The sequence below is a fragment of the Artemia sp. Qi Xiang Cuo genome, chromosome 16 (assembly GCF_049724085.1).
Source record: "Artemia sp. Qi Xiang Cuo chromosome 16, ASM4972408v1, whole genome shotgun sequence".
Taxonomy (NCBI): domain Eukaryota; kingdom Metazoa; phylum Arthropoda; class Branchiopoda; order Anostraca; family Artemiidae; genus Artemia; species Artemia sp. Qi Xiang Cuo.
This window is the reverse complement of record NC_142809.1, coordinates 20,135,344-20,279,522: the sequence shown is the minus strand read 5'-3', so window position 1 is coordinate 20,279,522 and position 144,179 is coordinate 20,135,344. Positions and strand designations below refer to the sequence as shown.

At 34.1% G+C, this 144,179-nt stretch overlaps 2 protein-coding genes across 5 annotated transcripts in view; both read right to left on the bottom strand.

Moving 5' to 3' along the window:
• The window catches only part of Rga (CCR4-NOT transcription complex subunit regena), a 77,033-nt gene extending 67,740 nt beyond the window's left edge, over positions 1–9,293 (bottom strand). Inside the window, exon 1 of the mRNA XM_089102820.1 lies at positions 9,174–9,293. Within this exon, the coding sequence (XP_088958946.1) occupies positions 9,174–9,240 (67 nt within the window). The 5' untranslated portion in view covers positions 9,241–9,293. The remainder of the gene's footprint in view (positions 1–9,173) is intronic.
• Positions 9,294–30,633: 21,340 nt separating this feature from the next.
• On the bottom strand, positions 30,634–108,578 carry LOC148942664 (activating signal cointegrator 1). 4 transcript variants are annotated; one of them, XM_089102816.1, is made up of 13 exons: positions 108,556–108,578; positions 82,995–83,095; positions 79,157–79,287; positions 74,580–74,662; positions 65,075–65,207; positions 60,760–60,878; positions 49,757–49,920; positions 46,316–46,479; positions 44,890–45,032; positions 43,205–43,371; positions 39,368–39,489; positions 33,059–33,253; positions 30,634–30,954 (listed from the first exon to the last, which is right to left on the bottom strand). In XM_089102816.1, the coding sequence occupies exons 2-13, from the start codon at positions 83,078–83,080 to the stop codon at positions 30,893–30,895; spliced, it is 1,569 nt and encodes a 522-aa protein (XP_088958942.1). In that variant the 5' UTR covers positions 83,081–83,095; positions 108,556–108,578; the 3' UTR covers positions 30,634–30,892. The 4 variants fall into 4 exon arrangements, with proteins under 4 accessions (XP_088958942.1, XP_088958941.1, XP_088958943.1 ...); XM_089102815.1 differs by lacking the exon at positions 108,556–108,578 and adding an exon at positions 106,561–106,622; XM_089102817.1 differs by lacking the exon at positions 108,556–108,578 and adding an exon at positions 106,561–106,608 and having other exon boundaries at positions 83,032–83,095.
• Between the last annotated feature and the right edge of the window lie 35,601 nt (positions 108,579–144,179).

The window sequence follows — 144,179 nt, the reverse complement described above, 5'->3', positions numbered from 1 at the left end:
GAAAAGCCATCATGAGGCTATTTGGAAATATTGTTTTGAATGTGTAAGTAGACACACTACTTACAATTGTTCTGAATATTTCCTTCCAAAGTGGCCATATGGTAGGCTAGACTAGCCTAGGCCCACTTTATATTATTTTTTGGTAAATTTTTGGCAGTTCAAATTACTGACTTACAAATAAAGTAAACATACAACTCAATGCCTTTTTTATGCTCTTTCCAAATATAACAATCATTTTTGATGGAAATGAGTTTTATCCCCACCCCTATATATACCAATTCAGGGTATATACTTGCACAATAGGGGGGGGGTGTTCTGATGCAAATGACAGGTAATCTTAAACTTTACCACTACCCCTCCCTCCCCCCTAATGTGCAAATATATACTCTGAATTGGTACATATAGGGATGGGGGTAAAATTCATTTCCAACAAAAATGTTTTAGAACCACTAATATCCCCCTTTACCATCCTTTATATGAGATTATTTGAAAAAAACTACGTTTTCTAAAGAGTTAAAGAGGCTGAGTTACAAGGTCGAACCTTAAAACGTACAGGGATTGGGAGGCACAGTTGGGGGGGTGCCGCCCCCCAAACCCCCCACTTTCGCATTTTTAAACAAAAAAAAAAAGTTTTTTAAACTGAAAGTAAGGAGCAACATTAAATCTTAAAACGAACAAAAATTATTCCATATATGAAAGAGGCTGTGCCCTCCTCAACACCTCGCTCTTTACGCTAAAGTTTGACTTTCTCACAACTCTTTTTTTTAAACAATAAAAACTTTAGCGTACAGAGCGCGGCGTTGAGGAGGGCACAGCCTCTTTCATATACGGAATAATTTCTGTTCATTTAAGATTTAATGTCGCTCCTTACTTTCAGTTTAAAAAACTTTTTTTTTTATTTAAAGGGTGCGAAAGCGGGGGTTTCGGGGGCGGCAGCCCCCCAACTGTGCCTCCCAATCCCTGTACATTTTAAGGTTTGACCTTGTAACTCAGCCTCTTTAACTCTTTATAAAACGTAGTTTTTTTCAAATAATTTCTGCACGTTTTTGTACAGTTTATTACTTATTATTGCTTGACTAACTGTTAACTGATCATGTCAGGAGTTAAAGTTGGGGGGCTGCCGCCCCCCAAACCCCCCGCTCTTGAACATTCTTGTGTTAAGGCTTTTAATTCCTGAATACTCAAATCACTTCGTACAGGGTGCCTCCTAATCCCTGTACGTTTTAAGGTTCGAACTTGTGACTCAGGCTCTTTAACATCCCCCCAACTGTGCCTCCTAATCCCTGTACGTTTTAAGGGTCGACCTCTTCTTCTTCTTCTTCTATTTAACAGCAGGCGGGCTTTTCAGTAACACTATTTAGCCCTTTTCCTTTTGCTTCACTCTGTGGGCTACAGAGCTACTGGCTTGATTGCCTCATATTTATTAGATATATTCAGATATCTTTCAGCAGATCTTTCGACTCTAGGAGTTCAAATATAAGATGATAGATGTCGATTTCTATACTCTGTGTGCAGGTATAGTTGGCTAGGCTCTTGGCTGATAGTGGGATTTTGTGGTGTTTGAAGTATTTTAACAGTTTAGAAAGCAGGTATGTTGTGCAGACGTCAGCATATTACATTCAAATAGGCAATGGTCAATTGTTTCATTATTCATATACAATGCCTGCAAAAGGGGACAGGGAATTGAACCACTTGAATTAAGCTTATGAGAATGCAGAAATTTAGTCCATTTGTTCAGAACGAATTCTATGATAAATTTTAGAAGATGCTTATTGGGAAGGGGAAAGGATAGGATTAATCTATTAAAATTAATATCTGATAGCTCCATCGGTAAATATCTCTAATGGGATTGGTCTCCCACTTGCGTCAATATTTATAGCATTTTTGCTATTTCATCAACCTGATGATTACCACTTATGCCAGGTGGCTAGAATGTACTGAAAGTAAGTGTTTATACCACTTGACAAGGTTATCAATAATACTGAGACAATGATAAGTGTCAATGTCCAACTTATATTGAGGAGCTGAGGCCAGCAACTCAAGGCTTGATAAAGAGTCGGAATAGATGATAATATTATTCAAATTTTCAATCAAAGATTGGTTTGCTTAAGTGTTCTAATGCCAGATATGGCATTTAACTCACAGACATTATAGATAAATTATTAAATAATCTCTCGCCCATTGCAATTTTCAGGTGAGGAAGGAAAACACCACTTGCAACCTTCTCATTCATTTTTTACCCATCAACAAACATTTGGAAGTGATTTTTATAGGTAATTGTATTAAGTTCAGCAAATTTTTTCTGAACAAAAGCAATGGGGGTTAAATCTTTATTCCATTTTGAAAATCCAGTATTTATTATGGGAAATGACCACTTCCATGGAGGGGATTGGGGGAAAGTAGGTGCAATAGACTTTGCTGGTACAGGGAACTTCTTTTGAATATTGGCATACTCATCTGCAATACCTCTATACATGGCTGGATTTCTTAACCAATTATGTAATGTGTGTGAGCTATTTGATTCAATTTTTGTAAGATGTTTTATCAAGAGAATACTACGTCTATCCCTTATTGTTGTTAATCCACTCTCCATAAGCAGAAACTTGGTGCTTGTGGGTTTCCTAAGACCAAATATGAGACGTATTATATCATTTTGTGTTGTTTCAATTTTTTGCATCTGGGTCTTTGCACATGCACCATATACAATGAGCCCATAATCAATATGGGGTCTTATATGTGATTTATAAAACTGGAGTAAGGTTTTCTCCTTACAACCCCAGGGTGTGGAAAGAAGTCTTTTTAGTATATTTGCTTTTCTATAACATTTTTTTATTGTGTTTGAAATGTGGAGGTGGAAATTAAGTTTTTGGTCAAGCATGAGACCTAGGTAATTAATATTATTATCTTCTGGAATAGTTGTTTTATTTAGAATTAGTTTTGCATTAACATGGTTTTGCTTCCTGTGAAATTGGATTATTTTTGACTTGGTGGGTGCAATGGGTAAATCTGAATGTTGAGAGAATTTTTCAAACTGGAAAAGTGACTTTTGCAGATTTGACTGTGCTATCTGAAAGGTGTTGCCAGATGACCATAGCACCAGATCATCAGCATATTGTAGATTCGTGTGGGGTAGGTTCATGTCCCAGAGATATAGGGCAAATAGGAGGCAACTGAGGACTGCTCCCTGAGGTAGGCCTTTGGATATTGTCTTTTGGGGTGAAGAGGCTGAACCAACACAAACAATGAAACTTCGCACTTCTATGAAGGATTTAATAAAGGATACTAGCTTGGGAGGTACTCCAAGGTTTTCAAGTTTATTTAAAAGGATTTGGTGGTTCAAATTGTCATATGCTCCTTCAAAATCAAGGAAAGCTGCCACTAGGATATTATTTTTTGAGAAAGATTCATTTATTGCATTTGTTAGCAAAATGAAAGCATCTGTTGAGGAGTGGTATTTCCTGAATCCAGTTTGAGTGTGTGGGATCATGTTATTTTTCTCAACAAACCAGAGGAGTCTGTGATAAATCATTTTCTCCATTATTTTCCCCATCACAGGTGTAATCATTATGGGTCTATAAGACTCAGGGTTATCTTTTGGTTTATTTTTCTTTAGGATTGGTAGGAGGGACGAACATTTCCATATATTGGGGAACCTAGAGGATGCCCAAGCGTGATTATAAAAATTTAGCAGTTCTTGTTTGTATGAAGGTGTGAGATTCTTTATCCATGTAGGGTGTATATTGTCATAGCTGCTGCTAGTTTTGGACCTAATATGATGTATTGCATTATTCAATTCCTGGATTGAAAATGGATTAGTTATGTACTCGGATCCTGGGCATGGTTGGTAACTAGGGTTCATAGGAATTGTGGACAGATTGCTTTGATTGTTTGATGTTAGCTTATTAACAAAAAGAGTTGCAAATAGGTTAGCCTTTTCAATATCATTGTCATAATGGGTATTATTATGTATAAGCTCATACAGGAGTGGGTTGGGAGAAGTCTTTTTCCCACATATGTGGCTTATGACTTTATGTATAATTGGCTCATGCGTTTCTCTGGAGAGATTATTTGCAAAATTATTCCAGTATTTATATTTAGCATCTATTATAGTCCTTTTTAGATTAGATTCTGCTTGTAATTTTTTTTAAATATATAGTAGGTGTTGGTTTTTTTATGAATTCTGTCCTAGCTGCCTTTTTTATCTTCCATTTATTTAGGCACTCATTTGTCCACCATGCTTTAGGAATTTGTTTAGGGAATGTTTTCTTAGGTGTTGTCCTGGGGATAGCATGATTAGCTGTATTTATTAGTAAAGATGTCAATGCTTCAGCATGTGTGTCAACTGTTGTGTAGGAAATGCATGAACTTTGGGTGAAACTTGTAATTTCATCATTTAGCTTATTTTGGAAAATAGACCAATTTGCTTTAGCGTTGATATATTTGGAGGTATGAGATGAAGTTTCAGCAGGTTTATTTAGGGAGCAAACTATAGCAAAGTGGTCTGTACAAAGACTATCAATTTTATTTATGTAAATTTTGTTCAAAAAAATTAAAGACACAATTTGTAGGTCAATTGTGGAGAATTTGGCACTTTTGGGGTTAAAATATGTATTTAGGTTTGGAGGGGTAGCAACAGCTAATTCATTATTATTTGAAGTCATATGCTCAATAAATTTACCAGCTTTATTTGCTGGTTTATTCCCCCACAAAAGGCTGTGGGCATTGAAATCACCATAAATAATGATGTTTTTTAACATATTAGAATTATTTATATAATTAAAGAAATCCTTGGCATCTGAATTTTGGCCATTAGGGTTATGTAGGTTTTTAAATTATTCAGCCAAACACTTATACCAATTACATCAACATCATTTTCAAAATCTGGAAAATTGATGCCACAAAATTTTATATTATTATTAACTAATAAAGCTACACCACCTCCTTTTCTCTCTGAAGATCTATCCTTTCTCAGGATAGTGTATCCCAGAGACTTAATTTGTTGATTTTGGGTTAAATGAGTTTCCTGGAGGCAAGCAATATTAATGGAATTATTATTCATAAATGATATTAGTTCATTTAGCTTATTTTCTGTGAGTGATCTTACATTCCATTGGAGTATTGATAAATGTTGTGTTGTTGATTTATTCTTCATATGACTGTGTATCAATGTTCAGCTTTGTTAAAAGTAAAGCAAGATCTTTTTTTGCTTGAATGAGCATATCATCTGGGATGTAGATTTTTGCCAATTCTGCAATAATTTTTATTTTCTGTAGTTGATGTATGTTCATGGCCTGAACTGCATTACAGTTTATAATGTATAAGCATATATTTGGGGATTGCATTTTTGGTAGTGCATCCTGTTTGTTGGTTAAAGGATTGATTCCTGGTAGTGTTTCTGGTTTGTTTCTTCTTGGGAGGAAGGGCCAGGCTGGCCTCATCTCACCGGAAAACGAGACTTGCTGGCTTGGTGATTCCTTCTGATAGGGATTTGAGCTAGGGAGTTTAGAAGATGGTGTTTTATATGGGGTGCTTGATGCATTGGGGGCATTTGATTTGGGGGTTTTGGTTGGTCTCATTACAGGCTTTATTTGGTATTGTTGGGCTGCATTTGCTTCCATTGCTGCAAAGGGGTATGGGATGGCCTTTTCTGTTGATATTTGGAGTTTTAGAGTTCTTTTCTTGTATGCAGGGCATAATGATTTATTTGTAGATTCATGTGGGCCTTTGCAATTGATGCTTGTAGGCTGAGTGTTGTTGCAAGTTGTCAGCTCTTTAGGATGTAAATATTTACAATTACTACACTCTTGGAGAATTTCATTGCATTTGTTTGTCGTGTGTCCCAGTTTGAAACACTTCTGACACTGAATAGGCTTAGGTTTGTATTCCTTGTGTGGTTTGATTTGCCCAAATAGGAATAATTTTTCTGGGATATCAATTTTATCCTTTAGTGTGAATAAGAAGGATCTACTAGTTTTTAGGCCAGTAGAATTAGGTTTTCCAAGTTGGGTAACATCCTCAACTGGGATTGTGTTTCCAGCCCTATCTGAGAGGCCTTCTTTTAACTCCTGAGTAGATATCTCTGGGGGAACATTGTAAACTACAATTTTTGTTGGTGATTGTTTTGGGTTCCAATTAGAAGCAATAATTGGGATATTCAGAAGGGATTTAAGGTTAATTATTGTATCTGCTGATTTCTGATCTTCTACAGCTATAAGCAGAGATCCATCACGGTTAATGTTACGAGAGAACATTGATTTTAGCAATTTAAAAATTGCAACTCTTATTGCAGTGATCATTTTTATTTCAAAGGGGGTGGTGGGAGTAATTTTAAGGTAAATTTGTAAGTTTTTGGAGGGAGGATCTTGGGCAGGGAGAGGGGAAATGCTTTTAATTGGGGAGATTTTTTTCCTTTTTTTAGAGCTTCTAGAGAGGACCTCTTGAAACCCATTATCATCATTTATGGTTGCATTAGGACCTACAGTTATCATTGTCCTATTCTCCGAATCGGAGCCATCATTAGAACTTTCAGATAATGTGCTTGACCAGCGATGTTGGGTATCTTTCACTATGGAATTTGATTTGGGATATGGGGGGACGTTTTTTTTTTGATGAATTATGAACATTTCCTATTGGAAAAAGCTTTAAACACAAATATAAAACTAAAATAAGAAGGGAAAATAGATGATATCATTTACCATTTAACTCTTTAGAAAACGTAATTTTTTTTAACACTTACCATTTAACTCTTTAGAAAACGTAATTTTTTTCAAATAATTTAAAAAAGAAACTGAGTTTCTTTTTTAAAGTTTAAATTCAGTATATAAAAAATTTGCTCGGACGGTGAATCGAACCCGGGTTTTCTGCCTGACAGTCTGGAGTAGCAACCGCTGGACTAAAGAGACACAATTGTAATTGTTTATTAGTAAATGGAATCTATTTTCGATGCAAGCAAATTCCTACAAAACTTGATATTTGGTTTTTGGAAAACAGGGAAGGAGTGATCAGATTGAGCTGAAATTTCAAGGATAAGCTCCCAGGCCCCAGGAAAGCTTATCCTCTAAATTTCAGCCTGATCAGACAATGTTAAACGGGGTTGTGGTGGGAAAAATTAACATGGGCTATTATAGGAAAACGAGGTTTTTCGTAAATGTAAATTTAGGGGATAATTTTTTCGGTCTGAAAATATCAAAAGTCCCTAACAGGTCAAATTCTGCTTTGAATGAGTCCTCATTCACCCGGATCAGTTGCCAACTGTGGCCTGTAGGCATGGATAAGAAAAAAAAGAAATGATGATGAATTTTTAAGTGGCTATATTTGGTTTTTTGAAAACAGGGAAGGAGTGATTGGATTGAGCTGAAATTTCGAGGATAACCTCTAAATTTCAGCCCAATTGGACAACGTTAAAGGGGGGCTGTGGTGGGAGGGTCGAAACTTCCAGCCCAGTTTACCCCATGAAGATAAAGTTGGAGGAGGATGAAATTTTGCAAGTTTCTTAGTTTGAGCTTGGGCTACAAAATGCAATTACCACAGTCTCTCTGCGACCTCTAGGACCTGAAATTGCTTAACATTGTGGTGGGTTGCCTCTTTATAGAGGCACAAGTGTGCCTCCTTGATAAGAAAAAATATGACCAAAATTTCACTAGAATTATTTCCCTTTCTATTAGTTTGCTATTTGAGATACATTAAATGGTAAATTTTTTACCAAATCATATTATTGACTTACAAATAAAGTGAATATACCACTCAATGTCTTTTTTATGCTCTTTCCAAATATAATAATCATTTTGAAAATGAATTTTACCCCCACCCCTATATATACCAATTGGTAAAATTCTACTTTAGTTACTTTTGACTATCTTGGAAAGGGGTTAGGTTAAGAAAATGAAACTTTCAGGGATGGGTCTACAGGCTAAAGTATGTCCTGGGAAGATATTTTGAAGTACTCACCTCCACTCCTTCTCCCTCTAGAGGGTCCTGACCTTTGATGACCTTTAAAAATCTATGTGTTATAGAAGTGAAACCTTGCAAAATAGATCTTCTGCTTAAATGAAGTACAACAAAATGGTTTTCAGCTTCACAACTTTGCTCAATCTCAATTTATAAGGTTTTAAAGATATGCAAATACATTTCCTAAATTTTGAAAATAAACTATTTATATGTCTTAAAATTCTGCTCAAATAACTGAAATTGCATTTTCAGAGCTAAAGCCAGAGAAAAAGAAACTGATAACTGAAAATTAAGGTAAAATGTTGTTTTGTCAAAATTTCAATGGGTATAGACCTGTCATGTAGGCAAATTTCATGACCCTCTAGAGGGAGAAGGAGTGGAGGTAGGTACTTCAAAATACCTTCCCGGGACATACTTTAGCCTGTAGACCCATCCCTGAAAGTCTCATTGTCCTAACCTAACCCCTTCCCAAGATAGCCAAAAGTAGCTAAAGTAGAATTTTACCCAGGGTATATATTTTCACATTAGGGGGTTGGGGGTAAATTTTAAACTTACCTCCCATTTACATCAGAAATAAAATTTACTGCAAATATAGAGGCTACCCTGAATTGGTATATATAGGGGTGGGGGTAAAATTCATTTCAGACAAAAATGATTATCAGATTTGGAAAGAGCATAAAAAAGGCATCAAGTGGTATGTTTACTTTATTCATAAGTCAATAACATGATTTGGTAAAAATTTACCCATTAAACAACCCAGCCTAGGCTAAAGTCATCATAAAGGTGACTTTATGATGACTTGAATTGAATTGAATTGAATTTATCAAGTATTTTGGGCAATCGGTTGCATCAAGACTGGGCTGGGTAATTGTAGACAGAGAAGGTTATTATCTGTCTAGCATGATATTTTATCTTGATACTAAGTGTAGTTGGATATTATTTTTACATTCTATAGAATGTAATTTTTTAAAGAATATCCATTGGGCACCTTCCCTTAAACAACCCAGCCTAGGCTAAAGTCATCATAAAGGTGGCAATTTATCCCCAGGTTGGGCTTTAACTTTGTTGTCTATATTTACTTCTGAAACTAGAAATCTCTAAATAGTGTCTTATTGTTAATTCCAAAATTCTTGTACCCCAAAAATGAAGCTTAGGCTTACATGTAAATTCCACCTTGTTACCTTACAATTAATAAATAAGTAACACTAGTACCACACCCAGCTTACCTAGTGCACCAGATGCTCCACCATACAAAGAACTTGGAAAAGACTGCGAAGGAGAAGGTGAGCCCATAAATTAGCAATCTTTTGTTTGTTTCAAATAATTTTTGATATTTTGACCTTTTTATGCATCTTCTTCCTTTAATTTAGTTCTGAAGCTCACATGATACATGAATACATCGGCCGCAATATCGCAACATAGTCGCATAGTCGAAACTATGAAATGCACAAAGTTTGTACTGCTCACGTTTTAATTTCAGACAGAAAAGAAGAGGAAAAACTTTTATACAGCAAACAAAGTCAGGTCAGAAAATATTAAGACTTTGTAATATCTTATATAAATAATTTTAATATCTTCGACATTGCACCCCCCCTATCGTAGTCTAAAGTAGTGTAATTCACTTAATTAACTCAAGTTTGCGTTAATTAAACTTGCTCCGCTCCTAACGCAAGTTTATCGGATCAACCTTTTATTGCGCCCTCCCCTCCTAAATTTTTTTTATCGATCACCCTATTTTGCCCCCCTCCCCCTAAAAAAAAATCCTGGATCCGCCCCTGTTGCAGAGGCGAAGTAAAATATATAGTAGAGTAAATATACAGTTTATATAGCCATTTTCTATTGTATATTCTGTGGTTCCAGAAATAATGTAACTTGCCCTAGTTTTAGAGTATATTTAATGATCACCTTTATTCTTAATTAAGAGGAAGATAACAATCAACAATTTGCAACCCAAAAGCCCTGAGTAATGTCAACACGCTCTACTGAAATTAAATCACTATCAAGCAGGGTCATCTGGAATTTAGAATTTAACATTACTCACTTTTTTGATGGTGATCAAACTTAATCACTTAAATGAAACTTTTTTGAAACTTAAATCAGTTTCTGATTGGATTTTAAGGATGAACAACATCGACACATGCAGAGAGAATTTTTCCGATTAACGAACATAAGATTGTCAGCATATACGAAAAAAGAAACTACCCAAAAGCCCCAAAAATATGAGGACAAGAACCCTTTAGGTACATTATAGCAATATGAAAAGACATTATGTGTGTTCAAGGTTGTCGAAACGCCATATAAGTGATATCTTAGGAACACTCTATGTTGAAACTTTCAGGGCATGTTGAGGCGGGTTATCGATTAACATTTTGTCTAGGCTCAAGGTTGTAACCTGATAGGCTTCATAATTCCTTAAGCCATATATATGTTCAAAAAGTAAAGACTTTCAATCTATTGTATAAATAATATTCCCTGTACCCATCCTTCCGAAAATCTATAGTGCAACTGTTATTAAAATTTGCTGCAAAATTTCGGCAAAAATATGAATAGCAAGCCGAAATCCTGATTCTTAAAGAAAAAAATCAAAAATATTCTTGTATTAACCAATAGAAAAACCCATGTCAGTTCAAAACGAACATAAATTAGTTAAAAAAAGGATTTCCACGAAGAACTTTTTAAGGAAAAGTAAGGAGTTATGTTAAGCCTAAAACAAGCATAAATCACCACGTCACCTCAGAGCAAAATTGTCCTACTGCATCAAGAATTTTTTTAGATATTCCACACCATCTGGCGTATGTTTTTATGCGCTTTTATATGGTCTAAAGGGCGTTGCTGTACGTGCCATAGTTTTCCCGCTACGAAGTGTGCAGTTTTGTTCTACGGTAGCAAATTCATTGATCATTGCAGCTTAGTGACAAAACGAACAGCAACAGCAACCTTATAAGAAAATCGAAATATATTTTCTTGTGATTATTATCTCTTCTAATCAGCAGTTGTACCAAACCAATTCTGCTCAAGTCATCCTCAGGGCTATACTGTGGTGTTTATCCTCCCCATAGTATAGTGCAGACGGTTTGATATCATCTATTTTCCCTTCTTGTTTTTAGTTTTATTTTTGTGTTTTAAAGTTTTTTCCAATAGGCAATGCTTAGAAGTGCTCCAAAAAAAAAGTCCCCCTAGATCCCAAATCAAATTCCAGTGAAAGTGTCATAGTGAAAGATATCCATCCTGGCTGGTCAAGCACCCTATCTCAAAGTTCTAATGATAGCTCCAATTTGGAGAATAGGACAATGATAAGTGTAGGGGCTAATGTAACCATAAACGATGATAATGGGTTTCAAGAGGTCCTCTCTAGAAGTTCTAAAAAAAAGGAAAAAAATCTCCCCAATTAAAAGCATTTCCCCTCTCCCTGCCCAAGATCCTCCCTCCAGAAACTTAGGAATTTACCTTAAAATTACTCCCACTACCCCCTTTGAAATAAAAATGATCACTGCAATAAGAGTTGCAATTTTAAATTGCTAAAATCAATGTTCTCTCTTAACATTAAACGTGATGGATCTCTGCTAATAGCTGTAGAAGATCAGAAATCAGCAGATACAATAATTAACCAAAAATCCCTTCTGAATACCCCAATTATTGCATCTAATTGGAACCCAAAACAATCACAAACAAAAATAGTAGTTTATAATATTCCCCCAGAGATATCTACTCAGGAGTTAAAAGAAGGCCTCTCAGATAGGGCTGGAAACACAATCCCAGTTGAGGATGTTACCCAACTAGGAAAATCTAACTCAAATGGCCTAAAAAATAGTAGATCCTTCTTATTCACACTAAAGGATAAAATTGATATCCCAGAAAAATTATTCCTATTTGGGCAAATCAAACCACACAAGGAATACAAACCTAAGCCTATTCAGTGTCAAAAGTGTTTAAAACTGGGACACACGACAAACAAATTCAATGAAATTCTCCAGGAGTATAGTAATTGTAAATATGTGCATCCTAAAGAGCTGACAACTAGCAACAACACTCAGCCTACATGCATCAATTGCAAAGGCCCACATGAATCTACAAATAAATCATTATGCCCTGCATACAAGAAAAGAGCTCTAACACTCCAAATATCAACAGAGAAGGCCATCCCATACTATTTTGCTTCAATGGAAGCAAATACTGCCCAACGATACTAAACAAAGACTGTTATGAAACCAACTAAAACCCCCATGTTAATTGCTCCCGATACCTCAAGTCCCCTGTCTAAAACACCCTCTTCTAGGGCCCCGCGCGCATATCCCTCTCCGACGGAAGCCCCCCGCCCACAAGCTTCCTTTTTCCGGTGAGATGAGGCCAGCCTAGCCCTCCCTCCCAAGAAGAAACAAACCAGAAACACTACCAGGAATCAATCCCTTAAACAACAAACAGGATGCACTACCAAAAATGCAATCCCCAAATATATGCTTATTCATTCTAAACTGTAATGCAGTTCAGGCCATGAACATACATCAACTACAGAAAACAAAAATTATTGCAGAATTGGCAAAAATCTACATCCCAGATGATATGCTCATTCAAGCAAAAAAAGATCTTGCTTTACTTTTAACAAAGATGAACATTTATACACAGTCATATGAAGAATAAATCAACAACACAACATTTATCAATACTCCAATGGAATGTAAGATCACTCACAGAAAATAAGCTAAATGAACTAATATCATTTATGAAAAATAATTCCATTAATATTGCTTGCCTCCAGGAAACCCATTTAACCCAAAATCAACAAATTAAGTCTCTGGGATATACTATCCTGAGAAAGGATAGATCTTCAGAGAGAAAAGGAGGTGGGGTAGCTCTATTAGTTAATAATACTATAAAATTTTGTGGCATCAATTTTCCAGATTTTGAAAATGATGTTGATGTAATTGGTATCAGTGTTTGGCTGAATAATTTAAAAACCTACATAATAAGCTTTTATAACCCTAATGGCCAAACTACAGATGCCAAGGATTTCTTTAATTATATAAATAATTCCAATATGTTAAAAAATATTATTATTTGTGGTGATTTCAATGCCCACAGCCTTTTGTGGGGGAATAAACCAGCAAATAAAGCTGGTAAGTATATTGAGGGTATGATTTCAAATAAAAATGAATTAGCTGTTGCTACCCCTCCAAACCTGAATACATATTTCAACCCCAAAAGTGGCAAATTCTCCACAATTGACCTACAAATTGTGTCTTTAAAGTTTTCTAACAAAATTTACATAAATAAAATTGATAGTCTATGTACAGACCACTTTGCTATAGTTTGCTCCCTTAAGGAACCTGCTGAAACTTCATCTCATACCTCCAAATATATCAACACTAAAGCAAATTGGTCTATTTTCCAAAATATGCTAAATGATGAAATTACAAGTTTCAACCAAAGTTCATGCATTTCTAACACAACAGTTGACACACATGCTGAAGCGTTGACATCTTTACTAATAAATACAGCTAATCATGCTATCCCCAGGACAACACCTAAGAAAACATTCCCTAAACAAATTCCTAAAGCATGGTGGACAAATGAGTGCCTAAATAAATGGAGGATAAAAAAGGCAGCTAGGACAGAATTCATAAAAAATCCAACACCTACTACATATTTAAAAAAATTACAAGCAGAATCTAATCTAAAAAGGACTATAATAGATGCTAAATATAAATACTGGAATAATTTTGCAAATAATCTCTCCAGAGAAACGCATGAGCCAATTATACATAAAGTCATAAGCCACATATGTGGGAAAAAGACTTCTCCCAACCCACTCCTGTATGAGCTTATACATAATAATACCCATTATGACAATGATAATGAAAAGGCTAAACTATTTGCAACTCTTTTTGTTAATAAGCTAACATCAAATAATCAAAGCAAACTGTCCACAATTCCTATGAACCCTAGTTACCAACCACGCCCAGGATCCGAATACATAACTAATCCATTTTCAATCCAGGAATTGAATAATGCAATACATCATATTAGGTCCAAAACTAGCAGCAGCTATGACAATATACACCCTACATGGATAAAGAATCTCACACCTTCATACAAACAAGAACTGCTAAATTGTTATAATCACGCTTGGGCATCCTCTAGGTTCCCCAATATATGGAAATATTCGTCCCTCCAGCAATCCTAAAGAAAAATAAACCAAAAGATAACCCTGAGTCTTATAGGCCCATAATGATTACACCTGTGATGGGGAAAATAATGGAGAAAATTATTTATCACAGACTCCTCTGGTTTGTTGAGAAAAATAACATGATCCCACACACTCAAACTGGATTCAGGAAATACCACTCCTCAACAGATGCTTTCATTTTGCTAACAAATGCAATAAATGAATCTTTCTCAAAATTAATATCCTAGTGGCAGCTTTCCTAGATTTTGAAGGAGTATATGACAATGTGAACCACCAAATCCTTTTAAATAAACTTGCAAACCTTGGAGTACCTCCTAAGCTAGTATCCTTTATTAAATCCTTCATAGAAGTGCGAAGTTTTATTGTTTGTGTTGATTCAACCTCTTCACCCCAAAAGACAATATCCAAAGGCCTACCTCAGGGAGCAGTCCTCAGTTGCCTCCTTTTTGCCCTATATCTCTTGGACATGAACCTACCCCACACGAATCTACAATATGCTGATGATCTGGTGCTATGGTCATCTGGCAACACCTTTCAGATAGCACAGTCAAATCTGCAAAAGTCACTTTTCCAGTTTGAAAAATTCTCTCAACATTCAGATTTACCCATTCCACCCACCAAGTCAAAAATAATCCAATTTCACCGGAAGCGAAACCATGTTAATACAAAACTAACTCTAAATAAAACAACTATTCCAGAAGATAATAATATTAATAATCTAATATTAATAATAATATTAGATTATTTAATAATTTATCTATAATGTCTGCTGAGTTTAATGCCATAATCATGGCATTAGAACACCTTAAGCAAAACCAATCTTTGATTGAAAATTCAAATAATATTATCATCTATTCCGACTCTTTATCAAGCCTTGAGTTGCTGGCCTCAGCTCCTCAATATAAGTTGGACATTGACACATATCATTGTCACAGTATTATTGATAATCTTGCTTCAAGTGGCATAAATACTTACTTTCAGTACATTCCTAGCCACTCTGGCATAAGTGGTAATCATCAGGTCGATGAAATAGCAAAAAATGCTATAAATATTGACCAGCCAAGTGGGAGACCAATCCCAATTAGAGATATTTACCGACGGAGGCTATCAGATATTAATTTTAATAAGATTAATCCTATCCTTTCCCCCTTTCCCAATAAGTATCTTTCTAAAATTTCATAGAATTCGTTCTGGAACAAATGGACAAAATTTCCTTGCATTCTCAGATAAGCTTTCTAATTCAAGTGGTTCAATTCCCCTGTCCCCTCTTTGCAGGCATTGTAATATGAATAATGAAACATTTGACCATTGCCTATTTGAATGTAATATGCTGACGTCTGCACAACATATCTTGCTTTCTAAACTGTTAAAATACTTCAAACACCACAAAATCCCACTATCAGCCAAGAGCCAAGCCAACTATACCTGCACACAGAGTATAGAAATTGGCATCTATCATCTTATTTTTGAACTCCTAGAGTCGAAAGATCTGCTGAAAGATATCTGAATATATATAATAAATATGAGGCAATCAAGCCAGTAGCTCTGTAGCCCACAGAGTGAAGCAAAAGGAAAAGGGCTAAATAGTTTTACTGAAAAGCCCGCTTGCTGTTAAATAGAAGAAGAAGAAGAAAAATGTCCTACTAGGCGATTTTTTCATCACTATCATCAGCGGAAAAAGAAAAGAAGACCATTTGCTTTGGATGGAGAGAGAATTAGAAAATTGTAATCTTACTTGATTAGATTCTGTTGTGAGGTATGTATTTAGAGTTTTCTTTTTGCTTTATATCTTTGCAATACACTCTAAGTGATTAACCTAGATTTTCTTTCTGGAATCTGCTAGATGGAGTCAACAAACTTTGTTTTAGGCTCTAGGTACTGCAACTGGCCTGTGTGTATTTTTGCCAACCAAAGCGAAATAAAAATCAGAAATATAATTAAGGCTTCAGGTTGTGGCGTAACACAGTCTCCTCTGGAGGAGATCTGCCAAGGATGTTCCAGCAATTTTCTAACTCTTATCTCCCCATAAGTGGAAGAGAACTGTGCTTTGGAGTAAACTGAAAAAGCAGGAATCCTGCCTGTGTGCAAGAGGTCTCCCCCCCCTTTTTGGTAAACTTCTTTGAAAAGGACTGTACTTGATCTTGGTTAACAATTTTTGTTCAGACTACAAACTGTCTCACGAAAGCGGTAAAGGTGCAGTGTAGCTCCCCCTGTAGTATAGGGTGCAGAGGCTCTACAGATAGAACTGCAATAGACAGGAAGAAGTGTGTTGTTTGCATTCTGCTTCTACTGGACAGTATCTGTGCAACTTTACAACCCAATTGACTGAATAATATACCCTTAGAAATAAGCTGTTTTTACGAAAGCTTCTGGAAGAGGTGAATTTTCTTGATCTCGGAGTATTTGGTCTCGTGTCGGTTTGTACTTGTTTGTATTTTCACTTAATTTAGTATATTATCCCGCGCGCTTGGAGGCTTCGGACAATTGGATTTAATGCTGCAGAATCAGCCCGCTTTAAGAGAGCACCGAAAATTGGCCCAAATGTCCGCCTCCGTTTTACTTTTTTTTTCTCAAACAATCACAACCTCTTTCATCACCTCATCGTTCACTTCCTTACCTATCATTCTTCTGTCGCTTGACCGTAAATTGATTTGTCCTGAGCTTCCATTGCGTGTCATAATGGTAAAATGTCGCTGACCAGGTTGAAGTCTCTGCCACTTGGGATACATCCTGTTAATCCTGTATAATACGCACCTGAAACTTTTTTGAAGATATCTTTTTCTTTCAGATGCTGCAACCAAGTAGATTGAAGCTTTCAGGTGTTGCAGAAATTATCTGCAACTTACCTTCTGGCTAGAATGACTCTGAAGACAGTCGTTCTGAGCTTGAAGATCTCGAAAATGATAGTGACGAGGACAATGACAAAACCTTTGTTCTTTCTGAGGTATCCTCGGATGATGACAATCAACCTGAGAATGTTGCTAACCTCTCCAGTATGCCTGTTACTGCGACTGCATCATCCAGCACTGCTGATGCTGCAGAGAACGATCAAGCTTTAGATCCATTTAACTCAGATGTAGGATCGACAGTTTAATCTGTTGAAACTAGTGCTCAAGAACCACCAACTACTTCTTCGGATAGCACTCTCTAGGAAAAGAAGCGTCGAAAGAAATTAAGATTGGAAGCAAACTGGCTTCGTAACAAAGCTAAATCAGCTGCTCAGAGCGGTAAAGTATTCCGGGATGAGAAAACTGGGAAAACTTATGGAAAGAATCGGAGTGTCGGAGAAGCCCTGACATGTAACGAAAAGTGCTATTTTTCCTGCAAACTGACTGTTGATGATGAGTCTCGGCAGAAGCTACATGATATTTTCTGGAGACTTAGTGCCAAAGAGAAAAGGACGCTCTTTATTAAGAGCCCTACAAAGAAATGAATGAAAAAGAATAAAAACGTTGTCACCAGAAAAAAGTACTACTTCCAGTATTTTGTGAATGTTAGAGGAAAGATACTAAGAGTTTGCCGAGATTTTTTTATTTCTACGCACGACGTTTCTCAGCAGAGAGTGTACTATGCTCACAAAGTTAAAGACCCCCATTCCGATGTTCCAGCTGCAAGGAGCGAACCGCGAACAGCGGCGAAAAAAACATCCCATACCAAGATTGACCTAGTGAAAGAGCACATCAACGCTTTCCCGCGAATGCCCTCGCACTATTGTCGTTCTAGAACGCAGCGCGAGTATTTGGAGTCGGATCTCAACGTAAAAACTATGTTCAAAATGTAGAGAGCTTTTAGTGCGGATAAGAAAGAGGGCCCAGTCTCGGAGTCCATCTATCGAAAGACATTCTTGACTGAATTCAATATCGTTTTTTTTTGTTCCAAGAGGGGACCGCTGTGACCTTTGTGAGGAACATCGAGTAGCTACGGAAGTAAACAAAATAGAACTTACTGTTGATAGGGTGGCTAAAGTTTTGGAGCATAAAAGACTCAGTGGCAACTGCACAGAAGAAAGGAAATGGGATAGGGCAAAGAACATCCCAGTGATTTACTTTGATTTGGAAAACGTGTTTGCTTTGCCGAGGGGCGACGTGTCGTGTTATTTTTACAAGCGGAAACTAAATTGCTTTAACATGACTGCAATTTTGTCCGCAACAAAAGACGTGTACTGTGTCATTTTAACGAGAGCGTGCTTGGTAGTTCAAGGAACGAGATGGCAAATGCAGTTATCATGATTCTCGAGAAGATTGTTTCGGATAATCCTGAATATGAGGAGCTTATTACATGGAGTGATTCTTGCATAAGCCAAAACAGAAACAGCATAATGAGTTTCACTATGCAGCGCTTCCTTCGTCAAAATCTTCGAATCCAAAAAGTAACTATGAAATACTCAGAAGCCGGTCTCAGCCTTGTTCAAGAGGTTGACAACTTTTAGAGCCAAATAGAACGGCACTTGAAGCACATTGAGATCCATTTACCCTTGAGTCTGGTTAGACATTTGAAATCAGTAAGGCGAGACCAACCGTTCATTGTTATGCAGCTGACAAAGGTATAGGACTATAAATCGTGTGCAAAACTGGACAAACACAATCTTGTCCCCTACACGAAAGTCAAGGCTCTTGTCTTCAGACAAGGACTCAACAAACGGGTTCTGTACAAGACTGATCTTGACTTGTCCGCTCGAGTTATGGAGGTGAAAATAGCTCTGGAGCTGACACCAAGACGCCCAAAAGTAGAAGGCGAAGAAGTAATTGTGACTGAAAAACTCATTACCTCACAAAAACAAGAGGTGAAACGCCCTATTCTCACTAAGGAGAAGATAGCTGACTTGAAGTCGATGCTAAGCTTTATGCCAGAGGTGGATCGACAGTCCATGAGGAGCCTGATCGTTGCCCAAGAGAGACTTCATCAAAAGGCGGTACCCGAAACCTTGGGATCTGACGATGATCTCTCCTCCGATGACGGTGCGGAGACACTGGAGAAGCCCGTTGGACGGCCGCGGAAGGCACATAAATAAGATGCAAGCCTTTTAATTTTCTTCCCTTGTTTTATATGTTTTATACCACTTTCTCTATAGACGACATAAAAGACATCAGAAATGAGCTTTTCGTTCTTCAGTTTTGTTCTACTGTATTAAAAACAATCGAAAGTGATTTGGGAGCAAAAATTGTCCAACGAAATTTTGCAATTTTTTTGTGAGTTTTGGGTAAGCATTAAGGCAATGGAAATAATTTTCCTTGAAAGAGCTCACCGTAATCTAGGTTCACTTTTTTTTTGTTTTGCGAAATCTTCTATGGTTACTTCTCGGCCCAACTTTGAAACCTTTAAACTCTATTATCTTGGAACTTTTTTTTTTCCAGTAGGACAATTTTGCTTTCATGTGACGACGATCAAAAAATAAATGAAACCCAAAATTAACAGAAATTACAATAAATCATAAAGTCAACATTAAAAAGAACATAAACTACCACAAAAAGGAGTAGGACTGATGCCTCTTATTCCTTCCAAGGACTTGAAAGTCATTGCGCTTTACTTTACTTTCAGGAAATGAGTATATAATAACTTTCAATTTATATTTCAATAGTTTTCTTTCGTAATCTTTGGTTTTTATGGCAATTTTCTTTCATTTTTGTTGGTGTCATGACACATAAAAACACACTGCTCAAAATAAAGATTGTTTTCAGTAAATGTAAATGAAATTCTCGTATTAAGACAGAATCTGGGGCTACTCCCATTTGTAGTCATTTCTTTTCTTTTTAAGCTTGACTGGGTTATTTATCGTAATTTATCTTAGCTTGGGTTCATGCATTTATTGATTTTGATTTATATTTGTATTGCACTCACTTGAATTACTATTTGACTTTATTTCTACTGGTCTTTGGTTTAATATGGCTCTTTACTTTTCTCTGAAAAACTTCTTTTGTGTCAAATGTTTAAAAAGGAATAATTACTTTAATTTGATTACTTTGATTTTATTTGGTTACTTTGATTTTAATTTGAATTACTTTAATTTATTTTTTCCTGAACATTTACCGGAAGGCACTTCAAGACACAATATTCGCTTTTCTTTGATAACTGCCTTTGTCCGTAATTGAAATGAAGAAAGTAATCAACAATTATTGATCGTAATCCACGAGCGTAATCGACCAAACGGTATCAACATATTTAACCGACAATACAAGCAATAAAGATCACTTGAGATTTAGAATTGAACACTACTTATTCTTTTGTGGTGAGACTTACAGCTAGACCCCGACGCCGCGCCGATGAGGGAAGACTGGCGGCGGCAGGACCAAAAACAGCGCGCCGCGCCGCCGGTAAGATGTCGGCGGCACGCCGCCGACGCGATCAATGTTGACCGCAAACATTAATGTTTTCATCATTCTTTCTCAAATCACAGCTTAAATTTACAACAGATTCGAGCCTATTCATGAGTTCAAAAATTCACAAATCGCTGGCTGGAAACTGGTCTTCTTCGTTATTCATCAAGAGAAGTAGAAATTTGGTAGAAACGAAATGGCTGTGGTGTTTCAGAACCCTTGCATAATACGAGTAGTTGAAGTATCTATTGGCTATGTATTTTTAACACAAATAATTGTCAAAATTAGTAGTTTTTTTTCATCGAGCATTACTGCATACAAAACTTCAAATACCGTATCAAAAAATTCGTTAGTTATCTGGGTAAAAACTTTGAATATAACTTTGAACTTAGAAGCTTAATTTTTTCATAATGCCCTTTGCCTACATCTGTTTTTTCACCTTTAAAACAGTTTAAGTGGGCGAGTTTGATATAGTTTTTTTTTGCTCTTTTGGATTCCTTAGAAGCCTTCTTGTATTAAAAACTGGTTTTTAATAACAATTTAAAAAAAATGTATTTTAAAGTTTTTTTTGGCTTTTTTATAGAATATATGTCATGTAGGCTAAGGCTGAACTGCTGGTTTTTTATTGCTTTTGGCTGCTCTTTTGGATATTATTCATTTTTTCTTGTGGGGATTCATTCCAAATTATAAACTGATAAATACCTAATATCAGTCAAATTATGAACTGCATCTAAAAGGAGTAAATTTATCAACTTGAAAAATACATGATGAACACTTCACATGAGAACCCTTCAATTACCATGACACAAAACAAACTAAATTGTTTATTCGCTAAGAAGAAAAGTTAAGTGTCATCTAATTACGTATGTAGAAAATGCAAAGCTCATTTGTTTTAGGTTCAAATAAATTAAACAATTTACTGACTGAATTAGCTCCTGGAAGAAACTAAAATGCTTTTATTAGTTCGTCACTTTTAGTCCAAGCGAAATGTTAGGACACATAGCAACAGTTATTGAGTTTGAGCTTTGATTTCCAAATGCCCACAAAAATTAACAAATTTAAGAAAGTCACAACAATAAATCACCTATGGTCAAAATGCTCTAATACTCCTCTTCGGTCCCCACCCAGACTCAAATCTTCTGCTATAGTCATTTCCATGGAAATATCCAAAGAGTTTCTTTTTAAAATACCTTTCAAGCGTAGTTAGGGGTATTCACAATTTTTTGCTCTTCTTCAAAGCTTTGAAAAAAGTGTTATAATATTCCAAATGTTATATTTGTGTATATTTTTGGTAATCATTTGTGGAGTGATTGAATTTTCTAAACCACTGTAGATACGTAAGAGCGTTGCAACATCTAGTACCCTAAGGTCATAAGACTGTCAAAGACTCCTCCTTGAACCTCCCAAATTGAAAGCTTTTATTATGACCTGGCCTTTTAATGTAACTTGGGCACTGGACCAAGGGCGCCATTGTCACTCGAGCGCAACGTTAGGTGGGGATGTCGATATCACTTTCGTCCCACCAGTTTGTTTTAGTGTGAATCTGACTGGTACTTATGAATGAATGTTTTCAAAGTAAACCCGTTTCATCAATAAGAAAAAAACGGATTGGACGCATATGTCCCTTTCCCTTTGGACGATAAAACCATGCAAGTGCTGTATCAAGTATAACTCACGAAAATCTTGCTAATTTTGTCAACTTTTCAACTTCTTGGCATCCTTGCTTTAAATAAAAAAAAAAAATCAAGGTACTATCACTTAAATATAATAACTCCCTATGCCCCCCCTTCTGGATACCATCTTGATAGGATACCGTCTCTGCTTTATATAAAAAAATAATTAACTTATTGGCACCCCTGCTTTAAAAAAAATCGAGGTATTATCATTTAAATATGATAGCTCAATACCCCCTCCTCCCCTCTGGATACCACCTTGATAGGATGCCGTCTCTGCTTAAAATTAAAAAAATCAACTTTTTGGGATCCCTGCTTTCAATATATAAAATTTCGAGCTATTGTCATTTAAATGTAATACCCCCCCCCCCTCTGGATACCACCTTGATAGGATACCGTCTCAGCTTTAATTAGAAAAATAATTTACTTAATAATTAACTAGGTCACTATATTGTTCAAACAAACACGCAAAATAACGTTAAACAGCTTAGTGTCCCTTGAAAAAAATTGAGGTCATGAGTAAAGGAGTACAAAGACAACAACAGAAATGTCGAAATTATTCAGATATACCTCAAATTATTGGAAAACTGAGTGATAGATTCGCCATGGCATTCCATAAGATCCAAAGAATCTAATTAAAAGGGAGCACACACAAAAGCCAAATAAGACCAGTAGCCTATGAGAAATCGCAAAATACCCAAAACAATGAACACGTCCTAATAGTAGGACTTGGGCCTGTCAAAATATTTCAAAGGTTTCCCGGAGAATTCGATATAATTTTCTTCTGTATTCACTTTAAATGAAAAAAAATAATTAATTTTTTGACATCTATGCTTTAAATAAAATAAAAAAGGTATTATAATTTTAAGATGATAGCCACCTATCCCCCCCCCCTATAGGCCACAATTTACAATTTATTTGTGACTCATTTTTTTTGGGTAACTTCCGTTTCAATCTTTAAGTCCCCAACCTTGAAAATAGCTTAGTCTATAGCTAAATTTTGTCTCAATCGAAGGTTGTGTTTTTTTTTGGGGGGGGGGGGGTAAAAATGTTCCAGAAAGAAGATTGTATTTTCTATAAGGCGTTCAATAATTGTTTATTAAACATCAAGAAAAAATTAACTAAAAACAGCCAAAAAAAAAAAAAAAATCTGCAAACTTACAATTCAGTTGTAGAAACAATCTGTCGGCAGTCAATTTAAAAATCCAACAAAAGGCTGAAGCTGTATAGTAGTGAATGCGTTCTATAATTCTATTCAACTTTGAAAATAAAATTCTTGACTACAAATGATGTAAGAAATAGCGATTGGGAAACTGCATTCGAAATGATTTAAACTCATTTCATAAAGACGATACTTTTTTTTGTCAAAATATGAAGAACTGTGTATATTGCAATATTTGCAATAGCATATTGTATCTGTCAAAGTAACAAAAGAGACGAAAATTAATGAACAAGAGAGTAGTGAAGAATTATGGTATGCAAAGTAATATTTGGCAGGGAAAGTCACTGGTGATAAATCGCTAGGGTGGCACCGTGATTGCGTGATATTAGGGTATTCGGGGAACCAGATTTTTTTTCGGGGTGACTCGTAGATTTTCGGGGAAATACCCGAAAATTCGGGGATAGTGCAAGCCCTGCTTGATTTCTAATCAGGAAAATCGAAATACTAAACCACACAAGAAGAAAAAGCTCCAACTTTCCCTTTGACGCAATAAAGAATTGCCGCAAAAATAATTTGAAGTCGACCAAACGCCGCCACCTCTGCCGGCGGCGGTGGTGCGCTGCCGGCGTTACGACACGGCGGCGGCGGTCCACCGGGCCTCTCGTCGGCGGGGTTCGGTCGATCCGCCGGCGCGGCGCCGGGGTCTACTTACAGCAATTTCTTGGTAAAGTCAAAATATGAATAGCATCAACTTATGCAGAGTGGAGAACAAATACTTATCCGCATACATGAGATAGGAAAGATCCGAAAGGCCCCAAAAAATGCGAGGATAAGAATCGTTTAAATACATTAAAATAAAAAAAAACCGGGATCTCATTTCCAGCTGTCAAAGGAATTTAGATACCCTAAACTCAGAACATGCAACACACAACTATTAAAGCCCAGATGCACTCAGACCTGGTGAATACCAGGTCTGAGAGCGGTAAACATTATCAGAAATTTTAATGAAGTCCAAATCAGAATGTAAGATACAGATTTAAGTCCATTAGCTTCTTTTAGGACTGTACATATTGTCCAGTGGGCCTGTTAACAACCAACACCCGAGTAAAGACCAAACTGATTGGCCTCACAAGGCTCATTTTCTTGAACAGATGGGAGAATGATTTTGAATACTTTAACAATGTTGCGAGGAATCGTAATGGATCGGTAGGAACCACAGTTGACCTGACCTTCCCTTGCTTTTAAAGGGAGTCAGGCACCAGTGGTCTACTGAGGCAAAGCTGAAAAAACAGTTGAAGACGGTAGATTTACCCTGGAACTCCGGAATAACCAACACCAATTACACCAAGATCTATAGATTCCAACTAAATTTCTTTACTACTTTTCATCACAGGACAATAGGAATCATGTCATCTTCCAGCAGAGTTGCTGGGATCACTAAAACAAGTAGCCTAGAAAACATAGAACGGTATATAGTATAATTCACTTAAGTAAAGATCTTCAAATAATAATCAAGCCACAAAACATTATAAATCAAATTAAGTGAACCAGCCAGGATAAGCTCAGCAGAATTCATTTTTTTTTTATTTCACTGCCGACCACACTTTTGAATTTATAATACATGTAGGTTTTATTTTTAATAAGCATTCTGAAAGAGAATCTTGTAGCGGAGGAAAATTTCTTGATATAAAATCCCTACATGAGCTTACAGTTTCCTCTTTAGTTTTTAAGATTGTGAATGATCTTGTAACAAAGGCCTTACTGAATTTGCATCTATTCCGTGGCTACACAGATTATCATCATTATTTGACTTCTTCTCCACTTGGTAATTCCCTGGTGGTTGTATATCGCCATACAACAAGGGGTTCATTTTCTTTAAAACACAAGGGTGTTGAACTTTGGAATAAAAAAAAGAAGAAATTGAAGAGTCTACTTCGTTTCCGTCCTCTAAGTTTAAAATAAATAAGTTTCTTTTGTCAGGGGACACTTAAGTAGTGTATTTGTACTTGCATATTATTTTTGTATGGTTTGCATTTTTTTTTTCTCTATCATTGTGGCTGATGCTTTATTGTTATTCTCGATGAATGTTGTTCACCAATAGCAATTTTCTAAGCTAAAGGGGTGTAATGCTCAGGACTGCATCTTGGCCGAATGGCATGTTTATTTATTCTTGGTTAATTTCGTCTGAAGTCTACTTCGAACTGATCAATTATGGACATTTTAAATTCTTAAGTTAACGAGTGGCAATGTGAAAGAATTTTAATATCCTTGTTCTCTAGCAATCTAAAGATAAAAGTGAATATTTTGTTTTCGCACTTTTGGAAAGATTGCGTTCCACTAGGCTTTTAGAGAAGGTGGTTAGCCTCTGGGCCCTAAATCTATTACACAGAATAACAACAGCCTCACATTGGCAAATTAGGCCCGAAACACGAGCTTATATGGCACTCATAAGTAAGTAAACTGGTTTTTGATTGTCAAAACTATTTTTAGTCGACCAATTACAGATCAGTTGTCATACTTATGCTCTTACACAGGAAAAAAGAAGGTCCATTATTTGATCTACTTTTTGCTGTACTGCACTCAAAAAGGCCAGAGCTAATAGCTAAAACATTTGATGGGAGCTAATACTGCACTCAAAAAGCTATGACAGACGGTTTTATTAGCCCCACTTTGCAAAGCTGAATGAGGAAGTGGAGCCTGCTGAGTTAAGAATTTGAATGAAAAGGCTAGGTAATTTAGGCCTGTATCATATGCCCTGAACCTATAGTAAATACGAGAATATGTTTGACAGTAAAATTGGGATAACTTTAAAGGGACACTCTTCATCTGAAAAACGCCATCACGTAAGGTCTCTCTGGGAGATGGACCCCCCCCTGGTATGGTCAGGTGAGACAACGGCTGTCACAATCTTGTCGCTTTTCTGCGTTTTGGTGAAATTACTATAGTGAAGCGATAGAATTCACTCACTAAGGGGTGTTTCGCCAGATGTCACATTAGTCGTTAACTGTAATAAGACTTTCTTTGTGGTAAAATTTTGTAATTTTTTTCTTAGGACAGTATGATTTAAAAAAAAAATATCATGTCTATCTTATGTGTAGACTGACATAAAGACGTCTTTGCAGTCACAAAGGAGAATTTTCTCCTATAAGTCAATTTAATAAATAAATCGAAGGCTAATAATTAAAATAGAACACAGAAACCAATTCTTTTAAAAAAAAACATTCATTTTCAATTTTTGATGTGATACAAAATTATATTTGTTTATAAATCAATTATATTAATTTTAAAAGGTATTTGACATTGGGAAAATAAGTTTATTGTAACTAAGAACGAGTTAATTTTCCTGCTATAAAACTTACCTAAAACTTAAGAGAAAAAATAAAATTTAAGTCTGCTCTTCAAAGAAAAGAATATTTCAATTTGAGATTAAAAGATTTCTTTTCCGAAATGTAAATAGAGATTTGTAGTTTGGCCCATTGTTCTGAATAACTTTTTATCAGCTCATGGAAACATAAATATTGATTAGTAACTAACCATTGTCATTTTTTTTCAGCAGTTCTTTTAGAATATGACTTCCCTTTAAATTTACAAATGACATCTTCAAATATGTACAAAAACTTTGCGTAGTATTTAGAACTCAAAATCTATGATAGTATATATATATATATATATATATATATATATATATATATATATATATATATATATATATATATATATATATATATATATATATATATATATATATATATATATATATATATATATATATATATATATATGTATATATATATATATATATATATATATATATATATATATATATATATATATATATATATAAATATATATATATATAAATATATATATATATATATATATATATATAAACTATATATATATATAAACTATATATATATATATATATATATATATATATATATATATATATATATATATATATAAAAGCAACAACTGTGAAATACAAAAGTCGTCCAGTTATTTCTTAGGTAAAGATACTTATAGGGTTGATTGTTACTCTTTGAATTTTCAGATTTCGCACTCCACATTCCTCAAAAATTTCCCCCAGCAACACCTTTGATTTGTAATAGAAAATTAGTAAAGATACTAAGCAACAATTTTCTGTTATTAAACAATTTTACTAACACATTTGTTGGTAAATTTGTTACTGAATTTGTTAATAGGTTGGTGGAAACACGTATTTGGCCAGATGATGATAGTTATTAGATTCAATCCTCGTTCTCACACGAATGACTTGAAAGCCGTATACTATAAATAAAAAATGCTTCTGGAAAGATTGAGCCGGCTTAAAAAACACACCCTCAAGAATTGATTGAAGAAAATCATTTTTTAAATAAAAACCAGGTTCTTTATCAAGGTAAACTGTCTCGAGGTTTACAAGTCCTGGAGTTTCTTTTTAGCAAACATAAAGTCACAAATATTTTGCCATTGACAGCCAGTAGCTAATTGGTTAGAATCTCCTTAGAACTATTTGCGTTTTCTACCCTATTACTACACTTATTTTCATAATCTACAAGGAAGAGGGGGGACCAGTAACAAATTTTTTAAAAGCTCTGTGCTAGTACCCAATTACATAGATGCGTTTTGCGGCAACCAATGCAATTCCTGCCCCAAAAATTACACATTTTTACTACGTCAGTGACGTACAGAGTACATTCAAAAATTTCTATACAACTGAAAATAAAATATGATACAATTAATAAGAATTTAAAATATCTACTGAACATTCATAAAATGGTTATCTCAAATCGCTATTTTAGAGATTAGGCAACGTCACTTCAGTATTTAGTATTGCTTATAATTGGCTAGTGAAAAATAATAGAGCAATCAGAACCAATCATTTTGTTCAAAATAGTCCAACGTTCAGATAACAAAATTATGGGGTCAATATACCCCCCCCCCCCCCAGAAGCTGGGACAAGGGTTCTAACTTGTGCCCCGGGGCATATAAGGTTTCTATGAAGAGGTGGTCACATAAATTTCAGAGGCGACTCAAATGATTATAATTTGAAAGTTTTAGTTGTCATTTTAAGAATCAAAAGTGATCAGATGGCATATAGCCCCCCCCCCCCCAATTCTGTTTCCCCAAATACGACGATATAATTTTTGAGGTCATTTTGTTCAAAATAGACCAAAGATCATAGAAAAAAGCATCCGGGGTTTACACCCCCCCCCAGAACCAGGGGGCAAGTGCTGTACATTATGCCCCAGGGGCATATGAGATTTTTATGAAGGGGGTGTTCGTATAAACTTTGGAAGGGGCTCATCCGATTGTATATTGAAAGTTCTAGTTCCCTTTTAAGAGTCAAAAGGGACTGGAGGGCAACTAGCCCCCCCCTGCCTTCTTTTCCCCAAATCCATCCGATTACATTTTTTGAATACCCATTAAAAAAAAAAATCCAAAGTTTAAGGGAGCTGACCCCTGACACTCTCTCCATGACCCAACCCCCCCTCCCAAAAAAAAATCCAAATTATTGTTATGGAACTCACCCCTAGAACTCCCAACAATTATGAGAACTCGCCCCTGGCCTTCCATGGCCCGACCATTCCCCCACCCCCTAAAAAAACAACAACTTATTAACTATATTTTATTCCAAAACTTATGGGAGCTGACCCCTGGCCATCCATGGCCAGACCACCCTCCCCCGAAAAAAACTATCAATGATAAATTATGGGAGCTAACCCCTGGTTCTCCCTCCATGTCCCTCCCCTCCACTGAAAAATAAACAAAATATCCACCGAAATATGAACGGTAATTTATTCAAAAAATTGTGGGAGCTGACCCCCGGCCCTCCCTCCATGGCTCGACCTCCCCCCAATAAAACTTATTAACGATACTTTATTCCAAAAACCATGGAAGCTGACTCCTGCTACTCCCTCCATGGCAAGACTCCCCCCCCCCCGAAAAAAACTTATCAAAGATGTTTTATTCCAAAAATCATGGGAGCTGACTCCCTCGCCCTCCCTCCATGGTCCGACTCCCTCCCCCAAAAACTTGTAAACGATATTTTATTGCAAAAATCATGGGAGCTGACCCATGTACCTCCTTTCAAAGAAAAGTAAAGACCACATTAAACTTAAGCTCAAAACGACCATAAATTAAATTAATAAAATAAATAATCATCGCAAAAAAACATACAACAGGTACTAATATAAATGAATAAATAAATCTTAAAACGAGCTTAAATTGAACATGCAAGTCACGTCTAAAACGAACAAAAATATATTGCTATTGAAGCATCAATGAAATCCAAAACGAAGAGAAATTAAATAAACAATCATAGCAAACAAACGTACAATAGGTACTAATATAAATGAATAAAATGAATCTTAAAACGAGTAAAACTTAAATTGAATATGCAAATCAAGCTTGAAACGAACAAAAATCACTACAAACAAGAGTTTGGGTTTTACCTCCTTCTCTCCCTGTAAAAGTCTAAAACCTATTGCGTCATTGGCACTTTATTGAAAATATCATATTACAAATATTTTCTTTTGTGCTTATTACGGCATTGAAAATAAACAAAAATTACAGTAAAGTCAAATTTTTAACCGATGAGCTTTCAGCAATTAATATCTTTCAGCAATTAATGAGCAATGAATGAGCTTTCAGCTTAATGCTTACAGCATTATATAGAAAATATTCAGTTTAATTTCATTAGTTCTTTCCAAGACTGTTCAAGAGTTTGGATACTGCCCCCTTCCCTAACTGTAAAAATCTAAAGTCTACTGGCTCATTGGCGCTTTACTAAAAACAAATTATATTACAAATATTTTCTTTTCCAGTTATTATAGCATTGAAAATGAAAATAAAAATTACAGTGAAGTAAAATCTTTAATTGAAGATCTTTCAGCAATTAATGTCATTATATATCCAATATTCAGTTTGATTTTATTTGTACTGTCTAAGACTGTTCAAGACATATATAGTTTTCACTAAAGCGCCAATGACCCAGTAGGTTTAGACTTCAACAGTGAGAGAAGGGGGCTATACCAAAACCCTTGTTTGCAGTGATTTTTGTTCGTTTCAAGCTTGATTTGCATATTCAATTTAAGTTTTACTCGTTTTAAGAATCATTTAAATTAGTACCTATTGTATGTTTGTTTTGTTATGATTGTTTATTTAATTTCTGCTCGTTTTGGGTTTCATTTAAAGTTCAATAGCCAATATTTTTGTTTGTTTTAGACTTGATATAAGAGTTCTGTCACAAAGTTGGCAGAGTCAGAACGCATAATTTTAGCAATAGGATATTCTCATGACATCACTTTGTCCAGGGCATAAGAAAGCGCGTAAGTTATTTACATCAACGGCTCATGGGGGATGGAGGATATCCTTTTTGTAATTGTAAATCCATGAATGAAACCTTTCCTTTGGTATCGTATGCCTCAATCTTAGAAAGCCTAAATTAGGGTATAAGACAGGTAGGCTACACCTTTAAATGAACAGTAATCACAATAAATTGAAGGCTAGAGTGTATTTGCTCTTCATCACAAGCAACTTATATTTTGAACAGTGTTTGCTCCTTAAAAAAAAAAACAAAAAAAAAAACAATAAATAACTTGGATTGTATTTAGTATGTCAGAGTGCTCAATGACTTCTTCGCCGCTTGGTGTATTTGCGGCGGTAATTTATCTGAAAAGAAAGAAATTATAAATAATACTCAGGCTTATTCAATTCGATACAAATAAAAATCATCGAAAGTTGAAAAATTTCGTAACTAAGCCACGTGACAAAAGGCAGATTATATATATTTTTTGACATTTCTTTGACGAAAAGATTTTCTCTGGTACTTGCCGAAAATCCTAAATAAAATTATTTTAAGTATTTTTTTTATCTTTAATAACGGTGCAGAAAGAGGAGGCCTTGGCTACAACTATTACACTGATCTCTTTTAGGGTGCTGGAAAATCTGGCTCCTCCTCCCATGAAAAGGTCCTCCCACGTAAATCCCGCCCCCCCCCCCATCATAAAGATCCCCCTAAAAAGGTCTGTATCGAACATTTTGTGGTAGCGAACTGTAAGTAAGGAGTGACACGGCTCAATATTAACCGAAACAGTCAGAAACAGAGTCTTGATAATAATAGATACATCAAACGTTTCGAATTTTGTTGCTTATTCAAACATATAAGATTAATAAAGTTTAATGTTAACCATCAAAAGTTACGAGCCTGAGAAAATTTACTTATTTTTTGAAAAAAGGGGGGAAACACACATAAGAAGTCTAGTGATCATAGTGAAAATCACACCTTGAGATTCAGAATATCAGAGAAGGTTTCAAGCTGCAGAGGTTTCAGGCTCCTATATATAAAAATGTGGAATTTGGAATTTTATGCCAGAAGCAAGATCACGGATGCGTGATTATTTGTTTGTTTTTGCTTGTTTTCTCCAAACACGCTAAAGTGTTTTTAAATTTGTAGAAAGCTTATTATTCTAATTAAACGGTCCTTGTGTATAAGGAGTCATTCTTTAATAATTGGAACAAAAAGTCAAACTTTAGCGAGGAGCGAGGTACTGAGGAGGGGGCAACCCCCTCATATATGTAATAATTTCTGTTCGTTTTAAGCTTTAATGTTGCTCCTTACTTTCAGTTAAAAAAACTTGTTTGTTTTATTTAATACTTCCCAATGACTAATACTACATGTAAACAATGGGCAAAGTTCATAACTTGCAGCCCTTCCCACGGGGACTGTGGGGATTAAGTCATTCTCAAAGACATAGTTTTCCGACTATGCTGAAAAAATGGCTATCCCAAAATTTGGATCGGGTGATTTTGGGGGAAAATGACCTTGGGAAGGGAGCTAGATACCCTCCAGTAGTTTTGGTCATTTAAAAAGGGCACTAAAACTTTTAATTTCCGTTCAAATGAGCCCTCTCCCGATCTTCTGTGATCACTGGTTCGATATGATCACCCCTGGAAAAAAAAAAGAATAAAAATAAACACGCATCCGTGATCTTTTTCCTGGCCAAAAAATACAAAATTTCACATTTTTGTGCATAGGAGCTTGAAACCTCCATAGTATGGTTCTCTGGTATGCTGAATCTGATGGAGTGATTTTCATTAAGGTCACTTGAGGTTTTTGGGGGTGTTTCCGCCCTTATTCAGAAATTGGGCAAAATTTCTCAGGCTCATAAATTTTGATGAGAAGCATTGAATTTGTTGAGTTTCACACATGTAGAATAAGCACCAAAATTCATTTCTTTTGACGTATTTATTGTTATCGAGACTCTTAAAGTTGAGTTTGTTCCTTAAAGTTTCATGAGCCGCATCGCTCCTTACTTACAATTCGTTTCCACGAACTGTTTGGTAAGCGAAATACTGACAACTTTTCTAAGTTACATTTTGTTACCCTAGTTCAAAAAAAAAAAAAAAAAACCGGACCAATATTTTATTCTCCTCTTAACATATTTTTATTATTTGTATAACATATTTTATTGTTAAAACTCGCTTTTATTCATGCATCTTTTCTTGTATTAATAATAAGACTAAAAATCCATAAACACATACCAATAGATGGAATCTGTCAGTTTAAAGTGATATATGCTCTTATATTTATCCCACAATTGAGTTTTTTCAAAGAATTATATTCTAAAACTATTACATTTACCGGAAGGGTTACTCTTAATTTTAATGTTCAATTAACCGGTATTTTTGCTTTTCATTCCTTTTATTTTTCTCATGCTTAATTTCATTTCTCCTCTGACCCCTTGTACTGAAGCAAAGAAGAAAAAGACATTACATAATTTATGAGCTCCCTTGACTGGAAATTTGACCTTCAATTCCTGAGGATTCTCACAAACAAACACATAGGGTGACTCGCTTTCACCATCTGGGAATCGATTCCTGTATTCTTCTTGGGGAAGGACGTCAGAAACATCAACACAACCAAGGAGGCATCCCGTAGGATAAGCTTCAGGAAACACCAAATTTTCATCTACAATAACAAAATCGAAATTATTGTTAGTTGTTATTAACCAATAAGCCAACAGTTTCAGAAAAGCAACAATTCCATGCAATTTCTTTTGTTCCCAGTTCTAAGTAGACCTCCGATGCCACGGAGAGCTATTTCAGCTATGACCTATATGTTTTGGGCCTTAGGAAACTTGACTAATCGGAGAAAAAAAGGGGGGGGGGGCAAGGAGAGTGTTTATGATCAAAATTACGCCGTCAATATTCAGTATATCAGAAAATACTATTATAAAGAATTCGGTACTTGTCAATTACTTGGAACACACTCAAGAACTTTGATCTGCCAGATTTGACAAAACCAGTTTAGCTATCTGTATTAAGAGACAATTAGCTTAGGCCCAGTGGAAAAAGTACTTTGTAGGTATATTTTAATTAAATATTCAATATATAGAGTTGGTATTTTTGTTAGGTTAGGTTATGTTAGGTAAATATAATGCATTCTGGGCCTTTTGCTTTCCACAATTTTGTGAGGTAGTTCCCATAATTTTGTTAATAAAGTATTATATTTTCAACCTATTTTGGTATGGTATATTTCATTAGGGTTAACCTAACTTCACTTCTTGGGTGTGTTCTGTGTAATTAACAAGTAACGAGGATTCTAGCCCCTAACTACGAAAACGATTTATTTTGTGTTCTTTTTGAGAAAGATATTCGCGAATGATTTTTTTTTCTTTTTCAGGTGACTGTATTAAACAAGTAGTCCTTGAATAATGGAAAAGGTATAATTGGGACAAAAGTTAGAAACTGAAGTGCCCTTAGTAAGTAGCAAAAGAGATCGTACCTAAAAATGGGGCGATTTCCGCTTTTTCTAGCGTATAACAACAACTTTGGTCTGGAGAGGTCTAAAATACACTTTAGTGAAAATTCTGAGATTGCCAATCGGCTTAGAATTGTCAAAAGTTCCCCAGTTACAGACGCTATAGTACCACACGGTGATGCACTCGCTCCTAAAGATACGTACAGTTTATACACAATAAAGGTGCTAATACCTAAAGCCTAAAAGGAGTATTTTTAGACCCAAATGTTCAGACTTTCACTTATGAATCAGGATTTGAAGTTTCACTCCCTTCATTTGGATGAACATGTACATGGAGAAGAATAGGATGAAGCTTGTAACAATGATCTTGAACCTAAACTTGGATGAGGTACTAAAAACAAATGAAAATTAAATCAAAAATAACTTTTTTTAAATGAAAAGTAACATTAACGCTTAAAACTAACGGAAGTTATTCTGTATATAAGGAGATTACCCCTGCTCCCTCCCCTCGGCCTTTTGCTCTTAACGCTAAAGTTGGATTATTTCCCCGATACTTCAAGAGCAAATGTTGTAACAAAAGGCCAATGGAGCTGAGAAAAAAGTGTTTTTTCACGAAGCTTCAACAATGGAAACGCTTATTTGGGTGTATTTGCTTCAAATATTACGGTTTTCATTTCAAATGTTTTGAAAGCCAATTGGTAACTAAAAAACTTGCAATTATCCGCTTGCTTTGATTTGTTTCACTCAAAAATGCCTTCAATAAAGCATTAGTAAAACTTTACTTCTTTCCATCAGTCTAAATGCAAGGCTGGCTGGCAGAATCCCTTCAGCAAAACTTGGTCAACAGCGAAAGTTTTGCTGTTGCCCGGGCTAAACCAGGTCTATTTGAGGAAAGGGCTATATTTTATCGTGAATATACATCATTGGCTTATTGGATCTCTTAAATCGTGCAGGATTTAGCAGCTAGGGTTTTAATTGTGCCTTAGATCTTATGAGCAATAGGACTTGTTTAATTTTTTCGGTGAAGATGTGTCCGCACTCGTAAATTGACTGTTTTATAGACAATCTATACTGCAGAAAATTTTTCTGAGGGGTCACAGGTCATCAAAACTGTAATTTTGTGTTAACTTTCTTTACGGTTTTTAGTTTATTACTTACAATTTATTATCACAAACTCTTTGAAAACTCTGTTCAAACAAGCAGATAACCAGCTTTTGCAGGATTTGCAACTGGAAGTTAAAATTAGAATTTCGAAGTGCCAATGATGTGCAACAGTTTCCTGGTCCCACTACTACAATACTTTCTTGAAATAGTAAACAGAAAACTTAATGACATCAAAAAAAGGGCCAGGGATCAGAAAGTGCTACCATCTACTTTCACAAGCCATTTCAATCTGATTCTGTTAAGTTCATGACTTCATTTTTTGTGTTTGGAACTAAGGTATAGAAGCAGTTTCCAAAGATTCGATAGTTCTCTCATTGCAAAAGAAATTGACAATTTTCCTTTTTTAGTAGTGATACTAGAAAGTTTTCCCACAGCAAGAAACCATTTTTTTTTACCAGAAATGATACAATTTTCTTCTTAACAATGATCAAGTCTCATCTTAAAGCTGATGAATGTATACTTCATCGAATTTGCAACAAAATGGATTCACGAAATAAAATATTTTTGAATTTTGAGGTAAAATGTCGTTGTGGTAAACACCGGAAAAAATTGGATAACGACTTTGCTCAAAAACAAGGTGATATCTGATTCGTCGCTGAAAACCAATTGGGGGCAATTTAAAACCGGTGACTATCACTACCTCCCATTCCCACTTTTGCTAAAAAGGTCGGCATATTTCACTTTTTTTAACCATTCGTAAAAGGATTTCCATTTCTACAGTTGAAGAGTCAAAGTGAGTTACAGGAGGCAAAACTAAACCCATGACTCTCTATCACCCCCTCCCATCCCTATTTTTGGCAAAAAGGTTGGCACGATACACTTTTTTTTTTACCCCGACTCATAAACGGATTTTTATTTCTACAGTTGAAGATAGAGGAGGCAAAACTAAACCCTTGACTCTCTATCACCCCCTCCAATCCCTATTTTTGGCAAAAAGTTTGGCACGATGCACTTTTTTTCTACCCCGACTCATAAAAAGATTTTTATTTCTACAATTGAAGAGTCAAACTGTGTTAGAGGAGGCAAAACTAAACCCATGACTGTCTATCACCCCCTCCCATCCCTATCTTTGGCAAAAAGGTTGGCACGATGCACTTTTTTTACCCCGACTCATAAAAGGATTTTTATTTCTACAGTTGAAGAGTCAAACTGTGTTAGAGGAGGCAAAACTAAACCCATGACTGTCTATCACCCCTTCCCATCCCTATTTTTGGCTAAAAGGTTGGCACGATGCACTTTTCTTTTACCCCGACTCATAAAAGGATTTTTATTTCTACAGTTGAAGAGTCAAACTTTGTTAGAGGAGGCAAAACTAAACCCATGACTCTTTATCACCCCCTCCCATCCCTATCTTTGGCAAAAAGGTTGGCACGATGCAGCTTTTTTTACCCCGACTCATAAAAGGATTTTTATCTCTACAGTTGAAGAGTCAAACTGTGTTAGAGGAGGCAAAACTAAGCCCATGACTCTCAATCACCCCCTCCCATCCCTATTTTTGGCAAAAAGGTTGGCACGATGCATTTTTTTTTACCCCGACTCATAAAATGTTTTTTATTTCTACAGTTGAAGAGTCAAACTGTGTTAGAGGAGGCAAAACTAAACCCATGACTCTCTATCACCCCCTCCCATCCCTATTTTTGGCTAAAAGGTTGGCACGATGCACTTTTTTTTACCCCGACTCATAAAAGGATTTTTATCTCTACAGTTGAAGAGTCAAACTGTGTTAGAGGAGGCAAAACTAAGCCCATGACTCTCTATCACCCCCTCCCATCCCTATTTTTGGCAAAAAGGTTGGCACGATTCACTTTTTTTTTTACCCCGACTCATAAACGGATTTTTATTTCTACAGTTGAAGATAGAGGATGAAAAACTAAACCCATGACTCTCCATCACCCCCTCCTCTCCCTATTTTTGGCAAAAATTTTGGCACGATGCACTTTTTTTATACCCCAACTCATAAAAAGATTTTTATTTCTACAGTTGAAGAGTCAAACTGTGTTAGAGGAGGCAAAACTAAACCCATGACTCTCTATCACCCCCTCCCATCCCTATCTTTGGCAAAAAGGTTGGAACGTTGCACTTTTTTTTTACCCCGACTCATAAAAGGATTTTTATTTCTACAGTTGAAGAGTCAAACTGTGTTAGAGGAGGCAAAACTAAACCCATGACTTTCTATCACCCCTTCCCATCCCTATTTTTGGCTAAAAGGTTGGCACGATGCACTTTTCTTTTACCCCAACTCATAAAATGATTTTTATTTCTACAGTTGAAGAGTCAAAGTGTGTTAGAGGAGGCAAAACTAAACCCATGACTCTCTATCGCCCCTTCCCATCCCTTTTTTTGGCAAAAAGGTTGGTACGATTCACTTTTTCTTTTTTACCGCGACTCATAAAATGTTTTTTATTTCTACAGTTGAAGAGTCAAACAGTGTTAGAAGAGGCAAAACTAAACCCATGACTCTCTATCACCCCCTCCCATCCCTTTTTTTGGCAAAAAGGTTGGCACGATGCACTTTTTTTTTTACCCCGACTCATAAAAGGATTTTTATAGCTACAGTTGAAGAGTCAAACTGTGTTAGAGAAGGCAAAACTAAACCCATGACTCTCTATCACCACCTCCCATCCCTATTTTTGGCAAAAAGGTTGGCACGATGCACTTTTTTTACCCCGACTCATAAAAGGATTTTTATTTCTATGGTTGAAGAGTCAAACTGCATTAGTGGCACTCCCCCTCCCTCTCCTCGAACGCTCATTATAACGCTGATTTACAAAAGTTTCAGTGTAGGACATTGAGGGACGAAAATTGGGTCTTATCCCTCAAAAAATTATAGCCGGCAACTCTACCAGCTATATAGCATAAAGATAGGCATGTTGCACCTTTTTTGACCGAAAAAATCACGCAAAAATTTCTAATCTGTATAACTGGAGGACCAAACTGGGCCCATTACCCATCCACTACCCAACGCTTCTATCGGGCCAACTTTTTTGCAGAAAGATAGGTATGTAGCATCTCGCTGAAATCGACAACACAAAATGATTTTCAATATTCATGACTTGGGGGAACAAAATAGGCATATGATGCTTCGAACAGCACCCCTGTTTCCCGACCAAGATTTTAGGAGAAAGATAGGCACGCCATATCTTGTTTGAATGGGAATCATGGAAGGATTTAAAATCCACATTGACAGAGGGCCAGAGTGAAAGTGGCTCCTTCGATTCTTCAACACTCTTTTCTCACCCTTTCCATTGTCAACTTTCTAGCAGAACGAGAGTTCTGCTGCACCTCTTTTGAAAAGGAGCCAAGCAAGGGTGTTCAATCTATTTAACTAGAAAATCAAAGTTGGATAACTGCCCCTTCAAAACCCATGCATGTTATACCTTGCATCTGGTTTGAATCAAAAACATGCAATGATTTTCTACAAAACACTGCATCACGATGACGTAGTTAAGCAATTATTAGTAAAACTTGCAGGTGGCAGTCAGTCAGTGATAGACATAAAATAAAATTGTTCTTAACATCAAAGATATAAAATAATTAATGCGTGTTATATATTGAGGCAAAGTAGCCTGCAACTTCAGGATTAGCAAAATATCCCATCCGACTTTTATATTTTCGGAGCCTGACATTTAATATATGGAGCATTTTAAAACTGATACCATTGGTTGAATGTCAGGATATGGAGATTAAAGTTGGTTTTAAGAGTACAGCGTACTTAAAGACCATCTTTAAGGAACGTGCCAGAATTTTTTTTTTTCGTTAGCTTTTTTTTGTTGGTAAAAATGTGACCATAACGTTTTCAAGATTTTGAGGAACTGACAGCTCTGGCTTCAAGCAATAGCAGAGACATAATCCTACAAAATTTTGAAAACGAAGTCGCCACAGGTGACTTTAACGCTTCACGCTGCTCACGCGTGTTAAACAATTCAATAAACAATTCGCTTCATTAAGATTTTTTCTTTTTCACTTAACGAGAATTAATGTCGGGTAATGAGCAAAAAACTGGGATTGCATTACATACAATAGCATATTCCTCTCATTACATATTCATTAAAGATAAAAAGAAAGCAACTAAAGGAATATTTTAACTCGATTTTTTTTTTCGGGTATTTCTTAATATCAGATGGAATTGATTTTGATAATTTCTCAACGCAATATTACCTTTAAGAATATGTCTATAAAGGTTTTCCAACTCTTTGATTTCTTGTTGAGTCGGAGCTTTAACAGCAGATGCGATCCAAAGTCGCCCTCTATGGGTTGAGTACCATGTCCTACCTTCATGCCTGGAAAATGAATAACAGGTAATATACATAATAATTAATAAGTTCATTAGCCATTAGGTCTTTCACTTTCAAATATATTATGCTTGCCCTTTAGCAAAAATTACTGATAAGCATTCAGATTCAGAGTTTTTCCGACTAAACACGGCAAAGCTAGAATGAAACTAGTACGACTGATTCAAGTTGACGGGAAGAGTCAAGGAGGACACCATTTCGATGACACCATTTCGGGATAGTGATATTTGAGCCCATAGTTTTTAAAAAGCACGTTGAGTGTCACTCTAGCCTTTCCTCAAGACTGAAGTTATCTTTACCCCCACGCATCGACACAAGCACCTAGAAAGTATGTGCTATAAAACGGACCCTATCAATGGGAGCCACACTACTGAGGCTGGTAATTCATATTAGTATAGAATAACCTAATAATATATTGGAATAAATTGAACATATTTTAAGAACTATAAGTAATTAAGCATTGAACTATAGTATTATAGTTCAAGTTAATTATAGTTATGAACTATAGAACTATAAGTATTAAAAGCATATTGACAATTGCACTGACAATATATTTGGGTTATGAAGTTTATGGGACAATAAAAAAACTGAAAAATATATCAAATTGTGAATGACCAATAGAGAGACATTTTGTAAGGGGCGAGGGGGGGGGGGGTTAGTGCCGGAAATATTGTTGAATGTGTGTGAGAAGTTTCATTGCTTGTTATTTTTCTTTTTGGTGCCATGTTCCACGTGGCTTTAAAGCATTAAATATCTATCTGTTTACCTCTATTAATTGAGCAACATTATATGTAATTACGTGAGTTATTTTAATTGTATCATGTGCCTTATTATTTAAGTTTTGTTTTTGTAATTGTTGTGAAATTGTTATACACTATGTTTTGTCATTGTTAAATGTGTTATTACCACATGTTATGATTTTATGTGTAAACATTTTTTTGCCACGACCCAAAGAAGCTTTTGTTTTGCACTAAATATCAGTTTATTTTTATCTTGCCAATCTACAAATTCTACAGTATCCTTTTCCTGAAGATAACAAAATAAAAAGATATTTTACTTTTTGACATGGGAATTATTTTCAACAAGTTTCTGAGTCAACTATAATTTAATTTCACATTTTCAAACTTGTTTTTCAGGTTATTCAGATTACTTCAAATTCAGTTTTTTTTTTCCACATTAAGGATACAGTAGAATGAAAAACATCTGGCCCGAAAAAAGAGAAGATACACAGTTTGAAAACTATAGAGAGCCAAGACAAAAGCTAACATATTTTTTATTTATATTCATACGAAGAAGGCAAGCTTTTAATCGTTTCGTAATTCTATAGCTTACAGAGATACTCTGTTATAGTTCTTACGTTCTTTTTAAGAAAAGCCAAAATGAATTTATGAACCTTCATAATGAGCATTCATAAACTTAAACAGCAAGTTCAAAAAAAACATTCTAACAGAGAAAAATTCACCAAAGAATAGTGTGGATTGAAAAGACATGCAATACGGCCAAAATTTATTCAGAGACAGAAATTTCTTCCCTCAGGTAAACCTTTTTGCTGAAAAAACAGTATATATCCTTCTACTGGAGTAATAGCCCTGCTTATTACATACTGACTACGAGTACCATCCAGAATTGTAAAAAAAAAATTACACAAGAAGATTATATTTTGTTTGAATTTTTAGTTCTTACTGAAAAAGGTGAAAAAGGAGGAAAAACACAGTCAAAGACACTTCAACTATATTAAACTATATTAACTATATTATATTAACTATATTAACTATATTAAACTATATTAACTATATTATATATAACTATATATAACTATACTATATATAACTATATTATATTAACTATATTAACTATAAACTATATTAACTATATTAAACAATCTAAAGAGCCATTCAGAAGATAAGCATAAAAAATTTAACACATACAATTTGCGAGGACAAAACACAATCATTTTCTCCCTTTACGCCACACACAAAATTATAATTCTCTTTACCCCCCCCCCAAAAAAAAAATCATTTTCAACTTGATCCACTAGTTCTGAACTAAAACACGGTATACTCTAGTCTCTTCTGATGATGTAATCTCTCAAATATGAACTAGACTCTAATTGTAAAAGTAATTTAGAGGAATGTTAGCTTTAACCACTCGTTTAAGTCCCACATGATTGGCCAGGTCAAGCCCACTGTTTAAAGGAAATAACTAGGAAAGGAAGAAACATTTATCTAATACGTCTTTATTCATGGGCTGCATTTGCATCATATTTGATTTAAACCGCCCCATATTTGTAAAAAAAAATGGAACGGAGCATTTTGCTTAAAGAATAAATAAGCACTATGCTTACCAATATAAAGTTTACTGAGAGAATTCTAGCCAGTTTCCTATCTGATAGAGAGCACTGTATTTTTCTTCAAAACAGACATAAATCTAACTTTGCCGGTACGTTTTTGTGGGTCTACGCAAGGAGAAAAATGAGGTCCTTTATCCATTCTGATAATTTATATTAGTGTTATGAGCAATAACTAATATATTTTCAAGGCTGTAGATGACTTAACTATTTTGCGGTTGACACATGTCAGTAACCTTAGTGTAGAAATTAGTATCGATTCCTTAAGACATTGAAAGACTGAGACATTGAAACATTAAAACCAAGAGCGGATCCAGGATTTTTTTTTGGGGGGGGGGGGGGGTTTAATAATTTTTGAATAAGTTTTCGAATAATTTTAATGATTTTTACCTAGGTTTTACAAATTTTTGACTTATTTTCGAATAGGTCAAAAATTTCGGGGGGGGGGGGTTAAAAACGGGTAGCCCCCCCCCTGGATACGGCCTTGATTAAAACATTGAGACATTGATAAGACATTGAAACACAACCACGATAAAGTGAAGCCTACTTTGAACTACTACTACTACTAACAACTCACCGCAACACCAAGTTGCCTGAGGCCAACACAGCTACGCACGCTCCTCCTCCATCCCAATCTATTCAAAGCCTCCCTTTTTATACTCGCCCACGAAGTTCCCATTTCCTTTAAATCTTTCTTTATGACGTCCTCCTACCCCAGACGAGGACGACCTGTTTCCCTTTTATCCCTAGACGGTTGGCCGAAAAGAGCAACATTCGGCAATCTGTCATCCTTCATACGCACAACGTGCCCTAGCCACCTCAACCTATCTTTCATTATAGCCCTAGAGAGCGGTATTGAACCACATTTTTCGTATAGCCTATTGTTTGAAAAAAAAAATTAAAAAAAAAATTGTTTGTAAAATAAAATTCCTTCGTGTCAATTTCCTTCCTTAAACCATTTCAACTAACTTACCGAATTAACTGCAATGTCTAATTTATTTTTCTTATTATTTTATCTTCCTTAGTAAAAAAAAAACGTACCCACAAAACACACAATACTTTTGCTATTCTTCAACATTTCAAATAAGGGGAGTGGGCATCTTTATGTATGATATATACCGTAATAAGTTTGAATGAAAATTCAACAACATCTGAATTTTTTAGTGCCGTTTAAAAAAAATTGTTTTACATAAGGACAGGATTTTCATTACGAAGTGCTTAGTCAAAAAGTCAATTAAGAGAGCTGCGCATTACATGAACTTAACTTAAAAAATATTGATAAGCTTACAACAAAAGCTGATGTATAAAATTTTTGAAACATATCGATAGATGCCGAAGAAAGATGGAAAAGCTAACCTTTTGATTCCCGCAACGAGAAGGGATGCATAGGGCTGGTGCATTGATAAGCACATTCCATCGTCTGACATAACTTGAAGGTCACTGTCCTGTAACCGAGAAACTGGTGTTTTTTGGCCAGTCAATGGCTTCTCTTTGGTTGGTTTCAGGATTCCTGAATCCTCAAACTACAAATAATATATTTCTATGATAAAAAGAGGCTTTACAGTAGTAGCAGTGAGCACATGTTTATATAATAGAATTATTTCTGAGCTGAAATTGCCTATAAAAATAACAACAATTTACAAAAAAGATTAGGATGTAAATCTTATTACATTGGGAAACATGAATATTTTCAAGTTAAGCTAAAAAAATCTTAGCACTTATACATCAATGAAGGTTATAATCTCTACTTGCCCAATATTGGGGAAAAAGATAAGAGATACAAAATTTCAAACGTGTAAGTTAGGTTCCTACTAACAAAACAACAATTCTATCTATAGGAACAATTCTATGATATATACCGTAATAAGTTTGAATGAAAATTTAGCAACATCTGAATTTGCCTTTTTTAGTGCCATTTAAAAAAAAGCTGTTCTACATAAGGACAGGATTTTCATTACGAAGTGCTTAGTCAAAAAGTCAATTAAGAGAGCTGCACTTTACATGAACTTAACTTAAAAAATTCTATCTATATTTCTATCTATATTCTTTCTATATCTGTCTATCTATATCTATATCTATCTATCTATATTCTATCTATTTATATCTACATTCTATCTATCTATAATTCTATCTATATATGAACCAGATATTAGTGCACATCGTCAGGTGTCACCCCTTTTATGAATATCAAACGTTTATCTTTAAAAATGTTTTGTAGCTTTGGCTACCACAAATAGTGGATGAAAAAGGCAGGTTGCCACAGCGGTTTTCGTGGAACAAATCCCACGTTGAACTTAACCTTCGCTCAACTCAACCCACGCTTAACTTAATCCTCATTCAACCTAACTTAACCTGCTACAGGGGATGATTTAAATTGGGGTTGGGTTGAGTGAGAGTTGACTTACGTGCGTGCTGAGTTGAACGGAATTTAAATTATATAAAGGTTGAGTTGAATGAGAGTTGCGTTAAATGGAAATTGAGTTGACCACGGTTTGAGTTATATACGTTGAACTGAACGGGGTTGAGTTCAACAAGGGTTGGGTTACATGGAGACTTGCCACAGCACAAAATTGAACACGACGCAACACGTGATCGGTATAATAACATAAGTTAATGTTAGTTACTATCTATTAAATGGAAACTAAACTTATAGCTAATATGAAAGTAATTGATTGAGGCTGTGATTTCAGGGCTAACAACAACAGGACCAACCTCTTTTATGACACTCTTCTAGGAATAAAACTAATCTGTCCAGGTCAATACGCACGTAGGAGACCTTAAGGTTTTTTTAAAAGCCATCTCTTTTTTTTTCATTCAGATTCCTATATTTTTTCATTTTGAACCTTTTCCCCCGAGCCTGCCCAATAGATTCTTATGTAATTGCCTTCATGAATTGGTACACAAAATTAGAGAGTTCTAATTACTCAGAAGGGGTACTTAAATAACGTTTATGGTTTAGCATTTACAACATATTCAGGTTAGTTTTTCGATCTAAAAAAAAAAAAAAAAAAAAAAAAAAAAAAAAACGGTAAATCATTTACTGTTAAACGAGGCAGCTGATTCTCTCGATATTCATCTTCTTCGAAAAAAGTTTCTTCCCATTTCTTCTTATCAGATGTCGAACCAAATTCGGCTTCTAAATCGATTTTATGTATTTCCGGTTGTTCTTCTATCACCCTCCGTCCTGAAAATTTCCGTATAATACATAAGTTTATTTTTCTTCCTTTATTTGACCTTTGCTTGTTATTTTTTTTTTTAATCGCGCTTATTCTTCGTACTTTCAATACTTTTGAAATAATGCGCCAAAGATGTGTATTTCTCACTTTTTTTTTATCCATCCTCTACAATTTTTTACTTTGACGGTTCTCGTCGACCCACCGCACTAGATGCATGTGCGAGTGCTTGCATGGTGTTAATCTTGGTTTCAAAATCATTTACCCTATCAAAAAGCAATTCTGTGATGTGATTTGAAATAAAGAGCCTGAAATGAGTTTTATGTTTAAGAATTGTAAGACAGAAGACTCTTTTTTTTTTATCTCTTAACGTCACAAGTTGTTCAAAAGTCGAGAAAGAAAGATGATGAACGGCATATTTTTTCAGGTAGATTTTTCAACCCAAAAGTGACTTTAAGAAATCTCTTTATCAGCTATCTCTGTTTTTTTCTCATTTATCGTCTTCAATTTTTTTTTTCGGATTACTTCCATCAACGGTCCGCAATCTGTTCCAGCATGCACCAGAACAATATCTTAGGAATACGAGGTCTTCATTAAACGTTCTAGTGAGACGAACAGCTACCTACAATACGGTCGAATTTTCCCTGGATGTGGCATGCGCGAAAGTATAGAAAAAGCTTCCATAAGAGCTGAGATATTGGAACTCCCTTGGGTCTTTTAAAAATAATTAAAGAAATTTTCCGATTGACTTTTAATAAATAGAGTTAATTAATAATTAAAATTTGTTTAAACATTTAGGTATTTGATAATTAACATCATTATCTCCGTTTTTATTACTATTATTGTAATTTTGTAAGGCCGAGATGGCTGTCCTTTCGGGGAGGAAAGAAGAGGGGAATAAATTATTTTATTGATTGTTTAATAAATTGTTTAATTAAATATTATATATTATATTATATTGTTGTTTAATAATTATAATTGTTTTAATGAGGGAGTGGTCGTGCTGAAGAGTGAACCGAGAGTAACAAAGCGTGATTAAGAGAATTTGTTAAGTTTAAGGGACTCACCGTGCGGGTTTTGCATAGAGAAGTATAATTTATGTTTATTTATTTTAATGATAAAATCCGATTGAATCTGAAAATCTAAAATCGCTTTCCAGAAAATTACTTTAGTTGCGAGGACCAATTAAACGTCAGAGTAACACAAAGAAAAAAGAGAAAAAGATTACTGACTATCAGGAATACATCCTCTTAGGATTAAGAACTCATTAAGTCCCTATGATGAAAGAGAATACCTGCAAAATCTATGGTTAATTTCATTGCTTTTTTCGGTCCATATCTCAGCTCCTGAATTTCTTTTTCACGTTTTTCTATTTTAGCTCTCTCTGAAGCCGAGAGCCATTTATTTCTGGATGAATAGTAGTCACTTTCGTCATCAATAACATGAGTACGCCTCTCACTAAAAAAATAAATAAATTGGGATTAAACCTTTATTATGACTTACGCAAACCAATGGCTCCCATGGTTAAATGACAGTCTTAACCAAAGAGTATGGGCAACTTTTAGAAGGTGGAAACTGGCGCCAGTGTCAACAAAAATTGACAATGCCATCTAGCATCTGGTTACCATTGACCTTTTTTCAAGCTTTGAACTCGTTTTTGTTTTGTCAGGAACTGAAATTGGAAACCGATTACTATCATAATCTTAGCAGTTACACTAAATAGATTGATTACTCTGATTATTATACTGGAGAATACGCCAACTGTCACCAAAGGCTAGATGGCCTTGACAGATTTTTGGCTACACTACCGCCAGTTTCCATCCTTATAAGCTACCCGCACTCTTTGGTCTTAATAGTAAAGCTCAGAGAAACAAGAACGCTAGAGAACTTCGAAATGCTGGATTGTTTCCTTTAAGAAACTGACAAATAACAAGCTCTAATTTCTTTAGCAGTGAGAGAAAAACTAAAGTTTAAGAAATATGCTTAATTACCAACCTACTGTTTTAGCTTGTAATGCAAAAGAAAACGAAGTGACAAACTCAACCAAAATCAGAACAGAGATGGCTTGAAATGGTGGAGAGATCACCTTCAGACCCGTGGAAGCATGCAAAAATAACATTTAATGGTGGAAAACTTTAGCTAGAGACTACTGCCAGTCTGATTGACAGCTACAAAGCTGCAAGAGCTTTCCACTATAAGGCACAAATTGATATCTTGGCAAAAGTATCCAAAAATTTCTCTCTGGGATAGACTATAGAACTCTACTCCATTTCCAGTATTAAAACATTCAAAGATTCCAGGATTGATTAGGATTTCAGATTAGGTATTTCTGCCATTTCTGTTATTAAATGCCATTTTTGCTTTTTCTTAAGGGCTTGAAAGTGCTGCCCTCAGCTATTTCTAACTATTAGATTTAGTAAATATTGTTAAGAAAAAGGAAGCATGCGCGATGCGGGCGTTTTATTTAAGAGGATTCGATACCTTAAACATCATTTTATGAGCCACAACGTCGGCTGACTGTCTCAAAGGAAAAGGGTTCATTAGCGAATTTTTCCAGGGGACTCCTTTTCATTGAAACATATTGAGAAGTTGTGATTTGAATATGGAATTTGATTGAAAAGGCAATGGAATTGTGTCGGCAAAGTCTTCAACAACAGCGGGTTGAACCACAGAAAATTCGAAGAGCTATCAAATTGATCCAATGACATTTCTTTTGAGGTAATTTTTTGGAATTTTCGTATCAGGTATACTAAAATATTTTTAGGGACAACCCTTTCCTGACTTTTATAAAGAAAATTCAGCTCCGTTTCATCGATAAAACAAAATTTACACTTCCTAATAATATAAGTTTCCCTAAAATTAAATATCTCTATCTCTGGCACAAAACAAGAAAAGTTACAAGGTTTTTCTAAGATTCCAGGGAAAGTAGATGCCGACTTCTAGTTTTCTGCCTTTTATTCGGATCGCTTATCCAAGCCCTACAAGTTATGACGACACCGCCCAACCAATTCTAAATAGTTTAGCCATACAAACTAAAAACGTTTATAATGTACGAGATTCTTTATAATGGTTGATTCTTTATAGTATCGAGTCCCCTTAACCGTTGTTCGATACCGAACCTTAAAGTCTTACACACATTTCGTCCACTCCCTAAATATGTAAAATTCCACCAGTACTTTGCGGTGAATCAGCTAAAGTAATCCCATCTCGGTAATTAAAAGCAGATCCAATCGTCTTCTCAACATCAAAATAAAGGCACAGCTTTTCTCAAGATATTAAATGATAATAATAATGTATGCTTAATGTTCTAAAACGCACTGAGTAAAACTGTAGAGGTAAGAGGTAAGACCCTAACCACTTTCTCGCAATAAAACAAATCGGTAGCATAGGAAAAGCTGATCTTACTGCTTAAGAAAATAATATAATATAAGCTGTAGATGTCAAAAAAGTTATGGATGCAAGTTGATAATGTAAGAAAACCGTAACGCACTTAAGGTCTCTATTTACGAGGCCGACAATTTCAAACTCTTGGAGACAAAGGAACCTTAAAAAAACCTTCGAGTAACCAATTTTCAAACAAGTAAAAAAATCCTCTAATAAAGGAGAAGTCGCAAAATTCTGAGTCATCCTCGGTAATATTGAGCCCCTCTCCTTCTCAAAGGAAAGAATTTGATAAAAAGGCAGGATACTGATAGAAAAGTTCCACGTTCTTACGAAAAAACAAAAACTTGAAATTATGTTTCATCAAAATATTTACACTATTTTGGTGCAAAAATTATATACATCCCACAAAGGTGCAACATACACCACCCTCCAATGCAAAAAAAGCCCGTTGAATTTTTTTTTTTTGGTGTGAAAATACCTATATTCATAAAAATTTACATCCCGGCAACATCGGTAGCGATCTCGTTCCTGATAGTGAACAATTTAGAGATAAATGGAAAATAATTCAATTCACGTTAAGAATAATATTTTTACAATATTAGGAATAATATTTTACAAGAATAATATTTCACAAATGGAAAATAACCTTTCAATCATTTATTAGAACTTTACGTTTGATTTTTATAACTAAGAGTGATTGACACAAAAACGTGAAGGGAAAAAATCTATTTCATCTGCTTATTTAGTTGTAATTTTTTAAGTTTTTTTTTGCTTTTGCGACCTGCATTACGTTTCTTGCTAAGATAAAATAATAACCTTTTCAAAGTATCAGAATCACAACTTTTGATGCAGAATTCAAAATACTAAGTTACATTATTTTTAACATCTACGAATATTTTATAATGACATTTGGAGTTTCGTTCTGTGGAATTGATGGTAATAGAACTTAAAAAAAAAATACTAAAAATTTTTTACTATTCTTTAATTTAAAAATTACTATTATCAAGTTTTACTATCACTACTAAATAATTACCATTATTATTATTAATAATTACATAAATAATTACTATTTTTAATTTAACATGAAAAGTTCTATTAGGAAAAACTTCGTAGTCTAAGAAAATTAGTATTTTAAGTTGCAAACACCACAATCTCACAAAAAAAAGTTTTAAAATGTTATTACTGAAACATAGGATACAATTAATCTTTACACATTTAGACTCAGTACTCAAATCATACAACAAGCATGAGTCTATAGCTAACCAAAGAATAAAAAAAATAACCTTAAGACCAATTTAAACCAAGGTTGAGGCTAAAAATAAGTATATACATAGATGGAAGAATAAGTTACCAAGTTCTATCATATTCCAGGAGTTTGTTTTTGTGCTCAACTGCTTTGTCCAAGCTCTGATCAACAGGTGGCCCTTCAGGCTTAGCTTCCATCAATTTCTTGATCAGTTGCTCAGATTTCTTCGAACCACGTGCTATTATCTCATCATGTTCTTTACTAGTAACCTACAACATATGAATCAATCATTTAGTAAAATCAAAATATTAGCAAATTCCACATAATATATAATTCTACAAATAGGAGAATCTAAGCAATTCAACAATATTAAATATGTAAGAAAACTGTTACATAGATATTGTCATTTATTAACAGCACGGAACAAGTTTATTTTCCCTTTTGTTAAGAATGACACATCAAGATTAAATATAAGGTATCAAATCCCTCTCATGAGGAACACATACAAGTGATTAATTAGTAAGTAAACCACCGTTGTCGCTCACGCTTAAAAATTATTTAAATAAGATGATTCTTTCAAATCCTGGTCGTTTCAAATCAACACAAATCCTATGTCCACGATGACAGCAGTTCGAGTCCTGGCATCCATGGTTATTTGGTGGAATATGTCAGCTGTTTGACTCAGCGGCCAGCGGTATAAGCTCAGCCAGAGTCGACCCAGCTCTTAATGGGTATCTGGAGAAATCTGCGGAAAACACGGGAAGCGTCTGGTCATTTGTCCACAACCATGCATTGCTCTTTCGCTTCGCTACGCATTGGTCAGTAGGAGAGAAAGTAATTCTTTCAAGTTATTAAATAAAAAAAAAAAGTTTTTTTTAACTGAAAGTAAAGAACGACGTTAAAACTTAAAACGAACAGAAATTATTCCGTATATGAAAGGGGCTGCCCCCTCCTCAACAGCTCGCTCTTTACGCTAAAGTTTTTTATTGTTTAAAAAAATAGAGCTGTGAGAAAGTCAAACTTTAGCTTAAAGAGCGAGGCGTTGAGGAGGGGACAGCACCTTTCATATATGGGATGACTTCTGTTCGTTGTAAGTTTTAACGTCGGTCCTTACTTTCAGTTAAAACATTTTTTTTTTAATTTAATTTTTGAACGTTTTTGAATTAATGCAGGTTTTGATATTGGCTCACCGTACATGAATAATTAATACCAAATGTTTATCTTAATTTTACTTTTATTTGGTGGAATGGCTTTATCGAAACTAGTTTAATTTTATTTACTAATATTTTTATTAGTAATAAATATACGTAATTTACGAATTAACATACGTATCGAAATTCTATATTCATATATTTTTAATACGTATATTAGGGGGTTCGCCGCCTAGTCAATCAATACCTTTCTCTTTAAGCTAAAGTTCGAATTTTGTTCCAATTCTTTAAAAATGACCCCTTAATCACAAAGGCCGTTAATTATAACAAACAGCTCTAATAAAATTACTAAAAAATATCTGGCTTAAAGAGCGAGGTACTGACTAGGGCGTAAACCCAGTCGTATACCTAATAATTTCTGTTCTTTTTCAGTTTTGATGTTGCTCCTTACTTTCAGTTGAAAAACTTTTTTTTAATTTCATTTCTGATCTTTATCTTTAATAATGATGTGAAATCCGGCGCCCCATTCAGAGCAATGTCCCTTCCCCCATGAAAACTTCCTTCATGGAAAGGTCCTCTCATATACCCCACCCCCCCTACCAGAAAAAATCCCCCCTGAAAACGTCTGTATACTTCCCAATAATCAATACTATATGTTAACATTAGGTAAAGTTCATAACTTTCAACCCTCCTCCCGGGGACTTCGGGGGATTAAGTCATCCTGAAAGACATAGTTATCATATTTTCGACTATGCTGAACAAAATGGCTATCTCAAAATTTTGATCGGGTGACTTTGGAAAAAACATGAGCGTGGGAGGGGGCCTAGTTGCCCTCCATTTTTTTTGGTCATTTAAAAAGGGCAATAGAACTTTTAATTTCCGTTCCAATGGGCCCTCCCACGATATTCTAGGACCACTGGGTCGATACGATCACCCCTGGAAAAAAAAAACAAAAAAACAAAAAACAAAAAAAACAAATAAACACGCATCCGTGATCTTTATTCTGGCAAAAAATGCAAAATTTCCACTTTTTCGTAGATAGGTGCTTGAAACCTCTCAGTAGGGTTCTCTTATACGCTGAATATGATGGTGTGATTTTCATTAAGGTTCTATAACTTTTAGGGGGTCTTTCCCCCTTTTTCGAAAATCAGCCAAATTTTCTCAGGCGCGTAGCTTTTGATGGGTAAGACTAAATATATAAGTATGAAACTTATATATTTGAAATCAGCATTAAAATATTATTCTTTAGATGTATCTATTGGTATCAAAATTTCGTTTTTTAGAGTTTCGGTTACCATTGAGCCGGGTCACTCCTTACTTACAGTTCGTTACCACGAACTGTTTGAAAGAGCGAGGCGTTGAGGAGGGGACAGCCCTTTTCATATACGGGGTAATTTCTGTTCGTTTAAAGTTTTAACGTCGTTCCTTATTTCAGTTAAAAAAACTTGTGTTATTTATAATGTATTACAGTAATTACCTGGCTAAAAAAAAAAAAAAAAAAAAAAAAAAAAAAAAAAAAAAAAAAAAAAAACTGTCTTCCTACTTTAGTAACTGAAATAAATAAGCACTTGAACAAGGTCTAGACCCTACTCATCCATCCAGTTCCCCAGGACAAAACTGTATATCCAATCCGATAATCCGAAAATCAAGTCCAAAATAGAGCAAAATCAGCATCAATAACTATACGTCCATGTTCCGAAACCAAGCTATAGCACCTTATATCTACAAAAACGTTTGGCCCCTAGTCAATACCTCGCTCATTAAGCTAAAGTTCGAATTTTGTTCCAATTCTTTAAAAATGACCCCTTAATTAAAAGGCTGTTAATTAGAATAAATAGCTCTTATGAAAGTACTAAAAAATCTTTGGCTTAAAGAGCGAGGTATTGACTAAGGGGTGAACCCAATCATATACGTAATTAATTAAAAAAAACTTTCCGAAAAATAAGTTTTTCAAAAAAAAGTAAAGGCCATTTTAAACATAGGCTCAGCAGATACAAATAACATTTAAAATTCAAATTCAAAGCGAACAGAAATTACAATTAATGAATAAATGAAACCCAAAACGAACATAAATTAAATAAACAATCATAGCAAAAACATACAACAAGTAATAATATAAATGAATAAATAGATCTTAGATTGAATATCAATATCAAGCTTAGATTGAATATCAATATCAAGCTTAAAACGAAAAAAAATATTTTTCTATTGAAGTATAAATGAAACTTAAAACGAACAGAAATTAAATAAACAATCAATGCAAACAAACATACAATAGATATTCATGTAAATGAATAAATAAATCTTAAAACGAGTGAAACTTGAACTGAATATGCAAATCAAGCTTGAAACGAACAAAAATCACCACAAACAAGAGTTTTGGTATGACCTCCTTCTCTCACTGTAAAAGTCTAAAACAAGTTTTTAAAAATTCATTATTTCAAAATCAAACTTAAAAAAAGGATCAAATATTCATCAAAGTAAAAAAACTGATATCAAAGTAAAAATATCAGAGCGAAAAAATGGGTTTGTGTCAACCTCGGAGTTTTATTATCTGATGGTTGAACTATTTTTAACAAAATTGCTATCTCAAAGTTTTTATCGAATGGGTTTGGGGAAAAAGGGCGTGGGGGGACTAGATTAAGCTTCGGTCTTTTTTGACTCTTTAAAAGTGAACTAGAACTTTCTATTTTCAATCAAATGAGCCCTCTCTGAAGTTTATACGAGTATCACTTCTATAAGAACCATATTTATTATCCCCAGAGTATAACTTACAACACCTATCCCTGGGCCCTGGGGGGTTGTGTCGACCCTGGAGTTTTAATATCTGATGGTTGAACTATTTTTAACAAAATGGTCACCTGAAATTTTTATCGGATGAGTTTATATATCCGATACACCCAAAGGCGTGGAGGGGCTAGTTGCCCTCTGATATTTTTTCACTCTGAGAAAATGAACTACAACTTTTAATTTCCATTCAAATGAACCCTCTCTGAAGTTTATACGAGTATACCTTCCATAATAACCATATATGTCCCCAGAGCAATACTTACAACGCCTGCCCCGGCCCCAGGGGGGGATGTCAACACAGACATTTTTCTTATCTGATCTTTGAACTATTTTAACGAAATGACCATACGTAAAGGAGTTTTGTTATATGATCTTTTTTATTTTTTGATCAATTTTTAAAAAAACGGGTACCTCAAATTTTTTATAAGATGTATTTGGGGAAAAAGAGCTTGGGGGGGCAGTTGCCCTCCGATCACTTTTGACTCTTAAAAAGGGCACTAGAAATCTCGATTTCCAATCGAATGAGCCCCCTTTGAAGTTTATACGACGACCTCTTCTATATGAAGTGCCTCTGGGGAAAAAAATAAATGGAGTATGGAGGATAGCTGCCCTCCAATCACTTTTGACTCTTAAAAGGTGAATTACAATTATCAATTTCCAATCAAATGAGTCCTCTAGGAATTTTATACGAGCATTCCTTCCATAACAACCATATATGCCCACAGGGCATACCTTACAACGCCTACCCCCGGGCCCTGGGGGGCTGTGTCGACACCGAAGTTTTTAATTATGAGAACTTTGAACTATTTTTAACAAAATTTCTATCTCAAAATTTTTATCTGATGTATTTAGGGCGTGGAGGAGGGGGGGGGGGGGTTAGTTGCCCTCCGATATGTTTTGACTCTTAAAAAGTGAACAAAAAATTTCAATTTCAAATCAAATGAGCCCTCTCCGAAGTTTATACGAGCATCCCTTCCATAAGAACTATATATGGCCCTAGAGCATTAATCATAACGCCGACCTCCGGGCCCTGGCGGGTTCCGTCGACACAGGAATTTCTGACACAAGAAAATCTTATCTGACCTTTGAACTATTTTTAATGAAATGGCTATTATAAAAATTTTATCGGATGGGCTAGGGGAAAAAGGGTGGGTGTGGGGGGAGGACTAGTTGCCCTCAGATATCTTTTGACTCTTAAAAGTTGAACTAGAACTTTCAATTTCCAATTAAATGAGCCCCCTCTGAAGTTTATACGAGCATCCCTTTCATAAGAACCATATACGCCCCCAGGACAACACTTACAACGCCTATCCCCCAGGCTCTGGGCGGCGTTTTTGTTATCTAAATTTTGAAAAATTTCAAAAACACTTGCAATCTCAAAATTTGTAGCGAACGGGTTTGGGGAAAAGGAGCGTGGGGGGGGGGGGTAGTTTAACTCTCTCGACTCTTAAAAAGTGAACTAGAACTTTCAATTTCCAATCAAATGAACCCTCTATGAAGCTTATACGAATATCCCTTTCATAAGAACCACACATGCCCTTAGGGCATAACTTAAAAACGCCATCTCCTGTGCCCTGGGGGTTGTATTAACACCGGAGTTTTTTTTATCCGACTTTTGAACTATTTTTTTAACAAGATGTTTATCTCAAAATTTTCATCAGATAGATTTTGAAAAAGAAAGTGTGGGGGGGATAGCTTCCCTCCGATCTCTTTTGACTATTAAAAAGTGAGCTCGAACTTTCAATATCCAATCAAATGAGCCCTCTCTGAAGTTTATACGAGAATCCCTTTCATACGAACAACATATGCCCCAAGGCATAACTTACAACGCCTGCCCCCGGGCCCTGGGTGGTTACACCTCAGTTTTTGTTATCTGACTTTTGAGAAATTTTTAACTTAATGGCTATCTCAAAATTTTTATTGGATGCATTTGGGAAAAAGGGGCGTGAGGGGGGGGGGGCTAGTTGCGCTCTAATCTCTTTTGACTCTAAAAAACTTAAGTAGAGCTTTCAATTTCCAATCAAATGAGCCCTCTCTGAATTTTTTACGAGCACCCCTTCCATAAGAAACACATATTCCCCAAGAGCATATCTTACAACACTTGCCCTTGGGCCCTGGGGGGCTGTGTGGACCCCTGAGTTTTTGTTAAATGGTCATTGAACTATTTTCAAAAAAAGCTATCTCAAAGTTCTTATCGGATGAGTTTGAGAAAAAAGGCGTTGAGGGGGGGCTATGTGCCCTCCAATCTCTTTTGACTCTTAAAAAATGAACTGGAACTTTCAATTTCCAATCAAGTGAGCCTCTCCAAAGTTTTTTCGATCATCCCTTCCATAAGACCCATATATGCCCCCAGGGCATAACTTACAACGCCAACCCCCGGGCCCTGGTGGGACCGGAATTTTTGTTATATGATCTTTGAACTATTTTTAACAAAATAGCTATCTTAAAATTTTTACTGGATGCATTTTGTGGGGGGGTGGGGGAGCTGGTTACCCTCCAATATCTTTTGACGCTTTAAAAATGAACTAGAACTTTCAATTTCCAATCAAATGAGCCCTTTTTTAAGTTTATACGAACATTCCTTCCATAAGAACCATATATGTCCCCAGGACAGAACTTATAACCCTTGCCCCTGAAGACTGTGGGGGGAATGTCCTGCTCAAACATATAATTTCCAGAAATTTCAACTACGTTGAACAAAATGGCTATATCAAAATTTTCATTGAATGTGTTTGGGAAAATAGTAGGTGTGGAAGGGGTGTCAGTTGCCTTAGAATCCCTTTCGACTATTAAAAAGGGAAATCATTTAAATTTCCAGTCAAATGAGCCCTTTCTGAAGTTTCTAAGACAAAGTTGTCTATACAAAACCTTATATGCCCCCAGGGTATAACTTACAACCCTTGCCCTGAGGGCTGTGGGGGAGTTGTCATCCTCAAAGACCTAATTTCCAGAACTTAAAACTACGGTTAATAAAATGGCTATCTCAAAATTTTGATTGGATGTGTTTGGAGAAAAGATGCGCGTGAGAGGGTGGTTAGTTGACGTCCAATCATTTTCGGCTATTAAAAAGGGCACTAGCCCTTTGAATTTCCATTCGAATGATCCTGTTCTAAAGTTTCTATGGCACCACCTTCATTGAGGACCTTATATGCTCCCAGGGTATAACTTAAAACCCTTGCCTTGAGGGTTGAGGTGGTGTGTCCTCCTCAAAACATATTTTCTATCTGGAAATCAACTACGCTGAACAAAATGGCTATCTCAAAATTTTGATTGGATGTGTTTGGGGAAATGATGGGTGAGGGGGGGGGGCTAGTTGCCCTCAACTCACTGTCAAAGTCTGGAAAAGGCACTATACCTGTGAATGTCCAATCGAATGAGCCCTTCTTGAAGCGTTTACAAAATCGCTTTCTATAAAAACAATCTATGCCCCCAGGGAATGGCTTAAAATCACTGTCCGGAAGGCATAGGGGAAATATCCTCAACAACAGTATATTTGCTTTCTGGAAATCAACTATGCTCAAAAAAATGGCTATCTCAAAATTTTGATTGGATGTGTTTGGGGGAATGATGGGCGTGGGGGGGGCTAGTTGCCCTCCAATCACTTTCGACTATTAAAAAGGGCAGTAGCCCTTTGAATTTCCAATCGAATGAGCCTTTTTCGAAGTTTCTACTACAACGCCTTCTATAAAAAACCTTATATGCCCCCAGGGCATAACTTAAAACCCTTGCCCTGAGGGTTGTGGGGGAGTGCTCTCCTCAAAAACATTTTTTCTATCTGAAAATCGACTACGCAAAACAAAATGGCTATATCAAAATTTTTATTGGATGTGTTTGGGGGAATGATGAGTGTGGGCGGGGGGGGGCTAGTTGCCCTCAATCCTTTCTACGGCGACCCTATATGAATGCCTCTGTTAGACGATTCATTGAGCCGTGTGGCCTTTACTATAGGCAACGTTATAGCGTTGCCTCTGATATTTTCTGTTAGTTTTAAGTTTTGATGCTACTCCTTACTTTCAGTTGAAAAACTTGTTTTTTTTTGTTTAATTTCTGATCTCTTTCTTTAATAATGCTGGGAAATCCGGCACCCCCTTCATAGCAGTGTCCCTCCCCGATGAAAACTTCCTTCATGGAAAGATCCTCCCATATATCCCCCGACCCACCCCCGCCACCTACCAGAAAAAATCCCCCCTGAAAACGTCTGTATACTTCCCATAACCAATACTATATGTTAACATTGGGTAAAGTTCATAACTTTCAGCCCTCCCCCCGGGGACTTCGGGGGATTAAGTCATCCTAAAAGATATAATTATCATATTTTCGACCATGCTGAACAAAATGGCCATCTCAAAATTTTGATCGGGTGACTTTGGGAAAAAAATGAGCGTGGGAGGGGGCCTAGTTGCCCTCCATTTTTTTTGGTCACTTAAAAAGAGCACTAGAACTTTTAATTTCCGTTCAAATGAGACCTCTCATGATTTTCTAGGACCACTGGGTCGATACGAATACCCCTGGAAAAAAAAAAAAAAAAAAAAAAAAAAAAAAAAAAAAATAAACACGCATCCGTGATCTTTCTTCTGACAAAAAAAATGCAAAATTCCACATTTTTGTAAATGGGTGCTTGAAACCTATACAGTAGGGTTCTCTGATACGCTGAATATGATGGTGTGATTTTCATTAAGGTTCTATAACTTTTAGGGGGTCTTTCCCCCTTTTTTCTAAAATCAGCCAAATTTTCTCAGGCGCGTAACTTTTCATGGGTAATGGTAAAACTAAACTTGATGAAACTTATGTATTTGAAATCAGCATTAAAATCTGATTCTCTTGATGTATCTATTGGTATCAAAATTCCGTTTTTTAGATTTTCGGTTACCATTGGGCCGGGTCGCTCTTTATTTACAGTTCCTTACCACGAACTCCATATATGAAATATTCCGTATATGAAAGGGGCTGGCCCCTCCTCAATGCCTCAGCTCTTTACGCTAAAGGTTTTTACTGTTTAAAAAAAAATTGTGAGAAAGTCAAACTTTAGCGTAAAAAGCGAGGCGTTGAGGAGGGGACAGCCCCTTTCGTATACGGAATAACTTCTGTTCGTTTTAAGTTTTAACGTCATTCTTTACTTTCAGTTAAAAAACTTGTTTTTTTATTTAATTTTTGAACGTTTTTGAATTGATACAGGTTTTGATTTTGGGTCATCGTATATGAATAATTAAAACAAAATATGCATATTAATTTTACTTTTATTTGGTTAAATTGCTTTCTCAAAACCTGTTTAATTTTATTTACGAACGTTTTTATTAGTAATAATTATACGTAACTTACGTAACGAACTTCTATATTTATTAGATTTTTAATTGGTATATTAGGGGGTTCGCCCCCTAGTCAATACCTTGCTCTTTAAGCTAAAGTTCGAATTTTGTTCCAATTCTTTAAAAATTACCCCTTAATAACAAAGGCCGTTAATTAGAATAAATATCTCTTATGAAAGTACTAAAAAATCTTTGGCTTAAAGAGCGAGGTATTGACTAGGGGGTGAAACCAATCATATATGTAATGTTTTCTGTTCGTTTTATGTTTTGATGTTGCTCCTTACTTTCAGTTGAAAAACTTGTGTTTTTTAAATTTAATTTCTGATCTTTTTCTTTAATAATGTTGGGAAATCCAGCGCCCCCTTCACAGCAATTTTCCTTCCCCCATGAAAACTTCCTTCATGGAAAGACCCTCACATATAACCGCCCCCCCCCCCACCTACCAGACAAAATCCCCTCTGAAAACGTCTGTATACTTCCCAATAACCAATAATATATATTAACATTGGGTAAAGTTCATAACTTTCAGCCCTCCCCCCGGGGATTTCGGGCGATCAAGTCATCCTAAAAGACATAGTTAGTATATTTTCGACCATGCTGAACAAAATGGATTTTTTTTGTCACTTAAAAAGGGCACTAGAACTTTTAATTTCCGTTATAATGAGCCCTCCCGCGATATTCTAGGACCACTGGGTCGATACAATCACCCCTGGAAAAAAAAAACAAAAAACAAATAAACACGCATCCGTGATCTTTCTTCTGGCAAAAAAAAAAAAAAAAAAGCAAAATTCCACATTTTTGTAGATAGGTGCTTGAAACCTCTACAGTAGGGTTCTCTGATATTGAATATGACGGTATGATTTTCATTAAGGTTCTATAACTTTTATGGAGTTTTTCCCCCTTTTTTCTAAAACCGGCCAAATTTTCTCAGGCGCGTAACTTTTGATGGGTAAGACTTTGATGGGTTGATGAAACTTATATATTTGAAATCAGCATTAAAATCTTATTCTTTTGATGTATTTATTGGTATCAAAATTCTGCTTTTTAGAGTTTCGGTTACTATTGAGCCGGGTCGCTCTTTATTTACAGTTCGTTACCACGAACTGTTTGATTTAATTTAATTGTAACTTATTGTTAATCCGTGTTTCCAGTTGGTTTTCTTTCTGAACACCAACTTTTCAACGAACTTGAAAAAGCACTTTTCTACTTTTTGAAATTGAAAAACATTATTTCTGTTTCTCCCTCTTCTTCTGGTGACTTTTACAACCACAACAATTAAGCTCTCTTTTTATTCCTATTGGTTCAGATAATTATAATGACACTGCTTGTTGCAGTTTTAGATATCTTGTTGATACATTATACGTTTTGCATTAGAATAGTAGTAATAATAATCTTTTTTTTTAATCCTGTTCAATAAACTTAAAACAGAGCACAAAAAAAAGAAAGAAAAAAAAAACAAAAAAAACGAACACATCAAAAGAGCAATCAAAAACGGAATCGGCCGGGGAAGAAACGGAATCGGCCGGGGAAGAACACTAAGTAGACATGAGTTCTTAAACGTAAACTGAGGTAGTTCCCCAACAAGCTCTGTAGGTTTCAAATTGATTTAGTATCTAATGAGTAATTCGGGTCTAGACGAGTTTCAAGTGCGTCCAAAAAGAGGTGCACAGCCATCCTATTTACAAAATGACAGTAAAATTCTAATCATAAGCATCCTCCGGGACTCCATTTTTTAGTGCTAAAATGGTTCAGGCCCCTTTTCCAACTTTCACCTGGCCCTCAGTAGAGGTTCTCTTTTTATGTTTACGTTTGTGCTATTAGATTATATTCGACCCCAACTAGTAGACAACAATTTCATTACCAAATTTCCGCAGAAGAAACATGGGCCAGCCCCTTCTTGCGTGCAAACAATGCGACCACATTTAAGACAGTTTGAAACCAGACCATGCTTCGATGCTTGACAGGAACACCTATGTCGTCCTGCAAATAAAAAAATTATATATATATATATATATATATATATATATATATATATATATATATATATATATATATATATATATATATATATATATATATATATATATATATATATATATATATATATATATATATATATATATATATATGAAAATCAATCCTAAAAAACGTTAAGCATACATTTTTACTATTTTATATCTAGAAAAACAGTGTTTTAATTTGATAATGAGAAGACGGTTGTAGCTGATTTTAATTACCGAGGAAACGCTGGTGGGATTATTTTTGTCTGATTCACACGTCCCAAACTGTCAAAATTTTATATATTTAAGGACATTGATTGGACAAAATATGAATGAAACGGTAGGGTTCTGTACGAACCACGTGTAAACAAGAAAGCCCGCATTGCGCATGCTTAATTTTAATAACACCAAAACAGTTAACACACTTGACAGCAACACAGATTCACTAAGTAGGGATGTCTAGTTCTCTAGTTGTTCTACATTAGCTGCTCTTTCCCCGATCCGGCGTTTTCAGTCCAGCCGCAATAAGTTACAAATTCTTCATATCTTGAGAGACATTGTGGAGTCTCTTTTGTGCTTACCCCTATGAACTCAGAAAACTTAGATATGCAGAAACTATGCTCAGTCCAATCCAAGTTCAGCAATTGACAACAGATCCAAAATATTTTAACAGAAAAAATAGATTCAACTCCTCCATAGATTCAGGTGTTGCAATGAGTTTCTATTAATTCTAATTTGTTTTTAGTGCCTTTTCCCCTTTTCTTGTATTTTATTCCGTCATGGATGCAATGTCTTTTGTTGCTATGATAGATAGGAATAAATCGACTTGAAATATATTTTTAATACCTTTCAATTAGTTAGATATATATATGTTTCAAAATTTTCTGATTCAAGCTTTTTAGTTTTCATTCAAAATTTGATTAATGTTAGAACGTAAAGAATATGAAGTTCAGATGATCGGTACTATAAGCCCAACTACTTGAATTCAAATGTTAACAAACATTGAGTTTGTTTCCAAATTCAGTTAAATTATATACCCTTTAGCCGCATCAGAGGCTGCCCCCGGTTACAGTCGTCCCCCTTGCTCCATTGTAGTTCCTCTGGTCAGCGTAACAGCTAGAGATAGAGACAAATATAGGGTTCTAAGAGAACGGAGTGCACTGGTGGAGCAGTTTATGGATTCAACTTAAAATGCCGCTGTGACACAAATTCTCTTAATGTTAATGTTAGTTGTCCGGTTTTTCATGTTCATATAAAAATTTAAAAGAAATTTTTAACCAATAGTTTAGTGCGTGTGTTTACAAAAGTAATTTTAAAAAATCTTATGTTAAAACAACTTCAGCTTCTATGACCCCGAGAATATTACTAAATACGAGGCCAAGTTAAAAAACATCTGTTCTTTCAAAATTGTACACAAGTTTTATTTTTGAATGTTTATTTGAGAAAATTAAATGTAACACAGATTCTCCATAATTTTGGATTTAATCCCAGACATAGTACTGTTCATTATTTGATTGCATTGCTGGATACCATCCTTAAACATTTAGAAAAAGATTGGACTTATGTTGTTGCATTATCTGCTGACATAGTTAGGGCTTTTGACCGTCTTGACAATAATGTAGTACAGGAAGAAGCTAAGATTATGGGTTCTCGTCCATTTGCCGTAAGTATGCTTTCTAATTTTCTTTTTAAACGATCTCAATGTGTCAAACTCCCTGATCTGGATTCTTAGATATTTATTGCGGTTCCTGACATGGGACTAAATAAAGTCCAGTTTCGTTTCTTATTGTTTTTAACCGTATTTTAACAACAATTTATGAGCGTTTCAAATTTGCTGATGACTTAAATGTCTTACTACTGCGACTAAGCCCTCCAAATACCGGGCAGTCTGACTGTTCGAGAATTTTTGATGACCTAAAAGCTGAATTAAAACAGGTAAAACTGACAGTCAGCAAAACTAAGATCTCATATATGACTTTCACCTTCCTAAAGGCAGACAGCCACTCTTCTCATAATTTCCTACGGCCGACAAATAAAACAGTTAAAATACTCGGAATATTTTCGGACGAAGATTTAAGATGGAACTTGCACGTTGACTATCCGACTGAAAAGGCACCTCACTTTACACTCATTTTCAACCTAAAAAGATTTGATATGCCAGCTGAGGTTTTTAAGTCTGTATGTTGTAGCTATGTTAGACCTTCTCTTAAGTATACATGTCCTGCTTGGCATCCAGATTTGACGATAGATCAATCAGATACGCTTGAGATGATACACAAAGAGCTGTAACAATTATACTTAGACATAACTGCTAAACATATTATGATGCACTGAAACAGCTCAACTTGAATTTACTTGATAGTCGTAGACGAGAGGTTGACATATCAATTTGGACTAAATTGTTTGAGCTCCCTAACTCATCGTGGTTTATTACCCGACACGGAGAGCCCCCTTACATGTCGCAAAGTAGTGTTAGTCTAGCCCTTAGAGGGGGTATGGGGTACGGTCTTAAGGTGACTAATACTAGGGTAGCGTTCCACTTAGGGTTGGCCCAACTAATTATACTAGGTATGCCCATTGGGCATAGATGAGAAGTATAAATAATGATATAGAGAGGTTTGGTATAAATATAATTACTTTTAAAGAACTCAACAAACAACGGTACAAGGTCAGGTTATTATAACGCGTTACTGGGACTATTTGCCCCACATAATAAACAGAACTCAAAGTTATAATTATAAGCTATAAGAATATGATATTCCAAAGCAATCCTAAGCAAAACGGACCAGAGGTCACTCGAGTATTATCAGATAAAAAGTTGTTAGATACAATAAAATTTATCTTTTATACCTTAGGGTTAACGGCGCCTTCCGGGCAATAGATGTGCATATGCCAAGATGTGCTTATTTCTCAATTTCCTTCCTTGTTTTCCATGACCTGTGGTACTTTTATCCTTAATTTTCAAACTCTTATCTTAGTAAAAGTGGTATTTTCAAAACTTCGTAATTTCATTTTGCGTCATAGTATTTTATTTAAAATAAAACAAATTTCTGACTTAATTGGTCAGGTTACTACAATTGAAGGACCAGTCACTGCACTCCAACAAATAAAAAAGAACTGTCCACAATTAATTACTTACCCAGCCTCTAGTACCGGGAGATATTGTAGACCATTTGTGCCTTATTTTACTCGGTATTTTAGACAAATATTTAATGTTTGATGTAGTTTATTTCCAGGGATTTGCCTGTGAGTGTTATTGAAAGTACCAATCATTTACATTTTAATGATTGTAATCTGTAAAAATGGGCTGTATTATAATCATGAATGCAAATTGACTCTTGATATATGTAAATTTTATTTAAGAGTCATTTTAATCTCTTGACCTTGAAGCAGCACTTGCTGCTTGGAATTTTTGTGTTGCTGTTTATTTGTTTTTCAGCCTTTTTTGTGTCTTCTTATCTTAACACTGACATCTCATGGTAGCTTTAGCTATTGTAGTGAATAAATATATTTTATTCTATTCTCCTATCCTAAACTAACTTCTTACTTACCACTATTGTGAAAGGGTTACATTTGAATGGCAGATTATTTATGAGAGTTCTAATGTCTTTGTTATACAACACCGATGGGGTCCTTTGGATCCGTATTTGGCTAAGCAATTTCCTAAGATCTTGCATCCATGGACTTACGTCATTCTGGACTTACGCCTGTTTGTTTTTTCCTCAGTAAATGTACCAAGATTTTGGATGTCACTGATCTCCGTCTAAAGTGCTAAATTTAAGATTGTCAAATTTTTGTCAGATAAATTTTTGTCCAATGACCCATGATCTTAGTACATTGATTAACTAAAAACGAACGTATTGCCACATGGTACTGCCAAACAACAATCCGTCGGTTCAACCTATCTTTAATCAAAGCGTCTAACGTCTTATTTATATATTTTTCGAAAGTTGTTTCATGGAAATAATCTATTTGGCATTTGAGCCACTCGGAATTGGTGCCTGTCAACAACAAAAATATCATATTGGTGAAGAGATTACATTTACGTATTTTGGGCCTACCGTTAATGCAAAGAATAGAATAACAACAGGCATAAAACGCATTGTGTAAACTCATAACTTGCCCAGCCCCACGATACACTATATAGTGAAAAAAGCATAAATAATATGAATTTACCTTTTAGCATCACAACATCTTTAGCTAGACCCTCTTGAGAAAATAGGTTTATCTGTTTAACTCTTTTCTTTGGTTGGTTGAAAGATACTGACGATTTCTCGCTCATCCCAAGTGCTGATTTTTTTGAGGTGTACTGTAAAAAAAAAAGCGTTTGATCAGACTCTTGAACTGCAACAAAAAGCCGTCTTCCGTCACATTTGAGAAATTTGACTAAAGAAAAAAAATTTCTCTATAATATCTCTATGTATAAATATCTCTATATTTTTACTCTATGTAACACTATCCATATTTTTAATGCCAGGAGGGTTTTGTGCCCCCCCCCTGGATTTCTTTGCACCCCCTCGATTTTCAAAATACCGTTTTGGGAGAGAAGAGGTGGGGGGGGGGGGGGTAGAATGACTAAAAAATGCCTTTTCCTTGGTATTTTTTATTGAAAAAAGGTAATAAAAACAACCCCCCACCCAGATGTTGAAAAATACATATTTACCTCAACCCCCCAATTATCGTGAATTGAAACTAAATTACCTATCCAATGCTGATAAATCACGAATGCTTAAACTGTCAGTCAATTTCATGCAATCAGGTATCCAAAACATAGGCATTTACGAGGTGGGGTAGAAAAGTAATTAGACTGACGATACTGCAAGCGATCTGGCAACCCTGTGCTGTTGTCTCTTAGAGAGCATGTGCATCAGAACCCTCCCATAGCTCAGTTCAAGTTTGTACCCTGTCCGTTAACCACGTCATTTTTGAGACTCCAATTAGCGAAGTTGTGTTTTCTTTGTTTGTCATGCAACATGGAAAATCGAATTTGAGGCAATGCTATTAAATTTTGCATTAAGCTTGGAGAATCGGCAATTATAACGTTTGAAAAGTTAAAACTGGCCAATGGGGAGGATTCTTACTATCTCAAATTTCTCGTGGCACAAAACATTTTTGGAGGGCAGAGAAACGTTAAAGATGAACAACGTTCAGGGAGGCATTCGACTTTGAAAATCGACGAAAACATCGAAAGCGTGACAACTCTTGTGAGATCAGACCATCGTTTAAGATTAAGAATGCTGAGTGAACAAGTAAATTTGAACAAATTTACCGTTCATCAAATTTTGAGTGAACATTTACACATGCGGAAAGTCTGTGCCAAAATGATGCAGAAAAACCTCTCAATTGAGCAGACAGACATGCGAAAATCTTCTGGACAGAATCCCTATTGAGCAAGATTTCTTTAGCCGTCTAGTCATAGGTGATGAATCATGGATTTTTGATTACGATCCTGAGACTAAGAAGCAAATTGCGGGGTGGTACACTCCAAACTTTCCCCGACCAAAGAAACCTCAAATGATCAAATCGGAGATCAAATCAGTGTTGATTTGTTTTTTGAAAGAAGGGGAATTGTCCGTAAAGAATTGGTTCTTCCAGGACAAACTGTTAACCATTTGTTTTATAAAGCCGTCCTTGAATGGATTAAAAAAAGGTTCATTCGCATGAGTCCAGAGATTGCAGAGAAATGGTTGCTCCATCACGAAAACGCCCCATGTCACACTGTCCTCTACATAACAGAATTTTCGACCTCAAAAGGCATTCTTGTAGTTCCCCATCCCCTTTATTCCCCTGACCTCAGTCCCTGTAACTTCTTCAGTTCCCTAAGCTGAAAAAAGTCCTCAAAGACCGCCATTGTGGGACTTTAGAAACCATACAAAAGGCTGTAACAGATATGCTGAAGACCATAATGGTTTAAGACTTCCAGCGCTGCTACGAACAGTGGGAACAATGTCTCCATCCGTGTGTAGCTGCCCAAGGGAACTACTTTGAAGGGGATAACATTGATGTTTGAATTGAATAAAAACTTTGAAAAGAAATTAAACCCGTCTCATTACTTTTCTACCGCACCTCGTATGTCATCGTACCCAAAACATGTCCGTAAATTAAGATCAAAGACAACAGCACGTAATTTTATGTACTATACACTAAAATAAAGCTACAACTTGAATTTCTATACATAATTTCTAACTAATCATCAAACAAAAGCTGTTCCCAAACAGAGCTAAGAAATCCTATCATTTCCCCCCTCCCCGGTCAATAGTCTTATGGCAAATGATTCTTGTAATCTTTTTTTTTATCTTCAGCAGGCAATTACAAATATTGAAGTGTTTCCAATAGCACTAACTGAAGCCTATTGTAATTAATTATTTACTTATTATAAATTAGAGCTTAAGAAGTTGCAATTCTTCCTTTAATATACAGAATTTTTTTTTTATATTTATCTATCAATACAAGCTAATAATATTTTTGGTTAGTTTCAAAAATTTCTATGAGGTTGCAAGTTTTTTTTCACAAGAATTTCATTTTGATGTTCGAACTGCGTAGAATTCCACTTAATTATAAGCAATTACAATTAATTGCAATAACATTTCGGATTCCTAAACATCCGAATTCAGATTCCTAAACAACAAATAATTCACGATAAACCAGTATTTCGATATACACCAGCAGAGCTTGATCCCTCTCAAGGAAACTCTGAATACTACTTCGTGGGATTTTGTACTATCTGAAGAAGTTAATTTAGGAAACTATGACAGTATATTTGATCAGTTTTATTATAATATCAAAAGTAAGTTTTTGGAAAATTGTCAAAAACCTCCGACTAGTCGGTCTAAAAGATCAACACCTATAGCCCCGTGGACAACAAGTGAAATTCTAACGCCAATTAAAAGAAAGTAAACTCTCTGGAAAGCGTATAAGACAAGACCAAGCAACGAAAAGCTAGAGACATTTAAATTATACCAAAATATGATAAAATCACTGGCATGCAAAGCTAAAGCGGCATATTTTACTAGGAGACTTGTAGATTCTGGAAATAATATTAAGAAGACATGGGATATGATAAAAGAGACTACACGAAAATCGACAAAACAACTAGGTTGCCCCGAATCTCTGGAAATAGATGATAAGTTGATTACAGATGAAGACCAAGTTCGACATAAGCTGACGAAAGTTTTTGCTGAGGTGGGGAAAAATCATCGGAAGGTGTGCCTCCTTCTTCTAAAGCTCAGTCTTTGAAACAGTTTCTTGGTCCTCCATGCTCTAGATCAATGGTCCTCGAGCCAGTCACAGAGCAGTAATTAGCAAAAATAATTTTATTACTGAAGAATTCTTATGCCGGTTTCAACCAAATTCCTGCTAAAGTCATTAAATTCATTCTTCCATCAATTATAGCCACCGTGTCATTTGATTAATAATTCATTCCAATTAGGATTTTTCCCTCAGCGACTCAAGTTGCACGAGTGATATCTCTTTTTATAGGAAGTGACCGTGAGGATCCAGGGAATTACAGGCCAATATCTCTCCTATCCATCTTTTCTAAAATATTTGAAAAACCAATGCTGAAGTGACTAATGATTTATCTCGACGCTAAACAATTTTTCCACAAGCATCAATTTGGATTTTGTTAAAACATTCAACGGAACATGCGTGCAATAGGTTTCTTCAGTTCATACGGCAGTCGTTGGATTCTGGTCTCATACCAGCAGCCGTTTTCCTTGATGTGAGGAGAGGTTTTGACAGTCTGACCCACGAAATCCTTTTCGATCAGCTGTATCATCATGGAATTCGTGGGGAGCAACTGTCATGGTTTTCTTCATACCTCCCACAAGGCTCAATTCTTGGGCCTTCACTATTCCTCGTTTACATCAATGACCTCTATTGGCTTTTTACTACCATGACACCAAATCTCTGCTGTGGATTATGTCATAAAAATAAGAAGAATTAATCACATTCGCTGATGACAGTACGTTAGGTGCGTCGGCTACAGGTGAAGAATCCCTTGTGCTAAAGTTACAAACGACGACTAAGAAAGTTTATCATTGGTTTGATAGTAATCGTTTAGCTATGAATGTAAAAAAGTCAAACCTACTTATTTTTTCTCGTATAAGATAAGAGCTGGTCTACAATAATGGAGCTTTTTACTTCAAGAGGTCCTATATGCCGCCCACCTGACCGATATGTGGGATTCCTTGGACTTCTTCTGGAAAAAAAATCTAACATTCAAGCAGCATATTCAGATGATAAGAGTCAAAGCTTCAAGAGGACTGGGGATGATAAGAAAACTCAAGTAAAATTTTCCTCTTTCTATTCTCTTTCTTTTATACTTCTCTTTTATTTATCCTTATTTATATTATTGCTCATCTGCTTGGATGTCTACTTTCCATCTCTACTTTCTCCCCATCCGTAATTTCCAGCTGAAATCAGCGAAAGTCCTCCCGTCCACCAATTATGCTCTTGTCCAGCTCCTAAAGCTGAAGGATATCCATACACTTTCGCTGTGTTCAATTGCATTACTTTATTTCCACGGAGATCTCCCAGAATGTTTTTCTGGCATGTTTCAACGAGTGACTGAAGTCAACCCATACACAGTTCGAAATAGGGAGGATATACTAGCTCCTTCCACCGCCTCAGTGCGTTCGGACTTTGGTTTTACCGTTACCGTGGGGCATGCCTGGAACTCTATTCCTGTTGGGGTTCGGAATTTCCATACCCTTGGCTCTTTTAAAAAACAACTAAAAAGATTTCTGTTGGAGAAGAATAGATAATTGAAATATTCTAAATATTGTAGTTTAAATTGGATTTTTATTGGTTTGTTTTAGCGTTGGTGCTTTATATCGATGATAAAGTATGATTTGTTGTTGGTGATGTATGATTAGGTGATGTGGAGATTGGTTGTCTTCGCCTGAGCATTCGTATGGGCAGTAATTCTTATTTATTTTTGTCTAGGCCTAGTTCAGTAACCTACAAATGATTAATATGTAGTTTTAATTTTTTTTCCCCCAGTTAACGGGCCTCTGGGCCCTTTGGGATTTTTTCGGATTGTAGTGTTTTTTATATTTATCGAATAAAAGAACTTGAACTTGAACTATACTGAAACATAGCAGAATACGACCAGGATTGGTCGTAAAATAGAGCCCTCGGATATACAGGATAACAATTTTTTTTAAATTCCTTATAGTTAAACATGAGAAATATGTTTAGAGCTTTTCATGTAAGAAAATAGTGAGAATTGGAGGGTTATTGTTAGTTTTACTCCGGAATGAAAAATTTTTGTCTTCATCTTAAAAATTTTTGTCTTCATCTTAAAAATATTTTGTCTTCATCTAAAAAAAAATATCTTCATCAAAAAATATTTTGTCTTCATCTTACTTCTAATTCTTTTGGACTTCCAATGATAACACTAACTACTCAATAATAAAAGAAAACAATATTATAACAATAAAATAGCAAAATAACCTTGAATTAAAATAAATACTAAGTAACCAATAATAACAATTAATAAATAACAAGAAATAATAATAAAAAAAAAATAATAAAACAAAATTTCCTCGGTGCAAACCCATATGTCAGATTGTTTTTTTTGTTTTTTGAATTAAAGTTCCATCAGAACTCAAATGATTTTGTTTTTTTATGACAAAAAGAGAAGGTTAAAGGAGTAATCGGAAAAAATAAAGCACAAAAGGGAGCAGCCTTCATCGATGTGTTCGCCTAGAAGGTTAAACAAAATTGAAACTATAAAACACGATTTAGGGTAAAAGTCCCCGATTGTACACGCACTCCGTCACAATTTTACCAGTTTCACCAAAATCATATAGATGTTCACCAAAATATCGGTGTCATTTGGTAAAATAGTAGATAGAAGCGGTATTCCTTTCAGTGACAACCGAAATTTTTTTTTATTTTAGTAACAGAAAAAAAATAAAATAAAATAAAGTGAAATGAGTAAAATGCCAAATTCGAAGCCCCTCCCCCCACGCAATCCTCAGGACGAATAGGGTAGACTTAACAAAACTGTGTATAAAAAATGTCACCATTTTAATGGAGACTTCTGACTATCTACTACTGCTACTACTACTATCAATTCAACCCAGCATCAAGCCAACTAAGGCCAACACAGCTACGCTCGCTCCTCCTCCATCCTAATCTATTCAAAGCCTTCTCTTTATACCATCCTAGGAAGTTCTCGAATCCCTTAAATCTAGCGGATGACCTGCTTTCCGTTTAGCTCTAGACAGTTGGCCAAAAAGGACAATTTTTGCCGATCTGTCATCCTTCATCCTCAGAAGGCGTCTTATCCATCTCAACCTTTCTGTCACTATAGAACTAGAAAGTGGGATTGAACCACACTTTTCGTACAGCCTACTGTTTGAAATACGATCAGTCAGCCAGGTGCCTAAAGCGATTCGTTGGCAATTTCTCTGGAACACATCTAGCAAATCTTCCACTGTTTTTCGGGACGCCCATGCTTAAGAACCTTATTTGATTACTGTCATCACTGTAGCTTCTGATATTGTAATCTTGGTTCGCAGACTTATCTTCCTATTCTTCCATAGTTTTTTTCAACTGCGAAAAAACACCCTGAGCCTTGGCTATTCTACTTTTAACATCTTCATTGCTCCAACCGTCTTTACTAATAATACTACCAACGTAAGTGAAGCTGTTACCTTGATCAATCTTTTCGTTACCCAACGAAACATTTTCAACTTCACTTTTTCCTAGCCTTAGCGACTTAGTTTTCTTAACATTAACTTTGACACCTATTATAACACCCTGATCTCGCAAAACCTGTAAAAGTTCATTCATTTTGCTCAGACTTCCATCTACGATGCTTAAATCACCAGCATAATCTAAGTCCAGGAAGTTTTTACTTCCCCATTTGATTCCGTGGTCTCCCATTGCCTTTCTTGTGCTAACGTACATAGCACTAATCACTTTAATGTATTTATCTGGTATAACATATAAGGATAAGACCTTCGCTAAAGCTCTTCTATCAGCTGAATCGAACGCTTGCTCATAATCTATATCCTCTATATCTTTTCCTGCATCTCTATCTCGGTTTAGCACATTCTCAAAATGTTCTACCAATCTCTCTTTAACTCTTTCCTTATCACTAATTGTGCCCCGTTTCTATTTTTAACTGGGACAAGCCCAGATTGACTACTGCCTCTCAATTTATTAACATGCCAGTACAATATTTTACTATTATACCGCCTAGCTACATCTTCCAGATCCTCATCAATTTATCCATGGTCTCCACTTTACATCTCCTTAGTTCACAATTTAATACTTTCGCCACTTTCTTTACATTCCTCTTATTTTCATAAAATATATCACTCAGATAATTCTTGTGCAATCCCCTTCTCCTCTTTACTAAACATAAAGCGTTTTCACTAATATTCCTAGCTCCATTCCTAACGTTCTTCCCTAAGACACCATTAGCAACTTCACAAATTATTTTCCTAAAATCATTCCATCCATCTTCTACCTTGTTAAATTTTAAACTCTCCAATTTAGTATTCAACTGTTCCTGGAAATTTTCTCTCATATTCTGATCCTGGATTCTACTAACGTCATAACTTCTCGGAAAGTAGTTACCCTTCAAAAACTTCAACTTTAAATTAACCCTAGATACTACTAGATGGTGATCTTTACTTTTAATTTAACATCAATAACGGCACTATACCCTAGTATCTTGTTTTGATCCTGGTAATCTTTGGTTTACAATTGCATAAACAATAAGTTTAGCTGTCTTACCATTATGTGAATACCATGTTAACTAATAGGCTATTTTAAGACCAAATACTGTATTGGTTATAAATACATCGTTATACCTACAAAATTGCAGCAGTCTGTAGCCATTACTGTTTCTTTTTCCAGCATCAAATTTCAATAAGCTAGGTTGCCATCTATCACTATTTCTACCGACCTGGGCATTAAAATTTCATAATAAAATATCACATTTCTGCCTGGGACCCTGTCTATTTGTTTCTGTAACTGTAAGTTAAAATTTATCTGAGTCACTAATATTTCTGTCAGTTGGTTCTGTAAGGACAAATACTACTCTGACGGATACCCTGCACTTTTAGTCATAAAATGAGCGATGAGTATTCTATTATTAATACCCCCCTAGCATAAACAAGACTTAGCAGCTTCTTTATTCATCATGAGCCCTACACCCTGTCTCTGTACCATATCCTTTCTGCCTGAGTAAATAAATTCTATGTCACCTAATTTCATGTTTCCTACACCTGGGATATGAGTTTCTGAAACTCCTAATAAGTCGAGTTCGAAGTGTCTGAATTTGTAAGTCAAAATGTGAATACGATAGTTATTTTTTAACGTCGTAACACTCCAAGTTGCAATTTTCGTATTCTTCAAATCATTGAAATTATTTTGGCCTCAGGAAAAGCCATGGCCCCGGACACCAGTGCAGGACGGGACCAACACATCTTCACAAGTCTACACTAAAGCACTTAGGCCGGCTTAGAACCAGACTACAAGAAGCCCCTGGGAACTTCAGTATGAATGGAGGCTTTGTGCGAACCCGAGCCCGTATTGGTCACAGCATTGCTTTTAGAACTTGGTGATGCTCTTCTATCAACAAGAGTCAAAATCCTGCACAGACAATCTCAAGCCTATTACCTCCGAATCATTATATATTCATGCCTACAAATATTATGCTACTACTGCGAGGCAACCCAATAGCAGATAAATTAGCTAGAAAGATGTTTTCCAGCCCGAAAACGCCCACCAAAACACACCAAGCCCAGAAGAATTATCCATTAAATCAGAATCCTGTGCGAATGCAGTGTCATTTACTAGGCTATAATTTCCTCGAGGGGTGCCACTCCTCAAGTGGGAATAGAGTTGACCGCAAGGTCCCAGTCTTGCGGGTACCCCGACAGGTAGGCCTTTGCAGAGGCCGTTGTTCATAGATCTGGATCTTACACCCTGCCACAGTTATTCTCCTACAGACGATCCTCCCACGATGGTGTTCTGCATCACCATGCAATTTAATCCATTACTTAGAAAAGGTTTGTAACTCACGAGACGTGTGCGCACACCGGTGGGCACTGCTGAGTGTGCATTTGAGGGACCTTCTTCCTCCTCCAATTGTAATTACAGCCCCCCGAGCGAGGGTGCCCCAGTTTCTATCATGGACCACAGGGACAAGATCCCCTTGGTCCGCGCCTCCTATGGAGGTATCCAACATATCTGTAGTGCGTTCCCTATCCGTCACCATGGGACACGCTGAGTGGCCTGGGAGAGGCCCCTACTGCCCTAATGAGACTATCTACTAATGAGAAATACTCCCTTGGCTTCAGACACCCGTTGCACAACGTCACAAGACTTTTTCTGGGCAGAAGATTAGTGATTGGCTCAGAATTATGAACATCAGGCATTTACTCGTATATAGGTAGACTAGCGCCGGGTTATTTCTAAAAAATAAAAACTAGTCCCACAAGAAGCTTGTCGTAACAAAATAAATCAAACAAGCCATTAAATCTTTCTCGACAATAGTTATTGAAGTTCCATTAATCGGGGCATGATGGTATTAACTACTAAACCTGCTCTATTAAAAAACCACAGCTTACTCACACTCCAAGTCAAATAGACTTTTTTGCTGTTTGTTTCTACTAGTAATTGCAAGATAAAAGCAAATAGATCAATATAAACTTACTTCATTAGGTATAGAGCTGTCTAAGTACAAACTTGAGTCTTTTTTTGGCAGCTCATTTGACTGCCAAATTTTGGAAGACTTTCCTGAAAAACATGCAGCATTTTTATTGAAGTTAGGTATAAACAGAGCAGGATTTTACAGAAGAATGATTTATCTTGAAAATAAAAACACAAAAACTAAAACAGCATATACGCCAAAAAGGCATAATCAAGCTCCTATCAAAGACTAGCAAAAATAATACAAACATGTAAAAAACTAGACAAAAATGAATAATAAGTGAAAAACTTAACAAAGCAATAAAACAAAGCAATATATATATGACAACCCCCCCCCCCCAGTAAAATGATACTAATAATACCAAATAATCCTTAATACAAATTTAATTTTTTTTTTTAATTGGATCTGAAGATATTCAAACTCAAACTTTCCATAAAACTAAGTGAAGGAAAGAAAAATAAAGGCTCAAAGTATACAAGATGGGGAAATAATGCTTCAATAGGGATACCATGTAAATAATTTTTGACAGGTTTAAAGAAAAATTTGGCAAATACTTTTGGAAAGAATGATTTACATCAATAATACTACCAAAACATTTCACCTCAGAAGCTCTATTTATAAAACTCTCGCTCGAATTATACAAGGTGTAAGCCCTGGTTACTTGGAGTATCATATCAATCTTCTTTCAAATTCTTGCTGTAAACAGGTTTTAACTCCAAGCAGATTTTAAAGTGATGGCATTGCGCGCCAATTGTTCTAAGTTACGGCTTTTTGTCATTTCCTTAGATTAGCCTCATTACTTTTGGGCCGCCAAAGATAATTTGAGATGCACCCATAATTTGAAAAATGCAAAATTCATACCATATCCCTTTTTTAAAACACAAGAAGTGAATTGCAAATTACTGAGTAATCAATTCATTCTTAATAAACAACGGGTCTCAATTTCAGAGTTATTCCTTAATTATTGTTTTTCTTATTTAGTTCGTTACAATATGACATCTCGATAACAATGCCATCTGTCAGCCATAGAAAGGATCCTGGTTCAGAACACGCACTAGCGTTGACTTAGTAAAGATCAAAGTGTCTCCCAAATTCTAGTATAATTTTTCCAGCTACTTCATATAGAAGGGGCGGTTGCGAAAACTCAGGAAGAGGGCAACAATCGCGCCTTCTATGCCCAATTTTTCCCAGGTACCCCGTTACTGCATTCTATCGGATGAAAATTTTGAGATACGCATTTGGTTCATAATAGTCGAAAGGTCATATCAGTATGGCTCCGAGATCGAGATGACTCCTGCAGCCTCTGGGTCAATGGCCATAAAGTATAAAAGTTACCGTTATTCACAGACAGGCTGGTATAGAAAAGGCTGTAATGTTTGATCTGATCTCTTCGACCAGCTTGGAACTTACAGGAATCGTACCTTAAGCCCGTATTTCCATAAATATCCCAAAGGCATACTCCTGAAACAACACTGGTACTTGAGCATATAAACGGATGTTATGTGTATCCGAGTTTTCGAAATACATCATCTGTAATTTCAGGGGGTGGGGTGACATAACTTACAGTATTGTTTTGAGAAGGGAGAATAGGGGGGGGGGCTTATAAATTGTTTGTCTATTGTCTGCCAAAAAGTTTTTGACCTATGCACCCCTGTGGACCCTTTTTATCACGGTACTCTCAAGATGCGTGTTATTAATTACAACTTCTGAAATAGATGCACGCTCGACTGCATAAACGGATAAAGGACCAGATGAGCCAGTGTCCCGTGAACTAAATCTTAATATTTTCTTAGTCACAGAGAGACGATAAAAAGCTAATGAGAAAAACACTCGATAGGCTATATAGATGAATGGGATACGATGTAAAGAAGTGGCAAATGGAACTGAGACTTCATATCTTGCCAAAGATTTAGAGGGATGAACAATGGCTAATTTGAAAGCTAAAGAAGACCAGTGATGTAATTTCGTCAAAAACCTGGGGGGGGGGGCAAAGTTGGAACTAATGTTCCCGAATCAAGTGAAAATGACAGTGAAAACTAAAAAATAAGTCATATATTACCATAAAGGCAAAGATATACTAGAGAAAACTGACCTGTTTCTCTGATTCCTTGAATTATGCAGGCATATCTAAATTTTACAAGAGTTTTTGCAGAAACTAAATTTCAGCTGGGGGGGGGGGTGGCAACCTGAAGTCTAGGGTGAAGGGGACAAACTTGGGTCTGGAGGGGGCATTTGTCCCCCTGCCCCATAGCAAATTACGCCCCTGATGAAGACTCTCATGGACTTCTTGTATGCCAGGACTGATAGCGTCAGACTTATAGACCATGCGTCAATGAGCAGTGCAACTTTTGGGGACATTTCCGGAATAGATGCGGAACAGAATGCAGTGCTACATGACACTAAACCTTGATACAAATTATTAACCTTGCCTTGGACCAGTACGACACTACATCTTAGGCATCTTTAGTTGGTTACATCTTTTGTCATATTTCCTCTTTGGCTGCTCTTGCATATGGGTGGAATTTCCATAGGGGGAATTTTCCGGAATGGAAATTCCTGCGCGGGGGGGGGGATACTTCTAGCTTCATTAACTTTAGTGGAGATTTTCTGGATTTGAATGCAATATTATTACTATTGCTAGGTAGCGAACCAAGTCTCGTTTTAGTCGTTTGGATTGAGGCGTAGAACCATTTTTCCCTTGTTAACAGAATTCTAAAAAATCATTTATGGCGATTTAACTTTAAGTTGTAACGGAAATGCTGGTGGAGAAAATGATTAGATAGAAGAGAGTAACATTAGTGATAAATAACTAGCAGATTAAGTTATTTGAATATATACATGTAGCTAAAAAATATATAAAAAAGTTCTTCAATATTTCTAGGTGTTCAAAGGTAGACTATTGTAAGATTATTTGTGTTTTTTCGCTTCTCAGGAATATACCAAGGATAATATACCGCCAACTCTAGAAATTATACATAATGACTAAACAGCATATGCTAATGGGATAGTTTAAATATTGTCAAAAGTAAAGCTTGTATTTATAACTAAAGAAACAAACTCACGCCTGACTTTTTTGAATTATAGCTAAGTTAGACAAATAATTTTCTGTCAAGTTTACTTTGGATTAAAACAAAACTATAACCACCAAAAAAAGGTAATTTCAGAAAATTAAAGAAGGAATTGAAACCTGAAACGAACAAAATGTCAAAAAATTGTAACAAACAAGATGACTGTTGGTAATTTCTCATATCAATAGGATTATGTAAAACCAACAGTTCACTGAAGATCCAAAAAGCATGAGACGTTTTTACTTAAGGAATTTAAAGTGCTTTAGGACGTTTTTTAAAGCAGAAAAAACATTTTAGGCTGATTTTAACTAGTTTGAACTGGCTTAGTTTTTTACGCATTCTGCACAACAAGCCCAACGCCCTCCATATACCCAAGGCCTTCTCTTGCCAAGACCTTCCTCATACACAAGGTCTACCGTATACCCACAGCCAATCCAGTGATTGACTTTCTTGTTCGTTTTGAAATCAGTTTTTAACGTAGACAAATCTGAAGTGAAGCCCCATAGTTAGTAGCAAGGCCAGGGGGTCCCATTGGGAGAGGGGGAGCACAACTGCCCTCTCCCTGATTTTGAAGAACACCTTTTTCGGTTATTTCATGAGAAAAAAAAAATACTCTCCCCCACAGATTTTCATAAACAGCTAAATTATTTTATATTTTTCATAAAAAAAAAGAAAAAACATCTTTGTTCCCTTTTTCCCTACATTTTCGTGAATCATGGCCCCTGGTTAGGGCGGAGTCAGAACTTGAAATTTTCCATACTATGGATAGAAATAGATAGACTTCCAGATTTCAGATGGTAGTTTAATAGTTCTTGATCCATTTAAAACTATTCTGTCTTATTACACTGTGGAATTTCATACTACTAGCTATTAGTATCACGGCTTATGAGACCAATGATGGGTCTTAAAGGCCAGTGTATCATTTTAGAAGGCCGTTCAAACACTCTTTTGTCCCAAAATCAAATACCACCTTTGCTTTTTGAATTTTTAAGAAATAGTAAACTATAGACTAAAAGTTATCAATATTACGTGTGGTGAAAGACTGTTGAGAACCTTATAAATTAGTACACTATTTTCAGGAGGTTAATAAATGACTTTTCTGTAACCGAAACAAAATTCTTGACTTTTGACGTTGGTTTAGTGCTTTCAGTAAAGCGCTAGTTCTACATTATTCTACAAATATAGGGAAATATCAGCTGTCAGTTTGTTTATGCCAATATTATATATATTCGTTGCATAGTCCGGGAAGTGATTGTTTTCTCTCATTATTGTTTTCACTTTTGCTCTACTTTCATCAGATAAACTGAGCGTTTCGTCAATTGTAAAACAGCAGTTTATGTACAATCGGCTTAGTTTTATTTCTGTTATGGTGAGATGTTGCTCGCATGAATACTTTTTTCTTTACTTCCTTTTGCTTCTCAATTTGGAATTCCTCAATATAGATGTGAATACTCCATGGAGTGCTATAATCACAAATATTTCAGATTAAAATCTAACTTCAATATCTCCTACCTTTTGAAACGCTGCAGCGTTTTTGGGCCAACTGAGTAACAAAATTGCTAACTGCCACCTCAGACATTGATGATGATAAAGACTGCATAAATTCTTCTACTTCTTCATCAGATTCGATTGTTAGAATGTAACTAAAAGAAAAACCATATAAGAATGGTCCGACAAATATCCCAGTGCTCCTAATGAAAAATATTTTGAATATATCTTACATAGCTTTCAGTTTGATACGATATGTGTAATAGCATATATTAGTGTGGATCAACACATAAAAATTGACAACGTATCTTCTGTTCAGTTCTTCTATAATCGAAGTACAAAAAGAAGTAATAGCCTAACCAAAGTACTGATAGTACCGCATCTTGACAGCATGACTTTTTTTTATTTCAAGAATCTCAACTTTCTTAAGAATTTCAGGGTTCTGAGACTTTAAATTTTTGATTTCTACCAGTAAAGCCTTTATAGTTCTTAAAAATTTCATTTTATAACAACTTACAATTCTTATTTTTCGAATCTTGGTAGCGAAACCTTTCATATTTCAAGAATCTCAACTTTCTTAAAAAATTTGGAGTTCTGATGTTTTAAATTTCAGATTTCCACAACTAAGGCCTTTATAATTCAACAGCTTTCATTTTTTTTTTTTTTTTTTTTTTTTTTTTTTTTTTTTTTTTTTTTACAATTTACGATTCTTATGTTGTGAATTTTTTACAGGGATACTCTTCTCATTTCAAGAGTATTTCTGAGATCTCAGACTTCAATTTCAGGTTACTTCAAGTAAATCATTTATACTTTAACAATTTATGATTTTTAACAATTTTGGTGTTCTTGTTTTCGAATTTTGAGGAATATGCTCAATATTCATTTACATATTTCATACAAACTGGCAAATAACAAACAAATATCATATTAACTTATTGTGAATAAATTCAAGCCAATCAAGTCAATCCGGGAAACTTATCAACGGAAACTCAACATACACATCTGAAAACATACTATGACAAAATTCAAGCCTCTTGAGTCAACATGAGAGACTTATTCAAAGAAACTGAACATACATATATGAAAACTCATAATGACGAAAGTCAAGCCTCTTGAGTCATTATGGGAAAACGGGAAAATTATCACTTCCACAAATATCTTAACCTAGTCAAAATAATAAAATAAGGAATTAACATATCACAATCCATTAAAGAAACCTGATATGGCAAAATTACGTGAACAAAATTGAAAAACAACGAATTACGTGAACAAAAATTTAAAACATAGATTATTTTAAACCATTTTCAAGTTTTGTCATAGTTCTCACATTTATAATATTTTTTTCCTCGAAGTTTTCACCGTTTTCAATTTGCGTACTAAAGTTTTCACCATTTTCAATTTTAATTCCCGCTGTTTCGCTTTTTTCACGTAATTTTTGCCATACTAGATTTCTAGTATGAGGTGTTTTCAAATGTGTATGTTCAGTTTCAGTAGCTGACTTTAACATTGTTTATTTTCCAAGACTGGTTCGACAGGTTTGATTTCGTCATAACGAGTTTCAGATGTGTATATTGAGTTTCCGTTGATGTGTCTCTGATATTGACTTCCGAGGCTTCAATTTTGTCAAAGTTAGTTTTCAGATGTGTATGCTGACTTCCCCTTTGTTAATTTTCCGCATTGCCTCGAGGCTCTTGAATTTTATCGCAATGAGTTTTAACGATTTCTGTTTGTTATTTGTCAGTCAGCATGAAGTCTAGAAATATCTTGACGTTTTACTTGCAGAAATCTAGAATTAAAATTAGTACAATTCTTAAAATTCTTGAAATGAGGTTTTACAATAAAATTCAAAAATAAGAACTGTAAACTAATGGAAAATGAAACATGTTGAATAATAGAGATTTTACCCGAAGAAATCTGAAATTTAAAATTTTAGAGCTAAAAGAATCTTAAGAAATTTGAGATTCTTGAAAGAAGAGGTATTTTGCTATCAAAATTCGAAAAATAAGAACTGTAAATTGTAATAAAATGAATATTGATGATGTATAAAGGCTTTACTAGTTGATAGCTGAAATTTGAAGTCTTAGACCTCAATTTTTTTTTTTTTGAAAATTAATATTCTTTAAATCAGAAGGGTTTCACCGTTGAAATTCGAAAAAAAGAACTATAAGTTGCCAAAAATTGAAATTTCTTGGATTATAAAGACTTCACTTATATAACCTGAAATTTAATGTCTTAGAACTCTGAAATTCATAAGAAAGTTGAAATTCTTTAAATAAGAAGAGTTTAGGTATAAAAAGTAAATTTGTTGAACTATAAAGGCTATAGAACAACAAAGAGAGAAATCTTAACGATGAACAAACAAACCGGGACTATGGTCAGTAGAAAGAAAAGATAAAAACTATAAAAACGACGCAAATATTTCGCCTATATTAAACGAGGCGTCTTCAACGCTGATGAAACAAACATAAAAACCAAAATAACCTAAAAACAAATAAAATCCTAAACCATAAATAAAGCCAACCAATATCAATATCTACTATTGTCACAACTGAGACAATAGGTCATAAAAGCTAATAGTGTTGAAGCTAATTGAGTTGCTTAGGTGTTCTCATTTAAGTACCTCTATTAGCTTCTGTGATCTATAGTCTCAGTTGCGACAATTGTAGATATCGATATTGTTTGTTTTTATTTCTTGCTTTTGGATTTCATTGTTTTTGGTTATTTTGGTTTTTATCTTTGATGTATCAGTGTTGAAGACACCTCGTTTTATACCATCAAAATATCCGCGTCGTTTTTATCTTTTCTTTCTACTGGTCGTAGTCCCATTTGTTCATCGTTGAGATGTCTCTTTTTGTTGTTCTTGGTCATGACTGGCCACTTCGGCTTTACATTTTTCAATTATAAAGGCTGTATTTGTAAAAATACAGAATTTAAAATCGCACAACTTCCAAATTACTAAGAAAGTCGAAATCCTTGAAATTTCACCATCAAAATCGAAAAATAAGAACAATAAATTATTACAGATTGAAACTTGCTGAATAACAAAGACTTTACTTGTAGAAATCTGAAATTTAAAGTCTTAGAACTCTGAAATTCTTAAAAAAGTAGAGATTTTTAAAATAAGAAGGGTTTTGCGACCAAAATCCGAAAAACAAGAATTGCGAATTGCCAAAAGTTAAATTTCGATACACTGTAAAGGTTTTATTTGTAGAAATCTGAAACTAAGAATCTCAGAACTCCGAAATCCTTAAAAAAGTCGAGACTCTTAACATAAGAAGGGTTTTGCTGTCAAGACACAAAAAAAGAACTGTAAATTGTTAAAAAACGAAACTTGCTGAACTATAAAGGCTTTAAATTGCAGAGATATGAAATGTAAGGTCTTAGAACTCTAACATTCTTGAGAAAGTTGAGATCCTTCAATAGGAATATTTTCACAATCAAATTCGAAAAACACGAGTTTTTAATTGTTAGGAAAATTAAATTTGTTTAAATATAAAAGCTGTATTTGTAGAAATCTGAAGCTTAAAGTCTTTGAACTCCGGATTTTTTAAGAAAGTTGAGATTTTTGAAATAAGAAGGGCTTCTTAACAAACATAAATACTTTTCCTTGAGAATTATACTAAAAGAAGGGGGAAGAAATAATTGACTCATAAGACTGCAATTTAATCATAAATTACTTAATATTTAAGTGACCATTTAACTCACAGAGCAGAAAAATTATAATAATAAATTGAGTTACTGACAAAAAGAGTTATTTATGCAACTTGCAAAATTCATTTTGAAAGACTGCTGGGATTTTTTCTTCAAAAGAACTCTTATAAACATACTACGTCAACTAAAAAAATGTTCTTTAAAGCATCACCTAATAATGTCCTCAGGAAGATCCAAAGCAAACATACCCCGAATCTTGGAGGCAACCCATTCCATGAATGATGAGTCTTCAGGCATGATTCAAGTCAGATGCTGAAATAGTATTGTTAATTAGTCTTGGTTACTAGTTTTCGTTTATGAATCAGGAATGTCATGTACAAAATACATGCTTATACCTAATGATATTTTTTCTTCTGCGATTATAGTATGAAAGTTCTCAATATACTACCGAATATACTTTTGAGCATACTATCAAAGCTTTTGAAAAGCTCACAGACTGCACTTTAGCAAGTCAGAGATGCCATAGGCCAATTTCGATGTTTGAGCCTCACTTGAGGCAATATATCTGGGTTTGCTACACTTATCCAATATGTTTTTTTTTAATATCCTTAAAGGATTTTTCCTGAAAGTTATGATTCGTACTTGATTAACACTTTCCTAGGTTATTTTTCATCGTTTCAGGCAAGTAATAGCCAGAATTTTAGCATGTTAGCTACCACTCTATCTTATATTATTTTTTTCTACTTGTGAGACTTTATCTACTTTATTTGAGATGATAAATGAACTCGTAGGATACACCTGACAACTACATGTAACTTACAACTTTCATTCGACATAATAAGTAGTATCATAGACCAACTTTGACTAATTTGAGCTACCAGCAGAGCATGTTTAATTAGATAATGTACATACTATAAATCAAAACACTTGAAAGATTACATTAAAAATTTTTTAACCTTATCACATCAATATTCCTTGTCTATAAAATTAATAGATAATTAGTTCAGATAACAGTTGTATTGATTTCACCTTCTGATTATTCTGATAACATCACTTGATTAAATCTTAGAAAGCTCTCTCTACCAAAGGTATTTTTACATTGCAATTCATCTTTGATATTTGAAATAATTAATCTGCTTTATTCAAAGTGACTGCTGACAGATCAGTGACTGACAGCATAGGAATACATCTTATAATTTTATTTCACTTAGAGGATTTGTGCCACTTGATTAATCTTACCATAGGACACTTACGACTATATAATTGAACGTGCGATAGATTAAATGTATTATACCACCAACACTCAAGTTTACGCTGTGTAAAAATTGAGAACAAACTGGTTTTATCTGTCAGTATTAATAAACAATTAGTTTACACTCAGTGGAAAACAAGTGGCAAGTAACAGATTACATTGGAATTATATAATTTGAGTTATATATACGCGCATTAGAGAGGGAGTGGGGGGGTAGTTTAGGTTACCCCCAATCCCCCCCCCCTAATGTGCAAAAATATTGCCCAAATTTGTTTCTAAAGTATTATATTTTCATCATGCTTTGGTATTTTTAATTAGGATTAGCCTAACTTCACTTCTTGAGTGTTGACAATGTGACACATTAGTACCAATTAAAGGCCTTGATCTTTATGCCAGGAATCTTGACCATTTAACAATTTGTTGAATTTTACTTCATTTGGTATGTAAAAATTAAGTACAGTTCTTTTTCCTTGAGAATTTTATTTTGCATACAACATATTATCTTCAAATGTATTTCTATCCTCCTCCTCTCCTCACCATTGCTATTCTTGTGCCCTTCCCCCTGCAATATTTTGGGCGGCCGTCCATGCTTGATTGAGTGGTTCAACTGCATTCTAGGATCTTTTTACGGTCTAGGAAAGTTGTTAAGTAAGTGAATGAAATTTTATGAAATAGATATTCTGCTCAATTTAGGGCATTGGAACCTTTTTAAATACACAGGCCTACCTCCACAACTTCCAATGCTTGAGAAGTCATTACCCCTGTATGAAGGCTAATTCTGAGATAAAAATAATAGAATGAAAGAAAAAATTGTGTTAGAATTGGATTGGCCATTCAAAACTTTTCCTAATATAATCTTCTTGCCGTAAAAAATTGCACCCCCTTTCCTTCTTAATGAGACGAAATTAAGCTATAGATTATATTCAAATTCGGGGAATAGTTGATTAAAACGGAAGCGACCCCAAAACATGATTCATAAAAAATTTTACGTTATAGCCGAAAGCAAAAATTCAGTTATTATATCTAAATTGTTTTCTTGTAAAGGTTTAAATTATTTTCGGACTTGTTTTTTTTTTTTTTTACAAACGGTTGGTCTTTATTTCTTACTCTGCTACCTGATATCTGTGTTTGAAGATTGATCAAACAGTTCGGGGTAACAAACTGTAAGTAACTCGATCCAACAAGAACCAAAGCTCCAAAAAAGAGCAACTACAAAACAAAAAAGAACTGTTTTCGTTTTTGATATTATGTTTCTCTTCTGCAAGAAGAGATATATTTCTTCTCATGCTTTAAAACTTGTTCAAACTAAAAGCTCATTGAGTTTCAATGTCGCGATTTGAAAATTTACTTTTAATTCGTTGTTATCCTTCTTCGTTGTGGGCAAGTTTTTACTTAGGGTATTCCACTTCTCTTCCACTGAAAGTGAATATGTGTCCAAATCTTGCACACATAGCCAAATCCTCTCAAAATTGTTTATTCGTCAGTTGAAAGAATCTTAAAAGGGTTGGTAGCTATCAGGGTGTACACACAGTTAAAGCAGGTAATTGGAAAAGCTGGAACGTGGAAGATTAGTAGCCTAAAACAGCCACACTACAATGTAGCAGAAATTCTCTGTTTTCTTTGGGGATTAGATAAAGCTAAAACTATATCACAGCTTCAGAATGCATGTGGCTGCCAGGCTGGCAATCAACATTGTTCTATCAGAAAATCAAATGGTGCTTTTTATAGTTATAGTATAGTGATCAATGAGAATCAAGCATGCAGTTGGGTGTGTATTGTTTTTATAATACCAATAGCATTGGACTCCATCCATAAAGTAACAGCAGTAAACTATATACAGTATACTTAAGATTTAGAATACTGTACTCCACTAACAGTATTAGAGTAAATATGATACTGTGCTTTTGGTAAAATGGTACAGATAAAATTATGGAGTATGATATTTATGGCTAGTATATGGCTTGCTACTGAATTAGATAACATTGTTAATTCTGAATCAGAAAACTATTGATATCTCTAACTGCAAGCTACACCAAGTTACATTTGTTACTTTTCTGCAAATTTTACATATAAAAATACTTTTTGCTCAAAGCAAAGCTGTCAAAACACAAGTTTTGCCGCTAAAGTTTCGGAAACTTTTGGAATTCTGCTACTGGCAGCTTTAGAAGTTTTTGCACACCTGGTTCTTATGAAAAGTATGCTCATATAAACTTCAGAGAGGGCTCATTTTATTGAAAACTTTTTTCCCCAAACCCATCCGATAACAATTTCGAGATAGCCATTTTGTTAAAAATAGTTCAAAGGTCCGATAAGAGAAACTCAGGTGTCAACGCGAACTCCCAGGGCCCGGGGGTAGGCGTTGTAAGTTATTCGCTGGGGGCATATATAGTTCTTATGGAATGGATGCTCGTATAAACTTTGGAGTGGGCTCATTTGATTGGAAATTGGAAGTTCTAGTTCACTTTTTAAGAGTCAAAAGAGATCCGATGGTGACTAACCCCCCCCCCCTATCCCTTTCTCCCCAAACCAATCCGATAAAAATTTTGAGATAGCCATTTTTCAAATAGTTGAAACGTCAGATAGAAAAACTCCGGGTATCGCCACAGCCCCCCAGAGCCCACGAGCAAGTATTTTGAGCTATGCCTCGGAGGCGTAAAAGGTATTTATGTAAGGGGTGGTCATATAAACTTCAAAGGTGGCTCATTTGATTGGACACTGAACGTTCTAGTTAGTTGTTTATGAGGCATAACTTAACGGAGGGCATCTATACCTCCCTGACACAAACACCCTCTTTTCACCATATGCATCAAATGAAAATTTTGAGATAGTCAGTTTGTTTGAAATAGTCCGACAATAAGACTACAAAACTTTGTTGTCAACATAACCTCCTTCCCCCTAGAGCCATGGGAAGGGTTATAAGTTATGCCGCAGGGCATATAAGCTTTTTATGGGAGAGGTGTTCATATCAAATTTAGAGGAGACTCAAATGATTAGAAATTGAAAGTTCTAATTCACCTTTTAAGAGTAAAAAATGATCCGATGGCGACTAGCCCCCCTCCCTCCCAACCATCGAATTTTTTATATAGCCATTTTGTTCAAAATGTACAAAAGATAATATAACAGAAACTCCAGGGATGAAACAGCCCCCACCCCCAGAATCCGGGGGCAAGTGTTATAAAATGTGCCCTGGGGTATATAAGGTTTTTATGGAAGGGATGGTTGTATAAACTTTAGAGGGGGCTTGTTCGATTTAAATCAGAATTTCTTGTGCCTTTCTCAAGAGTCAAAAGTGATTGGAGGGCAACTAGTCCCCCCTCCTTAAGGCACTTTTTTCCCCACGACATCCAATCAAAATTTGAAGATTTTGTTCAAAATTGTTCAAAGGTCAAATAACAATGCTTCCGGGGTTGACCCCCCCACCCCGGAGAAATGGCTTTGAGTTACGGAACTTAATTATTGTTACTTTGGTACTAGTTTTGATACTTCGATGAAAGTTTGATGTTTAAAAACATCTTATTTTAAAATAAGCAGTTTTTTTTATAAAAAACTTGAAACTTTTTACAATAAAAAACGAACAACGATTAATTAAAAAAAACTTTCCGAAAGTTTTTTTTCCCCAATTCTTTCCGAAAGAATCGGGATGTACTTCTAATGAATGGCTTCACTACAAACAAGAGTATGGCGACTGCCCGTTTCCCAAACGTTAAAAGTATCATTCTTTTACTTAAATAATCAATTCTCTTACTTAGAATTATCACTCTCTTACTCAAGTGTCTTCAGGGAGTATGAGTTATGTGTTTCTAATAAATAGTGCCTTCGCTGCAAACAAGAGTATGGGTATTTCCTTTTTTCCAAAGGTTAAACACATCATTCTTTTGCTTGAATCACCAATTTTCTCATATTGAACTATTCTTCTCCTACTTAAGTGGCCACACAATTTTGAAAAATTTGTTTACCCTTTTTTTATTAGAATAATGGAGAGAACAGAATTCAAAGACTAGTGAGAATTGGATTAATGATTGGTAGTTAGACCGCGCTCGTCTTAAGGGAGTAGGGGCTATGTACTTCTAATTAATGGTGTCTTCACGACAAACAAGAGTATGGTTACTGCCCTTTTCCCTAACGGTAAAAGTATCATTCTCTTACTTAAATAACCAATTCTCTTACTTAGAATTATCATTCTCTTACTTAAGTGACAACAAAGTTCTGCAAAATTAGTTTACCTTTTTGTTTATTATAATAATTGGGAGAACAGAATTTAAACACAGGTGAAAATTGGATTAAGGATTGGTTGTTAGACCGCGGTCGTTTTAAGGGAGTAGGGGTTATGTACTTCTACTGAATTGTGTCTTCACTACAAACAAGAGCATGGTTACTGCCCGTTTCTCTAACGGTAAAAGTATAAGGCTTACTGCGTATTTGGCTATTTACTTATAAGAAATAATGCAAATATTTTCTTTTGTTTTTATTACAACATTGAAAATAAAATGAAAATTACAGTGAAACCAGACAAGGATTTACCAATAGGCCCACTAGGCTCTGTGGCTTTAAATCCGGTCTGGGTCAAACAAAATCTTTGAGCTTTCAACAATTAATATCATTATATATCCAACATTCAGTTTAATTTATTAGTTCTTACCAAAACTGTTGATTTATTCTGGAATAAAAAGAATATTTTGAAACAGAGAATTTTGAAAAACTTGAAACTTTGGCAGACAAAAACAAACAGAAATTAATTAAAAAAAAACTTTCTGAAAAAGAAGTTTTCTAAAAGAAAAGTAAAGGCCATATTATACTTAAGATCAGAAGAAATAGAAACCTACAATTACTTAAACGCAAAACGGCCAGAAATTACTATTAAAGAATATTGGCAGGAATTATTTAAACCTCTATGCTATCATTTAACCACATCCGGCAGGAAAGGAGGTTCAGTCTCTTGTGGAGGTCCATGAACTGCTGGAGACTAGGCATTCTTCATGTCTACATAACTCTTGGAAGTACGACTTCAATAAAACCGTTGATGTCTACTTCAGCCTTGAAGATCCGGTTGGCATTCGGCAGGAAAGGAGGTTCAGTCTCTTGTGGAGGTCCATGAACTGCTGGAGACTAGGCATTCTGCATGTCCACACAACCCTCGGAAGCATGACTTCAATAAAGCCATTGATGTCTACTTCAACCTTGAAGATGATTACACTCTTAGTGATAAACCTGGCAACAACAACAAAGAGGACCCAATTTACATTGCTATTGATCTGTCTAGAATTTAATGCAACTGCTACTCCTGAAGGCGTAAACAAGAGCCCTCATCAGCTCAGCCTACTAAAAGAGATGAAAGCTCAGCTCCATCACACTTTTCAGAACCTGGGAGTGATGACAACGAACTGCTGATTTTTTACCAGTGCATATTTTGCATACTCACTTCAAAAAAAAGGTCGTGATAACTTTAAAAAAAAAAAAAAAAAAAAAAAATGATGGTAGATGCTAGTCATTTTAGAGGATCTAATGGTTTATCAGAGCCCCCAAGTGAAAGATATTTTATGGTGAAAGAAAATTGAAAGGAAATGAGGCAACGTTTGCTTATGTCAGTGAAAGCCAAAAGCAAGTTGGACTGACACCTTGTGAGCACTTTGCGAAGTGTCAGCCAAGTTCAATTTTTGATCTTGCTACTGATAAAACTGAATGATATCATCAGGCTACTTACAAAAAAATTCTCATCAGCAATGGTAAGGGTCTTATCAGAAAATGAGGCAGATGTAGGGTATCTCTAACTTGACGGGATCTTGTGAGTTTCCATGGAAGAAAGCAGCTTGTATTATTTCCCAGACTATGTTCTACAAAATAGGGTAAAGGCACCGATGATTCAACAGTGCAATTTTGGAACCACTGTTGACATTTTCCTTCAAAACAGGATAACTGCTTAATTTTGACTTGGAACACCGTCGTTATATCGTGACAATACAAAACATGGAAACTATATCCAATACATTCAGATAAGAAAAGAATATTCAATTCAATCAGTTTCCTGTTCTCAACAGAAAATGAGCTCCTAACAATTTTTTAGTTATGTAATATTCAAATTGTCATTGCTTGGTTGTTTTTGCAAAAAAAAAAAAAGTTGGGATTAGCACCAATGCGCCAAGATACGTCTGATCTTCTCTAAAATGTAGTCACATTGACTTCTTCGTGATAAAATGAAATTAAAATGGCAGCTAATAATATACTGACAAAACTATGTTCCAAGTGTAAAAAATTCTTGCCTGGTTTAGTGGAAAACCAGGCCGACTAAACATGTTCCCTCAGCCGAATTCAAACATAGACATTGGCTTGTATCAAGGGATTCATTTCTTTTGAAAATATCTTGTAGTAACCTTGTCAAAATTTTCGACAAATAGCAATCCTGTCAAAATATAGGTGACTCTGTCAAAACTTCATAGAATATGTAAAACAGATGAGAAGCAATTGGTATGGAAAATCAAGGGTCCTATGACGAAAATAGTTGTCGAATTTACGGGTATTTTCTCAACAATGAGAAATTTTGACGATTATTATTTCTAATAATATTTCACATGAAAAAAAACAACAAAATAAAACAAGGTTTTTTTAAATTGTAGTTTTACTGATTGGATAATATATATTATATTTTTCCATCATCTAAGGAGCTGCTGCTTGGTCTCATATCATGTTCATACTTTTAAGCATTTAACTTGGTTGATCAAAATAGCCTAATTCATTTATCATGGAATAACTTTAAAGTAGACCCTCTCTTAGTAAATTTGGTGGATGTTTCTTTCAAATAGATCCCAATTTGTAAAATACAAAAATGTTCTCTCTGATCCCCTCCCTATTTGGTGTAGAATTCCTTAAGGAAACTTGTTAGGACCACTCTTATATCTAGTACTGATTAATGAAATTGGTACAAGATTCCCTCAAAGGTATTTATATTTAGATTACCTACTGATCCTTGAAGTATGTCATAAATATATCAAAAGTGGCCCCATCAAAATCCTACCCATGTTTAGGACGAAGCTAAGAATTTACATACGAACGTAATTTCCGCTAAGTCAACTATAATGACAATAAATTTCTTAAGATTCTTGAAATCCACTCCTGTTCTTTTAGACCCCATCCCACCTAACCTGACTAGTGAAACATCTCGGTGCCACAGATGTCTAATAATCTTAAGTAGGACATGCATATTTCAAGGATTCTGGACTTTCCAGACAAAGGATAGTCAAAACCAAAATTTTTAAGGTGGATTAAAATGGCAGATTAACTTTGAAATGGCCAAATGTTAAAAACATTTTCACTGTGAACAACAAATAAATCGTATGCTGCCCATTAAAGCTGGACCATTTTATTTTATATATATATATATATATATATATATATATATATATATATATATATATATATATATATATATATATATATATATATTTATATATATATATATATATTATGTTTAAGAGGTAATTACTTGGCAAAAAAAAAAAAAAAAAAAAAAAAAATGATAAATATATATATATATATATATATATATATATATATATATATATATATATATATATATAGTAAAGGCTATATTAAGCTTAAGATCAGTAGAAATAGAAGTCTACAATAACTCAAACTCAAAACGATCAGAAATTATTATTAAAGAATAAAAAAGGAAAGGAGAATAATTGATATGGCTGTAACACTGCATATAAATTTATATAAAGTGGCTGTAATAATACAAAAGGTAAATATAACATCGGTTTAAGAATGCAAAGAAAAGCAAAGAATGAATTTACAACAATAATCAAGTTAAAAATAAGTTTTATTTGAGCAATGCCATAGCGTGATGACATTTGATTATGAAATTTGGCGCTTCACATTGATAAATCAGTTCCAAAGTTTTATCAATTTTTTCTCAAAGGGAAAATTATGTGGTGGGCATGAATGCAGACTATGCAGCTAAATTAAATATAGTCGCTTCCTTTTTCACATATGTTTACTGATATTGGTTTGATTTTTATTGTCGGTCGTACTAAGGAGCTCATTAAGGAGATAATCAAACAAAAGTTTCAAAAATTTTGCCCCTTGGTTCAAAAAAAAAGAGAAAATCAAATATTTAAACTACTAAAACTAAAATAATTAAACCTTTCCACTACTGAGCTATGAATTAGGTGAAAATACTCCTTTGTGCCTTTTTTTATGTTCTTACTGAATACAATAATTGCTTTACTTGGAAATTCCATTTTAAACCCTTTAAGGACTCTTAAAAAGGATATCTTTTGATCTTATTTTTGGCTATAGATAAGGGTTAGAATATTGGTTAAAACTTACTGATTGATAATAAATCAATTTTGTAAAGGTTATATAATTCACAGATATTGATTCATCATGATCCAATTCAATAAAAAAATTATAGATCTTCTTATTTTGCCACGTTTACTTTATACTGGTTAGCCATTTTTGTCCTGATAAAGGCTACATTCCCTGAGCAGAAAATGTTGAAAAAGAAAATCTCAAAGCCCATGGAAAAAGTTGTAGATAAATTTAAGCTTGGTTATCAAAAATAGTAGAATAGGCCTATTATATATATTAAATATAATATAATTGCAAGTTCAATAAAAATATCTATTTGTGATGGTTCCAAAATTTTGGTAATGATGATGTCAGCATTGAATTTTTAAGCTATACCTTTGTTTTCTTTTGGTGTGAATTAATTAAAAAAAAAACTTTCCGAAAAATAAAGTTTAAAAAAAAAAGTAAAGGCCATTTTAAACTTAAGCTCAGAGGATACAAATACCTGTTAAAATTCAAACTCAAAACGACCAGAAATTACTATTAAAGAATAAATGAAACCCAAAACAAACAGAAATTAAATAAACAATCATAGCAAAAAACATACAACAAGTAATCATATAAATGAATAAATAGATCTTAAAGCGAGTAATGCTTAGATTGAATATGAAAATCAAGCTTACAACGAAAACAAATATTTTGCTATAAAATTATAAATGAAACTTAAAACGAACATAAATTAAATAACAATCAATGCGAACAAACATACAATATATATTAATGTAAATGAATAAATAAACCTTAAAACGAGTGAAACTTAAATTGAATATGCAAAGCAAGTTTGAATCGAATAATAATAACTAGAAACAAGAGTTTCGGTATCGCCTCACTGCAGAAGCCTAAAACCTAATGCGTCATTGGCGCTTTACTGAAAACAATTCTTTCATTAATTTAGATTTTAGGGAATAAATATCAACATATGTATATTAAATGGACAATGCACATTTTTTTTCAGTAAACTCATTTGAATTTTTTTCAGTAAAGTACAAATTATATTCTGGCTTTTAGAAAGCATAGGGGTTATGAACCCTACTCATATTAATTTACACTGGTTTTGAGTTTGACTCTAATATTTATTTTAATATTTGTTCGTTTTTGGGTTTCATTTATTTATTGATACTGATTTGGGGTAGTTGTATGCTTGGTAGATTATATGATACTCCGGACGCCAGGTGTTGAAAGTGTGAATCATACCATGACGGAATGGGGCTGCTACGAGAATTAGCCTACTATCTACCCCCTAAATTGACCATGCGGATTCAAAAATACCAATGGCACTTGCTTGCGAGTGGTGCAACACTCCGAAACTTGACATTTCATTATATTTTGGTGTTTCGTGCAAGAAATTGCATGTTCCACAAAGTTTGAGGTGCAGTTTTCCGCTCAAATAGAAATGCCTAGAAGCCATAGAATGTTTTCATAACAAACCAACACGATTAGTTAAAAAAAATGGCAAAACTATATGAGTCTTGAATAGTCTTGGAAAGTATAAACAAAATCAAATTGAATATTAGATATATAATGATATTAATTGTTGAAAGATCCATCAGTTCAAGATTTTCTTTCACTGTAATTTTATTTTCATTTTCAATGCTGTAAGAACTGAAAAATAATAAATTTGTAATATACGAATAATTCGTTTTCAGTGAAGCACCAATGACGCAGAATGCTTTAGGTTTTTACAATTAAAGAAGGGGGCAGTATCCAAATTTTGTTTGTAGTTAAACTATATTTGTCTTGACTAATCTTGAAAAGAACTAATAAATTAAACTGAATATTTGATGCATAATGATATTAATTGCTAAAAGTCATCAGTTCAAAATTTTACTGCAATTTTAATATTTATTTTCAATATTAAGTACAAAAGAAAACATTTGTAATATAATTCGCTTTCAGTAAAGCCCCAATGACGCAGTAGGTTTTAGGCTTTTGCAGTGAGGCGATACCCAAACTCTTGTTTGCAGTTATTTTTATTCGATTCAAACATGATTTGCATATTCAATTTAAATTTCACTCGTTTTAAGATTTATTTATTCATTTACATTAACATATATTGTATGTTTGTTTGCATTGATTGTTATTTAATTTCTGTTCGTTTTAAGTTTCATTTATGCTTTAATAGCAAAATATTTGTTTTTGTTTTAAGCTTGATTTTCATATTATATCTAAGCGTTACTCGCTTTAAGATCTATTTATTCATTTATATTATTACTTGTTGTATGTTTTTTGCTATGATTGTTTATTTAATTTCTTTTCGTTTTGGGTTTCACTTATTCTTTAATAGTAATTTCTGGTAGTTTTTAGTTTGAATTTAAAAAGGTATTTTTATATGCTGAGCTTAAGTTCAAAATGGCCATTAATTTTCATTTAAAAGATTATTTTTAGGAAAGTTTTTTTTAAATTAATTTTTGTTCATTTTTGATTGAAAAAAGTTTAAAGTTTTTATGGAATAGGGGGGGGGGGGTGCTTACTGCCCGATTATTATTGAATATAAAAAACGGATCTAAAACTTTCAATTTAAATAGAATGATGTTTTTTCAAAGTCTATACGATTACCTCTTTGATAAAAACCTTATATATGAACAATAGACAGCTTGCATAACTTGTGGACAGCGATTGACAACAATGAATGGATTGAAAAAATAGCTCCAATAAGGGGGTTTAGACCATTTCACTTGCTGACACAAAGGGATCACGACTGTTTGGAATTGACTTGGAATGTATTTTAACCTTATAATTGGATAATTATAATAGATTTCCTATGTGTTCTTCCCATAAAAAACACCTTCCCATAAGTTATAAACCCCCTTTAATAAATTATGCCCCAGGGCACAACTTACAACGCCTACCCCCAGGCCCTGGGGGGCTGTGTCGACACCGTAGTTTTTTGCTATAAGAACATTGAAGTTTTTTTTTATAGCAAAATATCTATCTAAAATTTTTTATCTGATGCATTTAGGGCGTGGAGGAGGGGGGGGGGCCTAGTCACCCTCCAATCTCTTTTGACTCTTAATAAGTGAACAAGAACTTTCAATTTTCAGTCAAATGAGACCTCTCCAAGGTTTATACAAGCATCCCTTCCATAAGAACTAATGGGAAGGATTTGGAGAATCCTTAAATTACAACTCTTGCCCAGTGGGCTGTGGGGGAGTTGTCATCCTCAAAGACCTAATTTCCAGAACTTAAAACTACGTTTAATAAAATGGCTGTCTCAAAATTTTGAAACGCCCCCAGGTCATAACTTGAAACCCTTGCCCTGAGGATTGTGGGGGAGTGTCCTCCTCAAAAACATATTTTCTATCGGGAAATAAACTACGCTGAACAAAATGGCTATCTCAAAATTTTGATTGGATGTGTTTGGGGAAATGATGGGCGTCGGGGGGGGGGGGGGCTAGTTGCACTCCAATCACTTTTGACTATTATAAAGGGCACTAGGCCTTCAATTTCCAATCGAATGAGCCTGTTTTGAAGTTTCTAAGACAACACCTTCTATAAAAACCTTATATGCCCCCAGGGTATAACTTAAAACCATTGCCCTGAGGGTTGTGGGGGAGTGTCCTCCTCAAAAATATATTTTCTAACTGGAAATCAACCACGCTGAACAAAATGGCTATCTAAAAATTTTGATTGGATGTGTTTGGGGAAATGATGGGGGTGGGGGGGGGGGGAGGTTGGCTAGTTAAACTCCAATCACTTTCGACTATTAAAAAGGGCACTAGCTCATTAATTTCCAATCGAATGAGCCTGTTTTGAAGTTTCTACGACAACGCCTTCTATAAAAACCTTATATGCCCCCAGGGCATAACTTAAAACCCTTGCCCTGAGGGTTGTGGGGGAGTATCCTCCTCAAAAATATATTTTCTATCTGGAAATCAACTACGCTGAACAAAATGGCTCTTCAAAATTTTGATTGGATGTGTTTGGGGGAATGATGGGCGTGGGGGAGGGGGCTAGTTGCCCTCCAATCAATTTCGACTATTAAAAAGGGTACTAGCCCTTTAATTTCCAATCGAATTAGCCTGTTTTGAAGTTTCTACAACAACGCCTTCTATAAAAACCTGATATGCCCCCAGGGCACAACTTAAAACCCTTGCCCTGAGGGTTGTGGGGGAGTGTCCTCCTCAAAAATATATTTTCTAATCTGGAAATCAACTACGCTGAACAAAATGGCAATCTGAAAATTTTGATTGGATGTCTTTGTGGAAATGATGGGCGTGGGGGGGAGGCGGGCTAGTTACACTCCAATCACTTTCGTCTATTAAAAAGAGCACTAGCCCTTTAATTTCCGATCGAATGAGCCTGTTTTGAAGTTTCTACAACAACACCTTCTATTAAAACCTTATATGCCCCCAGGACATAAATTAAAACCCTTGCCCTAAGGGTTGTGGGGGAGTATCATCCTCAAAAATATATTTTATATTCGGAAATCAACTAAACTGAACAAAATGACTATCTCAAAATTTTGATTGGATGTGTTTGAGGGACTGATGGGCGTGGGGGAGGGGGGGGGCTAGTTGCCATCCAATCATGTTCGACTATTAAAAAGGGCACTAGAACTCTCGATTTCCAATCGAATGAGCCCCCTTTGAAGCTTCTACGACGACCCCTTCCAATATGAAGTGCCTCTGGGAAAAATAAAATAATAATAAAACATTGGAGCCATATGGCCTTTACTATAGGCAACGCTACAGCGTTGCCTCTGATTAAATTATTATCATTTTATTTTTTTTTATTATATCAATAATTCGTCTATTTTTATTTATTAATTTATTTTTACACAAATTGCTTTAAAATCCAAATAATTTATATATATTGTTTTTTTTTTTAGTTTATATTTATTATTACTTTTTTCAGTTTATGCTTTAGATAGTTCAAATATATAGGGTAAAGGTACCAATGATTTGACAGTTTTTGTAAAAAAAAACACGTTTTCTGCTGTGGAAGGCTTAATTTAAAGACTTTTGGTTTGAAAAGGGTTTCAGTATGTAAAAAAAATATCCAAAAATATAAGTGTTTGATTAGAAGTTTGAAGTTTTATCAGAAAAGGGTACAAAACTCTGGTTTTCTTAAATTGGAGCGTTTTCACCTACAAATTTGACAGAAGAAAAAAATAACCTGTTTTTGATGTAATTTGGAACCCAATTCAACATGTGTCAAAATACTTGGGGAACACTTTTGGGCACATCCTGGTGCATTTGACATGCCTATTCTTTTCCTTTATTTCTCTTCAGCTTTTTTAAATGTGTAAATATATAAAACACTATTCAGATATTGGAAGCAAAAACCTGAAAAAAATTGCCTCAAGTATAAGGACAAAATTGGATAATCATATGGATTGTAATTGTGTGACCTAGGTCTCTATAATATAATTTGTGATATAATAGTGTGATATAGGTCTCTCTATAAACGCTTTCTAGAATGGCCCATTTCCTCTCAGCTGTAATGGTCCAGCAAACACTTCTTTGCTGTTCACAGTGAAAGTGTTGTCAACATTTGGCTATTTGAAAGTTAATCTACCATTTTAATCCACTTTAAAAAAAAAATAGTTTTGTTTATCCTTTGTCTGGAAAGTCCAGAATCCTTGAAATATGCATGTCCTACTTAATATTATTAGAAGTTTCTGACATCAAGGAGTTTAACATGTTTTATTAGCATTTTTGGTGGTATAGGGTCTAAGAAAACAGGACTGGATTCCAAGAATTTTAAGAGGTTTATTGTCATTACATTTAGATAGATAGATAGATAGACTTATTTCCATATAATAGTACAATTACCTTAATTTGCACTTTGGAGTGAAATAAGATCAATACTGGATCTGCTCTGTTCCATGTCAATGATGGTAATTTGGAATGTCACAGTGACATGGGCCCCGTGATGTTGCATTAGTTGGTAGCTGAGAGGGGTGGATTGTCCCACTTATATTTCCATGGCTTGTTGTTCCATTCTTAGTCAAGTCTTGACTTGAAAAAAGTCTTGCACTTGGTTTTAAGTTTGAAGTCTTGACTTGGTTTTAAGTTTATTTTTCATATTCAATCTAAGCATTACTTGCTTTAAGATCTATTTGTTCATTTTTATTATTACTTGTTGTATGTTTTTGCTATGATTGTTTATTTAATTTCTGTTTGTTCTGGTTTCATTTATTCTCTAATAGCAATTTCTGGTCGTTTTGAGTTTGAATTTTAAAAGGTATTTGTATCTTCTGAGCTTAAGTTTAAAATGGCCTTTACTTTTCTTTGAAAAATGTATTTTTAAGAAAGTTTTTTTTATTAATTTTTGTTTGTTTTTGATTACAAAAACTATCAAGTTTTTAAAAACTCCTTATTTAAAAATCAAACTTAAAAAAAAGCAAATATTCATCAAAGTATCAAAACTGGTATTAAAGTAGCAATATTAAAGTGAAAAAATGGGCTTGTGTCAACCTTGGAGGTTTTATTATCTGATGTTTGAACTATTTTTAACAAAATTGCTATCTCAAAATTTTTATCAGATGGGTTTGGGGAAAAAGGGCATGTGGGGACTAATTAAGCTTAGGTCTCTTTTGACTCTTAAAAAGTGAATGAGAACTTTCAATTTTTAATCATATGAGCCCTCCAAAGTTTATACGAGCATACCTTCCATAAGAACCATATATACCCCCAGAGAAATACTTACAACGTCTTCCCTGGGCCCTGGGGAGGTTGTGTTGACACAGGAGTTTTTCTTATCTGACCTTTGAACTATTTTTAACGAAATGGCCATACGTAAAGGAGTTTTTGTTTTATGATCTTTGAACTATTTTTAACAATATGTCTACCTCAAATTTTTTATCCAATATATTTGGGCAAAAGGGCTTGGGGGGGGGGGCAGTTGCCCTCCAATCACTTTTGACTCTTAAAAAGGGCACTAGAATTCTCGATTTCCAATCGAATGAGCCTCCTTTGAAGTTCATACAATGACCCCTTCTATATGAAGTGCCTCTGGGAAAAAAATGGAGTGTGAGGGGAGGCTAGCTGCCCTCCAATCACTTTTGACTCTTAAAAAGTGAATTGCAACATTCAATTTCCAACCAAATGAGCCCTCTGGAAGGTTTATACAAGCATCCCTTCCATAACAACCATATATGCCCCCAAGGCATAACTTACAATGCCTACCCCTGGGCCCTGGGGGGGGGGGGCTATGTTGACTCTGGAGTTTTTTGTTATCAGAACTTTGAACTATTGTTAACAAAATGTCTATCTCAAAATTTTATTTGATGCATTTAGAACATGGAGAAGGGGGGCAGGCTAGTTGCCCTCCAATCTCTTTTGACTCTTAAAAAGTGAACAAGAACTTTCAATTTCCAATCAAATGGGCACTCTCCAAAGTTTATAGAACCATCCCTTCCCTAAGAACTATATATGCCCCTAGAGAATTACTCATAATGCCTGCCTCCAGGCCCTGGTGGGTTCTGTTGACACAGGAATTTTTCTTATCTGACCTTTGAACTATTTTTAATGAAATGGCTATTATAAAAATTTTATCAGATGGGTTTGGGGAAAAAGGGTGTGGAGGGGGGGGGGCTAGTTGCCCTCAGATCTCTTTTGACTCTTAAAAACTTAACTAGAACTTTCAATTTCCAATCAAATGAGCCCCCCCCCCATGAAGTTTATACAAGCATCCCATTCATAAGAACCATATACACCCCCAGGACAACACTGACAACGCCTTTCCCCGGGCCCTGGGGACAGTTTTTGTTATCTAATTTTTGAACATTTTCCAAAAACTGGCTATCTCAAAATTTGTAGCAGATGGGTTTGGGGAAAAAAGAGCATGGGGGGGGGGCTAGTTGTCTGTAACTCTCTTGACTCGTAAAAAGCGAACTACAAATTTTAATTTCCAATGAAATTAGCCCTCTATGAAGTTTATGCGAGCATCCTTTTCATAAAAACCATAAATGACCATAAGGCGTAACTTAGAAAGCCTTCCCCTGGGCACTGGGGGGTTGTATTGACACCGAAGTTTTTTTCTTTTCCAAACTTTGAACTATTTTTAACAAAATGTCTATCTTAAAATTTTCATCAGATGGGTTTGGAAAAAGAAGGCAGGGGGGGGGGGACTAGCTGCCCTTGGATCTCCTTTGACTATTAAAAAGTGAGCTCGAATTTTCAATTTCCAACCAAATGAGCCCTCTCTGAAGTTTATACAAGCATCCCTTTCATACAATCCATATATGCCCCAGGGTATACCTTACAACACCTGCCCTCAGGCTCTGGGGGGCTGTGTTGACCCCAGAGTTTTTGTTATATGGTCTTTGAACTATTTAAAAAAATAAGCTATCTCAAAGTTCTTATCAGATGGGTTTGACAAAAAAAGGGCGTGGAGGGGGGGGGGGGCTAGGTGCCCTCCAATTTCTTTTGACTCTTAAAAAGTGAACTAGAACTCTCAATTTCCAATCAAATGAGCCTTCTTTGAAGTTTATACGAGAATCCCATCCATAAGAGCTATATGCCCCCAGGGCATAACTTACAATGCCTTCTCCCGGGCCCTGGGGGGTTGTGTTGACACTGGAACGTTTGTTATATGATCTTTGAACAGTTTTTAACAATCTAGCTATCTTAAAATTTTTATTGGATGCATTTGGGAAAAATAGGTTTGGGGGGGAGGGGGAGCTGGCTACCCTCCAATATTTTTTTACGCTTAAAAAGTGAACTAGAACTTTCAATTTCCAAGCAAATGAGCCCTCTCTGAAGTTTATATGAGCATTCCTTCCATAAGAACCATATATGCCCCCAGGACATAACTGATAACCCATGCCCCTGAAGACTATGGGGGAAGTGTCCTGCTCAAATATATAATTTCCAGAACTTTCAACTATGTTGAACAAAATGGCTATATCAAAATTTTGATTGGATGTGTTTGGGGAAATGGTGGGTATGGAAGGGGTCAGTTGGTTTAGAATCACCTTTGACTATTGGAAAAAGAACTAGCCATTTAAACTTCCAATTGAATGAGCCCTTTCTGAAGTTTCTACAACAACGCTGTCTATACAAAACCTTATATGCCCCCAGGGCATAACTTACAACCCTTGTGCTGGGGGCTGTGGGGGGGGGGGGTTGTCAACCTCAAAGACCTACTTTCCAGAACTTAAAACTATGTTGAATAAAATGGCTATATCAAAATTTTGATTGGATGTGTTTGGGGAAAATGTGGGCATGAGAAGGGGGTTAGTTGCCCTCCAATCACTTTTGACTATTAAAAAGGGCACTAGGTCTTAGAGTTTCCAATCAAATAAGTCTTTTTTGAAGTTTCTATGACAACATCATCTATAAAAACCTTAGATGCCCCCAGGGCATAACTTACAACCCTTGCCCAGCCCCTTTCATATACAGAATAATTATTGTTTGTTTTAAGTTTTAAAATTGCTCCTTACTTTCAGTTAAAAAAACTTGTTTTTTATTTAATTTCTAAACATTTTTCAACTAATGCTGGTTTGATTTTGTCTCACAGTGCATGAAAAATTAAAACACAATTGGCATATTAGTTTTGGCAGATTTATTCCAGATAGGAAAGGTTGCCCCTCCTCTCCTCAATACCTTGCTCTTTATGCTAAAGCTGTTAGCACTTTTAAAAAAGCTTCATATTCTAATTAAACAGCCCCTGTATTTCAATTTTAGTAAACAATCAAACTTTAGCATAGAGAATAAGGTATTGATGAGGGGGCAACCCTTCATATATGGCATAATTTCTGTTCATTTTTCAAATAATGCTGGTAAATCTGGCTCACTCTCTATGAAATATACCCCTCCTTCATGGAACTCCTCCATGGACATTTCATCCAATGTAAAGCGCACCCCCCCTGTAAAATTCCCTCCAGACAATTCTTTCCTTGCTGAGAATCCCCCCTCTCTGTAAAATTGCTTGTGGACAATTCACCCTGAAAAATTCTCCTTAGCATTTTTTCATTGGAATAAGACTTTAATCTATATATCAGTTTCTTGGTCACTCCAGAAATACCCCCTTCCATGGAAATTATTTCCCAGAAAACAAAACGCATGGGAAAAAGCCCCTGGATATTTCCCCCAGAACATCTCCATATAAAAAATTTGGCAAAGAGAATGTAAAACAATTAAAAAGAGTTTTGTATAGTAATTCTGTCAAAACCCCAGTGTAACATTTCCCCCAGAATATTAACTCATCAGAAATTTCCCTCCCAAAGGAAGATTCTCCCCTTAGAAATCCACCCCAACCACAACTTCCCCCCCTGGCTAAGGTGCATCTTCACACTTTTAAACGTTTTATGGAGAGTACATAACTACAGGAAGTCCATGCTAGTGTTTCAATAAACTCAACAGAAACTTCATGAGCACATGGACCTATAAAAATAAAAACATCTTTCCATGACATAATTTGTCCTCTAAAAACAATTTGTATTTTTTTTACTGGTCTATCTCTTGTCAAATCCTTTGCCTAATTAATAAAGTTTAAAATAGCTTATAAACATCACTATTGTCTTCTACCCCCTGGCACCTGCATGCTACTCTTATTGGGTTATGATAAGCAAAGTTGTGACATTACAAACCCAATTTCAATATACCATAACCAATGTCAGCCTGGGAAGAAAATTAAATGGCTGATAATGGAAATAGGATTTTGGAATATCTTTTAATGAAAAAGGTTAAAAGCTGAAGTTGTGTGAGGTAAGCAGTGATTTATAATTAAGATAGTAATATAGGATGAAATGTGAGCTAAAACAAGTAGTAATGTACAGTAATTTGCATTACATAGATGGGGGGAGGAGTGGAGGTAGGTACTTCAAAGTACCTTCCTGGAACATACCTTAGCATGTAGACCCATCCCTGAAAGTTTCATTTTCCTAACCCCTTTCCAAGATAGCCAAAAGTCACTAAAGTAGAATTTTACCAATGAAACTTTCAGGGAAGGGTATACAGGCTACAGTAGGCTATGTCACAGGAAGGTTTTTTTAAGTACCTACCTCCACTTCTTCTCCCTCTAGAGGATCTTGACATTTGGTGACCTTGAAAAATCTGTTTTGCTTTTAAAAGTGAAACCTTGCAAAACAGATCTTCTGCTGAAATGAAGTACAAGAAGATTGTTTTCAGCTTTACAATTTTGCTCAATCCCACTTTATAAGGATTTAAAGATATGCAAATACATTTCCCAACACATTTTACCTTGGTTTTCTGTTTTATTTTTCTCTGGCTTTAGTTCTGAAAGTGCAATTCTTTTTCTGAAAGAGCAGTGATTTATAATTATGATAGTAATATAGGATTAAATGTGAGCTAAAACAAGTAGTAATGTAAAATAATTTGCATTATATAGATGGGGGGAGGAGTGGAGGTAGGTGCTTCAAAGTACCTTCCTGGGACATACCTTAGCATGTAGACCCATCCCTGAAAGTTTCATTTTCCTAACCCAACCCCTTTCCAAGATAGGCAAAAGTCAATAAAGTAGAATTTTACCTAAAGGGGGATTGAGCAAAGTTGTAAAGCTGAAAACAATCTTCTTGCACTTCATTTCAGCAGAAGATCTATTTTGCAAGGTTTCACTTTTATAAGCAAAATAGATTTTTCAAGGTCACCAAATGTCAGAATCCTCTAGAGAGAGAAGAACTGGAGGTAGGTACCTCAAAAAACCTTCCTGTGACATAGCCTACTGTAGTCTGTAGACCCATTCCTGAAAGTTTCATTTTCCTAACCCCCTTTCCAAGATAACCAAAAGTAGCTAAAGCAGAATTTTACCCCACTTTATCAGGACTTAAAGATATGCAAATATATTTTCTAAATAAAAAAACAAACAAAAAAAAAACCATTAATATGGCTTAAAATTCTACCCAAGTAACATGAATTATACTTTCAGAACTAAAGCCAGAGAAAAATAAAACAGAAAACTAAGGTAAAGTGTCGGGAAATGTATTTGCATATCTTTAAATCCTTATAAGTAGGATTGAGCAAAGTTGTAAAGCTGAAAACAATCTTCTTGTAATTCATTTCAGCAGAAAATCTGTTTTGCAAGGTTTCACTTTTAAAAGCAAAACAGATTTTTCAAGGTCACCAAATGTCAAGATCCTCTAGAGGGAGAAGAAGTGGAGGACTTCAAAAAACCTTCCTGTTACATAGTCTACTGTAGTCTGTAGACCCATACCTGAAAGTTTCATTGGTAAATATATACCAAATCATATTATTGAGTTTGGAATAAAGTGAATACATCATTCAATGCCTTTTTTATGCTGATTATGAATATAATAATCATTTCTATTGGAAATTAGTTTCAGCCCCCCTCTATATATGCCAATTCAGGGTATATATTTCTACATTAGGGGGGGGGGGGGGGCAAATTTTGTTTCTGATGTAAATGGGAGGTAAGTTTAAACTTTACCCCCACCCCCCTAATGTAGAAATATATACCCTGAATTGGTATAGGCTATATAGGGGGGGGGGGCTAAAATTCATTTCCAATAAAAATGATTATTATATTTGTAATCAGCATAAAAAAGGCATTGAATGGTGTATTCACTTTATTCCTAACTCAATAAAATGATTTGGTAAATATTTACTGTTTCATTTTCCTCACCCTCTTTCCAAGATAACCAAAAGTAGCTAAAGTAGAATTTTACCAAAAAGCATCAAAGTGATGCTCTAAAAGGCATCACCTAATGAATAGCTAGGCTATAGACAAAATTTACCAATTAGCATTACCTTTATTATTCTATATGTTTTGCAATTTTTATAGTTGTGTTTGTGACTATGCTGCCTCCCCCTCCCCTAATGGTTTGGAATAACTGGCGTAAGGCCAAGATGAATACACTTAGGCTAGGCTAATTCCTTTTTTTTACACTCTTTCAAGAAAACCAAATCAATTGCTGTAGCCTAGTGAAAATTGATTTTTAGATATTAGTCTCATTTTGTGATTCAAAGGGGTTTCCCATATTTTTTGTGGTTTCTTTTAGACTAGATATTATGAACTCCAAGAGTTATATTATACTACTACTCCTACTACTACTAACAACTCATTGGAGCACCAAGCCGCCTGAGGCCAACACAGCTATGCATGCTCCTCCTCCACCCCAATCTATTCAAAGCCTCCCTTTTTACACCCACCCACAAAGTTCCCATTTCCTTTAAATCTTTCTTTATGACATCCTCCCACCCCAGACAAGGACGGCCTACTTTCTGTTTAGCCCTGGATGGTTGGCCAAAAAGAACAATCTTCGGCAATCTGTCATCCTTCATCTACACAACATGCCCTAGCCACCTCAACCTTTCTTTCACTATAGACCTAGAAAGCAGTATTGAACCACATTTTTCATATAGCCTATTGTTTGAAATACAGTCAGTCAGCCGGGTACCCAGAACAATCCTTAAGCAATTTCTCTGGAAAACATTTAGCAAATCTTCATCCGCTATTTGAAGCGCCCTTTTTTCAGAGCCATATTTGAACACTGTCATCACTGTAGCTTCTAATATTCTAATTTTGGTTTGCAGACTTATCTTCCTATTCTTCTAAACTTTTTTTAACTGTCAAAAAACACCCTGAGCCTTGGCTATTCTATTTTTAACATCTTCACTGCTCCCACCATCTTTACTAATAATACTACCAAGGTAAGTGAAGCTGCCCACCTGATCAATCTTTTCATTACCCAACGTCAGCTTATCATCTTCACTTATTCCTAGCCTTAGTGACTTAGTCTTCCTAACCTTAATTTTCAAACCAATTCTAGCACCTTGAACTCGCAAAACCTCTAAGACGTAATTCATTTTGCTCACACTTTCATCTAGGATGCATAAATCCTCAGCATATTCCAAGTCCAGGAAACATTTTCCTCCCCATTTGATTCCGTGGTCTCCCATTGCTTTTCCTGCGCACTTTAATACAAAGTCCAACAAAATAATCCATATATAGGGGGATAGAACACAACCCTGCTTAACTCCTGATTTAATATTAAACCAGCTGCTAACCTCATTTCGTACCTTAACCACAGCAGTGTTAATCTCGTACATAGCACTAATCACTTTAATGTATTTGTCTGGTATACCATACAAGGATAAAACCTTTACTAAAGCTCCTCTATCAACAGAATCGAATGCTTGCTCATAATTATTACGAACAGTTATATATTGTTACAATTATATATTATTGGGTTATATATTATTATTAGAGTTATATATTATGAACTCGGAGAGCTATATTATATTATGGTTACCTTTGTATTAGGCTATAGTTTGTTTATGATAATTTCAGTATAAAATCAACGTTTGTAGTTTTTAATTTTATCCAATTGTTGTTAACGATGCAATTTTTCTATAAGAAATTTTTCGGTGGGTTTTAATTTGAGCTAAATGGTCGGCAATTTGAAATCTTAGTGACGATATATCGAATAAGCCCCTTAAAATTAAAGAGTGGTTTTCTTCAAATCAGTGGTTCTCCAACTCATTTAGACAGTGTACCCCTTTTTACCCAAAAATTTTTAGGTACCCCTTCTCAGTTACCGGTAATAAGTAAAATATAGCTAAAATATAAATAAAATTGCCAGTCCTAGAGTTAAAGGGTTGTTTTTTTTGTTTTTTTTTGTTGGCTTGCCGTGTACCCCCAATAAATTATTGCGTACCCCCAATGGGTACACATACCACAGGTTGAGAATCACTGCCCTGGAACCAAACTTTTTAAGCTTAACTACCAAAGTGTGTATCTCTAAAGTGTGCCATATTTCCGTTGCAAAAAAGAAAATTTCAAATAGATTTTATTTTATTTTAGTCCTCATTTCAGAATCGATAAAGTTATTATGTAAACTGAAAAATATTTATGATGTCTGAGCAATAATTTTAATTCTTTAATTCAAACAAGAAAAAAGCTTGAAAATTTTAAAATTAGTTTTGTTTATTGATAGGTTGAAAATTCATCAGAGTCAAGCAATCCATATATCTACTTAAAGAAAGGAGAACTAGAAAAAATAGAGATAACATCCTGAAATATTAGAGTATGTATCAGAGAAGTCTATTTAAAAGAGATAAAAAAGTACGCCGAAAGAAATAGAGCTCAAGCAAACGTGAGGGTGGCTACTAAGTTGTCTTGTGATCCAGGTTTTAAGAAAATAAAACGTGACAGAGAAAAACAGAGGTATTTAACAGACCAGGGGTATTAAAAAGCGAAATTCGAGAGAGCCAAACAAAAGATCAAGGAACGTTATCATAATGATGACGATTATCGAGAAGCAATAATTAAGAGAGGCAACCAAAAGATCAAGAAGCGTTATTATAATGATGACAAAAACCGAAACAAATATAAAAAATAGTCGCTACCAGAATAATGAGTAAATACTGTGGTGACGGAAGCTATAATAAGAAAATTAAATCCTATGCGAGGTTGTACCAAAGAACCCGTGAAGATAAAATTAAGAAGTACATCCATAAGTCTAATAAGATGGCAAAAATTCTAGCAAAAGGTGAACACGGCCAATCCGGGTTGCAATGGTAGCTAGCAACCTGGTTAGAGACGATTACGGCCCATACTAAGAAATGCAATAGCCCATACTTCCTAAGAATAGAGTCGGATTGAAACACAAGCTTGACCATTAGATGTGTTTTGTCCGAAACTCCTATGTAGAAAACTTAAAGCTGCTTGGCTTGAATAACAAGAAGCATCAATTGGCTTGCGAAATAAGAAAATTGGGTGGGTACAAGGACTAAAGAAGAACCGTTGCCGTAGTAACCCAAAGTTTAAAAACATGTTTTGAAATAAACCAACAAATGAGAAAAAATTGTCATCTGATACTAACTCAGGAATTGTAAATATTATTTAGTTTAATCTTAAAGTTTATAACGAAAAGAGACTTACGTTGATTTCAAAGAAAATATGATAATACCTCGAAAATTGCATCGGATTGAAATAAAAAGGGCATCACTGGAATCAGCATGGTCGAAAACGTTGTGTAGGAGAATGAGAATTTTCCACTTTTAATTATATAAGGGATCGATATGGTAAGCTATAAATGGGGACTATGTAAGTTTCATGGTTATCATGGCTGTAGAAATATCTGAAACCTAGTAGAGAATAGACCATGGCACGCAATGGACTTGGTTAACAAACTGATTCTCGCAGGTTCGTCTCTTACTGTTCCAACTTCTTAAATTAATATCATATAAGAAAAACGTGAACTATTAGAACCGACTTGTCCCAAAGCCTTATGGGGGAAACTTACCGTCACTGGGCTTGAATAACGAGATAAGGTGCTTGAACTACAATATTCTGCATTGACAGGATCTTTTTCCTTGTTCTCCTAAGATAGCTGACCCCTGGAACATCATAGAAAGCTATTTAATTGCTCGTTTGAAAGGATACCGCCACGTCCAATGCCTTTTGTAATTAAAAGAAAAATAGTTTTAAAATGAATCAGTTTTTTACGAAAACTGTGTTTTTCGATAACACTGCAGTAGCATATTTTATTAACATCTTCTTGCCTACGAAGATTAATATAGTATTTTCAATATTTTATTAAGTATGTAGATATAGCTATGTAAAATGCAGTATCTTTTTTAGGGTTTTAACAAAAAATCTGATTTTTACATTGAAACTAGAAAAAGTTTAACATAAATTTTATTTTATTTTACATTAAAGAACGAACTAGAGCCAATAGTAACCGAAATATTGAAAAGAATAATTATACACATGATTACCCAACATATTGGTTGCAGTGGTAGCTAGCAACTTAGTAAGAAACGATCACGTCCAATACTAGAAAATTCAATAGCCCATACCTCCTGAAAATAGTGTCAGTTCAAAACAAGAAGTACACTATTTGAACTGCCTTGGACAAAACCCCTATATAGGAAATTTACCGTCCTTTGGTTTAAATAACGAGGAAAATCTGTTGGCTTGAAAAATAAGATAAGTTAGTAGCGTAGAAAATAGGGCTTATGACCCACTTTTCAACTCCATTCAATTTACCCCGTTCTCAACCCAATTTTGACAATTTTCAAATGAAAAATCTACATTTCGAAATATTACCCATTATAACTTTTACCATCAAATTAGGTGGTGTGAAAAAAGAAAAAGCTTTGAAAAGATAAGAAATGGATATGAATTTATAAATATATTTTTTACGCATTAGTACAGATTATTAGAATTATTATATAGTATTATAATCAATATAAAATACATCATATTTTTGATAATTTCCTATACTACTTCTTCGAACTAATATTTATTTGTTCAATCAATATCTACATAATTTATATTGTGTGTATTTTTCTTTCAATAACTTTTAAAATCAAGCCTTTATCTAATTTTTTAAAATTTCTTTTCAAGATCAGCTGCTTTAGAATCAAAACGCTTAGGTGCAAATATATAAACCATTTCACCTTAAAAACCAATAACTATTAGAATTTTCTCTCCATATTTAGTTGTAACAAATTTCATTGCTTTAATCTGTGTATTCCATCCCAATGTCTAAATCTTCTTTCCTAATACTATGATTATTTTTATTCACCATTTTCATTTCCCTTAAAAGTTTCTCCATGTATTAGTAAGTAATTTTATTAAACAGTTTTCTGAATCGCAAATAATTTTTCTTTCAATAACCTTTGGCTTTCTTCCCAGAATTCTGTCACTCGATGAAAGAATTCTGGGAAGAAATAAAAACACGCGTCAGAAATAATTTGAGTAGTGACGCGTTATATGGTTAGATGGTGTACCTTAGCATTCTAGTAAAACACGATTTGTATTCTTAAAGTTTCGGTGAATATAGTAGGGAAAGTAAGAAGGGTTTAATTTTTGTGTCAAACTTTACAGACTCTAGCAGTATTTATAAGCATTTAACTTCCCTTGTTTCATATATTTCTCACAAGGAAAAAACTGTAATGTTTTCTTTAATTCATTTTCTCGTTTAATTATCACTTCATTAAACAATTCGCCCGATTTATGCACAGTAAGTAATTTTAAATAGAATGAATAAGCAGTTTTATACTCAGCCTTTCTTACTGCTATAATTAAATATTTTTCAAGTATTTCAATCAAAATTGTCCCAAGAGTTAAAGAAGCAATGGGTAACATAACAAAAGCAGATAAATCTGAAGCACTAAATATAAATCTAGACACTAAGAAAGCATTACTAACCTTTCCATAATATTTAAAACTTCTATGGCAAAAAAATAATCTCTTTTCTAGTTCTTCTTCCATTTATATTTGAAAATATACTTTAAATACAATTCTGTGGATCCATTCCCTCAAATCTGCTTTTTATATAAACAACACACAAATGACCGCAGTTAACATCGCTAAAATTTTAGAATTGAGTAGAATGATAGGCAATTTCTTTATTTGAAATCTTTAAGTAGTTGAAAATTTCATTTCCTGGTTGGATTCCATAAGAATAATGAATTTCTTCAAATGAGTACTTGGAGTTGTTGAAATAACAATTCCAATGCATCCCAAGCGATCCCATGCAGTCATAATTGATGAAACAGTATTCTTTTTTCTTTACTTTACTTAGTAAGTTACCTCGAGAAAAAAACACCTCGAAAATAAGGAATATGACCTAATTGATTCAATATATCAATTAATTTATATATTTTTCAGCAATATCATGTGATTTTTGATGTTATCTGACATACCCCGTTTTTTTGGAGCGAGCGCTCTTTGACTTGTGAAGTCTCAGCTTCAATAGCTTTTCCGGGTCTTCCACGCTGTTTAGGTACTTTAACCACTTCTATTTGTATTTCCTTTGGTCTGCCACGTTTTTTGGAAGCTTCAACAACTATTTCCAATCCAGATCCACCAATTCTGTGTGTATCGGGTAATTTTAAACCTTGACCTTTCGGTAAATTTCCCGGTAATGTTAAATCTTCACCTTTAGCGTTTGAAGAATCGGAAATTTTATCAACAATTTTCTTTCCAGTATATGTACCTAATGCAGCGGCACCAGTTGTTAGAGCAGCTTTACCTATTGCAGCTGCTAATGATATTAAAAATAGAAGTAAGCCACCATTTTGAATCAGTTGATAATATGATAAAATTATATAGACATCTTTATTCTTTATTTTTCCATGCTCAATTTGTTTTCTTTCAAGTAATAGTTTACCAGGTTCTTTACCAACAACAATATTTTCTATTCAAACTTGACAATTCATGTATGGGCCGTCACGTATGGAGGGACCCCCTCCCAATACTTTCAGACACTCGGCAAAAAGAATTTGTCGGTAAAATCGTGGCGCAAAGCGCCACGATTTACCGACGCCGACAAAAATTTTTTTCCGTTAAACCAAACCAGGAAAACAGCGACATGTGATCTACAGAAATCTCGAACTTGGTCGGTAAACGTAGCAGTATTACCGACTCCTGCTGTGATCGTGGTTTTACCAATTCATGCAGTGATTTTACAATTGGTGCCAGAGCTTTCCAGTCGGTTAAAGAACATGAAAATAAGGATATGACATCTAATGAAATCTCAATCTAGGTTGGTAAATGTAGTGGTTTTACTGACTTGTGTTGTGAAATTAGTGGATGGAGCCAAAATGTTTCGTTCGGTTAAATAAAAAACATAAAAAACATGATATAATGTGTACCAAAACTTCAATCTCGGGCGTTAAATTTAGCGGTTATACTAACTCGTGCAGTGATTTTACGGACGGTGCCATTATTCTCTATTCAGTTAAATCAAGAACATGAAAATAATGACATGACGTCTACTAAAATCTCAACTTTGGTCGGCCAATGCAACGGTTGTACCAACACAGGTTTTGATTTTATGAATGATGCCACAATTTTTCATTCGGATGCCACAATTTTTCATTATGTAGAATTTTTACATAGATAGCGTTGTTGATTCAGCCAAAATACAACATAAGTCCAAAGTCTTGCTCAAATAATTCAATCAAAGATCAAGGATTCCAATTCCAAATTCTTCGCTCTGTCTTAGTGCTGAAACAAATTAACCAGCAAAACAGGAAATTTGGTTCAATAACCAATGACTATTTCTAACTTAAAGAGTATGCTGGTCATCTGCCTGCTCGTTATTCAGAGGCATTTGCTAATTCTGGAGCCAAACCACTGGGTGACTGGAAATCGACTGGGGATGCTAAGGAGCTCTTCGGTGTCCCTAGAGCCCTATTGACAGGTTTGAATGTCGCAATCTACGACAAGTCATCTCTTCTGGTTCCAGCATACCAGAATTTACTGGGCAAAATGGATGACAGCTATGAAAGCCTTTCCGAGCTCATGAAGATGTTTCCTGGAAAAGGCTTAGGTCCCACAGAACTAATGTCAGAGATAAAGGCTTTCAAACACTTTTTGGCCAGGACTGAGGTTGAAAGTAATAAAGTAATAAATCATACCATCTTTGAGGGAGTATTCCGTGAAATTAACGCTGTTAAATCGATATTCCCGACTCTATGGTTAGTTTACCAGTTGTTTGTGATGACACCACCAAATGTGGTTACAACAGAAAGAACTTTTAGGAAACTGAAACTGGTCATGATACGTTTAAGCACAGCGATGGACGATGACCGTTTGGATCACCTTGTCATGATGTGCTGCAAGACTGACGTTACAGACGAGCTGAAACTCGACGAATGACTGAAATTCTGGCTGCCTTACAAACCCAGAGGTTTGAATTTTTCACTGAATGTATATATTTTTATTTTCTTCTTTTTTTGTCGAATCTGTGTATTTTACTTTATATTTGCCAATTTATCACTTCTGAGATCTTTTTGTATATAAATCATGTTATCACTTTTCTTCTAATATATCGCTCCATGCTTCACTAAGTCACCATGTCGTTTTTCGTATGCTTCTTGTGGGAAAAAGAACTAAGCAGATATTCTTCCTCAGATTATATGATTCTTTGGGCTGAATTGCGATCCTGAGTTTCGTATCAGAAATGGGTATTATGTTAATTAGAGGTGGAATTAGTCGGTATAAATGATCAGCCAGTCGGCAAAATGAATCACTCCCCCCCCCCCCCAATATTTTGGCTAGTAACGCTCCTGAACATCTGTTCCTTTTTACTTTTTGAAAAGTAGATAAATGAATTGTGGATTCAATAAAGTCAGTTTTTTATTGATTTCAAATTTATCGAGAGGAGATAAGAACGGTAACCTTGGAGGATTTTGAAGTTTTTTTTTTGTAGGATGAATCAATATCACATCCTTTATTTTCGTTTTTATATTTTTCAATCTTAGTCACCTGTCTTTTATGAAGTAATAGTTTAACAGATTCTCGTTCATTAAATTTTGTATGCGTTACTCACACTTTGCATTTTTGTTTTGCATAGAAACACGTTTTAATTTTTTGTTTTTGAAATTCTGATAAATAAATTGTATTCTCTTCCATTTATTAGAGAATTATTTTTATAGGTAAAATTCCAATGTGAAGATTTTCGTAATACTCTTTTAAAAAACTATATAGGCTTGCTTTTTACTTCAACCTTCCTTTCACCCTCTTTTGAAATGATCCATCGGGATCTTTTTCAAGTATATTTATTATAATATTTTCGAAATTGTATAAATGTTCATCTAACTGCATAAATCCCTTCTAGCATACGACTAGCGTTGAAAAATTAACTGCATCTGCACCATGTATTGGGTTTACAACAGTTCTAATTGTTCTATTTTCTGTATCAATATCTTTCTTTGTTACTTTTAAGGTATTTTTATTAATTTTTCTTTGCAATCAACTCTAGTCAATATATTGTCAGGTGATCGAAAAATTTTAGTATTTTTATAAATTTCAGAACAATTTTAGTAAATTTTAGCATAAAGACATTAATCTTCGCTTAATTTCAGATTGTATGGGATTTACTCTTTAATAATTTCTTGTTTGAAATCATTTACAGTTGAAAGATTAACTGTATCTAAATCATTTTCTGGGTTTGGAAAATCTTCAATTCTTCTATTCCCCATATTTACATCTTCTTTTGTAATTTTTAAAGTATTTTTTACGAATAGTCTTTCACCATCTACTCTAGTCAACATATTATCAGGTGATTGATAAATTTCAGTTAATCATTTAATATCCTCACTTAAGTACTGATTTGAGATCTAAATTTTCTATTAGATATATTGGCTCTGAAGTATTGAACAGGCTTCCGGCGGATGTAAAAGGTAAGAAGGTTCTTGAGGAATTTCGTGCTTCTTTGCGATGTATTTGTTTTAACCAGTATTGTCGACACGTATAGGTAATTGATCTGGGAGTGAGTATATGCTTGTGAATGTTAAAAGAGAAAAATTTTCCTGTGAGTCGATTGAGGTGATTGTCGGTATATGAAAGGAAGCATGATGAATCGTAGAGTATGAGTGTGGGATTTCTTTAGGTTCCCGGTAAAAAAAATTTTATCCGTAGAATGTTTATTAAATGTTTAGTAGGGGTGGGGGAGGGGAGGGGGAGTGAGAGAGTTCTATTTCCCCAACGAAGTGTATTAGTGTATAAATAGTTGAAGTGTTCTTTTTTTGGGGCTCATCCCAAACACGCTAATATGTGTTGGGACCTATTTTGATATTGTTGGTATTATATGCAGTTTTGTTTTGTTAGCATTATATGGAGATTTGTATGTTTTTTTTATTGACCCACTTGTTTATAAATAAATAATAATAAAATTTGTAAGAATTTGTTGGTTAACAACTTCACCCTTGAAATCGTTAAAATAATTTTCACATTTTGTAAATTGATAGCATCATTCTCTGATTTTGGATCACTTAGATTAGTTAATCGTTTCAGTTGTAAATCAAGATTAACTGCATGATTAAGCAATCTGATTTCGTTATTTGTATACTTCCGGCGTTTACTTCCTAAGCTTCCAAACTTATTCATTTAGTATACGGTAATTTTATTAAGCAAAAGTTCTTTCTGTACACGAGAGATTCATCATTTGTTTTCAAATCAATTAATAAGAATCCATGATTCTTTGTTGCTTGATTAAAGTAGTTGATAAATTTTTTTTTTCAAGTCAGATGCATGGTTTTGTCTGATTCTATCAATTTAGATCCATGTCAGTTTTTTGTTCCAAGAAATTCACGTTAATCATTAAATCTGTACATGTATCTTTTTTAAGATATTTAGCATACAGATAAATTTTTCGAAATCATAAGTAATCATAAATCAAGTTCAAGAGTAAATCTGTTTTACCACATCCAGAGTTTCCACAAATCAATAGTCGAAACGGCAATTAAGATGCTAGCAGATGTTCATTTTTAAAAAGATCTTCATTTTTTCCACATTCGTATACTTTAATAAGTGGTTTTACATTCATTTACTTGGTAAAAATTTCCGTTAAGTAAAATTCAACTATGAAGGTTATAGATTTGAAGCTTATAACTTTGAAGCTTATAGCTCTGAAGCTTATAGATTTGAAGCTTATAGCTTAACTTTAATTATGAAGGTTAACTTCATTACCTAATCAGCTTATCTATAATACCTTAATTAGTTTAATAGTACTTTAACTATTTTATAGCTTCAAGGGATTAAATCCCCAGGGCACCGTGTTTACTTTATTTTTCGAAACATTTCTCATAGTGTCATTAGGGTCTAGTAATTTCTTATTTTGTTTTCCTACGAACATTCTATGTTTTTTTGCTCTTAAGGTATACTGAGTTTTTGACAAACTTTCCACTTTTCCGAATAATACATCTTTATAATTCTGTAATGTTATTTTATCTTCAACAATATTTGTTTTAATACCTTTCAATTTTTTCTTTGCTTTCATTTCATCATCACCCGCTTTTAAATAAGCACATGCTTTTGATTTTAAACCAACAAACTCAGACATTGTTGCTCCAGATAATTCATTCTTCATCATACCAATCACTTTTTTATTGACTGCAGGGAAGTTACAAGGGTTATCTTTTTTATAACCCGAAATATCAAATTTTTCTTGGAGGTCAGCTTTAATGTCCTTATAAAGAAAGGTTTTGATACCTTTCAATATTTTCTTTGATTTCATTTCATCATCACCAGCTTTTAAATAAGCATATTATTTTGATTTTAAACCAACAAACTCAGACATTATTGCTCCAGATAATTCATTCTTCATCATACCAATCACTTTTTTATTGACTGCAGGGAAGTTATAAGGGTTATCTTTTTTATAATCCGAAATATCAAATTTTTCTTGGAGGTCAGCTTTAATGTCCTTATAAAGAAAGGTTTTGATACCTTTCAATATTTTCTTTGATTTCATTTCATCATCACCCGCTTTTAAATAAGCATATTATTTTGATTTTAAACCAACAAACTCAGACATTATTGCTCCAGATAATTCATTCTTCATCATACCAATCACTTTTTTATTGACTGCAGGGAAGTTAAAAGGGTTATCTTTTTTATAACCCGAAATATCAAATTTTTCTTGGAGGTCAGCTTTAATGTCCTTATAAAGAAATGTTTTGATACCTTTCAATATTTTCTTTGATTTCATTTCATCATCACCAGCTTTTAAATAAGCATATTATTTTGATTTTAAACCAACAAACTCAGACATTATTGCTCCAGATAATTCATTCTTCATCATACCAATCACTTTTTTATTGACTGCAGGGAAGTTAGAAGGGTTATCTTTTTTATAATCCGAAATAGCAAATTTTTCTTGGAGGTCAGCTTTAATATCCTGATAAAAATACTCAGTTCAAATACCATAAATAAAGCTATCCGTATCCATATAACAAAAGTCAATGTTTTCACTATATTTTGGTTTCATGTCTTTATAATGAATTTCATACATCAGTGGCTTAGATAACTCTAATACAGCGAATCTAATACAAATAGGTTTATCTTTTATTTTTGACTTCGCCATTCTTGCTACCGAGAAATTCTCGCTAAAGATTATTACCGATCTAAAGTTATGTTTTTTAATTGTTTTTTGTCTTTGTTCATCACTAGTGATTATTTTAATATTTGCTCTTTTTCTAATATTTTCCATGGTTTTCCCAAAACAAGCACTATTGATGCGTTTAAAAGAATCTTTTTCGAAATTATTCGTCCATTTTTGTCGTAATTTAGTATTATGATTGATATATTCTTTTAAATAGGGTGACTCCTTAAATGCTAGTATTATATGTACTTTTTTTCAATACTAAGCTATGTTTTAAATACAATTTTAAATTCTTATAACGTACAACATAATTTTTTTTATTATTTAAAGTTGTACTTAATTTATATTGAAAATGTTCAGGAGCTAATGGTAAATATTCATGTAAAATGTGAAAGTATTTTGGATATTCAAAATAGATTTTGGAAATAACTCCTACATTATCCTTATTTACTTGTGATTGAACTTAATCTTTTAATTGTTGGTAATAGTCTGAGATGTTGTTTTCTTTTAAAGGGGTGGGTATATTAATAAATTTAAAATGTTGTTCAGGTAAAATTTGATACACTCCCCAACAGTATAAGTTATTATAATCTAGTTACATTTAATATTTTGAAGGTTTTGTTCTATCAAAAGTTTTTATATATTTATTATTAGCTTTAGCATATCTTTTCATACATTGAGATATACTGCTTCTTTTTCGTTTTTGTATAAATGTATACAAATCTTCTTCAGAAAATAAGGGAATTCCAGCTTTAAAATGTTTGAGGAAAGGCTCCCATGTTAGTCCTGGTGCTGAGAAGAAGTGCAGTGGTTCTATTCTATAATTATTTAAACAAATGTATATAAAATTTTCAACGAAATCTGATATAATTTAAACATCACTTTTTCACTTTAAAACATTACTTTGTACGATCTAATAGCTTTTTATACTAAAACATTTTCCAAATAGATTTCGCTCTTATATATCTTTGTTCAGAAATATCTTTCCTTGTTAATTTAGGATAAATTTTGTCTATTGAAGGTAATTTTGTATCACTTATTTTTTCATAGCTATCAATATATTCATAGGAATAAGTACATTCTTTATTATTTATTTGAATTCTTCAGCGTTTCAGAATACATCAGAAGCATGCTTAAAATTATTTTTTTAAACAATTGTAATTTACTTTACATTTACAGTTAACTAAATTTTCAGAAAGCCGATCTATCGATGAAGCCACAAAACGTAGTGAATCTATGAAACCCAATACAAAAGATTTTTTTTAAAGTCATGAAAAATATTTGTTTTGGGAAAACTATGGAAAATGTTAGAAAAAGAGCATGTTTTGAAATAATCACTAGTGATGAACAAAGAAAAAATAAAATTAAAAACTAAAGCTATAGATCGAAAATAATCTTTAGCGAGAATATCTCGATAGCAAGAATGACCGATAGCAAGAAATCAAAACAAAAATCTAGATAAACCTATTTGTATTAGATTCTCTATATTAGAGTTATCTAAGTTACTGATGTATGGATTTAATTATAAATATATGAAAAAAATTGTGAAAAAATTGACTTATGCTATATGGATACGGATAGCTTTATTTATGATATTTGAACTGAGGATTTTTATGCAGACATTAAAGCTGACCTCGCAAGAAAAAATTGATACTTTGGACTATAGAAAGAAAACCCTGAAAACTTTCATGCAGTCAACAAAACAGTGCGAGGTATGATGGAGGATGAATTATCTGGAACAATAATGTCTGAGTTTGTAGGTTCAAGATCAATAGTATATGCTTATTTAAGAGAGGGCGACGATGAATCCAAAGCAAAGAAAAATATGAAAGGTATCAAAGCTAATATAGTTAAAGATAAAATAACATTACAGAATTACAAAGATTTATTATTTGGAAAAATGGAAAGCTTATCAGAAACTCAGTATACTTTAAGAAAAAACAAACAGAATGTTCTTAGAAAAAAATAAAATAAAAAAGCTCTAGACCCTATTGACACCAAAAGAAAGGTTTTGAAAAATAAAGTAAACACGGTACCCTGGGGATTTAATCCCTTCAACCTATAAGTTAGTTAAAGTATTATTAAGCTAATTAAGGTTATACATTTAAGCTAGTTAGGTATTAAAGTTAAGCGTCATAATTAAAGTTAAGCTATAAGTTGCATAAGCTATAAGCTTCAAAGGTATAAGTTTCAAAGCTGTAATCTCAAAGCTATAAACCTTATAGTTGAATTTTACTTAACAAAATGTTTACAAGGTAAATGGATGTAAAAGCACCTATTAATGTATATGAAATTGCAAAAAATAAAGATCGTTTTAAAAATAAACATCTGCTAGAACCTCATTTTCCGTTTCGACTATTGATTTTTGGAAACCCTGGATGTGATAAAACCAATTTACTCTTGAGCTTGATTTATGATAGTGTCTTAAAGTATTTTTTAAAATTTTAACCAAATATATTTTTTTATAATTGTTCTATCTAAGTTCGTGACTTTGGGTAAATATGTAAGTCTTTTGATTATTAATACTAATTTTAATACGTAAAGAATATAAATGCATTTAAAAGCCAACCAGAAACGGAATATTTCTATTTTAGAGGCACGTTATATTTAAAAAACAAATAAGCCTCTTACTTAACAAACAAATATTATTTGTATATAGTAGCGTGTGTTTTCTCCTTATGCATACAAAAGTTAATGCTTTATTTGTGTACTGATATCTGCATTTATTTCTTTAGATCACAGACCTAGTTCTTTTTACAACCCATTTTCGGTTAATTTTTACCGATATCAACCAAAGTTGGATGCAACTTCAGCCAATTTTTGGTTAATGTATTATGCTAATATCAACTAATTTCTGATACATTGCAAGAGCTTGTGCCTAGCATCTCCCAAGATAGTCTTTGTATCCAGGACCTATAGCTTTACGCTGTCTGAAATTAACGTCAACAGAATCCAGTAATAAGTGAGAATTTATTACCAATTTATTGACTGAAAAGTGAAGTTAAATCAACAATTTTCAATGGTTAATATGCATAAACAAATGGCTTATAGCCTAAACAGTCATTAAGTTCAGAATGTTAAGGAAAAAAGCAAGGTGTTGTGTCTAAAGAAGTCTGTGGCTACTATAGAAAAATTGTTATGTATTGACTATCCAAAGCATTCCTAAAACCGGAATGTAAATGTCATATCAACCACATCCCCCAAATAATTAAATCATTAATAGGAATTAAAGTTAATATCAAATTAATCAAATAGCTTGTAATATTAATTAAATCTAATTTAAGTAAAGACACTAATATAATGATTAAGCCATTCTGGTTCAAACTAAAAGAGAAGATGCATATTAAAAAGAGGGCGAAAAAGAGAATTTTATAGTCTTCAAGACCAAAAGAAAAAAAGAGAGAAAACAGAATAACAATAATAAATTCCAGAAATTGATATCCTTGGAAGAACAGACATTTCATAATATTTGGCCATAAACATGACCCTAAAGAAACCTATTGAGGTTATATGCACAGAATGACCCATAATTATTGGCAGCATAAGAAGCATGTACAAAATACTTAAAATTGGTTGTTTTAAAAGTAAAATATTTAGAGTTGGGGACAACTCTTAGCAAGGGGGAAGTATTGTGGTGAAGCTAACCAATTAGGTCAAAATTGAATTTTAGAAAAAATATTAAGACGCAAAATACAAAGTTCTAAAATACCAGTTTTTATTAAGATAAAGAGCACATCCTGGTATATGTAGACTGAATGGGAAATTGAGAAATTACCACTTCTTTGCTTTGTGCGTCAGTGGGCTGATAAGATGTGGTTGATGCTTGGTATAAAAGATACATTTTATGGGAACGGGGAGCCTGATACTAATTTTAGGTTGGACTGACCTCTGGTCTGTTTATCTTGGGAATCCCTTGGGTTATCTGTTCAAAAATTGTAAGTGTCTTAAATGTTGTGTAACTTGCATTAGAGTACTATTGTATTTGTTTATTTTATGCAACAATTAGTCCCAGTGGCCTATTTATAGCCAGACTCTGTACCGTTGTGTGTTAGATGAATAAAAGTATTATGTTATTGCCAACCTCTCTACAATCTTATTTTAGTCTCTCGAATAAATCCCAGCCGGTACGCCAAATAAGTCAGGTCAAAGCCTAAGGCACGCTACCAAAGTTTATTTACCTTAGGACCATAATTATATCCCCTATAAAGTGAAAAATAAGGTATCAACGACAACATCAATTTAAAATCATAAAATCACTTTACCACAGTAGCTGAGTTTATTCTATGCAAACATGATTTTTTATTAATTTTTTTATACCCACTCACCAATTAAAACACTGGATATTTACCAAGTAGCTGAATTTATTATATGCAAAAGTCCTTTTTTTTATTAATTTCCATGAGTTTGTTCCATGCAAAAGTAATTTTATATTATTTTTTTTTTATACTTCGTCACGAATTAAAAGACTTTACCAAGTATAATTTACCAAGTAGCTGAGTTTGTTCCATACAAAAGTAATTTTATATTAATTTTTTATACCTCGTCACGAATTAAAAGACTTGAAATTCACCAAGTAGCTGAATTTGTTCTATGCAAACTAGGTGTTTTTTATTAATTTTTGATACTCAGTTAAAAGGTAAAGGCAAAGGATGCGGCACTAGACCCTTAAGGTCCAAACCGGCGGTGCTGATCTCTGTTTCGTGGCCCTTCAGCCAGGAAGTGCAATGGGGGGCTGGGGGCCAGCCAACCTATGCTTTCGCAAACCCTTCCTGTTTTACCTTCCCCAGATTTCTCCAGGTACCCATTTAGAGCTGGGTTACCAATTAAAGGACTTAGAATTTACCAAGTAGCTGAGGACCTTCTACGCAAAAGTGCTTTTTTATTAATTTTTGTTACTCAGTCACTGATTAAACTTGGAATTTATCAAATAGCTGAGTTTGTTCTCTGTAAAAGTATTTTTTTTTTATTAATTTTGACTCAATCAACAATTAAAAGACTTGAAATTTACCAAGTTGCCGAGTTTGTTCTATGCAAATTTGCTTTCTTATTAAATTTTTTATACTCAGTCACCAATAAAAGGGTTACAATTTACAAAGTAGCTGAGTTTTCGTCTATGTAAAAGTGCATTTTGTTTAATTTTTGATACTCAGTCACTAATTGAAAAACTTGGAATTTATCAAGTAGCTGAGTGTGTTCTATGCAATATTGCTTTTTTATTAATTTTTGATACTCAGTCGCCGATTAAAAGATTTTGAATTTACCAAGTAGCTGAGTTTGTTCTATGCAATAGTGCTGTCTTATTAATTTTTCATACTCAGTCACCAATTGAAAGACTTACAATTTGCAAAGTAGCTGAGTTTGTTCTACGCAAAAGTGATGTTTTATTAATTTTTGATACTCGGTCACCAATTAAAAGACTTATAAATTACCAAGTAGCTGAGTTTGTTCTATGCAAAAGTCATTTTTGTATTAATTTTGTATTAATTATTAATTTAAGTCATTTTTGTAATTTATACTCAGTCAACAATTAAAAGACTCGGAATTTACCAAGTAGTTGAGCTTGTTCTATGCAAGTGCTTTTAAATTAATTTTTCATACTCAGTTACCAATTAAAAGACTTATAACTGGCCAAGTAGCTGAGTTTACTACATTCTAAAGTGCTTTTTATTAATTTGTTTATACTAACTAAACAGTCAAAAGACTTTGAATTTACCGAGTAGCTGAGTTAGCTCTATACAAAGTGCTTTTCTATTATTTTTTGTTGCTCACTAACCGATTAAAAGCCTTTGAATTTACCAAATGGCTGAGTTTCTTCTATGCAAAAGTGCTTTTTTATTAGTTTTTAATGCTCAGTAACAAATTAAAATACTTGGAATTTACTAAGTAGCTGAATTTCTCCTATGCAAAAATGTTTTTTTACTATTAATTTTGGATACTCAGTCACCGATTAAAAGACTTGGAATTTACCACGTATTTGAGTTAGTTTTATGCAAAAATTCTTTTTGTCAATTTTTTATACTCAGTCACCAATTAAAAGAGTTAGAATTTATCAAGTAGCTGATTTTGTTCTATGCAAAAGTGCTCTTTGATGATTGTTAACTCAGTCACCAATTACAACACTTGGAATTTACCAAGTAGCTGAGTTTGCTCTTTACAAAAGTGTTTGTTTATTAATTTTTGATACTCAGTTACCAATTAAAAGACTTGGAATTTACCAAGTATCTGAGTTTTTTCTATGCAGAAGGGCTTTTTCATTAAGTTTTGATATTCAGTCACCAATTAAATGACTTGGAATTTACCTATTAGCTGAGATTGATCTATAGAAAAGTGCTCTTTTATTATTTTTTTATATTCAGTCACAAATTAGACGACTTGGAATTTACCAAGTAGCTGAGTTTGATCTTCAGAAAATAATTTTTTCTTCTTAATTGGTGATACTCAGTCACCGATTAAAAGACTTGGAATTGACCAAGTAGCTGAGTCTATTCTATGAAAAAAGGCTTTTTATTCATTTTCTATATTCAGTCACCAATGAAAAGACTTAGAATTTACCAAGTAGCTTAGTTTGTTCTAAGCAAATGGGCTTTCTTAATAATTTTTTATACTCACTCAACAATTATAGTTCTTGGAATTTACCAAGTAGCTTAGTTTTTTCTATGAAAAAGTGCTTTTTTAATGATTTTTGACACTCAGTTACCAGTTAAAAGATTAGAATTTACCAAGTAGCTGAATTTGTTCTATTCAAAAGTGCTTTTTTTATTTTGATGCTCAGCCATCAATTAAAAGAATTTTTTAATGTCATTTTATTAATTTTCTGTGCTCAGTCACCAATGAAAAGGCTTAGAATTTAACAAGTAGCTGAGTTTGTTCTATGCAAAAGTGCTTTTTTAATAAATTTTAATACTCAGTCAATAATTAAAAGACTTGGAATTTTTCAAGTATCTGAGTTTTTATAAGTAAAAGTGCTTTTTAGTAATTTGTCATACTCAGTCACCAATTAAAACACTTGGAATTTACCATGTAGCTTACTAATGAAAAGACTTGGAATTTACCAAGTAGCGGAGTTTGTTTTATGCAAAAGTGCTTTTTTTTATAATTTTTGATGGTCAGTAAATAACTAAAAGACTTGGAATTTACCACGTATCTGAGTTTGTTATATGCAAAAGTGATTTTTTAATAAATTTTAATACTCAGTCAACAATTAAAAGACTTGGAATTTTTCAAGTATCTGAAATTGTTATAAATAAAAGTGCTTTTTAGTAGTTTTTCATACTCAGTAACCAATTAAAACACTTCGAATTTACCATGCAGCTTAGTTTTTTCTATGCAAAAATGCGTTTTTATTAATTTCTTATGCATAGTCACCAATGAAAATACTTGGAATTTACCAGGTAGCTGAGTTTGTTCTATGTAAATATGCTTTTTTAATGATTTTTGAACACAGTCACCAATTAAAAGACCTGGAATTTACCCAATAGCCGAATTTGTTCTATTCAAAAGTGATTTTTTTTTATTTTGATGCTCAGCCATCAATTAAAAGAATTTTTTAATGTCATTTTATTAATTTTCTGTGCTCAATCACCAATGAAAAGGCTTAGAATTTAACAAGCAGCTGAGTTTGTTCTATGCAAAAGTGCTTTTTTAATAAATTTTAATACTTCGTCAATAATTAAAAGACTTGGAATTTTTCAAGTATCTGAGTTTTTTATAAGTAAAAGTGCTTTTTAGTAATTTTTCATACTCATTAACCAATTAAAACACTTGGAATTTACCATGCAGCTTAGTTTTTTCTATGCAAAAATACGTTTTTACTAATTTCTTATGCATAGTCACCAATGAAAATACTTGGAATTTACCAGGTAGCTGAGTTTGTTCTATGCAAAAGTGCGTTTTTTAATAATTTGTAATGCTCATCCATAATTAAAAGACTTGGAATTTACCAGGTAGCTGAGTTTATTCTATGTAAATATGCTTTTTTAATGATTTTTGATACACGTTTATTAATTAAAAGACTTGAAATTTACCAAGTAGCTGAATTTGTTGTATTCAAAAGTGATTTTTTTTTTATTTTGATGCTCAGCCATCAATTAAAAGAATTTTTTAATCTCATTTTATTAATTTTCTGTGCTCAATCACCAATGAAAAGGCTTAGAATTTAACAAGCAGCTGAGTTTGTTCTATGCAAAAGTGCTTTTTTAATAAATTTTAATACTTCGTCAATAATTAAAAGACTTGGAATTTTTCAAGTATCTGAGTTTTTTATAAGTAAAAGTGCTTTTTAGTAATTTTTCATACTCATTCACCAATTAAAACACTTTGAATTTACCATGTAGCTTAGTCTTTTCTATGCAAAAATGCGTTTTTATTAATTTTCTATACATACTCACTAATGAAAAGACTTGGAATTTACCAAGTAGCGGAGTTTGTTTTATGCAAAAGTGCTTTTTTTTAATAATTTTTTATGCTCAGTAAATAATTAAAAGACTTGGAATTTACCACATATCTGAGTTTGTTATATGCAAAAGTGCTTTTTTAATAAATTTTAATACTCAGTCAACAATTAAAAGACTTGGAATTTTTCAAGTATCTGAAATTGTTATAAGTAAAAGTGCTTTTTAATAATTTTTCATACTCAGTAACCAATTAAAACACTTCGAATTTACCATGCAGCTTAGTTTTTTCTATGCAAAAGTGCGTTTTTATTAATTTCTTATACATAGTCACCAATGAAAATATTTGGAATTTACCAAGTAGCGGAGTTTGTTCTATGCAAAAGTGCGTTTTTTAATAATTTTTAATGCTCATCCATAATTAAAAGACTTGGAATTTACCACGTATCTGAGTTTATTATATGTAAAAGTGCTCTTTAATCAATTTTTGATACTCAGTCACCAATTGAAAGACTTGGAATTTACAAAGTTTCTTAGTCTATTTTATGCAAAAATGCTTTTTTATTAACTTTTTATACTCAGTCACCAATAAAAATACTTGGACTATTTCCAAGTAATTGAGTTTGTCCAATGGAAAAATGCTTTTTTAAATAGTGTTGATGCTCATTCAGCAATTAAATGACTTGGACTTTACCAAGTAGCTGAATCTGTTCCATGCAAAAGTGCTCTTTTATTAATTTTTTATATTGAGTCAGCAATTAAAGGACTTGGAATTAGCAAGTAGCTGAGTATGTTCTATAAAAAAGTTTTTTTTATTAATTTTTTATACTCAGCCACTGATTTAAAGAGTTGGAATTTACCAAGTAACTGAGTCTATTATTTGCAAAATACTTTTCTATTAATTTTCTATACTCAGTCACCAATGAAAATTCTTAGTTTTTACTAACTAGCTGAATTTGTTCTATACACAAGTTCTTCTTAAATAAATTTTAATGCTCAGTCAACAATTAAAAGATTTTTAATTTTCCATCTAGCTGACTTTGTTCTATGCAAAAGCGCTTTTTTAATAATTTTGGATAGTCAGTCAACAATTCAAAGAATAGGAATTTACCATACAGCTCAGTTTGTTCTATGCTAAAGTTCTTTCTTATTAATTTTTTATACTCAGTCATCAATTAAAAGAATTGTAATTTACCATGTAGCTGAAGGGCCGTTCTTTTACTCATTTTTGTGCTAAGATCTTACAGCTTTTGACAAAGAACGCTTAAAAGTGAAATTTTAGGACAAAGATCTACCATCTTACAGCGTTCTTTTTCAATCGTCTTTCATCATTCTGCTCTGATCAGCGGTCTAAGAACAATCATGAGTATATCATCAAAGCCCTCTCATAATTCTTCTATATGGTAGAAAGATAGCGTCGTTCACACTTTTTGCTAACATCAGTGGGCTGTAGGATCTTAGAACAAAGATGAGTTAAAAAAACGGAATTTTTTGTAGAAAGACGTGAGATCTGAGATGTAAGATCTTAGTGCAAAAGAACGGCTCTTGAGTTTGGTCTATGCAAAAGCACCTTTTTCTTATTAATTTTGATACTCAGTCACCAACTGAAATACTGGGGATTTACCAAGTAGCTCAGTTTTTCCTATACAAAAATGCTTTTTTATTAATTTTGTATGCTCGTTCACAAATTAAACGAGTATACGAACGAGTATACTCGTTCACAAATTCATGCATTACAAGACATGGAATTTAGCAAGTAGCTGAATTTGTTCTATGTAAAAGTGCTTTCTTATTATTTTTTATACTCAGTCACCAAATAAAAGGCTTGGAATTTACCAAGTAGCTGAGTTTTTTCTACGCAAAAGGGCGATTTTTTATTAATATTTGAAAATTAGTCATTAATTAAAAATACTTGGAAAACACCAAGGAGCTTAGTCTATTCTATGCAAAAATGCTTTTTTATTAATTTTTCTATGCTTAGTTACTAATGAAAAGACTTGGAATTTACCAAGTAACTGAGTTTATTATATGCAAAAGTGCATTTTTGTATAATTTCTGATGCTCAGTCGACAATTAAAAGACTTGGAATTTTTCAAGTCCCTGAGTTCGTTCTATACCAAAGTGTTTTTCGTCAATTTTCGATGCTCAGTCATCAATGAAAAGACTTGGAATTTACGAAGTACCACAGTTTTTTCTATGCAAAATTGCTTTTTTAATTTTTTTTATACTCAGTTAACAATTAAAAGACTTGGAATTTTCCAGGTAGCTGAGATTGTTTTATGCAAAAGTGTTTTTTAATAGTTTTTAATGCTCGGTCAACAATTAAAAGACTTGGAATTTACCAAGTATCTTTGTCTATTCTATGCAAAAACGCTTTTTTATTAATTTTTTATACTCAGTCACAAATTAAAAGACTTGGAATTTACAAATTAGCTGAGTTTGTCCAATGCAAAAATACTTTTTGATAATTGTTGATGCTCAGTCAACAATTAATAGATTTGGATTTTACTAATTAGCTGGCTGTGTTCTTTGCAAAAGTGCTGTTTTATTTATTTTTGATACTCAGCCACCGATTAGAAGACTTGGAATTTACCAAGTAGCTGAAGGGCTGTACTTTTACTCATGTTTGTGCTAAGATCTTACATCTTTTGACAAAGAACGCTTAAAAGTGAAACCTTGCTGAGTTTTTTTTACGCAAAAGCGCTTTTTTTTTATTTTTGATAATTAGCCATCAATGAAAAATGCATGGAATTCACCGAGTAGATGAGTTTTTTGTATGCAAAAGTGCTTTTTTTTATTAATTGTTTATACTTAGTCACCCATTACATAACTTGTATTTTAATAAGTAGCAGAGTTTTTTCCATGCAAAAGTAATTTTACATTAATTTTTTGGTGCTTCGTCACAAATTAAAAGACTTTACCAAGTATAATTTACCAAGTAGCTGAGTTTGTTCCGTACAAAAATTTTATATTAATTTTTGATACCTCGTCGCGAATTAAGAGACTTGAAATTTACCAAGTTGCTGAGTTTGTCCTATGCAAATATGCTTTCTTATTAATTCTTTATAACCAGTCACCAATTAAAAGGCTTATATCTTACAAAATTGCTGAGTTTTCGTCTATGCAAAAGTTATTTTTGTTTAATTTTTGATGCTCAGTCACCAATTAATAAACTTGGATTTTACCAGGTAGCTGAGTTTTTTCTATGCAATATTGCTTTTTTACTAATTTTTGATACTCATTCACCGATTAAAAGATTTGGAATTTACCAAGTAGCTGAGTTTGTTCTATGCAAAAGTAATTTCTTATTAATTTTCGATACTCAGTCACCAATTAAAAGACTTGGAATTTACCGAGTAGCTGGGTTTGTTCTATGCAAAAGTCATTTTTTATTAATTTTTTATACTCAGTCAACAAATAAAGGACTCGGAATTTACCAAGTAGCTGAGCTTTTTCTATGCAAGTGCTTTTTTTATTAATTTTTCAAACTCAGTTACCAATTAAAAGACTTATGATTGACCATTTAGCTGAGTTTGTTCCATGCTAAAGTGCTTTTTATTAATTTTTTTATACTAAAAATCCAATCAAAAGACTTCGAATTTACCGAGTGGCTGAGTTTTCTCTATACAAAAGTGCTTTTCTATTAATTTTTGTCACTCACTCACCCATTAAAAGCCTTTGAATTTACAAAGTAGCTGAGTTTGTTCTATGCAAAAGTGCTTTTTTATTAGTTTTTTATGCTCAGTAACCAAATAAAATACTTGGGATATACTAAGTAGCTTAATTTCTTCTACGCAAAATTGCTTTTTTTTAATAATTTTTGATACTCAATTAACAATTAAAAGACTTTGAATTTTCCAGGTAGCTGAGTTTGTCTTATGCAAAAGTATTTTTTTAATAGTTTTGAATTCTCGGTCAACAATTAAAAGACTTGGAATTTACCAAGTATCTTCGTCTATTCTATGCAAAACGCTTTTTTTATTAATTTTTTATTCTCAGTCACAAATTAAAAGACTTGGAATTTACCAATTAACCGAGTTTTTCCAATGCAAAAATACTTTTTAATAACTGTTCATGCTCAGTCAACAATTAAAAGATTTGGAATTTACCAATTAGCTGAGTGTGTTCTTTTCAAAAGTGCTTTTTTATTTATTTTTGAAACTCAGCCACCGATTAAAAGACTTGGGATTTACCAAGTAGCTGAAGGGCTAAACTTTTGCTCATTTTTGTGCTAAGATCTTACATCTTTTGACAAAGAGCGCTTAAAAGTGCAACCTTGCTGAGTTTTTCTATGCAAAAGCGCTTTTTTATTAATTTTTGATAATTAGTCATCAATGAAAAATAGATGGAATTCACCGAGTAGATGAGTTTTTGTATGCAAAAGTCCTTTTTTTTATTAATTTTGATACTTAATCACCCATTAAACAACTTGTATTTTACCAAGTAGCTGAGTTTTTTCCATGCAAAAGTAATTTTATATTAAATTTTTGATACTTCGTCACGAATTAAAAGACTTTACCAAGTATAATTTACCAAGTAGCTGAGTTTGTTCCATACAAAAGTAATTTTATATTAATTTTTGATACCTCGTCGCGAATTAAAATACTTGAAATTTACCAAGTAGCTGAATTTGTTCTATGCAAAATAGAAGTTTTTTATTAATTATGATACTCAGTCACCAATTAAAAGACTTAAAATTTACCAAGTAGCTAAGGATCTTCTACGCAAAAGTGCTTTTTTAGTAATTTTTGTTACTCAGTCACCAATTAAACTTGTTCTAAGAAAAAGTTTTTTTTTTATTAATTTTGACTCAGTCACCAATTAAAATACTTGAAATTTGCTGAGTTTGTTATATGCATATGTGCTTTCTTATTAATTTTTTATACCCAGTCACCAATTAAAAGGCTTATAACTTACAAAGTAGCTGAGTTTTCGTCTATGCAAAACTGATTTTTGCTTAATTTTTGATACTCAGTCACCAATTAAAAAACTTGGAATTTACCAAGTAGCTGAGTTTTTTCTAAGCAATATTGCTTTTTTACTAATTTTTGTTACTCATTCACCGATTATAAGATTTGGAATTTACCAATTAGCTGAGTTTATTCTATGCAATAGTGCTTTCTTATTAATTTTTCATACTCATTCACCAATTGAAAGACTTGCAATTTAGAAAGTAGCTGAGTTTGTTCTATGCAAAAGTGATTTTTTTATTAATATTTGATACTCGGTCACCAATTAAAAGACTTCGAATTTACCGAGTAGCTGAGTTTGTTCTATGCAAAAGTCATTTATTCATTAATTGTTTATACTCAGTCAACAATTAAAAGACTCTGAATTTACCGAGTAGCTGAGATTGTTTTATGCAAGTGCTTTTTTTTATTAATTTTTCATACTCAGTTACCAATTAAAAGACTTATAATTGGCCATTTAGCTGAGTTTTTTCCATGCTAAAGTGCTTTTTATTCATTTTTATACTAACAATCCAATCAAAAGACTTTGAATTTACCGAGTAGCTTAGTTTTCTCTATACAAAAGTGCTTTTTTATTAATTTTTGTTGCTCACATACCCATTAAAAGCCTTTGAATTTACCAAGTAGCTGAGTTTGTTCTATGCAAAAGTGCTATTTTATTAGTTTTTTATGCTCAGTAACCAATAATAATGCTTGGAATTTACTAACTAGCTTAATTTCTTCTATGTAAAAGTGTTTTTTCTATTATTAATTTTGATACTCAGTCACCGATTAAAAGATTTGGAATTTACCAAGTATTTGAGTTAGTTTATGCAAAAATGCTTTTTTAGTAATTTTTTATGCTCAGTCACTAATTAAAAGAGTTGGAATTTATCAAGTAGCTGAGTTTGTTCTATGCAAAAGTACTTTTTTTTTATTAAGTTTTGATATTCAGTCACTGTAATGGGAGGTAAATGTGATGGGGAGTAAATGGCTGCACCACTTATAATGGGTAGGAAAAGTGTGCCACTTATAATGGGAGGATTATTTATGTTGTGGGTAAATTACTCAGTTATTCGGACTCAACATCGCGCCAAATAGAATAAAAGGGTTGACTCTTGAAATTCCTGTAAAAGAATTCTTAACCTAGGAGCATAACTGTATCTTTTGGAGCCTTCTCTTTGCCAAGATCCTTGAACGTTAGATGGACATCAAATTCCCCGAGAGAGCCTTTTTCTATGGAGGGAGTTGAACTAGTTACCTACTTTGTAGAGAGATACAGACATATAAAAAAGAAAACACAAATAAGAAAGTAATATATTTATTGAGACTTACATCTGAGTTTACAGCATTGTACGAATATAGACAAGCTTCAAATCTATCCTACGTACAGAATAATCTTTCCTCAGTCATTGCTATATTCTTATTGAATTCATCTCAATGATTTCTATATTCTTAGTCTCCCTAAAAGCACTTTTTCACTACCATATAACACGGGTTCTGATTCTGATCATTAATCACTATTTCACGATTGGCCCAGAATCCCCACCTTATTCTTATGCTGACAAAATAAAATTATCATGCTGACTGACGGTCCAATAGTTTATTCGCAATATCTTGATCATTAAACGCTCACATTCCTAAGAGAACTTCAAACTTTGTATAAAACAATGTCGTATGATTTTTGTCAAGTATTTTTGCGAAATTCACATCCATCTCATTTGCTTTGTAGTGCGATTCAACCCGCAGCTTTTTCACATTTTTACATATGTCAATACCATTTGAAAATGTTCAAGTCTCTTTTGTTTTTTAAAACAAAGAATGTGAAGTTCTACAGAGTACAATAAAGTATTCTTGAAATTCCTCAAGCTGGTATGCGTATATTAATCATCTTTTTACTTGGTGTTTTAAAGGAATTTGCGGTTTTCCTCATTGTTAGGAATTATACGAAAGTTTGAAATGGGATTTAAACTCAATTAAAGGAAGTTTAATTTATATTGGAAGTATTTTTAGAAGGAAATAAGTTTTTTATATTTTAAGTACATATTACATATTACTCACGGTACATATTAACCTTCCCATTATTTAATGACGTCCCGTCATTAGGACTTGCTTTTCCTTGGGTTTTGAAATATTTCAAAATTAATTTATTATTTGTCCTATCTAACTTTTGTTAACATGATATTATTTTATACTTTTATTTAAGAACTCCTGACTAATTTTTTGTTTTTATCTTAATATTACTTTTCTTATTTTATTATTTTTTTTTCAAGGTTCCTCTATTTGACTAAGATTATCTATGGTTACATCCTAGCTACTAGACAAACATATTTTTTTTTCTAAATCAACACTGATAACTCCTACATTTCCAACATTATCAAACGTTATCATGGGAAATGTTTTATGTGTTTGGGACTATATTACTACTACTTTTAGATTTCTCGTAATATGATAATAACCATATTGTTTGAAAACTCACTATATGCTAACTATGGCATAATTATGCTTTCTATCTACGCTAAATTAATGGAATAATAAATTCTACACATAATTATATCTAAGTAACTAGCTATACGTATACATACATATATAAGAATGACTTAAAACATACAGTACTATTTTCATCACATTCACTGGTAAACATCAAAATATTTTCACTGGGTATGTTCGTTATATAATACTATTGATAATCTATCGAAATTGTTAAGTTATCCATATTATCAAAATGTGATACATGCAAATTCACACCTACTTCACCATTTCGCGTGTCTCTTATCGTACTCACTCATTTTGTTGTTGATTATTGTCTTTCTCTCTTGTGTAAAAATGTTAAAACACTTGCAGTATTATTTCTTCACAGAATTGTTCGAATATGGCTGTGTTCATCTTGGACGAAGGACTTTCTCTAATTTGTCAAACGGGAATTGATACTTCCAGGCACAGGTGTGTTGAAATTTGATATCAGAGTTCATTTTCACCTGCTGTCTTTGGATAGTTCATAAGGTGTGTTATCGTTGAGGGGTTTATCACTGGGATTGTTTTGTTAATAAATGGGTTGATTTTCTTCTCAGCATTTCGTTCGTGGGCTACTTTAAAGCGTATAGAGAATGTGTTTCTCATATAAAATTGTTCGTGCGTGCACTTAGAAATTATATTTCTCGTATAAAATTGTTCGTGCATGGCTTGTATCTATTGACTTTGCGGTTATTCCTTGATTAATCACAGAGGGATTGATGTCTATATCTGGAATGGGTTAACATTAAATTTTAGTGGCTCCTTCAACTTATCGTCTTTAACTTGTGGGAGAAGTATATTGTCCTCAGGGGTTAGTCACTGAGGTTACTTTTCGTTTCTATGATTCAATGGTTGGTCTTCAGGTTCATTTTTCAGAAACTATATCGTGAAATTTACGGGATAACAGAGACAGGAGCTTTTCGACCATTTCTCAGGATTCAACACGTGAATCTATGACATGTAAATGGATTGGGCTTACCAAATATTATAACTATGCAGTTATATTGTATATCGGTCCACAGGGTTTATCGATGGTGATATTTATGCGAGTAAACAATGGTCGAAATATTTATGCATTTATATCTTATGCTGGTTGATGGGGCTTCTCAGGATTGTTATGTTTATACAGTTCGGTAATATGCTGGTTGCTAAGACTTATTAGGTAGTGTTACATGATTCATAATATGGTGTGTGATAGTTTACGGTAACAGCAATTATTGTCCTAGCATCGTTGCCTGGAATTTATTGTGAGTTCTCTTCGTTGGTTGAGGAATGATGAAGATAGATGCTACTAGGTTGTATCTGCACTGGATTATGTATTGAAATGATGGATTTCCAATACTTCATTCCATTTCCTGGAATAAAAATAGTGAGGCAGAATTACATGTTCTTTAAAACTAATAAGTCATAATACATAATAAGCACTACGATTTGGCACATTTAACGGTGATTATTATGCTACAAGACAACATTAAACAAATACACTGATATTATTACACATATATTGATTTGGACAGTGTGACGTTATTATCACACTAGTTTCAAATATATAGAATTTCCATTGGGAAATTTAAAACAGAGAAATTTCCTCTAAATTCCTGCCTTAGAAGATCGACGATATTTAGAGATTAATGTACCTGAAACTTTAAGTAAGGTCTACTCTTTAGCATATACTATTGCAAATATTTTATTTTAATGTCTTCAAAACTTATTTAATTCTATGCAAGATTCAAAACAATCATTTAAATATAAGTTATACTACATCATTAAACGTGAGGTCTTAGTTTACTACATATTTCATGCCATCATTGTTCACGCACGTCCGTGCTGTTTAAGAAACGCATGTTGCAGCGTCGTAACCACACAGTTTTACGTAAACGACAATTGGAGTGAGGGAACTAGACATAGCATGGGCGAGTGAGAATCTCTATACCCACTCGTTTTCTAATGTCTTCCATTTTCTTGGCTTAAACGTTTTCATGGGGTTTCGGGTTTAACTTCTGCATTTCAGTTGTTTCCACGTGTTCTTCCTTCGGGTTTCGCCTTCGTAGTCGTAAAATTCTTCCGCAATTAAAAGTTAGCAAGCTTCCCATAGTCAAGGAAATCGCAAATACAAAACGTAAGGTCAATAGTATGTTCCACCAGAAATTTTTTGAGAATAATCCGCATCTATTCTCCACGTACGTTAATCCTTGGTCTTCATTAGTAAATAGGGGGACCTGGGAATCCAATGATTCTCTTATTTTTGTAAGCGGTAAGGTTCCTTTATTCTTTTCTATTTTGGACCATATTGAGGTTTTCAGTTCCTCACTACCTATATTGGGAATAGTGTACGACAGGTTGATTGCCTTAAAATTGGTAATTTTAGGACTTATTATATGTCTGCTTGTATTTATTAACGGCGTTTGCACTGTCGTTTCTTTATTTACAAGTCGACATCCCTGTTTTATGGTTATTGTACCTACATCTTTTAATGGTAAATCGGTCCTATAACTTGGATCGATTCTAACAGTATTACTATAACAAGACAAAATTCCACCAGTTTCTTTTGGAACACAAAATAACCAAAGATCATTTCTAAGATGTATGAATATCTCTCGCTTATCACTCCCAACTAGAGGTTCATAAGAATTAGGAATTTCTCCTTGTTGGCTTTCCCTGAAAAATATATCGAAATTACAAAATCCGGATATAACATTATAAACAGGTAACGTTAGCTGGCATACAAGGTTTTTAAATGACACCCACTCTTGTAAGTCTCGTAGATTAGCTAAGGCATATTTTCGTCTATCCTGATCAACAACTAAATAGTCTGCTTCAGCAGTGATAGTCATAAATGAACTTGTCTTTTTTATATAGGCAGGGAAGGTAGGAATTTTGTACTAGTTGTATATGGATTGTTGATTTATCAATGGAATCGTTACTACCGCGAACAATTGTTCAGTTATTTCCGTGATGTGGACTTCTAAATTTTTTGTAACAAAGAAATAAATTTGATACTTCTGACTCTATGGGTAAATGTAAACCAACCACTAGGTGAGTCTTTATTTCGTCTAAAATACTTTTTAGGTTAGAAGGATCTACTAGGTCGTATGACAAAGTTCCTCCAATGAGGGCAAATAACAAGAATTCGAACTTACTAATATCTGTTGCTAGGTTTAGTAGTGACATGGTAATTATATTGAGTGATACCATGGCAAGGCTCGCGTCTGTAACCACACGATCCACTTCGTTCCTTAAATAATTCATTACATTTACAGTTTTTGAGATTTTCTTAGATATCATTTCGACTTTATCTCTTTGGTAGTTTGCTATACTAGCTTGTATTTTTTGGACGTGTAACGTTACGTTCATGGCATTATTCGATTTTTTTTACATTTTCCCTCTGGATGTTTAAGTCTTCCTCCGTTGTTAAGCAAAAAAGGTGGGAGAGGAGTTCCCCAATGATGGGAATTAGGCTTGTAGATATTCGGTATATACTTCTTCAAAAGAATACTTCAAAAATTCTTGTAGTACTTTGTTTTAATTTTTGTATTTCCGTGTTAAATAATTAAAACAAGGCTTGTAATCTTTGTCTGTATAATATTAAGAAGGCTTGATGAGTTAATACGCTCTGGACGTTTTTCTAATTTAGATCAGGTAACGGTTCGATACTCTCTTTTGTCTGTTCGTCGGCCATGGCTAGTCTAGCACATATACGTTTGCCGTATATTGTCCAACATTTCTTATGTACGTAATTATCCTCTTCCTCTTTTTATAATTATTTTTCTTTTCTTCTGGTTTGTGCCCTTGAACTTTTATCGTTTGTATTTCGGTATGCGTTATTGGGATTCTTGCTTTTGCCTTTATAAAGACTTTGCCAAAACAATAAGTATGCGTAAATGTGGGCCCTGTCGATCATATCCATTTTGTAATCGTCGTAGGTTTTAGATAAGTTAATATAGTTAAATTTCTAGGTGATTTTTCACTAAGTTCGATCAATTCTGATACTGTGTTATTAGTAGGTTCCGATATCGAAGACTGTATCTCTTTGGCTGGGGTCTCATATGCAGGCGTGGTTGTCGTGATATCTTTTTCATTTCCTTCTGTAGGATTTGTATATTCATAATCTTGTTGGGTATTTGAGAACTTGTTCGTTGACTTGTCTAATTCTTCTAGGTTGGTATTTTGTTTTCTTTGGGATCTATTGCTATTTTCCTTCCTTACTCTAGATGATGTCCGTTCTCTGACATTGTTTTTGGCATGGTCCTGCCATAGTTCCTTGAGAAATGTCCATAGGCTTGATAATTCGTTCAGTATTGTGTAATTTCAATCATAGAGTTTTCCTTTCCTTTTAGTCGATAATTTAGGGTTTCCCATACATTTTATTGCAGTAAAGTCTCTCGACAAGTATTCAATATTATTCGCTGACCTTTTCCTTCTGTCATCTTTGGTGCTGGTTCCTATTGCCTTGTCTATTTCTTCCATTTTCTTGTCAAAGTTATCTATTACGAATTTTTATTTTAGTTTGGGAATAACTGGAATTAGGAACTCTTTGTTATCTTAACTATGCATTATTTTACTGGTCTGTAATCCTTTATTCGATCTTAGGAATTGAAATGTCGATTCTTTGAGTTCGTTTATATTTTTCTCTAATATTGTTGCTTGTTGGAACAAGGTTTCGAAGGGTTTGGGGTCCAATTTCATAAATATTTTTCATGTATTATGGCTGGCTAGCAATGAATTCTCATGCTTAAATATTACTCCATGTTTCACAATATCTTGGGCTGCTGCGTGAACAACGAGGATTATGATCACATTCTTTAGCCTCATCTTTTTGTTTGCTTCTAGAATTAATTTATTATCAATTTGTCTATTTTCACAGGATTTATTTACTTTACTATTTTATTTTTTTAAAGTAGTTAGGGCGTTTTAACTTTTAACTTGGGCTATTTGTTATACTAATTTATATGAATATAATATGTGAACTTGTTTATGGCATTCGCCAAACAAAATTGAACAGTAAGTATAATGTAGATGCTTCGTTTATGAATTATGTCTTAGGTTCCAGAATGGCTTTGGGAAGTTTTAGCTTTAAATTAGTTATAATATATATATATATGATACAACTTTGTTTTATGTTTTTCTATTTATAAAAAATTTTGTAAAGAGCAATATATATATATTTTTGAGTTATAAGTTTTTGAATCATAGGATAAATACCACATAATTACTCTGATAGCCTATTTATATCATGCAATCTCAGATAAGAATTTTATATCACAAGAAATTATTCCTAGTAAAAATTTTACGCTAAATGGTAGGGTGATTGTAATGGATTATTGCTCTGGGACTATCGTTTTGAATGTAGGGTTTTGACTTTGCGTAAAACATACACTATTTTAATAATATTGATTCACTTATTATTATTTTATTTTGAGAAGGAAAAAAAATTTGAAATATAGGTTATGGTGTTATTTTGTGAGTTTATAATTTAGAACATTATTTTGATAATTTTACTTGTATACACGATTCCTCCCTTAGGCATCTGCGTTTAATTTTAATATTGACGTACCAGTAGTACGTTGCGTGTTTCTAACAACACTAGCATAGTATTAAGTCGATGGACTTCCCACGGCGACACATTTGTGCTGAGGAACTTCAATTCAAATACTATGTTTTTTTCGTTATTCTTATCTGTGTCTAAATGCATCAAATATACCAACAGCTCGTTCGAAAGGTCTAGGTCTTTTAACGTATTCGTTATATCTCTTTTTTGCATATTTTCACGAATTACTTTGCGACACCGTTCAGCTAAGGAAAGCGGATTATTTATGACTTTTACTACTCTAAAAATTAATTATATGTGCGACACATTGCAAGATTTTTGTTCACGTACAATAACGTCAAAGCCGGGCAATACTTTGGATCTGAAATTTTCATCTTCATTAAGGAAGTTTAATTTAATTATCTTTATATCCTTATAATCTCGCGCGGTTACCTCGAATGTGCTGGATTCTATTTCTGGATTTATGTCATTAAAGTTCCAGCAATTGTTATACAATTTCTTAAGAAAATTTCCTCCATTTAGTAGGTTATACCCTTATCTATTAAGAGTGTTAGGAACCTAAGGGGCCAAATTGCAATAATGCCTTTTGTATCTTGAAATTGCCGAAGATGTTCTGCGATAAATTCAACGATTAGGGATATTTGGACATTGAAATTTTTTGTAAGAGGATTCTGAACGCCATGTTGGCCGCTAATCTAGTGCGTTCAGGTGTTTTTAACATCGCCCGTGTACTAAAGTTACAATATACCAAGCTTACTATTATTCTTAAGATTACTCTATCTTCCAGGGGACTTCTAGGTGATTTTAGGAGGATTTTAGGGGACTTCTAGGTGATTTTAGGAGGATATGCAGCGTGTGATGACGTGTGAGTTCGTCCACTACTTTTACTAATACATATTCGCTCAATGATTTATTTTTGTTATTCATGCTGTGATATTTTTTATAGCGCAAGAAAACACTGTGGAGACATAAAACGTAATGTTTCTGATGTTAAATCTAGTTTATTTAATTGCTGACAACTTGGGAACTTTATCAAGTTTTTTTTGTTAATAAATTAATATTCTACCTAGTGGAGTTAGTAATATTCCATGTAGGTTATCTCTTTCCGTTTTTTGCTGGGCCAATAATGGCGATACGCGAGAGGTCGTCAGAGGTTGGTATATCTGCAAGTGTGTGATTTTAATTTTAACGAATGATACATTTTTGTAGAAATTAAGATAACTTGTTATTATCGAGGTTCGTAAGGGGATCATAATTTTTAGGGGTCTTGGTTTTCGTTTCTTTTTCAAGTTAGGTTCAGAGTTTAGAATCTTCTATTAATTTTCTTGTTATTACTTTTATAGGCGTCTTTTTTCTTTGGTGTGTTTTCATGCGTTTCAGAAATAATTTATTACCTAGGGGTTTGTATTCCTCAGATTCAGGGTCGAATAAAAATTGTTTATAATATTGGATTTCTAATAGAGGGTGATGTATACCTTCATATTTGACACATCTAGGATTTTTCTCTATATTATAGCAAATTTTTGGAGAACGACATTTTTTAAGAAGTAAAAGGTCTGTTTGAATGGGTCCCATAGAATAAAAATATTTGATATGAAGATTATTTTGTAAACGTCTGATTGTTAGTTGTAAACAACCAAGTTTTTTCGCGCTTCTTTTTCTAAATTTTGTTTTAACTTCCCTTCTAGCCGGACGATATTTAGGGGTATTTGCGAGTGCTAATCCATATTTATAAGTGTGGGGTGCATACCCTTTAAGGTTGTAGGTTAAATCCCATTCTTTCGCATATATCTGATTTCCTTGTTCATCAACCACCAACATAGCTGCCCAGTATATAATGTTTTCATTCGCGTTCATTATTGTAATAAACTCGGTATGAATTATCGCCTTTCGGATAGGCCTTGATTCTGTTGTCATGATCTGAAAATGATCAGTTTATAATTACGCATTTTTATTCTAGTAAAGGTGTAGGGTAATTTTTATAGTAAAATCTCAGGATGAACATGATACAGAATTGGAACCAACCTTATCCTGATTCAAGCTCGACACAAAACTTACTATAATATGGGGTTAGTCACTTTAATTTTCACAACACCACACAATACGGAAGGGGGAAAGGGGCTTCATGGGTTACTTTTGTTGAGGTAAAGTTGTTTCTCGTAAGGGAGCTACCCGGTCGGCGGAATGTGCCAAATAGGACTCTAAACACCACTTGTCATCATCAGCCGACCACGAGCTGTCCCACGTCAGGCCTGTCTCCTTAACCCCTAACGTTTTGACTTCACTTACATCACTATATATTCACTAATATTAACTTGGTGAATTTACTCGCGTGCGTTCGAATTTACCTTTGGATTATTTCTGAAGAATTATAAGTTTATTTTCATAAGGGATTTGAAACCCACCTCCATCTACAGACAAGGAAAAACTGTTCGTCGATGGTTTTGAGCATAACTCCCTACAACTGCAATACGCATGCTTTCGTAGCGACAGCGTTTTTGATTTTTTTTTTTACTTATGATATTTAGTTGTATGCTACGTGGGTAAACATTGCATTTAATATATTGGGTGAGTCTTCGTATTATCATTACCTTTCGGTCTGATGATTTGTTTTCCACTTAGTACTCGTAAGCATTGTCGTTTTATTGTTAAAAAATTTATTTTAGATAAGGAGTTGTTTTGATTAATTATTATATGAAACATTACTATTGCAAATTTTCTTTTTGATTTTTTGCGCTAACTAGGGGTATTTCCTTCTATCAGGATTTTTAAGTGTTCTACCCGATTGTGTTGTTACTTTTTCCTCGGTTTCTTGCGGTTTTTTCTTTTTAGGATTTGCTACCGATATAAGATCAAAATTTTTGTGCTGTTTTTTCAAGATTTCTCGACCATTTAATTTAGTTTCTTTCGCATGCGCGGCCGCTGAGGTCGGTTTTGATTTCCCTTGTCTTTAATTGCCATCTGATGTGATTTGCTGTCAGACACTTCAGAAGGGATTTCCGATGATTCCGTATTAGAACTCTTAGAAGTGGCACTTCTTTTTAGGTAGAACCTGCCCTTCCTTCGTAAATTTCTTCTCCTCTGGAAGTAGATGGTTTATTCTCCAATTCCTCTTTTTGAATTCTCAACTCAGGAGACTTGAAAGATTCTTGAGAGCTCTGAGAGGAATACAAATTTTTTGCAGGGTTCCTCAATTGTTTGAATGCCATGTCTTCGGGGGAATGACGCATTTTTTGCACTAGCGTTTCCCTCCATGAAGACCATTCTTTAGGCTTAACCTTAGAAACGGTTATGTCGTGAAACTGTTCATGCTGGGCATCCTTGGGAGTTTGATTCCAACGCAATGTGCTTTGCCTCGTTTTTATGGGAAAATTTATTGAATCCATAGCCTCTCTGAGATTTGTTTTTATTAAATCTTTGGGAGGAGGTTTCTTTACAATATTGCCAGGAGTCTTTACAGCTCAGTTTAATTCCTCTTGTAGCGATAGGGGTCTCTTCATTGGGGTTGCTGGTGAAACCATGTTGTCTGGAAATCTTTTGGAGGGACAAGGTGTCGAAATTCTATCAAGAGAAAATTGGGTTTTTGGGGATATGGTATAATCTAATTCTCCCACACTTCCAATGATGAACTTTTTGGACTTTTTGGCCGTTTCACTCTTATTGGTATTAAGGACATTGCTTTTGGGAACGACCGGGGTTTTTCATAGCTAAGAATTCTTCAAACTTTTCCTCGTCACTATCATTTTCAAAATAATCTTGTTTGAAATTCAACGGTTTTAACTCAGCCAACCTTGACCGAGGGGGTTCGTCTTCCGCGTCTGACGAATAGGTAGATTTGGGTTGCGATACCCATCTTTCTGGGTTGGCTCTTTTTATTCGACTAACGTGTACCTTATAAGTTCTTCCATTATCGGGGATTGTCGTTTTAAAAGTAAAATCGTTATCGTACATTTTGATTATTCTTTACGGTTCAGAATATTTGTTGCCTCATTCTTTAGGTAGACGCAATCTCCTATCTTAAAATCTATCTTCCCCTTAACGTTTTTTAAGTTTCGTAGTTCTTAACTTTATTTGGATTTTTCCAACTCTTGCCTAACTATCTTATAAATTTTCCTCATACTATTTATGAACTCTTGTTTGTAATCCTCAGTGTTGTTATAATATTGCCGGGACTCAATAAAAACTTCGTAAGGTATTCTGAAGTTACGGCCAAATAACAAATAAAAAGGACTTTCTTTAGTGGTCTCCGAAAAAGCAGTATTGATTATGTTGGTTAAATATGGTAGGAATTGATCCCAGTCGTTACTGTTATCTTTCTTGTAAATGCTTAAGACGATCGAAAATATTTTGTGCCTATATTATATTTTAACATTAGCTTGTGGATGATATGGAGATGTCACCAATTTCTCTACTTTAAGAAAACTCATTAAATCTTTTGTTACTTTGGAAACAAATTGCTTCCATTATCGCTTATTACCTTGTTAGGAATGGCACATTTTAAAAATAATTTCGCTAACTCCTTACTCGTAGCGTACGCGCCATGATTTTTTAAAGCTTTTGCAAAAGTGAATCCGGAAAATGATCTATAACTGAAAGAATGCAAGGATGGCCACTGTTGGAAACAGGTAAGCCTCCACTGGTTCCATACAAATCAAATGAGATAATGTCGAAGGGGAACCTCACTACCAGGACTCTTCCCATTGGAGGGTTAGGATAAGCTTGGGGTTTTTTCTCAAGTTACATGCTTCGCATGTACTTACAAGGTCTTTAAGTTTTGTTAACGTCGACTGGACATAAAAATGTTTTTTTAATTTATTCCTAAAATTTATTCCTAAATGTTTTTTTAATTTATTCCTAAGGTTTTAGTTATTTCTAAATGTCCACCTACATCTGATTGAAAATATTCGAACGCAGGTATTATTAAGTTTGTGGGTAATATAGGCATTATTGAGGTTTGGTTTCTATTTGCCTCAGCCGTCAGAATTCTGCATAGGATTTCATCATCAAGATCATAATAAAAATTATCTATTTCTTTTTTAAGAGTTTTGAATTTATCTGGTAACACATCATCATTCACGAAATAATTAACAAGTGCAAGACACATTTCATACTTTTTTTTTCTTTTTATGTTTTCCAAGGATAAGGGACAATAGTTATTTTTATTTTCTTCTACTCTGTCTTTAACTTTGTTTTTCTTGTATTCGCGTTTACTCTTAGTATTGATAACATTTATTTTGCCCTGATTGGCTTCTGACGGAATATTTTCTGGGAATCTACTCAAGTAGTCACAGGCTGCATTTTATTTACCTATTAAATATTCAAATTTGTAATCTAGGTCTTAGATTTTCATAATCCATCTAGCTAGAATTCCAGTGGGGTTTTTGAAAGTGCGTAAGCATTGCAGACTTTTGTGGTCTGAACGTAGCTTAAATTTTCTACCATTTAAATAGTGTCTAAATTTATCCAAGTGGTGGATTTTAGATAATAATTCTAAGTTTGTGGCGGAATAATTACTTTCGTGCTTTGATAGAGTTCTGCTCGAGTAGCATATAACTCTTTCTATTTTTTTCCTGATTAGGTGGTCCCTGTAGATGGTCAGGGTTTTCTATTGGAATTATTTGCGAA

Coding starts and splice junctions, on each gene's coding strand:
- LOC148942664 (XM_089102816.1), bottom strand. CDS start 83,080: ATGCCTGAAGACTCATCATTCATGGAATGGGTTGCCTCCAAGATTCGG. Junction 45,033..46,315: donor ATTAACCATAGATTTTGCAG/GTATTCTCTTTC, acceptor GGAAATTTTCAG/GACGGAGGGTGATAGAAGAA. Junction 30,955..33,058: donor CAAGGGAGCTCATAAATTAT/GTAATGTCTTTT, acceptor CTTTCTTTTCAG/ATAAATTACCGCCGCAAATA.